The sequence below is a fragment of the Centrocercus urophasianus genome, unplaced genomic scaffold, assembly GCF_019232065.1.
Source record: "Centrocercus urophasianus isolate 14NV4802_14NV808 unplaced genomic scaffold, USGS_Curo_1.0 seq_19, whole genome shotgun sequence".
NCBI lineage: Eukaryota > Metazoa > Chordata > Aves > Galliformes > Phasianidae > Centrocercus > Centrocercus urophasianus.
Window position 1 is genome coordinate 304,244 of NW_024884744.1, and position 138,583 is coordinate 442,826.

Here is a 138,583-nt window from a genome sequence, read left to right on the forward strand (position 1 = left end):
CTCTGTGCTGCAGGACACGCTGCAAACTGGGACAGAGGCCGCAGTCCTGCTTCAGGGAGGGAGGTAAGCGACTCTGGGGCATGGAGGGAGCCTAAGGCTGAAGCTGCGGCCGCTTTTATTCCGGAGATGTTAACCGGCACCAACGGCTCTGCCGGCATCCTTCTCACCGCCCGGCCCTGGGGCAGCGGGAGCCCTGGGCAGCGCCGAGCCGCGCGCCGCTCCGCCCGCAGGAGGCACAGCGCGTGCCGCAGCCGCGGGGCCGGGCCGGGACAGCGCGTGCCGGGGCCGCACGCCGGGTGCCGCCGCAATACCTGGCCGGGGGCGGGGCCCGATCTCCTCCCGGGGAGGCGACGGGGCAGCGCGGGGAGCCGCAGAGCCGGGCGCGTGCTGCCGGCCGGGAGCCAGGAGCCGGCCGAGGCGGCGATCGATCGATCGTCCTCGGCGAATTATTCGCTCGCTAAAATTAACGGTGTCGCGAATGGGAGAGCGACACCGCGAGCGAGCACGCCGGGCCGGGGCACGGGAGCGCTCACCCGGGGCCGCGGGAGGGCCGGGGCGGTGTCACGGCCGGCTCCGCAGGGCGGCGTGCCCGGCGCGAGGCGCGCGGAGCGGAGCCGCCCCCGCCCCGTGCCCGGCCTCGGCGGCAGCGCGCAGCCCAACCCCCGGCGCGGCGGGGGCTGAGGCGGGGGGCGAGCGCCGAGTGCTGCTCCCTGCCGCTCGGAGCCCGCTCCAGCGCCCGCCCGCCGCGCGGCGAACATGAGCGATCATGGCCGCCTTCGGGCTTCTCAGCTATGAGCAGAGACCGCTCAAGCGGCCGCGCCTGGGGCCGCCCGACGTCTATCCGCAGGACCCGCGCCAGAAGGAGGTGAGCCGCGCCGTGCCGTGCCGTGCCGCTCCATGCAGTGCTGTGCCGTGCCGCTCCGCTCCATGCAGTGCCGCGCTGTGCCGGCTGCATGGGGCCCGGCCCGCCCCGCTCCCGGCCGCCGCCCTCGGCTCCCGGCCCGGCGCCTCCCCCGAAACTTTTGAGCGGCGTCGGGCGCTGCGGAGCCGCCGCTGACTTGCATTTTCTGCGGCGAGCTGGGGGTGGGACGGGGCCGGGCCGTGCGGGGCCGCGGCTGCTGGCGCGGCGGGGCGGAGAGGCGGCCGCGGTCGAAGGGCTCCGCGGCCCCGAGCGGAGCTTCTACCGCGCTTCCAAACGCAGTGCGGCGCCCGCGGGGCCCGGCCCGGTGCGAGGGCGGCTGGGTGCCGCGGCCCGGCCGTGGGGACCCGGGGGCCGCGCGCAGCGTGGGACGAGGGCTGTTCTGCTCCGCGCGTCCGCGGAGCGCAGGGCTCGGCGCGCGGCGCTTCCCGTCCGCCGTTCCTCCGGGTGGCCGGGAGAGGCCTCGGGTCGGGCCGCGTGAGCGCGGCGGCGCGGATCTCGGAGCCTTCGTGGCCGCCGCACGCAGCCGCTCCCCGCTCCCTGCCCCGGGCTGCACTCCCGCGCTGCTTCCCTGCGCTCCCTTCGTGCCCCGACCCGCCGGGCTGATGGGGCTGGAGGAGCGGCCGCTGCGGTCCGGCAGGGCGGGTTCGTCGCTGCCCTCTTGGCCCGTCTGCTTTTGAGACCTCCGGAAAGCGGGCCGTTGAGGCCGATGGCTGACCGGCGTCCCTCCGGCTGTGTTGGCAGCGGCCTGGGCTGACGCAGAGAAATGTGCACATTCCAGCCCTCTGCCGACCCCTGGGGCACCTCTGCCCGTTCTGCCCTCCAGCGTCCTTCTGCTTTTCATCCTTACGCTGCTGCGCCTGTCGTGCTGAAATAAAGTTGGCGTTTGAGCGGTTAGAAGTACTTTTGCAATAGGTGTCTCTGCGCGTGGTCCTGGCCCGGCGCACAGGGCTGCTGTGAGCTGAGCCGGGCTGCGGGACGGAGCCTCAGCGCAGGGCTGTGTGCGGCTCCCATCGGCGCCGGCTGGGATCTAGGGGTACCGCTCCTCTGTGTGTGATAATTTCTTCTCCTTCTTTTGAAGCACGGGTTGCTTGTCAGTGTGTAACTGGTGGGATACCTTTTAGGGGGCTGCTGCTCAGAACAAACCCAACATCCAGCAGTGCGGGCCCGGCCCAGCTGGGCTCCGTGGCCGCGGTGGCAATGCAGGGCGCAGGGCGCAGTGCCAGCTCCTCCTCACAGCGCTGAGGTCTCTGTGGCTCTGCTGAAAGTGGGACCTGCGTGTGGGAGAGATGTGGGGCAGAGATGGGGTCAAAGAGTGCATCTAAAAGGAACGGCTGCGTTCAGATCCGCGGCACTCCTTTCACGAGTCTAATGTGAACTCTTAGGTTTCTTTCACCCCAAGTTTTGGGGTGAGGGGGACAAAAATGTGTTTGAAAAATTCTTCAGTTTGACTCGTCCCACAGTGATAACAGAGCTCTGTTTGCTGCCTGTTGGGTTTTTACCATCTGTCTGCGTGTTTATTTGGCGGTTTGAATTTCAGAACCATTTTAAGCCTTGACTGGTCTTGGTTGGACCCTTCTTAATGTTTGTGAAGAAGCTCACTGTCCCTGCAGGAGCCAGGAGGGTCTGGTGCACACAGCATAGTGAGGGGCCGCGTCGTGCGGCATTCCTGTGTTTGTCCTTGTGAAGGGACTTGCAGATCCAGCCAAGGGAAGGATACTTACTTAGCTGTGCTGCTGCTCTGTGTAGGGAGTTTTGCCTTCCACTGGAACAGCTGTGCTGGAAAATAATGACCCTGAGCCCATTAATGCGGTGAGGTGAGACATCGGGAGAGCTCCTGTGAGCATTCAGCTGAACTCTTCGCGTTGTGCTCCCAGGTGGTGTTATCTGTTTGTTTGCTGGCTGGTGTTTGCGTTTGTAACTGTCCTGTGTTCCGTGTTTAAAATTTCTGAGCCCCTGCTGAAGGCAGGAGAAGTTGTACTAATAACCAGAGCCAAATGTAAAAAAAAACCAAAACATCACTGTGTTTGTGCTGTCAGCCCATCCCAGCTTGCTCCCACAGCAGTGGTTGCAGCTGTAGGACATGCTGCTCTCGGTTATTTTCAGTATGGTGATATCTAGACAGCTTTTTTCAGAAAAGTAGGAGTTTAAAGATAGCAGAACTGGGGTCATCTATGGATATGGTTCTAATAGTAACACAGACCTCCATCTGTTTGCCATTTACCTTTTATTTATTTGCTTATAATCTCTTTTATGGTTTTCATCTCTGCATTCATCTGTTTTCAAGGCTGTCTTGGGGATAGTGTGGGTGGAGGAGCGTTCCACCACTTCTTGTTGATTTCATTTACAATTTAGATGAGGCTCGCTAACTTCCTAAACCCTAGAGGGCTGAAATTTCTTCTAAATACAGTGCTGTCTTCTATGTTGCTCCCAAACTCTGTGAAAGTACCGCAAAGCAAAGCGTGTTGCAAAGCACAAGAGAGTAAAATGAATGGAAGCTTCTGGGTTGCTATTTTGGAGGATGCACGTTTCCAAAACTAAGTAAGGAAATCCAATGAAGATGCTATCATATTTTATTTTGTCCTGTCTTGTTTACTTGGTGGCGTGGCAGATGCTCTTTGTTTCCATAGGTTGCCCCCCATAAATCTGCTAGAAATCTCGGGGATTGCTTTTATCCTGACCTTGTGGAGCTGGTGAAGCACCTTTGGGGCAGGTGGTTTGTTTGCTGATGGCAGGTCCTGCCTTCCCAGGGAGGGCCCTGTGAGCTCCCCAGCGTGTGCTCAGGCTGCGCTGCCTGCAGGCTCCCCAGCTGCCCAAGCTCCCTGCCCAAGCAGCCCTGCTCTCTGACCCTGCTGCCTGACAGCGGGCCTCAGGATGAGCCACAGACAGCCCAAGCGAGGAGAGCAGGCCTTGCTTTCTGCTGCCTTCCCCTGGGCAGCAGTCCTCTTCCAGCAGCACAGCCTGCGTCCTTACCGCGTTACGGCCTTGAGGTCTGCAGTGAGGAGAACACTTAATGGGAACAGGAGAACGTGGTGTTTCCCCTCACTAGATTCGTGTGAACACACAGTACGTTTCAAGGGTTGTTCAGCTGCGAGGGCCTGGCAATTACATGAAACTTCTTTATAAAAGCATGCTGCTCGGAATGATGTGACATCCTAAACTGTCGTTTCATTTTTCACCCTTGCGACACTGCAGGACGAACTTACTGCGGTGAATGTAAAGCAGGGCTTCAGTAATCAGCCTGCCTTCTCTGGAGATGAGCACGGTTCTGCTAGAAACGTCGTCATCAACGCCTCTAAGGTAGGACGGGCCTTTTCAGTCCGAACGTTCACTTAACTTGCTCCCTAGCTGGCGATGGTTACACTTGGTTCTCGACTGCTTTGCTTTCTAGTTGGAAGTCTTCGTGTTGAAGTTAATTACAGAATATAGGAACGCTGTGCGGCGTTTCTGCTACCTGCTGTTATCAGTCTGCAGAGGGAAGCTGGCACACGAGCTATCAAAATTGTCTAAAATGTTTTCTGACAAAGTAATTTTCTGCTGTTTGACTCTTAAAATATGTAACATTTCATGGCTTATTGGAAAATGCAAATTTACTTCTACAGTGATGCTCTTTTATTTTAGCAGTGAGTAAATCTGAAATGAGAAGTGATACAAGTAAATTACAAGGTTCCTATTGTTACTATTGGGATGATAAAGAGTTTCCTGTTACATTCTTCTGGTTTTCTTTGTCTGGAGTTGCCACCTGCAAGTACTTACTGTCTGCTATTTTAATTAATCTTGTTTTGACTACTGAGCGTAGCTGAGAACTCAAATAAAAATTCACGAGGAATTGCTTATAGTTGTTTGGAAGAATTATCAAGATAAGCTCAGAATCTGCAGGTAAACTTATTAGAAAATCGAATGTCTTATTCTAACTGGCAAGCCTGAAAATTAATTTCTGTTGCAGTAACCTTGATATGCAAATGACCTTGCACAGCAATTCGAACCTTTCTTGGGCTTTTTTTTTTAGTTTTTTTTTTGCATGCTGCTTTGGGATTGAAACTGCTGGGGAAGGCAATCTTATGGTATTTTTCCTTTGGAAGCTATGGAGTGGTAGTGGAGGCAGTGTTAGTAGGAGTCAGGACTCAGCAGCTTGTCCAAATTGTGGCATTTTTGCCTGCTGTAACAGCTGATGGAAAGACAATGAATGCAGTTGTTGTGACAGTAAGACTTGTTCTTAATAGAAGTGAAAACCAGGTATATAGCTGTGGTGTGCTAGAATGCTGAAAAGAGGAATGCTCTCAGGCAGTTGTGGGATACACTGAGCCAGGTCCCAAATCTGAGCTGTGCAGCTCTTGCTGTGATGTGGCTCAGGGGACTTGCAGCCCAGTCCTAAATGGTAGCTGTGTCTCTGGTATCTTCGAGGCCTGGTCTTCTTTGCCTTGGTTTTGGTGTTGTGCAGCTTCTTTGCTGATAGTGCAGAAGTGTTGCAGGGGTGCTTAGTGCCAGGATCTCCATCTTCTGTCCGTGAGGAATTGAAGTGTAATCTTACTAGGCTGATAGCCTGGACTGGCGCGATGGATCTCTATAGAGATGGAAGTCCCCTATGTGTTCATGTGCAGTAGAAGCTTGCTAACTGCCTTGTCATACGTGTGTTTGTTTTTCTTTTTACCCACCAGATTGGCGCTTACTTCAGCAGCATATTAGCAGAAAAGCTAAAACTTAACACGTTCCAGGACACAGGAAAGAAGAAACCACAAGTAAATGCCAAAGACAACTACTGGCTGGTTACTGCTCGCTCTCAGAGTGCGATTCACAACTGGTTCACAGATTTAGCAGGAAGTAAACCACTGACTGTGTTAGCAAAAAAGGTATAAGAGTACTGCTCCTATTTCTTGGATGTTGAATCGTACTGAACTGGTCTATAAGGATGAGGCAGTATTCATAAAATATTCCTTTTATTCGTAAAAGGTTTAGAGTTTCAGATATATCTGCTTTCAAAAAAAAGTAAGTCTATGATTTTGTACCCTTTGTGCCTTTTTTACTGAGGTAAGAGTAATGCGCAAATAATGAGATTTTGCTAGCAAAGAATAACATTGAGCTCTGAAATTTTATTCCTTGTCTTAGCATTCTGCAGTTCCTTAACAAAGAGGAAAATAAACTGAACAATTCAGTTTGAATCTAGAGGTCCCAAACACATGTGTTCATCCCACCAGTGAAGTGTAAGTAACTGGCTGATAAAGAACAGGAGCTGCTTTGCCACCAGTAGGGTCACCAGCAAAACACACTTTTCTGTGGCAAGCATACTGCTAATACAGAGTTTTCCTTTAACCCTGTTAGATGTTCACGTTATGAATAGAAGCACTACACAGATTTCTTTCACTGTTCATGCTTCAAAAAAAACAAAAACAGAAATGGAGTTATGGGCATCTGAACAAGGGTGTATAAGCATGTTAAAAGCCCCGTGAAACTAACTGGGTAGAGTCCCTAGGGTGACCTCAGAGGAGTCTTACTGAAAAGGATCTGTGCTTTGTTTGCTGCATTGATGCACCTTTTTTCCTCCAGGCATTTCGGTAGTGCAGCATTTGTGCCTCCATTCCCTTCTGTCTCCACTGGTTATGAAATGTCTTTTTCTCATATTTAACAATGCTTTTGGAAGTGGTGCTACCTTTGTGCAGAAGGGTTTGAGAACTGCTGTGACAGTACAGGGGGGACTTTTCATCCTGAAGTCTTGTGGGACCAACCCTGTTCTGCATGTGGGTAGGTGTCACAGCTGGCCAGCTTGCTTCCCTGGCACACTCCATCATTACAGGCTCTAACCAGAGGCGCTGAAGATACAGAGAGCATCTGTGCAACTGAACTCTTAACGAAAATCTTGACCTATCTTTATTTTCCAGAAGTTCTGAGGATCAGCTTGCAGGCCTCTTTCTGCACTTTGGATGTCCTTGGCAGAATTGAGAGGTTTGCTAGTGGCCCTGTAGGCATCTCAGAGCTGGGAAAGGATGTTACCAGATGTAACCTTGGGAAAGCGTGGGGTGGCTCTTTTGTATTGTCAAGTCTCTTTGTATGTGTCTAGGCAATGGGTTTTGCCTAGAGGCTTCCCTGGTTGATGAAGAGGTCTGCTGCTGTCCTGGCAGTTAGCAGGGGAGGCCAGGGTGAACCTGCAGATCTACTGCTGTTTGCACTGTTTCATTTCAGGTTCCCGTTTCATTTCAGGTTCCAATTCTCAGTAAAAAAGAAGATGTTTTTGCTTACTTAGCAAAATATTCTGTACCACTGCTGCGAGCAGCATGGCTGATCAAAATGACATGTGCCTACTATGCTGCTATTTCTGAAGCTAAAATCAAGAAACGCCAGGCCACTGATCCAAATACTGGTAGGTAAACAGCTCTGATATCCAAATGCGTAGTGATAGCTGAAAGGACCTGCTGCTCTTGTTTGTTGCATCAGTATTACTTAATGCCTGTGCAGTTAGAAATGCTTTTTAATCGGTTTTGGTTAGAACTGTGTGTCAAAGAGTACAAAGGGCCGTGCAGCACAACTGCTGCCCCACCGCTCGGTCTCCTCCCAGCTGATTTGTCCCTCAGTCTCCAGGCACGGCTGAGGAGTTGGCTGTGCTGTGTCTTACCCACCGATCCCAGCCTTTGGTGGGGGGGCAGGTGTGGCAAAGGCTGTGTGGTACCCAGGAGCAACCTGAACTGCTGATTTAGAAAGCCTGAAACAAGATGCTGATTTCAAACATAAGTGACAATGCATGTATTTTAAGTACTGATGGCAAATGGCGCTGTCTGACACCAGGGCAGCCGGCCAAACAATGAACACCTCTAAGGGACAAAAGATACCCTAATATTACCAAACTGCTCTCATAGCTCTTATACTCTACCTATGGCTTTTCCACTGCTTGGAATGAACTTTTTCCTCTTTTGTTCTTAAAGCATCTGTGATCAGATGCTGTTTTGCAGCATCTCCGTTCTGCTGTGAGAGATGTCTGCATCTTTCTACCAACTCATTCTGTTGTTTCTACCACTTTGCTTTGTTTTTTGTTTTTGTTCTTAGGCTTGTAACACTCATTTTCACTTCGAGTGTCTAAATAAAGCCCAAAAACCATCTTCTACCACGCTTTTTCAGCTTATTCTTTGTTAATTAAAAGAAAAGAAAAAAGTCTGGTGACAGAGAGCAAGGGGGGAGGCAGTCTGTGGTTGCCCCATGCAGCACCATAGCAACTGCCCAGAATGTCGTGTCAGGTTGGGTCTCTGTGGGTTGCTGTGCTGCAGTGAGGTCAGTGAGGTTTGGTGGGGGATGAGCACAGCGCCCTGCTCCTGTGTGCTGCTGCTCCTGCTGACATGCGGTGAATTGTATCTCAGTGGTTTTGGAACTACCTAGCAGGACCACGAGACTCCATCTTTCCTACTCTCACCTTTGCCTTTTGTCCTTCACACAGGGCTTTGTATCAAGAGAGCCTGAAACAGACTTTTCCTTCCCCTTCCTTTCTTTAAAAATGGGAGAGGTGGAGTCCTTGTGGCTGGTTTGCTGCTGAATACGATGCGTTTGTCCCTTCCTCAGTTGTAGGGGTGGCTGCAGTACTGACAGGCTTTCTCGTGCACTGCTTCCCTGTCCTGCACTTGCTTCAGACCTGCCCTGTTGTAGGAGGCAGGGACTCGGTGGGAGGCAGTGACAACGTGGTCCTGCTGGGGGTGTGCTGCAGCTGGGCAGCACTGCGTGGGGGGCAGGCAGCCAGTACCTGCAGGTGCTGCTTCTCTTTGTAAAGGACTTGGCCTGGGCGTTCTGTGTGTAAGCCTGCACCGTGGCCTGCGAGCCAGGTTAGGATATTTGGGGATGTAATTCGATGTGTGTTATCGTGTATTCTTTGACATTCCCCCTAAAGCTTTAGATCTGTGCTCTGGGGAGCAGAAAGGTGGTTGTGTTGTGATGTTTCTAACTCAGCAGCACAGAGATATTGGTAATTGCTTTGTGAGAATTTTTCTTTCGTACTTTGACATGAAAACAAGCGTGATGTGGTGGATTCAGAATTGTTTCTCCAAAAGTGAGTGAACGTTTGAAGTAATGTAGCTAAACAGCTGTATGAAAACACTGAAATCCAATGACTTCATACAGAAATTTCAGATTTGGGTAGAAAAGCATTTAATGTATATTCTGTATGTGTTGATAGAACTGCCAGTTGCAAATTGAAAGGGGAATAGAAGAAGCAGGGCGGTAGCTGAGATCTGAGCTGGATAGATATCGGTGAACAGAGCTGTGTCTGAGTTGTGTCAGAGTTCCCTTAACTCTGACAGTGAGCAAATTCAAATTGTCAAAGTAATTGCATTGTTGATTCATAGAAGAGCTCATCTAAAACATGCTGCATGCAGGTTACATGCAACTCCATCAGATGTTTGGGAGATACTAGCAGAAATCTCTGGCTATTCCAGTTACACTGTTCAGAGAATGCCTTCCTTACCATTTTGTTTTTCCCAAAGCTTTATGTATATGATCAAGCAAGTTTGCTTTTTTCACTAATTTCTCTCAGTTATCCTAAATATTAAAGCACTTCTGAAGTGTAAGAAAAGCTGATAGCTTCTGGTGGGTTTGTGTGTTTGATGAACAGCACCCAGTGACTTCCCTGCCGTAGAGCAGAGCGAATGAGTCGCACTTGCAGAGCTCTGCACTGTCTTGATCAGGATGACCTGAAAGGCTGCCTCAGAATTTGTGCATTCTCATCAGAGTCAAAATCCAGAGGAGTTGTCAGTTTCAGAGCGATTGTAGAGAGGGCAGTGTTGTATGCTAGTGCTTGTGCAAAGTCCTGCTCATTTTTTTTGTTGGTTGGTTTTGAAGGAAGAGGGAAGAGGGGAATAAATTCTGGAAGGAAGGAAGTACTGAAGTATATTTATCTGTTTCAAAGCTGTTCAGAGGCTGAAGGCTGAACTCTGATGAAAGAGACAGGTGATTCCCTGGAGACATGGCTTGTCTCTGTGCTCGTACATCACGCTGAGCTAGCAGGCTGCTTACACACTCGACAGCATGTGTGCTTTGAGAGCAGTGCGCAGGGGAGGCACGTAAAGCTCCTGTTAATTCACAGTGGTGCTGCGTTATGCGACTGCGTGTTACTATTTTGGATAAATACTTTTCAACATAAATTTGTTGTGATCCTCACTGAGACAGAAACATTTTATCATCTGAAGTGTTCTAATTGTAAACTTATTTTGTAGAATGGACTCAAATTATAACCAGATACCTTCGGGAGCAGCTGGCAAAGGTTGCAGAGTTTTATCATGTGACTTCCAGCCAAGGCAGCAGCTCTGTAGTGATGCCTCAAGAGATGGAACAGGCCTTGAAGCAGTGGGAATATAATGAAAAATTGTCCTTTTATATGTTTCAGGTAATACTTTCGGAAATGAATGGATTTTTTTTTATGTCACCATTTTTAGAAAGTTGCGTTTTAGATATTTTTAGATATTACTGGTAATTCATGTTGTAAAACTAGAATAAATTTTAAATGCTGATTTATTTTAGAGATTTGCTAGCTGAAAAAACTTTGATTTGCTTAGCGTGCTTGAGTGCTATTGCAGTAATGTTCTCAATTATTCTCTTTCCTCCCATATCATCCCATCTTTTAAGGGTGTATTTAACGACAGGCTCTGGTCACAATGGAACAGGAAGCCTTGGGTGTCAGAGCGGTGATGTGGCTGTTGAGCTCCACACATTTTTGCCCATACTTACCTTTGCAGTCTGCCAGGACTGCACCCGGGGTCCTCAGCCTCACAGCCTTCAGCTGGAGAGATCGTGCCTTTGTGTAAGCAGAAGTCCCGATGGACGCTGTGACTCAGTGTTGTCTGCGCTCGAGCAGTGGTGCTGGTGGTTCAGGCCTCCAGGGATAAGTGCTGCTTTGCTCCTTGAATAGAAACGATACTGAGACCTGGGCACAGCTGTCTGCCCACAGGGCTGCCATGAGGGTGTTTGGTAGGGCGGTGTGTGAGGGTCCTGGTAGCTGCTGTGAGCAACGGGAGTTAGACCAGAAATGAAATAAAACTTGGACCTACACACTTTCTTTCTCAGCGCTCCCAGCTAACAAGTGATGTGTTATTTAAAATCCTTTAAGGAAGGAATGCTTGAGAGACATGAGTACTTGACGTGGATACTGGATGTTTTGGAAAAAATCAGACCTGCTGATGACGACATTCTTAAGCTGGTGCTGCCGCTCATGTTGCAGGTGCGTGTGTGCTTTAAAGCTGTGTAATTTACACAGTCAACAGAAGCAGGACTCATATATGTTAAACGATTCTAGGAGTTGTAGTGTTAAAATCAATGTGAGCGTTTTTACACACGATGTGTATTTGAAACCTATAGGTGTCATTACAGATTTCACACTTTATGATCCTTCTTAACTGAAATTGGTAGGAAGACTCCTGTTCTGCAACTGGCCCTGCAAAACAGAGGGAATTTTTAAGGGACAAGAGTATAGATTTGCATTTTAGATACTCTTTTGTGATCCCTTCTACTTTGAGCATATTGAATGTTAGATTGTTAATTAAAATGAAGATGTGAAGGAGGCAGTCTGGTAAATAATGTCTTTTTGTTTTAATTTCAGTACTCAGAAGAGTTTGTTCAGTCAGCTTACCTGTCCCGCCGCCTCGCTTATTTCTGTGCCAGGCGCCTGTCGCTGCTGCTGAGCGACGGCCCCAGCCTGGCAGCTGCACATCCTCCTCATGTGATGATTGCTCCAAGTAACCCTCCTCTGGCAGCGCCAAGCCCGACTGCGCCCGGTCCTGTGCTGAGCCCCGTGCAGCTCACCTGCTCAGATTTCCTCTCCTGCCCGCAGCACCGTCCGCTGGTGTATGGGCTGAGTTGTATGCTGCAGGTAGGCCCGTGCTTGTTGCTCTTTGTTTTTGAGGCCACGATTGTTGAGTTTATTGGAGAACTGTATGTCTGGGTCTGACGAGGTGCACAGGCTGTGATTTGAGATGCAGCTGCATCAGGAAAGCGAGAGGACTGTGGACGTGGAGGTAGCAGGAGGAGGAATGCTAGCCACTGCCTGAGGTGTGCTTGTGGAAGCGTCTGAGGGTGCTGGTGCTTCGTGTGTCTGTCTGCAGCACTGCCACACGAGGGAGCAGCTCTGCCACAGGAGCGGCCGAACCGTCCCTCCGAAGGAGTGTTGTGGCTGCAGTCATGCTGAGCAGTGTTCTCATCACCCGTGGACTTGCTCATTCCTGGCAGACCCACCTGTCCTTGCTGGGAGCAGCTGGGCTGAAGACAACGCCTCACTGACTCCTGCAAGCCTTGGACTTTGGCAGTTTCCTTGCTTCCTCCAGGTTGTCCTGGGTGCCTGGTGCCACTATGGACAGTTCTGTTTTTGGCAGGGCAACGGAAGCTTTAGAAACTATGTGCTTGCACTTATTGATTGGTGGTGGTAGGTTTGTAAAGAGCATACCAGGAGTGTGCTGGTGATCGTGGGACCACAAAGTCACAGGATGGGCAGTGCAGTGGGACCTTCTGAGGTCAGGTAGCTATCCCCCTTGCTTAGGCAAGGTCAGCCAAGGCAGACTGTCCAGGACCATCTCCAGTTGGGTTTTGAGTATCTCCTCCACGTCTCTGGGCACCTTCCTCTAGTGGTGGGCAGCTCCCTGTCACAGGGCTGCTTCTGTCTCACACAGCTTCACGGCTTTGCCTTTAGCAGCTTTACAGCTTTCCTCTGATAACAGCACAGAGGATAATCTTTCTGTTCATCCTGTACTATTTATTTTTTTCCTCCTTGTGTGTGTATGATCTTTGTGTTTTTTCCCCACCCCTTTTTTCTGTACTACCAGGCAGGTCCGTAGGATGGCCCTGAGGCAGACAAGCTCTCCAGCTTTTTAACAAAGTGTTTTCCTAGGCAATCTTTTTGCTGAACTACTGCTCTGAAGGCCAAATTTGGACCAGGAGAACTTCCAAACAAATTTTGCAGCAGCTTCAAAGATAAAAAATCAATTATATGAAGCAACTTCCATCACTTTAGATGATATTTAAGATCTGATCCAAAAGCACCGAAGCTTTCTGCTTTTGCTCTGCACAGCTCTAGATGCAGCAGGTTAATCGGTATCCAGTGGTAAGCCACTGCAGAAGGACCCTCTTGAAGCCTGTCAATGCAGTGTCTCTCTTTTGAAGTAAATGTTAAGTTTCTGGTGTATTTCAGTGTCTGGTGTTTTAGAACTTGGCAGAAGTATTCATTCTAGTCTCTTAAATTTTTCATGTGTAGCTTCTTTCTGAAAGCTGAATACCAAAATGACTTATTTTTTTCTAAGACTCGTTCGCATTTCATGGAGAGGATCTGTCTGGGATTAACTTTTGGTGATGTTCTTTGGTGGCATTATAAAGGCAGTAGAAATGAGAATTGAGAGTGCATATATGTAAATACAATTTTTAATAATGAGGGAGGAAAGTAACATAGCAATTGAATTTCTTCAGTGTGTGTGTGGACTTGTCTTTTGTTTCTTTGTAATTGCCCAAAACGATTCGAGCTCTCTTATTATTGGTACTGTTGGTCTTGTCTATCACGCACTACTTGTGTTCTGTACTGTTGCTTGCAGACTATAACTCTTTGTTGCCCAAGTGCCTTGGTGTGGAATTATTCCACAAATGAAAATAAGAACATTAATCCTGGCTCACCCCTGGATTTACTCCAAGTTGCTCCATCTAGTTTACCTATGCCAGGTGGAAACTCAACATTTAATCAGCAGGTAAACTTTTTTAATGTTGAGATAAATAAATCTGTTCCGTATCCCGAGAAGTGACTGCGTTCATGACCGCAGCTGTAGGAGTTATTGAAGCAGTTATCAGTGCAGTTCAACTTCTAAACTAGCATTGTGCCAGTTGTAGTTTGTATGTCAGTCAGATAGTGATTTCTGTGAAAATATCAGTAGTTTTACTTACGTTCAGCTGTTTTCAGTTATTAAACAGAGATCACTTTAAGATGTAAAGTGGCAAATAAGAGGAGGTGTATCGTACCATGTCGTGAGCTGTGACTTTTCACATTGGAAGTTAAATTCAGATTGGAAATAAACTTCTGCTGGGTTTAACTTAAGTAAAAGAAGTTTTATTGTACCAGAAGATTCTTAACAGATAAAAGCATTTGAACCAAACGTGCTCTAGTTAGTTGTTATCAAATACAGGGAATGTTGTAGAACATCATAAGATACCTTGCTCCTACTGAGGAACCTGTCACAAGCTTGAAATGAAAATTGAGACTTCCTACTGCTAACTAATTAGTAACTGCCTCATTTATAGGTTCGGGCAAGGATCTATGAAGTAGAACAGCAGATAAAACAAAGAGGTCGTGCTGTGGAGGTGCGGTGGTCTTTTGACAAGTGCCAAGAATCAGCTGCAGGTAAGGCAAGACGTAGTGAAGTAAGTGTTGGGAGTCTTAGGGTTAGCATCTGTTCTTTTTCTGTGAGTATAAGCCTGTTGCACCGTGATTCATTGCAGTAATAGAGCATTTCTCCACCTGCACCTCAGTTCTTGGACTAGCAAAACAACATTAACATGAAAATGTTGGGTAGAAGCTAAGAATTCAGGTTTGGACTTTGTTACGTCTGGCTCCTGAAATAGCTGGATAGGTGAGAAATAGTTTGTTTTCAGCTTAGATGGGAGTGAGTAGGAAAGAGACTGGTTGGAAATTTGTATATAGAGCATACAAGTTAGAAAATACGCAGTTACTCTTTGGAGTGAGTACTGGAACTATTTTCCATGACAAAAATAAATAAGTAGGTAGCAGTCAGGCTGTGGAGGGTCTGAGTAGCCGCCCACAGTGAAATGAACATCAAATGTGATCTGCTGCTCCCCTAATGCCAGTAACTGTAGTGTCCAGCAATGCCTGAAGTCCCGCAGTGTCATCCTATTTAAACTTTTTCTTTCCCTTCTGACTCCTGTATCCAGGGGTGACCATCAGCCGAGTTCTGCACACCTTGGAAGTGCTGGATCGACACTGTTTTGACAGATCGGATTCCAGCAATTCAATGGAGACACTGTATCATAAGATTTTCTGGGCAAACCAGAACAAAGATAACCAAGAGGTAATGGCTGTATGCTCTCCTCACTGCCTAATCTGTAGACTGTGGATTTTATTCTTACTGGTGGTAACTGCGTGTGCACGTGTATGAAACTGATACAACAGCTGTGTGTTTTCACAGTGTGTTTTTCTCCACAACTATTCAAGATTTTATTTATTAGAAGTAAGCAGCTCTTTGTCATTATAATGTAATTCTTAACTGGATTGTCTCTTGAATGCTGTCCTGAATGAGGTAGAATATCCACACCTTTTACATCTGTTGCAGAAAGTTGTACATCAGTAGCTTTTAGAATATTTTAGTGTATTTAAAGTTATGTACTTTTATTTTTCCCTGTGCTTCCAGGACTGTGTTCAGAGATCATGAAAATCTTTATCAGAAGTCTTTAACATTTTTGACTGCACTCTGCACAGTGCAGCTGGCAGTGTCACTGGGTCTGTGTGTAACATTGGATTTTGAGTTAACTTGGAAATCGTTTGGGGGGAAAATAAGAAGCTTTAACAACACATTAATAAAGTAAAATTCCAAGGTGGAAAATACTAGTGGATCTGTCATAGTTGCTGATGTTAATGTTGTAAAAGCTTTTTGGCAAAGTGTTTTATTTAATATACCCATCTTCTTGTTTGTGATGGTATGTTCTTAGTGATTGGTGTTCATAATTTGAGCCTGTGTTGCTCGGAAACGTTGTGTAATAACTATTAGTCAGTGTTGTACTGACTGCTGAGATCAACACAGTATGTGGGGACAGGGAGGTGGGATCTCTTTGGAAATATTTCTGGAACCAGCAGGTAGGCTGAGAGACAAGCAGGATTGTGTTTGTATTTCGGGCACACTTAGACTGTGAGAGAGGAAATGCAGCCACCTCATGGCAGCAGCAATGTCAGTAATTTGAGTCATCTGTTCTGGGCCTGGCCTTTCTTGGGCATGAAGGTTCCAGGATTTTTCAAGTTCGATCCCCTGCGGTCTAACTCAAAGCCATAACAATCCCTGAATTACACGGTACATAGCAGCATTTGGCATGTCATGTAGCTCTGAAACTATTATGTATGTCTGTGTTGCAATGTTAGCTTCTCTGATAGATTTTATAATACGCATTTCATCATCACAGTTTTATTGTGTAGCTGACATGAAATCCTGGTCCACTCTGGCTTTTTTCACTCCTTCATGGACGAAAGGATAACTTGTATGGGTTCTGTATTGAGTTTTAAATCCCTTTGTCATTTCATGCCATGGTCAGATTTGTTCTGTTTTTGTGTCTCTTTCCTTTTTACTTTCTGCTTTTCAGAAGGCTTTGCTAACTTCAACTGCAATTGTATTTCCAGAATGTTTCTTCATGCTCCGAAGCACAGTATTGGTAATGCGTGTTCTGAAAGTACAGCGATTGCTCTGTTCTGTTCTTGCTGTCAGTTGTTGGCTATTATTACCCCTTTTTTCTGCTACTTTATGACCTGAAGTTGGGTTGCCTGGAAAACATGTCTGCTGTGGCCCTGAGCAGCACTCTTGAAGCCTTGGTACCAAGCACCTTTATGAGATCTGTCTGATTAATTTACTGCCAGTCTTCTAATGACGTAATCATTTACTCTGAGGTGGAGAATGCTGAGCTGTAATAAAACATGATCGTACAGAACTGGTAATGTCCCTGTGTTTGCAGAAGAGCTGTAGGAGATTGTAGGGAAAGCAGATAAGATTTTATATACATATATATATATATATATACACACACACACACACACACACATATATATATATGTATATTTTTCTTCTGAGAGAAGAAAACTCTTAATGTTTCAGTAGTACTTCACTGGTTTGTGCCCATTGTAGCTTTGGATGCCCTCTGGGGCAGAGCAGGGCCTCCTGCCAGGCTGTGCTGCAGGCTGCAAATGAGCACGTTCCCACACAAAATGCTGTGTTTCCTTTCTTTTTTTTTAAACCTACTCTCTTCCCACTTAATGAATTTAGGCTGTTTTTCCTAGGAAGAAAGTGTCATAATTTCAGAGGTCATGTATGTGCTGCCTTCAGATGGCGACCCATGCAAAGCCTGCTGTTCTGTGGATGAGATGTCCTCCCTGGACTCCTGCCTCCTGACACAACCATGCTGCTGACTTCTGAGTGTCACAACAAGAGCAGGGCCAGGGGAGGCAGCAGGGTGATGGGGGACAGGCTGGCTGCCAGGCCGTGGCTGCTTTGTTCCCCTGGGCAGTGCAGAGGCGTTAAGGGGAGGACAGGACCTGCAGGCACTGATGGCAGGAGAGCAAAATGAAGAAAAGAGTAGAGCGAGGGGCTGAGCTGTGGCTGGACAGTGAGTGAACAGCAAACAGCAGTTGTGCTGTGTGTGACAGAGGGCCTGTGAGAAGCCGTGATGGTGAAGCCCCACACTGTGACCGCGCTCAGGGCATCTTGGCCAGCAGTGGCTGTCTGGGCTGTGTGAGCAGCCTGTGCAGGAAAATGCAGGGACACATAAGCAGTGGGAGGGGTACTGGAGAATGACACTCCATAGCGGAATATTTTAGCTGTTGTTGGATGAATAGAGAAAGCACTTGATTTTTAAGAAGTGATGTTGAATTTCTTTGACGTCACTATGGAAAATCTTAAACCTTCCTGGAAATTTGTGCACTTGGGTTGTTTTCTAAGTTCAGGTCTCTGAAATGTGTTCAGAGCTTATGTCCCATGTTATGTTTGCAGTCCAGCTGAATTCTTAGAATGTTGAGAGTTGTTTTTTATTTTAGAGTGAAATTATGTTTTTAAACTTGGTTCTCACGAAAGGGCTTGTAACAGATGCCGGGAGTTAATATTTGTCCTTCTGAGATCACTTTGCTGGAAATGAAACAAAAAATCCACCCCCTGTGTCTGTGGGAACAGAGGGCTGGTGGTGCTGCTGGGTTCAGGACAGCAGGAATTTAGCAGTCAGACTGCTTCTGCCTGAGGGACCCAATGTGAGTGTGCTGGGACTCAGGATGGGAGGAGAAATGAGATGTACACTGAACTGTCTGAGGAAACAAAATCTATTTCCATAAACACTGAAAAAATAGAGAATATTTGGAGCGTTCTTGCAGTATTGTAAATAATGTGGTTAACGTTGGTTCAGCTGCTTGAACTGCTCCGTTAGCTATGAGATGCGGCTTAGTAGCTTGTGGTAGCAATGGTAATGAGAGGACGGTTGGACTTGGTGGTCTTGTAGGTCCTTTCCAAGTTTGTTGGATTCTATGATTCTATGTTCTGACGCGTGGCTGGGCAGCTATTGTCACCTTTATGGTTTCAGAAAATTCAGCAAAACGTTTCTGCTCACCTTGGCTCCTAAGGGAGTCAGTGCAAAATTTCTCTGGGCAGAAACATAAATTCAGTGGCTTAAACAACTGGCAGAGCCCTTGGCAAGAGCACACGGCTTGTTGTTTCCTTTTGCACTAGACAGCTTCAGAGCAGTGGCTAATGCTGCTGCTGGGACAATGTCTGCGTGCCCTGCGGCAGGGAGCCGGGCGCCAGGTCTGTCCCTGAGAGGTGTGAAAGCAGCGAGGGCAGGCGGGGGAACCTCCAGGGGCTGAGGTTTGTGCTGGGCAGTGGGCACTGCGCCCGGCATTGCCTGCTCTGTCCCAAAAAGAGGTTCTGCAGCCTGCTGCTCAGCAGTGGCATTGCTGGAGTAGAAGTCAGACTTGTTCCTTGGTAGCAGCATTGAGTTAATAATAAAAGTGAGGACCAGTGGGAAAAGAGCTGAGTTATAAAAAGCAGTTTTAATAATACTTTTGGCTTCCTGTCTCCAAGGATATCAGAATGGTAACACAGGAGAGTATTGGAAGGAAAGTATTAAGCATTACTACTTCTGCTGCTGCTGCTTTTTTTTTTTTTTAACTGAAAAAACCCCAAGAACTCTTCTTGTTCTTCACGGACTGCTCTGCTTACAGGCAGTGATGTGACACCTCTGGTTTTCTCTGAAAGGCTGATGGCTTTCAGGAAGTGATAGCTACCTTCTGTCATAGCTAGACTGGCTGAGCAACGGGTTTGAGTGGGATGATGTCCAGCACACAGCTTCTGTGCCTGAAAGCAGTGGGTTCGGTCCCCAGGCACTGATGTTTATGGCCACTGAGGGTTGAGCACAAGTCCCTTCCAAACCCCCTCATGCGGAGCTCTCTTGGGCAGTGGGATGTGCGTGAAGTATCCAGAACTGGTGAAACCCTGCAGGACGAGGTGCCACCAGCTGTGTTGAGCTCCCCTGTCTGATGCAGCATTTCCTCTTACAGGACGTGAGGTTTGGAGGCAAAGAAGGGGCTCTGTTCCCCTGACCAGCTCTGCTTGAGCTCTGCCTGGCATCTGCCCTGCAGAATGTGGACGTTGGGCAGAGCTCAGACCCATCCCACGTCCTCCTGAAATGCTCTGAGTGAAAACACGATCTTGGTGCAGCTCTTCCAGGCAGCAGTTTGCACCCTCTGAAACATGGTCTGCTCTGGGGGCTGGAACATCTGCAGCTGCAGAATCCCAAATTAGATAAATCCAGAACCTGATTATTTCAAGCGGCGCTGCTGACTTGTGTTCTTGGTGTGCTTAATTAAGTAAATACAATCAGCATCAGAGGGGGAAATCATGAGGTGCTGCCATGGGAGCCGTCAGGGGAGGAGGAAGCGGTGCAGCAGGGCGGCAGCCCGGCCCTCCCACGCTGCTCTGAGCATTGCTGTGGCTGCTTCTGAGGCCCTGCGAGCAGCACACTGCTGCCTGTGCTCAGCATGCAGCCTGCACTGGAGCTTCCAGCACTGCGCAGAGCCGTGCCGTGTGGTCAGCTGCTTCAGCTGCACTTTCCTCAGCCTCTCAGCTGCAGCCCATGGCCCACGTTCCATGACCTTGGTGTAGGTGGAGTTTTGGTGATGACACCTTGCCAACACAGGTCTGTATGAGTGGGTTTCAGTATCACCTGTATGTTGAGAACTGGCTTTACTGCTGTGTGTGCCAGTTCCCAAGTACCGAAATCACCAATTTTAAGCATGTATGAGGTGTGTGGGTGCAGCTCTTGGCTGGACGAATACCCCGATGTTTTCTGTGTACATACAGAACTTGGGAATCCGCACTGTAATTTTGAAGGCGAATGATCACTTACAGCCATCCGTCAGCAATGGGTTCCCTTGGAAACAAGTGCTTCTGCCAGAGCCAGCAGGCATTGCAGACTTCGAAGCTGTCCCCGTCTTCCCCCTCAAAAATGCAAAAGCATGATAACATGGCAAAGCACGGCTGGTGTGTAGCATAGCTCTTACAAAACATGGGTTGTCTAAATGTGAATATGTACTGTTCTTAAAAACGTCTGTTAGGAAGGCGCAGGTGGGAGGTAAGATGAGCAGTTTGGTTGGGAGCTTTCTGACTTTGGTTGTTTGATCCTCACGCCTTCAGTGGTTGTGGTGTTTTGGGGTTTGTTTTGTGTGTGTGTGTGTGTGTAGGTGGGGTACAGGTAATGATCTGGAAGCCAATGGAGGAGGCCTGGAATAATTTGTGCAAGGAAGCCATGAACTCGGTGTAATAGCTGTGGTTGAGAGATTCTGTGGATATTTTTCCTATTTGGCCCTTTTCTTGTGAAGTGACATTATGTTACAAGACAGTTTAGATTTGATTCTCAGCAGTGAGAAAATAGTGATTTTCCTCTTTTGCTTCCATATCGTATTAGAAAATACTATGAATGAAACACCCGTGTGTATCCACTAGTAGTAAAGAGCAAAACCTGCTTTCTTTCTCCATCCATCAGAAAGCCCTTGCTCAGAGTTAAGCCTGCTGGCTGCATATGTGAGATGCCATTCTGTCTGTGTTCTGCACAGGCAGCCCCCAGCGACGAGGCCGTGGTGATGCTGCTGTGTGAGTGGGCCGTGAGCTGCAAGCGGTCTGGGAAGCACCGGGCCATGGTGGTGGCCAAACTCCTGGAGAAAAGGCAAGCAGAAATTGAAGCAGAAGTAAGTCCTGTCTCTATCTGGAATAGCATGAACAGTACGTCTAAAAATGCAAGGATATTTCTAAGGAAAGATTGCCTTAATCTCTGTCCTTTGCAAAACAAGGTAAATTTGATTATACTTGGAGCTCTGGAGATTTTCTCATTGATTTACAGTTTTTATATCCTACATAAACTTAAAATGAAAACGTCTTCTACTCACAGCCCTGAGAGCGGCCTTGGTACCTGTTTGTTTGGATGGCATCTGTGAGCCCTTGTGAGCCCCGTGTGTCCGCGAGCCGCTTGCCCAGCTGCTGGGATGCTGCCATGAGGGAGCTCTGTGGGGCACAGGGCGGCTCTGTGCTCCCACTTGGAGGCTCTGGGACGGCTCCAGACTCGCGGTTTGTTTTGAGGCCTAACTGCGGTGTGACTTGTATCTCACATTGTGTAGAACTGCCTTCTTTTTTCGGAGGAGTGAAAATGTTGCATTGGAGAGCAAAGCACTGTAGTGGCATCGTTTCGAAAACTTGTGTCTGTCTGTTGCGGTCAGTGACCACGCTGCACCCTGCAGGAGCCAACACCTCCCCTGCCACATCCCCATGGCGCTCAGCTCCATGCTGAGTGCACAGCAATGACTGTGCTGCTGCCGCCCTGGAGGGGCTTCGGGAGGAGGCATTGGCCCTGGTTGGTACTGTGCTGTCATTTGCACAAGTGGGAGAAGCTACTTTTTGCCTTTGCTTTTGAACTGGAAGTTCTGGATCTTAATTTTTTTGCTTTTATGTGAGAGCACATCACTGCAGAAGGTGCGTGTAAGAGGCACGCCTCAGTAAGCCATCCAAAGTGGTAAAAAAAACCACCGCACTGCAGAAGTGACTAAACTGAGGAGGGGAAAAAAAGTCACTCTAGATCAAGACTGAGTTTTATGAAAAGATGGGAAACAATCACACTATAGTTACTTCACATGTAAGTTTTGGAACTCTGCATGTCTGTGCATAGACGCACGCTTTTTTATTTATTTAACTCTGCAGAGATGTGGTGAATCTGAAGTCCTGGATGAAAAGGAATCTCTGTCTTCAGCCTCCTTGACAAGTTCCAGTCTTCCTGTTTTCCAGAATGTCCTGCTGAGGTTTTTGGACACACAGGCTCCCTCGCTGTGTGAGTATTAACTCATCCCAAGAAGGTCAGAAACAGCTGGTGTGCCCCTGACTGCTGGAGTTACTGCCTGGCTGTGGCAGGTGTTTTGGTTTCTGTCATGATCTGCTCCATTCTCTTAAGCACTTATTTTTTAAAATTTCCTGCCTTGTTATAGGCTCTTCATGATCTTTTTTTTTCCTTTCTTCTTTCACAAAATGAAAATTGGAAGAAGCAATACCTATTTCTGTTTAGGCCTTACAAGATCTGGGGAAATTGCTGGCACTATATGCGTAGCTAACATCAAATGCTCGCATTTTTGACAAGTTGTAGTGGAAATGCTGGCTCACAGCCTGAAGCAGTGATGGAGCACCTGGTGGGAAGGCAGGGTCTGCCCAGGAGAGCCCAGGTGCATGCAGTACACCTGAGTGACTGGAAGGGCTGGAGCCACGATCCACCCCTTCTCAGACCTCATTTAAGGGTTGGCAGTGGAGGCCAGGTGTCTCTTACTGGAGATCCCTGACTACTTGAGGGCTTCCAAAGGTGAGGAACTTTTTTTCCTTTGTTTCTGCATCTGTGGCTGCTGTCTCTGGACACTTTTGCTGCAGCCAAAGACCTTGCCACCTTGCTATGATGGGATTGTTATAGCTTTACTCTGCTGCACATTCATAGTGAGCATTGCACACAAGCAGCAAAGTCATACGCTGTTAGCTGACAGATAGGTGGGCTGAGTAAAGGGTCTTTGTTGTAGGTTGCTCTAAGAAATGCACTGGTCTAATAAAACCATATGTTGTTGTAGCCTGTGTTTCTCATGTCTTTAGTTCTAGAGGTGAGCGTGTTTTTTTTTTCTGGTGCCCTTACATTGAAGTGGGTTTTAAGTGGTTTGAAACACGATGATGAGAACTGTCAACATCTGAGGAAGGAGAAACACCTGAAGAAGTTTTTGGAGACTTTGGAGTGTTGGTGTTGCTCTATTTTCATGTCAGTGGTGACTCAAGTTTTACTAAACCATGCAAGCTATTTGTGGTATTTAGACTTGAGTTTCTGATTTCCTCGTTTCAGCTGTGGTCTTATCCTTCTCCACGTGGGCATCTCTATGGGACAGGGTGGGGAGAAGCGCTGAGCAGTGGTTTATCTGCTTGAAATGTTCCTTGGGATTTTTCGTGACAGAACTGATTTTGTTGAGGGATGCTGTTTTTGTGGAGCTTGAGCTTCCGTGTCTAAGCCTGAAAAGCACGACTGCTGTATTTTGGCTGAGGGCTCAGCACTTAGTGCACAGGTGTGGGTTTGTGATGTCTTGGTGCCTGTTCCAGCAGCTTGCTGTGCAGCTCAGGGCAGGGGAGGTTTGGATTAGAACTGCTGTATTTGTGGGCTCAGCATTGCAACTTCTGTAGTGCAGGGTAATAGGAGTTTCAAAAATAGGGGCAGAAAGCGGGTTAGGGTGAAAATTGAAAGAACATCTCTGTTTTCTGTGGGGGAAACACTAAAGTAGTTCTAACTGCTTATCTGTAAATTGCCTTCCAGTTTGACAACAAATGAAGATTCTAAATAGAAAACGTGTTATATATTGAATTAATTTGAACTCATACTGCATAACTGACTTCTGAATATATTTTGATTTGAATTTGGTGGCTCCATAACTGGAGGTTTTATTGCTGGGTAAAGTTGTGGTATACAGCTGTTTTCTCTTAACTGTGTTACTGCAAACCTTCCTTTGTTACAGAACAAGTCAAATTAAATATAGCTAGGACAAATGAGAACTTAATTAAAAAAATACATAGCATTTTGCTTTTAATGGGCAAAATATCAGGCAGTTTCTAATATGCTCTTTCCTGATGTTTGTGATAACACTTAGTGGATAAGTGGAAGTACACAGAATGAATTCCTTGAAAATACTTTAAAAGCTTTTCCATTAAAAATATAAAAGCATTGTCAAAAAACAGTGAAATCTACCCTTGTAATAGAATTTTGGAGTAGAGGGACAGAGTTGCCTTTTATAATCCAGAGCTTCACAATAATTTTTCTGCACCTAAGGGATGTCCTTACCCTCTCTTCCCCTCCCTCTTTTTATCTGTCTGTTTATTTATTCAATTTGTCTTTGAACTGCTGGCACCTTGCCTTAGCTGCTGACTAATGGCCAGCTGCAGCGGGCACGGATGGGGTGGGATGCTCTGGCACCTGCTGCCTTTGGAGCTCTGGCACGTGCCTCCAGCTGACAGCAAAGCGGAGCCACGCTGCTTGTGTGCCAGTAGGTGGGAAATGGTTTGTCCTGTGGAGGCACAGATAATCTGTCCAGGGCACCCAAGCCACTTTTATCAGGCCTCTCAACCTTTAGCACGTGAACTTGCTGGGATTTGCATGTTGGGTGGCTAAGAACCAGATATTTCCATGTTGGAGTTACAGTCCTGTTTTTTTTTTGTTTTTTGGCTAGCTGACCCAAATAGCGACCATGAGAAGACAGAGTTTGTGAATTTGGTGCTGCTGTTTTCTGAATTCACTCGACATGATGTTTTCTCTCATGATGCATACATGTGCACTTTAATATCGCGTGGAGACTTGTCAATTACTGCAACTACGAGACCACGTTCACCTAATGGGGAAACTGTGGATGAGCGCTATTCTAAGGATAATGATGTTAAAATAGAGGTAATGCTGCATGTTGTTTCTCCCACATTCAGTACTTGATTTCATAAAATGTGGATTTTCACCAAGGTATTTCAGATACAGGTTTTCTTTTTAACTTATTTTTAATCTCCCTTTGTCTGGCCTTCTATCTCTGACTGGAAGTGATCCTTTGGCTGTGTTTTTGTGTGTAACTTAAGTATTGCTGTTTTAGTGAAAATATACTGAGCTGAATAACTCTGGACAAACAAAAATGCATGATGTTGGCTTCTGAATTTAGCAGTGAAGAAACTTACGTGCAGGTAAACTGCAGGAGCTCGCTGTGTGCTGAACAGCCACAAATGTCCGTACGAACTGGGTCATAAAGCAAATCCTTGTGACTCCAATGTGCACAGTCGGTGTGCAGTCCTCAGTCTTCCATCAGATGAGCGTTTCTCCATCTTTGCTAAAACGAGTGAAAAGAGAAGGCACCTTTAAGCTGCAGAACGTGGGCTACATTTGGACTTTGATGATGAGACTCAGCCCTCTGTGCTGCTCCCAGTGCCTGTGGAGCTGGCGGCCAGCTAAAGCTTCTCTCATCTTTACCTGTCATTCCTTTTGTACATCTCTTACATAGGGCTCAGGGCCAAACTTGCCCTAGGATGTTGGGGTTGTCCAAGTAAACGTTGCAGGCGCAAGAGTCCCGTTCTGTAGGTGTCCCTGGGAGCAGAACTACTTGCAGGGATATGCTGTAAACCTTTGTTTCTCCTTCAGCCCCTTCTCCCTTCTACTGCTTTATGGATTTAGGCTTGAGAAATACTTCTGTGAATTAAAAGGCATACGTGAAAGCTTCTAACCATCACTACTTTTTTCTTATTTCTTAAGTAGGTGAAATGCTTGGGTTTACCTGGGACCAGTTAAATAGGTCATCAGTACAGTGCGACTGATGCTTGTTTCTCTCTCTGACAATTCTTAGGATCACAGCATTATGGAGCACATGGGCACTGACTCAGGACCCACCAGTATCTTTGATGATGTAGACAAGGGTGACTTTAAGGCAGATTTTGGTTCAGAATTTCCAGTAGGTTTAATTTTTGGCTTTCTGCATGCCTTTGGTGCTTGTGTTTGCTGCCTGCTGTTGTCACCAGGAACGTTCTGTGCCCCTTGTGCTGCCTGGCTGCTTCCACCAAGAGCCAGTGCTGTCGGTGCCTGCTGTGTTCTGCCAGTGCATCGCCTCTGTTCTGTGCATCTGCACTGTGTGGCAACGCATGGCTTTTCTGTGCAGCCCCTTGTTGTGCATGTACATGCAGATGCACACTAATGCTCCTTCCCTTCTTTCTGCCCACTTGCTGGATACTGGACACACTGTGTGCGCTTGGCATCTGCCATAGGAATGGTTTCATGCCTGCCTGCTGCAGTGTCTTTTGTCCTCCATCGCCTCCCACTTCACCCTGTTCATTGTATTCCCTCTGGGTTTTCTCATTGTGATTTCTGTATCCCAACTGTTTGTGTAGAAATTGCTCTGAACTGTAATGTTTTGGTTATTTCTTCCCTCATGGAACACTTCTAGTTTAAAACCTGTCTGATAACAATGAGATTCACATAGAAACATAACTTGTATATGTAGCTGCTTACATTTCAGCACAGATTACCATTGCCCTTTTTTTGGCTATCTCTGAAAAAAGCTCAGATGCTTATAAATAATCTGGTCTTTGGAATTATTGAATTTAAAAAGTTAGAGGTTACTTATCTCAAACATTTGTTTTACATGACTTAGATTTTTTCTCCGATGCCTGGGGAGTCCTGTGAGAACATGAACTCTTCTTTAGACAGAAGAATTTCGGTTGCCAGTGAGAAGTCAGTCAAGAGGGAAGGGCTCAGAGAAGTGATTTTTCCATCCAACTACGACCTCCTTCGTCATCTGCAATACGCGACCCATTTCCCGATACCTCTGGTGAGTGAATTCTGGTTGGGCACAGAGCAGCGTTGGCTGTTGTGATGGCAAATAAAAGCACTTGAAGGAAGAAGTGTTCACTATGTGCAGGGAGCAGAGCCAGCTTCATTCGAGGGCTCCCAATCAGCTCTCGTGAGGCTGCTCCTGCTGCGCGTGCCTGCTGTGTGCTGCAGGATGTGCAACGTGCAGGAGCTTCATCTTACCAAAGGAAAACGTGCTCCTGGAGAAGTGCCTGAGCAGTAGTGATTTATGCTAACCTAGCAGAGAAGGGAGATGGTACTACATTGCCAATGCCATATTCCAGGGTTTAATGAAGTTTGCTAAATAGAAAATCTGATCTAGTACTTGGACTAAAGGATGAATACTGAAATATCTGAAGTGTGATGGATGGAATGGTGCTGTTTCCTTCCTCCCACTTCCTCTTGTTTGTAGTATGGCTTTTGGGCTGCTTCTGTTGCTCTGTTGGCCTGGGACCTCATGGGAACTGCAGAGAACTCCGTGAGTAGCGTTCCAGATCCCAAATCCTCGTTTGGTTGATTTTTAGACATTTATTTACGTAACGATACTGCATGTTTGCTGCAGTGCTGGGCAGAGGGCCCCAGGCTGAGCGGGCAGGAAGTGGAGTGTCTGCTCAAACTGTTCTGGTTTTGTTTAGAAACAACAATGGTAATTGTTAAGCAGTGTTGAATCCTACCAGTACAGGAGGTGTCAGCTGGTGTGTGATGTGATTTCTCCTGGCCTCCCGTCTTCCTTGCTTTAATTTTGGGTTGCTACAGGTGATTTGTTTTTATGAGAATATTGAATCAGCTGTTTCTTTTCAGGCCGGTTTTGAGTGCTTGCTTGAAGTCTGATTTATGTCTTGAACCATGTAAGTTAGTTATTTTTGTTTCTGCCGAAGTTTTGGTCAGATGGAGTTAATCCTGGCAGTTTGACTTTGCCTGAGCAAATTGTTTTTTCACTGTGATTATCATCTATTCTATAAATACGTTATTTGTGGAAGTGCTTGTAAAAAATAAATAAAAATAATAGTGTGTGTGTATACATATATACATAAATGCTTTTAGTTACTGCTTTATACATTTTTATAAATACAAGCAAAGACCACACAGTGAGTATTTCTGCTTACTCTTTATTCTCATTTTACAGTTGCCTTGAATCTTCTGTACTCACATGTTGCTGGTTTTTAAGTTCAGCGCAGTAGCATCACAGGAGGGCAGTGGAACTTGACAAGAACAGAAGGTTTATTTATGGGAATTACGGGTGAGATGTAAGCAGATGCAGTAGTTTGTTAATCAGTGCAGCTTAACACTGCGTTCTAGATTAAGTAATGCCCTTTAAAATGCCTTTGGGTTAATTGTGTCTGTGAGAAGCTTTGCAGGCCATGAGCTGCTATTTGGAAACAAATCTTTACTTCATTCCACCAAGCTCTTCAATCTGTTAAGAATACAATATTTTACTTAGGGAGAGCCCAAAGTATTTACCATAAATACTAAGAATGTATATTTGGGTGTGTCTCAACGAGCTTTACTACACATTATTGCTGACTGTTCATAGGTTGGCACTGATAGCTGCAGTATTTCCAGAAAGCGACGCCGAGTGCTTTGCTGGTTTGGTGATGTGAGTCTTCTCATCCATCCAGTGGTAATGTTGGTGGTAGCAGCTGTTTCCAGTTGCACAACGGCTGTTCAGGTTATGTGTTTGCACATCCTTTCTGGGTACTTTAGAATCAGTACATTTGCACCCGCTGCTCGCTTTGGTGCTGTGCCTCTTCGTCTGTGGAAGCCTTTGCCTGTTTGGGTGCCACAAAAGCCTCATTAACTTTCAGTCTGAATACACTGGAAAGACGATAATACAGAATTGGGTCAAAACAGAGGTTTGATACTGCAAAGAGCAAGGTAGATTCTTTCGCTTGAAAGAGAGTTTGCTTCAGAGAGCAGCTGGTTATGGTGTCACTCTGGCTCAGAGTGTAAGGGATGCGAACGACGTGGTAGGGAAGGAAGCACAGCAGGTAGGCTGCTGTCAGCAGCAGTATGCTCACCAGGGCTTTCTTCACATTGGGGTAGCTCTCGCTGTATTTGTTTTGGTAGAGCTGTCTGACAACGAGGAAATTGGAAATGAGTATCAGGGCTGAAAAATTCAGGAATATTGCTGTGCACACGAAGTTAGTAAACACGTGCCAGTCTCTCCCAAATTTTGTTTTGAGATCGATGCACCTTGCGTTAGGTCTTTCTTCAATGGTTTTTATTGGAATAGCCATGTTAGGCACTGTTATAAGGAGAACCATTGTCCATACGACTGCAGACAAAACCTTGGCAAATCCAGGCTCTTGAATGCGATAGATCTTAGAGCTGTGCATGAGCTGAAGGTAACGATCCATGCTTACAAATCCCAGGAATATAATTGATAAATACATGTTCAGGTAGATGAGACAGGCTGTCACTTGGCAGTGGAATATCTGCAGTTTCCAGGGCGCAACGCCTAGGTCAACTGCTATCTTTACTGGCAACGCCAAAGTCAGCAAGAAGTCTGCAGTGAGGAGGTTGGTTAAGTAGATGCTCATACACTTCTGCTTCTGACCTTTTCGTGTGAATGCCCACAGCGCAAAACAGCTCCCCAGGAAACCCGTAAGAAAGATCAAGTAGTAAAAATAGGTGAAAGGTTCTAGTTCTGTTTTGATGTAGCATTGTGAAGCGTTGTTTGGCATTGTGAGCTTCTTGTGTGCTTTGCTGGCTGGAGAGATCAAGAACCTACGAGAAACAGCCGAGAAGACATCAGCTTTTCTGAGCAATATTCATTGTTCTCTGAGAGTTTTGTGTGTGTGATTTCATGAGAAGATGCAGCCAGGACAAAATATGCGTTTTTCTCATCCTGCTTCACAAATGTTTGAGAGAGCTTTTTTCTCCTGTCAGAAATGTTTGGGAATGCATAGGATTTGTTCTTGGAAGCATATAGACTTCTCAGCAGTGTTTCCGCAAGAGCAGTCTTTCAGGTTGCATGCAAGGCTCAGGAAAAAAAGCAAACCCACAAAAGCTATGAAACTGCTTCAGGTTAAGCGTCTGGTTAAAGACGGTCGCGTGAAACTTTGCAGCTTTAGGGCAGGTGAAGCTGTGTTTAAAAATGAAGGGTAATGTTGTAGCAATCTCGCTTTAGGAAAGTATATTAGAAGTTTTGAGGTTAGTGCCCTGTCAAGCCAATGTGCAATGCGCTGGCTGGATGGCCGGGCAGTTCTCAGTTCTACATTTTTGCTGTCTCTTTCACCTGAGCAGAGGATAAAGGAATTGCAGATTTAAATCAAGCCTTTTAAAAAAAGGCATGTTTTGGAAAAAGCTGCTATCAAATAACTTTGTTTGCCTTGTTTTTAGGCTTCACTAGAAATTAGAGGGAAGGAAAGTAGAAACTGTGCTATTTTAACTAAATCTGCTACTCGGCAACCACACTTTTTTGTTTGCTATGCTGATGGACTGCAGCACAGTGTCAGCTACACGGGAGGTACACTAGAGTTCCTTGGGATGAAGGGCACCTCAAATAGCCTAAATCTGCATCAGTTTTTATAGCACTACATTATTCTGATTGTCTAATGCACAAGTGAAGTGCTGCATTTTCACACTTGCTTTCTCTGTAAATCACATATCCAGATGAACGTAATTTGTGTTTCAGTAAATACGATTGACTGCAGATACTTGTAGAGTGGTTTAAAATGCCTAGAAAGGCATTGCCTTTCTAGTTGGCCTCTGCTGTCTTGCAGATGTACCCTTTCACAGTGGGTTTGGGCACAGGCAGTGCTGCCCAGCCCAGGCTCAGGGCTGGCGTCCCCCTGCACAGGCAGCGCTGCCTGGCTCCGATGTGCGCGCTGTGCTGGGTGCTGCTGACAGCTGCCCTGCTGGGCTCCTGGGCCTGCTGTGCCTGCACTCTGCACGGCTGGACTTCAAGCCCTGGGTTTACCTAGGTGTAGGCAGAGGGAAGCAGACAAGGACTGACAAGCACATACCTGTCTTAGGGCCCTGGGAGGATCCGGAGCAGCAGTCTGTTAGCATTCGGTGTCTCTCAGCATGTTTTCTCATGGTGCAAGAGCAGGTTAATGTTTTCCCCTTGCTGTCTCTGCTGGTTTTTTTTAACATGTCTGTGGTTTTTAAATGCTCTGGCTGACGCAATTAAAACCAGCGTTCAAGCAACCAAGGCACATGAAAGTTACCTGGAGAAGTGACAGCAGGATGTGAGCCCCCGTGGAGCTGCCCTCTGGTGCTGTGGTTGTTCCCTTCCTACAGTGCAGGCAGGGGATGCACGGGGATGTGGAGCCCAGTGGGGGCAGCTGGGGGAGCACCGTGTGACCTGGGGGGGGAGGTACTTCTATTAGGAGTTAAAACCTTTAGAGGTTTGCCAGGCACTACTAAAATATTGGCACTGAAACCTGTCTTGTTAGTGCCCTGGTACTTGAGAATCCTCAGGAATTTACATACTGTGCACCAGAGCCATGTGAAAAACCAAGTTAAGAATGTCTGGTTTTAGATTTAGTCATAGGCTGAAAGTTCAGACCATATTTGTTGAGATGTTTGCAAAACTTCTTAAACTGGAGTGCTCCTTTGGTCAGCTTTGAGCAGATGTGGGCTGATGTTATGCTGTTGTGCTCATCGTGCAAGGCTAAGCTGCGCGGTACCACTTACTTTTTAACTTGAAATGCAGAGTTTGGTCTGTTTTCTGTGCATCTCCCATACAGGCCAGCTTTGTTGTGCAGACTGGGATGGAGAGAGGCCGGAGGGAGGGAAGGGCTGTGAGCTGCCGTGGGTGGGAGCGGGCTGGTGTGCTCTGGAGCTGTGGGGCTCTGTGGCGGAGGCGCAGTGTGAGGGCAGTGGTGAGGGTCTGCACACACTGTGCCCTGTGACAGCCCTCGGCCCATTCCTGGCTCTGGGTGTGGGGACGCTGCACTGAGGGATGCCTTTGGCCCATCTGGGGCTGGCCCCTGGGGAGCTGCCTGTGCTTTCTGCCTCTCCGCGGGCTGCCATGGGCTCGTTCACAGTGCGCTCCTCAGGGCAGGGTCCAGTGGGACCTGTGTTGGTATTTCATGCTTGTGAGGCTGGGCCGGGCCTGGATCTGTGCTGCTGAGAGTTTGGGTTCACCTCTCTTCTGATGTCTTCAGCGAGCTTGGTGTGCCTGCAGATGTGTAAGTCAGTGTGTGCTGACTGCAGAACTTGCAGCTGGGCACAATACAGGGGAAGCACTGGCTTTTTTGTGATTTTCTGTCATTTGCGTGATGATAGCAGACAGCCCTCTCAAAGAGTCAGTTTTCTCTCAGCTTTTCGACTCAGAGAAGCAGTTGGAGCCGTTCCGAGGCACGGTGGTGAGCAGATGATGCAAATCAGTCCTGAGGGATTTTCCCTCTTCCTGTGCGGGGCCGTGAGGTGAGCACTGAGTGCATCCCTGGGGAGTGATCTGCGCCCTCTGCCCCATCCTGTGCCCCACTCACACGCTCTGTGCCCAAACACGTGCAAACAAATCCACCGTCTGCTTTTAAAGATTTCTGTGGCTTTCGTTAACAGATTAAAAGGTTTTATCCCACTATAATAGGTCTGCATTGTAAGTGGAAAATGTAGGTGTACTTGGCACAAGGGTTGTTGTTACGAGTTCTGTGCAGAAATAGCTCTTTGTGATGAAGAGAAGAGTTGCTGGCATTTCTATTTACGCACACGGGGAGAGCTGATGTGCCCAGCAGTGTGTGCATCGCTGGCCCCTTCTGAGGGGTCCCGAGCTGTTGGCTGTGATGTGGTGTGAGCTCAGCAGGGCCTGGGTGTGCTGGGAGAGCTCGGGTGGCAGAGCGAGGCGCACCATGCGGGCAGTGCAGCAGCCAGCAGCTCCCTGGGCCCCTCGGAGCCTTCTGTCAGGAGCGCTAGGCCTGCCCTGCTGTGCCATGGCTTGCAGCTGGCAGCTGTAACGTGTAGCCCTTGCTGCATCTGCTGGCTGTGACTACAAGGTCTGCTGTGTACCAACAAGTGGCATCAGACTCCCCTTGGGTGAGATGTTCTTGTTGTTTGCAGTAGAGATCAATCATTACTGGAGATGGCGTCTTGCACAATTAACCTCTAGGAGCCACATTGCTTGTTTCAGCCCACATGGGATTTTTTGTATGTTGAGAATGTTGTGTAATGAACTTTTTCTCCTTAAATAGTGCTTGGAGGAAGGATTTCCGTTTGCTAAGCATAACCCCTCAAATGGGAACCTGATTTAGCCTCAGTTACCCATGAATTTCACTGCAACAATTTTAGGGAAGTATGCGGGCAGGGCAAGAGCTGGTTCCTAGTGGGACTACAGGACTTGGGTGTCTGAATTGCTTGCCAGGGTTATCTGAGACATGGTGTGCTGGGAAAAGTGTCACAATTAACTTATCAGTGTACCTTTCCATCCTGGTTTATACAGCAGAGCAAGGTTGGCAACGTGGAGCAGAAGCTTGGCTGGATAATGGAGTTCCTTGAGACTTGTGGCTCCCCGAGTACTGGATTGCTGTAGGGTCAGTGGTCTCAAAATGTTTCCTGAGCAGTGAAGTTACTGGAGGGAGTTGTTTTTTGTTTTTTAATTGAAACTCATCAGAAGCTCGGAATTCAGTGTTGCTCTGGAAACAATGTATGGCATCAGCATGCTTTCATCTGAGGTGCTGTGTGTAGATTTTTGTCATTGTAGTGTTGGTAAACTGGTAGGATACAGAGACAATTCTTCAGTAGAAATAGTTTTTGGGTTTTTTTCCCCCCAAAGCTTGCAAAGTAATAAAAAAAAGTTATACAAATGTGAATTGCACACATGGATTTCATCACTGTGTGCCGCTGTATTTTGACATATGCAATTACTTAGGTTTATGTAGGCAAATAAAATCCATCTCATATAAGGAACCAAACGTTTTTGCCATCAATTATAAGTCACCTACAAATCCAAAGATTCCCTTCCCTTTCAAATGATTTCTCTTGCTTGAAAGGAAGAGCCTGCAAAGCTTTGGTGCGAGTCAGGGAGTTCGTGGTCAAGGATGGTGGTGTACTGTTACTGCAGGTTGGTGATGTCAGACCAAGAGAAGTTGCCCACAGCCTTGGAAAACTTACAAAGACAGTGTATTTAAACAAAGTATTCACCCTGAGACACTACCTGTTTGGGTTAAAGTAACACACAGTGGCAGAAGGGTAATAGGTGTTATTTCTGTTCCTGTAACTACTTTGTTATGCAAAATGAGAGCTTCCATAGTCATTTCTGGAAAGCTTTTGTGGATGCTTAATGCATTGGTACAGTTTCCCTTTATGATGATTGGGGGGGAAAAAAAAAAGGCTGCACTGAAAAATATCACTAAAAGAAGATTACAGTTGCATGTGGAAGGTTGGTGTTTCAGCTGTTACTTCTGTACCTAGTTATGTGTTTTACCATAGTGCCAAAAGCACAGGAAAACCGTTCCTTCTGGATTTCAGTGTATGACCTTCCAGTTCCTGCACTGCTCCTGAACTGTTCCTACCTCCTGCAGCAGAGAGGGTGTGCGTGAGTTTGGTGTATGCCATGCTTTGTGAAAAAGCCCTGAACAGTACGGCACAGTGCTTACCAGCTTGTGGAAGGGTCCCTCTTTATACATTTTCTTAAATAGAACATTATATCTTAGAAGTTCTCTGACTCCTTGATGCCTTAGGATGACGAATAGTCATGTTGTCTAATTCCCTAAACTTGCAGAACAATTTGCTTAAGAAAGTCAAAATATTTTTGTAAGTTGCACCAGTTGGTTATGTTTTGCTTTTTTTTTTTTCAGGCTTTGTGTAAATCTTTGAGGATTTGATCACTCCCTCATGTATACATATATATATATATATATACACATACACAACTGCCTATATATATAAATACACATTATATGTATATATATGTGTATATACATATACAACACACGCACAGAGCTGCCTTTTCTTTGGCAGGTCATTAAAGTGTTTGAGCACTTCATCAACGGCTTTGCTGTCTGAGTTGGTGAATGCACAGAGAGCTCTCCGTGGCAGAGGCTGAGGCAGGAGGCCCAGCTGAGCTGATCGTGTTTCCTCAGGGGGTCTGCTCCGGTTGAGCTGGGATGATCTGTTGTTCGCAGGCCCTTTGGGCTGCCCTGCTGCTCCTCAGATGTGTCCTGCCTGGCTTCATGAGGAATGAGGGCACTTCAAGGCTGGGATAATTCTTTCAGAACTGTGGCCTGGCACTCCAGAATGTTTTGTTCCAGTTACTCTTTTCTGAGATCCAGGTAGGTCACAATGCACCTCAGTGCAGTCATAGTCAGCTGAAATACCACGTAGTAAATACACTGACAGCATGCAATAGACTTTTTATAGAGAGAAACATTGCTTGGTATTTTGTGCTTGAAACCTTTTTCGGTTTATTGCTGGTCATCACCTGTTCAGTTTCTTTCTGCAGTGTCAGTGTTTGCATTCTGGGGCAACTTTCAAGCCTGCGTTATTCTGCAGACCTGAACTTACAGAATGTTCACGCTTTCCTGAAGCGTGTTTGATCTCCTCGATTTGGTGATTTCAGCCTCACCTGATGTTTTCAGCTTGAGGTGCAGTTTTTGATACAGCCTTTCTCTAAAAGGTTGGCAGAGGAAAAAATAAATAATGGGGTCGAGGCAGACGTTGGCAGCAGATAACAGCAGAGTGAACTCCTTGGCGTGGAACAGAGCTCTCTGCGAGCGGCAGTCGAACTGTGAGCTGGTCTGGCTCAGGGTGTACGGGATCCGGCAGAAGTGGTACGGCACAAAGCAGAGGACAAACACGAACATGATGGTGAATATATTACGGCTGGTTTTCCTCTTAGTGAACTCTGAGTTCCGTCTGAATTTCTTGTAGGAGCTGTATATTTTTTTTGAGATTGAAGTGTAAAAAATGATGAGTAGGAGGAAAACAATCCAGAAAATCCCTGTACAAATATAACTGGACACCTTGTGCCACTGTTTGCCAAGTTCGCTTTTAAGACCGATGCATGTTCTGGAATAATTTGCTTTAGGGATTTCGTTAGTTAAAATCATATTTGGCAGCGTTATAAACATAATCAATAGCCATATGATGACAGAGATAACCTTACTGTAGTGAGCCGTGTGGACAAAGGAGGTGAATAAAGGCTTCACGATTTTGTAGTACCTGTCAAAACCGATGAGGCCAAAAAACGTTATTCCGATATACATGTTTGCATAAAAAACAACAGCAGAGTACCTGCACACAAATGTGTTGAGCTGTGGAGGTGCAATTTCCGAATCGGCGAGAATTTTGAAAGGAAACGTCAAACTCATCAGGAGATCTGCGACAACGATGTTTTTGAGATAGACGATAAAACTCTTCTCGCTGGAGATGCACAGGAAGATCCATGCTGCCACGCCATTCAGCAGCAGCCCTACCACGAAAATCAGGCAGTAGATCAGGGGAATGACTGTCTTTGTTATTACTGTGCTGTTACTGCAGCTGCTTCCCGAGGAGTTTGTGCTGGAATTGAACATCTTACAATGTCTTTGATCCTAGAAGCAGAAGAAATATTATCTCAGTAAGATAACACACAACTGTGCTTTCTACTAATCAGTGCAGGATTTCTAATCTTATTTCAATGTAAACTTGGCGTACTTCTCAGAAACCACATTATTGTTTCCAGCACAGTAAATGCTTTCCAGGTGGTGCCATCTCAGTGCTGGTATTCAGGGGCATGCTGCTGTTTTGGGCTTCTGTCGTTTCTTCAAGATTTGGGTCCATCTGTTTTGCTCAAATCCTGTCCTGTGTTTTTTAGTTGAGCCTACATGCTGGGAAGCCACAGTGTTCAGTGACTGCAAAAGCACCTCATTAACCCTGAACAACTCGTGTGTGTTTTAGCACTGACTTACCTGGAAGCAGATGACAGATATAAAAGTTCCTTGTAAAAGTGTTTTGAATATGGTCATTGCAAACATGCTTTATTAGTCAAGCCTGGGAATAACTAATAGATGCTAAAATACTAATAGTATTTTCTGATCCTTTCTTGAGGGAGAGCCTTCTGTGCAGCTAGCACAGTTTGCTCTAAGCTTTTAGTAACACAGCATACCATGTTGTGTCTATATTAGCATGAGTTAGAAGTGAGAGTGCCCTCCCAAGACATTCAGGCTCAAATTTTAGAGCATCCCCGGGGAGACTCCAAGAAATCACATCTGCTGTCTGCTTCTCTTTGGCAGGGTAAATTACCCGCTGTAGGGAAGCCTGAACAGACAGGTACATATTGCTGCTTCGTGGGCACATGAAAACCTGGGCAACTGGAAAACGTGTGCTGCAGAGTAGGGGGAGAGAAACATCCTGTTTGCTGGAAGATGAATCATTTCCTTACTGCTGCAATGGAGAGCCAATAGCTGGTGCCTCTGTGTAGCAGGTAGAACCCCAATTCAGCCTAGCAGTAACTGGAAATGGAAACTTTATTTCACATAGGTAAAAGTTTCCCTTGGTGTGTTGTTTTCTTTGTGTCTCTGGAGGAGGTTATAAAGGTTGACAGACTTTGTGGCTGTTTTGGAACTTGCTTTGATAAGTGGAATAACGAGCCTGTAATGTGCCCAGAGCTGCAGTTCATCTCTGCCTCTTGTCTTCCCACAGGCTGGCCTGCTCTCTTATTTTCAGGCTTTTCTCAAGTCAAGGCACTTGTTTCTGTTTGGCTGAATTTTTCAAGGCTGAAGTTGGTGTGGTGAGTGGCTGTAAGAACAGAGCTGCCAGGTGAGTGGGTGTGCTAGGATTGTGAGTTAGTAAGAGGTGAGGTTTGGGGTGATACTGCTAGGAGGAGGATCTCTGCTTCTCCCGTGTATCCTCATTCGGGGGGGAGCACCACCAACAAACGGCATTCTTATTTAGAGCGGTAACCTACCGTCTGAAAGCTGTTCTCTTCCCACTGCTGTCTGCTGTGTGTCCTGTCTGTCCTGCAAGGCTGTCTGAGCAGGACCTTCTCTCCCCACGTTGTGTGCTTGAGAGTTGTTCCTTGCCTGCTGGGTTTGCTAAGTAACGTATGTGGGAGGTTTGGTTCTTGGGCCTGGCAGCAGCAGGTACTAAATGGCTTGGGAAGTCTGCAAAGTAGTTCTCATGCTAACATAACATACTACAAAGGATTATTTCAGGAGTATGTGGTCAGTGCTCAGAGATGTGGCTGTTGTAGCTTTGTCTACTGTCTCTAGAGGAGGAGACTAGACATGAAGATATCACTTCTGATGGCAGCAGATTTGCCAGCTGTCTGTGCCTGAGAAAGAGGCCAAAGTCCAAGACAGACACTAAACCTTTCCACACCTGTGGCATGCCCTTACCTTTCTGCATTGAACTGCTGGGTGCTTTTAGTGCAGGTGCTAAGGGCCTCGAGAGCCTTCCATCGTTAGCACAGGGCCTGTCCTCCAGCAGGGCGATCTGCTGGGCAGGAAGCACGGCGGTTAGAGCTGTCATCACGGTGCTGCCCTGTGCAATCTGTCAGCAGGCCCTCAGCATTGCTCCGGAGCAGAGCCGTGGTGGGAGCAGCTGTGTTTGTCCTGGACCATCACTGTATGCACGCAGCTCGAGGCTTGTGGCTCTGCTGCTCACGTCACGTTGTTGGCGTTCCTGGTAAAAGTTTCCTGTGCTTTTTCTCACCTGGTCGGGCATCCAGCTCTCTCTGACAGGCACTCGCTCATACTGGAGTGGGTTTTTGTTGTCTTGAGTGTATTTTGCAGTATTAAGTGAACATTTTCAGCTATTTATGGAAATTAATGCTGCTGTTTGATAGACATGCAATGCAGCTTCTGGGTCAGAGAAGATTGATGGTGGTCATTTTCTCCAGAACTCTTTTCTGAACTGCTAAATGGCATTTATCAGGGAGGAACAACATGCCAAGCTTCTCTCTGATGTTTTGAGAGAGGGCTGATAGAAGAGCCCTGATGGAGGTGTGCTCTGCAGCAAGGTCTGTGTGCGGCCCTTGGAGCAGAGCCTGGCCGTGTGCTCAGTGCAATGCTGGGCACAGAGTGGCAGAGAAACTTCAGTGGTGCTCCTGTAGCAAAAGGTAGTAAGCAACTAATAGAGATAGCAGCCTGTGGGGTATGCTCGGACTTGGCTCAAAGAAAGGGGCTCTCCTGAGCATGGCAGTGGCTTTCAGAGGGTCTCAGTGCCTTCCTCGCTTCTGGGACCTCTGCAGGCTGGTGTGGGGCAGAGTGGGTCTGTCCAGCGCTGAGCTCAGCATGGGGAGAGCAGGCATCCAACTCTGTCCATTGTAGCTGTGCTTCTCCCTTTTTGGTCCAAAAAAAGCAAGATTTGGAATATTCTAGTGAGGAGGTAAGAGTCAGTTATTGGTGGAGGTATTTTGTCATGGTCTTCAGTCTTCCTTACAAGCTCTTTACTTCCTGAGCGTGGGATAAATGAAGCCAAATGCTGGGCCTGGACCACCTCCAGCTCAGAAAGCCCTTGGGGTTCTTTTCAGATCATGTGCCAAGGCCTGGACCTGTCTGCTCTGGGTGCTGCCCGCCATTCCCTCCCATGAGCATCTCACACCAGCCCTGCGCAGCCGCCCTGCTGCCACTGTCCTGCTCAGCATCACTGACAGCACACTCACAGGGATCTCCCTGCCGTGGGCAGTGCTCCTGGGGGTGCTGTGTCTGCCTGCAGCCCTTTGCAGCGCGGGGGGAGTGGTGCCCTGTGGGCACTGCGTGGTGCCTGCAGCACCAACAGGTTCTCCTGACCAAAACTGGAACAGGCGGTTGATTTGTGTGTGATGCTTTCTTGGCATTTGTGGTTAATTTCTGAAGGACAAAGCCTGTGAGGAGAGCCAGTGGGTGTGAGGAGCAGTTGTAGATAAGCTCGTTTGCTTTGCCGTTACAATAGCAAGCTTTCTGGAGGCAGCGTGAGCTCCTTTGGTTGCAGAGCAAGGACTCCTCAAAGGTGGAACCAGGAACTGCTTCATTTCTTCTTGTCTGAGGGTCGCTGTGCTGTGCTGTGTGAAATCTGACAGCCTCATTATCCTAACAAGAAGTTGAAATTTTCATTCTGCTTTTGTCTCTTCAATCTTTTAGCACTGAAAGATCAGCGCCTGCATTACTGCCTGGTGATACAGGCTGGTGTGCTTAGCAGCAGGGATCAGTATGTTAGTTTGAGGACCAACAGAGTAGTTTAGCAAAGGAATCAATGAGTGCTGGTTCTAAAACTTCCCATTCCAGCTTTGCTTTGTGTATGAGCAGCCTGGTTTGCCCCAATGATTCTGCTCCAGAAGAAGCTCTGGGGTCACAACAGAATCATAGAATGGTCTGGGTTGAAAAGGACCATAATGATCGTCTAGTTTCAACCCCCTGCCATGGGCTGCTGATCTCTTTGGATTTCACCTGGTGTGGGGATGTTTTCCTCAGATTTCACATGTACTGCTTTATTATTACGGCCAAAGACACCAGCTCAATAAAAATAGAAGCAGTTGCTGAGGAGATATGTGGCCACTTCCTTCAGTGGTGCCCCGCAGTCCCTCCCCACACACAGCAGCTCCGCTTGCTGCAGTGCCCTGCACTGACAGGGGCTGCCTTCATCTCTTGCATTTATTTACAGTTCCTTTGTGTTTTAAGGGATTTATTTGTTCTGGTTTGTATTACACCTTGATGATTTTCCATTGTCGATTAAAAAAAAACCACAACTTGTTTAGAAGTTTAACAAAAAAGTTGAGGAGTGTTGATCAAGTACAGAAATCTGTCACAAAAGCATCTTTCACTGGGGAATATTTTTCAGCTTTTCAGCAGTTAAATATAAGTACAGAACACAGCCTTTGCGATCACCTCATCACATAAAGCTCCATAAGTACAGCATTAATGGCAGCAGGTTGCTACTTACTGCTCACAGCGAAGCCTCCTGCGCTGCCCTGCCGTGCTCATTGGTGTGTTCCTCCCTCGATGTCCTCGGCTGTCTTTGTGAGCTTCGCAGTGCAGAGCTGAGGAGCTGCTCCCGGTGCCTTGCTGCTCTGCCTGCTGCGCTCCAAATGTCAGTGCTGCAGCTGGGCAGTGCTATTTTAGTGCACTCAGGCGTCCTTCCGCAGAGATCAGCTTTGAGCTGGGTTCAAAAGAGACACATTTGTGCATTTAGCAAAGCAGTGAGCTGAAGTTTAGGGTGTTTTCTTTTCTTAAGCAGTTCCCAGGCCTGGCTGTGACCTCTTCTGTAAGGCTGGCTGCCCCGATGGCTTCTGTTCTGTTAGTGGGAGTGTTCTGCACTGGAGTTCACAGGGTTGCGTCACGTTTGCTCTGGGCATGCTCTGAGACCCAGAGATTTATTCTTGGGACAGGTGATAAATCTCTGCTTTGTGGCCGTTTTCTTTCTGCTTTCTGCAGTTTTCTCTTGTTTTGTTTTGTTTTTTTTCTTTTAACCTTAATCACCTGTCTGCCTGTTTGCTTTCCTCCCTTCCTATTCTTCTCATACGTTTACTGAGAGGCATTGAAACCAAGCACAAAACCCATTGAAATATTTGGTAAACAAGAAGCTAGTATAATCTCTTATTAGGAATGTGGAAAAATATTGCTATTTATGTTAAAGTAAAGTTTGTAAATGGTGTACAGCAGTGTTAACAGATGTTTAGAGATGACTTAATCTGTTTTACAGTGCACTACCCAGGGCCCCCTCGCATACACATTGCCCTGGCAGACTCTCCTTCTATGCTTGCAGAAGTTGTGCAGTTCTGCTGCTTCGCTGCGCCCATCGTGCACACAGCCGGGGCGTGCTGACCTGAGTTTGCAGGGAGGGTTTGAGGGAGAAGTGGTGAGTGCCAGGGGTTGCAGGCTTTAGCCCTGCTCTGAGTCATGCAGTCTGGGTGACAGCCCTGCAGCAGAGCTTTCTGTCTGCGTGGCTGCTGAGTGACCTTGTGGTGTGTAGAAGAGCAGCTGCATGGGCCTTTGCTCTGTTCTTGCTGCCCGTGTGATGGATGTGACTCTTTTGTCCCCAAGGTCAGCTGCTCCCTTCTGCTTAGGCTGGAAGGAGCCCCGTGGGCTGTGAGCAGTGGGTGGAAGCCCTGAGGCTCAGCTGCTTTGGCAGCCCTGGGGGCGGTGCGAAGCTGTGTCCTGTGAGTGCCAGGCTTCCAGGTGGGGCCCAGGAGAAAGCAATTTCTTTTGATAATTGTGGGATGTTACCTTGCTTTAACCAATGTGTGTTTTAGGAAAGTTCAGATTTGCTTCAATTGCTCAGAAAGCAGAAATGGAACCTGAGAGGTATTGCACGTGTCCTGGGTTGGAGCCTGGCTTCCTGTGCTGAGCAGGACAGCTGAGTGGCAGTGCAGGCTCTTCCATCTTTACACCTGTGTCTGCGGTCCTGTGACACAGGTCCTGTGTGTTGTGCAAGCTTGGTGGTAGACCAGGCTGTCAGTTTTGTGAAGGCCAGCTCAGGTGCAGCATTGGGAAGCTCTGCAGCTCCCAGCCTGTGCTCTGGTGCATGTTGGGCTGTAGGGCTCTGCTGCCAGGAGCCAGGATGGCCTGAGCTGTGGGGCTGCTCTGAGCTGCAGGGTCTGGGCAGCCCCGAGCTGTCCTGAGCTGCACTGCTGGGGCAGGGAGCCTTGCTGCAGGGCGGTGGGGTGAGCACTGCCCTGCTTGTCTTCCTCTGGAGGATGTTCTGCACCAGCTAAGGACCGAGCACAGCAGGCTTCTCAGATCCTTCCAAGAAGGCATGCAGACAGTTATTCATCTCTTTCCCTCTGTCCTATTGTCGTGTATTTTTGGGGCTGGGAAATGAGGAGTGGGATAGAAGAGCTTTATGAGCCTGCGGCCCTCTGAGGCAGACTTTGTAGTTATTTCTATAAAGACTTTTCTTTGTTTTTTTTCTTTCTTGTTTTTAAATTTTTATTTTCTTCTTTCCCAGTAGCAGCAGCCTCAATATCCCTTTTGGGACCAGGGACAACTTTCACATTGTGACTCACAGCGAGCTTTTTCCGATAGCTTCCTCATCTAAACCTAAAACTGAAGTAAGCAATCCTCTATTTCTGTCTAGATTAAATCCTTGCAGAGGGGGAAGAAAAGTCTGCCAGGAGAAGGGATTTTGAAAGGCAATCACAAAAGGCCTCAAACTACCTCTAGGTTTTCCACGTGCAACACAGGCAACTGTGCACTGTGTTGAGTAAAAGCTTAGTTATGTGGCACGGAATTGGGATTCCCTCTGCCAGAGGACCTGGTTTCTTGGGAATGGCTCTTCCATTGCAGAACGTCCACAGACACATCAGTGTTACTCTTCTGTTTGCAAGAACATAAGAGTTGTTTATTTTTTTTTTCCATGTACACATTACCAGTACGTGGTAATGTGTACAGCAGCATCTGCAGGGCTCTTTTCCTCAGCCTGAGCTGCTTGTCTGAGCAGTGTCACTGCTGTGGTCACGGGGAGAAATGCATTGTGCTTACTCTTTAATTTGATGTATAAAGGGAGAAAAGCTTAGTTTTCTCTGGGATGCACTCCTTTAGGTAATAAGCAAGTGAATGTTGGGAAATAGTTATGTTGAGTTCTGTACATAGCTGCATACTGTCTTTTTTCTTTCAATGAAAGGAGCTCTGGAAGCCTTAAGTCGTGGGAATCTGTTGTCCTTTTATTGTAAATTAAGAACAGTAAACGTTCTCCGTGCTTTGCCTGAAGAATTCCCTTTATAGAGTCATAAAATCCACAAACTCAGATTCTGTGCTCTACAATGTCTTAATCAGTCCGTGAAGTTATTCCTTATCTCTCAAAGTTGTTGCCCATTAAATATCTTGCTGCAGGGGGTTGGTCTGCTATGTTTAAAGTTTAATCAGGTTGTGGGGTCTCCTCTGGAGATGTTCTGGATGTTTTCCTGCGTGACCTGGTTGAGGTGTTCCTGCTCCGGCAGCAGGATTGGACAAGATCATTCAAGGTCCTTTCCAACTCCTGATATTCTGATTCTCTTTACCAACCGGAGGTTTCCTGGAAACATCACAGCTGGCCATCATCTCAGCAGCGCAGTGCCGTCTTCCCTGCCAGCTGCCCTAACATGCTGATAACTGATGCCTCTAAGTGTGCACAGAAGTGGAAAGCCACTGCAGTGGGGGTGAGTCCTACTCTTCCAAGGAAGAATCCTTAATGGAGAAACCTTCTGATTTCTGTGCTGGGTAGACTGTTAACTCCTGGCTTTGTGCAGGTCGGAGTGTAGGTGTCCATGAAATCGCTGCAGTGGTATCGAGGACAGGCTCTGGGACTGTGAAGCTGTATGCAGGAATTGCCTGAATGAAATGCCAGTCCTGCACATGCTGAAGCAGTAAGGACAGTAGGATGACACAGTTGCTGTCTCTAATTATGGATGGAGTTACCTGTCAGGAGGTTCATTTGTCAGTGGGACAGGAGCTGGCTTTTCATAAAAGCATGTGGATGAAATGTTCTGCAGTACACAAAGATGTGAGCGTGCAGGCCTCTGTGGCATTGATGCTGATCTGGCATCAGCTGGCACTGATCTCCAGTCTGAGGTGAATTCTAGGACAGTTTTGTTAGCATTCTTTTGTATACTTGGGTTTTGATTGCAGGTTATTCTTGTTTGGCTCTGCTTACGTACATTGCTTTGAATCCTCAGAACAAGAGTATGAAAATGTTGTTAAATGCAGCCTGCCTTTGAATGGAATCTCAATTTTGTTCTTCATAGAAGGATGCAGATCTGTATTTTTTTAGATTGAAATCCTATGTTGTCGCTTAGTTCTTGCAAAGCCACGGGTTCTGTCCTATGCTTTGCCAAATATTTCTGGGTAGTTGAACCCTAAGTATTTTGAAGTAAGCTGAGGGGGAATCTTTGGACGGGCAGCCTGACTTTATTACCCAAAAGGAAGTGTTTGGTGGCAGTGTTTGCCTTTTGTAATGAGTGAAGAGCACAATCTTGTGCGTGGGTTTAATGCACTGAGATAAGGGAGGAAAAGCTTAAAGGAACCCTTAAAAAGGACCTTTTCATGCTAGATGTTCAGAGCTGTTCCAGTGGCTTTAAGGAGCCATCCTGTTTCCAGCCTGTTTGTGATTCTCCCTCTTACTTCAGCTTTACTTGTATCGTTTTTTCACTTTGTTTATTGTTAGAAGTAGAACAGTAGAAGCAGAGAACCGCTTGCAAGGGAAGCAGAAGTGAAATGTCGTTGGCCTTCCTCTCTGAAGATCACAAGTAGGCAGCAAATACTGGAAAAGGAAGGCAGTGCTGAGTAGGCTGAGTGCACTCAGAAACACCAGTTGGCAAATGGGACGTGTGGATTCTGCTTGGTTTCCCTGAAGCTGTGCAGGGCTCGTGGTGCAGAGGGCAGTTGAAGCTGCGCAGCTGTCAGTGTGAAATTCTTCTAAAACATGATCGTATGCTGACAAGTAACAGAAACCAAGGGTGAACAGCTTTGGAGATGACTTCTTTGTGCTGTATGTTGGGTTATGAAGTATGTCATTGTAGGATCACTTAATGCCATGGCTGTACTTCTTGGTTATTCTTGGTTGAAGCTTGCCAGAATGTTACATTAAAGCTACCAAAGAAGTTCTGCCTTCAGTAAAAGACTGAAGTGTGCAGCTCTGCATGAGTGTGTGAGGTCCCAGAGGAAGGAGAGAAATGCGGTTTCCAAGTGCAGGCTGCCACTCTGATGGATTAAATGTTACGGCACACATAATTTTTTTGTGCGCTTCAGAGAGAAGCAATCATTTGTTCAGGGGCAGAGGATTAAGTGCTTACAGGGCGGGCAGGAAGCCTCAGCTCTGTGTGCAGTTTCACCCCATCGGAATGATTGCAGACATCAGGGCAGACTGAAGGGTCACTTTATTATGCAAACATGGATATTTTTCCAAAATGCCAGCCAGTTTTAATATATAAGGATCTGCAGACGCAGCTGTTAATTCCAAAGGGTCAGAAGGTGGTGAGCATGGTCTCCAGAAAGGCTCCTGTATATCACATGCTTTTGGTGGCTGAAGAACAGCAGATGATGTATTTCACCCTTAGCCATATAAGTCTTTTTCTTCCCCTGGACTCCAAAACTCCAACCTCCTGGTCTTGTCATTTTTTTTTTTTTTTATTAAGAAAATAATTTGGAGGTTTGGTGTGAGCTCAGTGCCTATGAAAGGAAACTGCTTTTATAGTCCTACTGATGAGCTTCTACATCACAACCAGAGAATGTGTTTTCATAGCCAGGAACGGGAGAAAACTGACATGTTGGAGCTCAGCTGGTTACAGAGGGGTGGCTGTGGTGGTGGCCAGGCGGTCCTCATGCTGGAGGCTGCTGGCCGAAGTTAAAGCTGGGCTGGTAACTCTGCTGCCCTTGGGAAGAGGAGTGGGGCTGACAGGCTGAGATCTGATCTTTTCTGAATGTACTTTACTGCACCAGACCGTTGCCACACATACGCAATATAGCCTAATCTTGTTAGAGGACTGTGCCTCATTATCAAAGCCTTCCAACCCAACCGAACACAAAACCGCATAGACCGTGTGTATTTATATCCAGTTGCTGTGAACAGACTGAAGTGGAATGAACAAGATAAATATTTTTCTAGAATAATCCCCCTAGAACTCGTGCTGATTACGAAGCCACTGCAGGACTTAGGAATGCATGTTTTAAGCTATCAAAGCATGCCAGCAAACGTTTTCTGCCCAGCATTGCCATGCTGGCTGCTCGGTGCCTCAGCATCACTGTAGAATAGCCTTGGGAGGCCTTACAAGGATGTGTCTCCAATTCAGCCGGGATATGGCTGTGCTCTGATGGCTGTAGCTTGGGGTGAAGTGTCCTGGTGCTCGTGGCACAGGATGTGGTGCCGGGGCTGCTGTGAGTCTCGGGAAGCCCAGGGGCTGCAGTGGTCGCACCATTAGGCTTGCTTGAGGCAGCTCTGGTGTGTCAGTACAAAGACATCTTCAGAACGTTAGGGAATTTCACTTTGCTTTTTTAAGAGGCTTAGGAAGCTGCACTGGTAGGAAGTCATGGTAGAGGTGGTTGCCAGAGTAACCTCAGAAGCAACGCACGCAATGCATGCAGTGCCGTGAGCCTTGTGCAGATGGTGATCTGCAGCCTTAAGCACATGTCCAGAAACATTCCTTCCACAGCAGCCTGTGCTTCAGGCAGCGCTATCAGTTGTACAGTATGCTGCCGAACTGCGCCAGTGAAAGCTTTCACTGGTGTTCGCTGTGTCCTCCTTGCTTCCTTGGGTCTGCTTTGCTGTCGTACTTCCACTGGACCGCCTTCTCTGTGGATGTCCTGCAGAACACAGCAGTCCCCGTCTCGGGTGTGTGCCTGTCCTGTCCTGCTTCCCGAGGGCGCAGCTGAGGGCAGCATCTGATGCTGTTCCTATAACTGCTCATTTCAGGAAGAGCTTGGGCACAATACAGAGAATAAGGAACACCAGAGCTATGGTTGAAAGAGTGGGGAGTGAGTCGTGTGTGGCACTGTGGGGGCTGTGAGGGGAAACAGTGCTGTGCCACTGAAAGTTACGTCACAGGACAAGGAGTTGTGTGTGCTGGAGTACATCCAAGTGTCAAAAATAGACCCATTTGGGTGAAAAACAACAAAAACAGATTCTAAGTTGTCATTGTTTGATCCTACTAACCTCGTTACTGCTTATGAAATTTGTTTTGGTCAGAAGAGGAGATTTAATTTAAATTGCTGGATTTTTAACAACCTAAGCAGATAACAGATCTAAAGAGGAATGACAGCTCAGAACAGGGAAGTGAAAAAGAAGGATATGTCTGAAAGTGAGTCCTCAAGCCATGCAAACCAAATGGTGACTGAGGCAGCTTCCTACCAACAGCCCCAAAAAAGCTTGTTGCAGCAGTGGGCATTGGTGAAGCAGTGCTGTTATCAGGCCTATTTCTTCTCAGGAAGAGAAGGCTTTTAAATACCAAATTCCCCGTGAAATGCAGACATTAGTTATCTGATACTTAGTTATCTGATACTTGAGAAGCTGGATTTTCTTTTGTAACTCATTTTTAGTCCTGGGAAAAGATTTTTCCAAGCAGCAACTTCCAAGAACTGTTATATAAGCATGAGTGTATGTTGTAGTGAGAAACGTTTATCGCAGATGCACCCTGTCAAGATAAAGTAAACAGGCAGTTCTATGGAGCAGTGCTGTCTGTGTTGCTCTTGCTGGGCTCTGGAGTAGAGCCATCCTGGCTGCCCTGTGCCAGCATTGCTTAGCCGTGCCTCCTCCAAATGCAGGATGGCCACCCTGCTCCCCCGTGGGACCGGAGCCTCTGCCTTCCCCAGGCAGTGCTGCTTCATGTGTTCGGCCTTCTGGAAAGGGTGTCGTGAAGCTTTCTTCAGAGGGCATCACCTGATGGCAGTGCTTTGGGTAACAGATCATTTTGGTATGAAATCGCTACTTAGGGAATGGCCGTTCTGCGTGTTCTTGGAGGAAAGCTAATGTGAATGCATGTGAATGCACAAAGCAAAAACAAGTGAGGTAGTGAGAAACAGCAGCCGGCGTGCATGCAGCGGGCAGGAGCAGTGTGCTGGAAGGAAGCACAGGTGGAGAGGAGAGCAGGATGGGCTGAGAAGGTAACGCAGCGATGGTGCGCCCTGCTGTACTGCCACTTGTGTCGTAAAGGGGAGACCAGGAGCGCCTGGGCGTCACTTCAACCATATGGGGGGTGATAAGAAGGTGTTTGGTTACTGACGTCGGTGCACACACTGACCTTGCTGTTTCACAGAGCCAAGCCAGCAGCGTGCTGTTCCATCTAACGTGGAGCTGGAGAGAATTTAAACTATGCAGCTCAGTCACAGAAATGGTTCTGTTCATATGGCTTTGTGTGCTTCATGTACGCGCAGACTTCAAGAGCACAGAATGGCAAATGTGGCCCCAGAACTTGCTTTGGTGTTGTGTATGTGAGTGTAGTTTTTCCTACAGGGCTAACTTAGGGTTTGTTCTGTGTTATTTTGGCTAACTGTACTATTTGTGATTTGAATGGGGTAAATATTGGAAGTGTTCTTCCTTTCCAGAAGTGACCCCTTCCCCCAAGTAGTGCCAGCAGTTTTGTAACGTTTGCATTAATCCATCGATTTAATCCAAATGCTATGTGTGATTATATATGGTATATACTATCTGCATTATGTGCAACACACTGAAGTTCTTAGCTATATATAACATAGTACATGAAACTAAAACAACTTAAAGAAAGAAGCCCTTGTCTTATTCATGCTGTGTTAAGCAGGCGTAGTGCTGTGAAAGCGAGCCATTGGCATGGTGGTAGTGCTGGGCCCTGCCTGTGCAGGGCTGCTGAAGAACTGTGCTTTGAGGGAAGCAAAGGGTGAAGAAATATGGAGGTGCTTGGGGTTTTCTTTGAGACAGAGCAGGAGGGCATTTGGTTTGTGCTGATGTCTGGTGGGGATGTGCTGTGGGTGGGCTGACGTGCATTAGGGATCGTCGTGCTGCCCTCCCAGCCTGCTGCTCGGCTGGCAGTGCCACCAGGTGGGTGTTGGTGGCTTCCTGGCCTGGCTGTGCTCACCAGGAGAGCTGCCGGTGGCTCTGGATGCCATGGCGCTGCCCTCAGGCACCTGCTCTGCTCTGCCACTGCTGCCACCGCCTCCTCCTCCAGGCACTGCCTTTAACCTGGCTTCTGTCTGCTGCCGCCAGTACAATCCATGCGTGTTTTGGTTGTTAAGGAATGTTTTGATGTTCTTGTGCTCACGGTAAATAATCCAGGTGAAAATACCATAGTTACTGTCTAAACTCTGCAAGAAGGTAGGAAGGAAGAACTGATGGAAGATCAATAGGAGTCAAAAATGAATTAAAAATGAAATGAAACACAGAGGAACCTTACTGAGCTGGAGTTGTCACTGGACCTTGAGCTGGGGGAGAACAGCTCCTCTTGGTTAATGGGAACATTCTTTACATTACAGGATACTTATATGGGATTTCTTTGTCTTCTGTTGATCTTAAGAAGCACCAAAGAAAAGATGCCCAACTGCCTCTGAAGTGAACCCAGTCTGTGTGTGTATTTATGATTTTGAGTTAAGATAGGTGTTAGTGAGCTGAAATGGCAGAGCTGTACATGTCTGCACACTCTCTCAATGCACTTCTGTGGTCCAGTACCCAAAGACAGGTTTTATTTACATGCTGTACAAATACCCTCAGCAGTCAGCACCGGTCTGTGTGCGGGGAGCTCAGACTCAGACGTCGGTGTATTCGTGGTAGATGCGCACTTCGGACCTCCTGACGCTCTGCAGAGACCTGATGCTCTCACTCCTGGTTCTCATATTTGATTTCCTGAACAGCCTTCGTGAGAACGATCTACACATGAAAAAGTAAATGATGGGATCTAGACAAACATTACATGCAGACAGGAACAGTGTCATTTCCTTACAGTAATACAAGATTTTGTGTGCAGAGTCGTCCAGCAGTTTATCCAGATGGCTGAAGGTGAAGGGTATCCTGCACAAGTGGTAGGGCAGGAAACAGGTGAAGAACACAGCCACGACAACCCTGATGCTTTGGTTATGCTTTCTCTTTCTGCTCGACGAGCTAATGAACTGTTTGCTCGATTTATAAATGTACCTGGATATGGCAATGTAACACCCTATGAGCACTATTAGCACCACCATGAAGGTGCAGGTGTTGATGTAAATGACGGCTGTGTGCCACTTGACTCCCAAGGGAGACTTCAGCTTGATGCAGTCGTCGATGTTCCTCCTCGTGGGGTAGCCGTTGGTGAGGATGAGGTTGGGCAGGGAGAGGAAGGCCATCACCACCCAGACACAGGCGGAGAGCACCTTGGTGAAGGTGATGCTGTACATCCTGGAGTCCCCAAAGGGCTTCACAACCTTCAGGTAGCGGTCGATGCTGATGAGCCCGAGGAAGACAATGGTGGTGTACATGTTGGCGTAGAACAGAACTGTCGTGTATCGGCACAGGAACGAGTTGAAGTGCCACGGTCCCAGCTGGGAGTCCTGGATTATCTTAAATGGGAACGTCAGCGTCATGAGAAGGTCTGCGACCACAATGTTCTTGAGGTAAAATATAAAGCTCGTTTTGTTTCTGATGTGGAAGAAAATCCACACCGCCAGGCCGTTCAGCAGGATGCTTGCCAGGAAGATGACCAGGTAGAGCACAGGAAGGACGATGGTGGTGAACTCGTCCTGCGTGGTGTTCCCGGTGGGGCTCGCCGAGCGGTTGGGGGCGGCGCTGGCGACTGTGCTCAGGTGCTCCTCTGTGGGGCGAGAGCAGTGTTAGAGTGTGCGTGGTGTCCGGTGGATGAAGAACTGTCCTCTAGAATGCCACCTCCCTGGGCAGCCCCGTGGGCTGCTGGTCAGCCTCTGAAAGCAGCAGTCAAATCAGCGCTGCTGAACTCGGCGCATTACAGCACGCGGTTTGAGCACAGCGGTGCTGCTTCCTGCTGGAAGGGGGCAGCAGAGCTCTGGAGGGTGCCTTTGAGCCTATTCAAATGCTAATTTGAAAATTAATTTACTTAATGTAATTGAAAATCACATTTTCTGGGGATTTTAAGGTTTTGTGTGCAAGTGTTTGTGAACAAACTCCAGGCTCTTCTACATTATCTCTTTTTTTTTTTTACCCAAAATGTTTGCACCTTGTCTTGGCTGGTAAGCCAGGACTGAACCCCATGGGGCTGCATGGCAGAATACTGAAGGCCTCTTTCAAAAGGACTCATCTGAACGTTGGAGGCTGTGTTGGTGACACTGAGCTGCTGTTCCTGACTGTACCTGGTGGCGGTCCATAGGACAGGTTGTACCCCATTATTTGTGGTGTGTCGTCAGCTGAAGTGCCTCAGGAGTCCCTCTGGCAGCCACAGGTCCAGGCCTTGGTGTGGGAAGCACCAGTGTTACATTCTGGGGGAAAAACAGAGGTTAGAGGCAGCCCTGCAGTGCCAGGGAAGCGCGGGCGCCAGGTATTTCGAGGCTGCAAATGTGGAACCCAGTGTGTGCTATGAAGGCATGATAATGGCATTGCTCCCAGAAATCTGGTGACACCAATTTGTAAGGCAACGCTGCAGATTGTTGATTCTTGTTTCATGCAAGTGCAGTATTTTTTCCATCTTTTCTGTTTGTCAGTTTTGATAAGAAAACTGCAGCTAAATGGCTCAGGTCTCAGCTGTTCCACTGGCCCTGGCTGCCTGTCCTATGGGGATGAACAGTGGACAAAACTACTGATCGCTTGTGCAGATGTAAACTTGACACAGGAAGGAACAAGTTGTTCTTCTTTCAAGGTCCCTTCCAACTCTAAGGATTCTGTGACTCTGTAAGTTTCAAATTGTCACTAGGTGGCAGTAAAGCAAATATTATGTAAGCTCTGGTTAAAAAAAAAAAAATTGTAATTCTGCTGTTTTTAAGCTTTTTCTCAGTTTAGCTTCTCTTTGACATTGTTTAGAAATTCTGGCTCCTAATGAGACCATCAAAAGTAATTTAGGTATTTTGTCTTGTGCTGAGAAGCAGTAGTTGTCTTCCTAGGGAGTAAGAAAAAACTCCATCACTCTGTTACTGTTGTTTATAATTCACAACTATTGTTTTTTGCCCAGGAGGCACTGAGATCAAAAGGACAAGAGATTTTATGGAAAGATGCGTATCTGTATCTTAGGCAAAGAAGATGCTTATTTCCCTGTTTCTCAGAGCTCCTTTCCTGCCTGTTGCCTGGTCCCCAGAAGGCTCCCTGCTGTCCCACAGCCCGGAGGGTGAGGCAGGGACAGGTGGCTGCCGTGTGCCCATGCAGTGACTGTGGAGTGCTGTGGGTTCAGTGGCTCTGGGTCAGGTCTGCGCTTCTTGTGTGCTGTCACTTACTGCAGATCCTGAAGGGAATTGCTGTAAATCCTGTTACAAAAAGCTCGTGGACTTCTCCACCTCTGCCTCCGTCCTTCAAGTGAGCACTGTCACGAAGGGGCTGCATGGATCTGACAGCATGCAGTGACCGAGTGCATCTTTGTACAGGAGCAGCACCTGCGCCCTCTGAAGGTTTCAGCTTTTGACTCACAGCAGAAAATGAACTGATGTGTTCTGACACAGTTGAGAAGGGTCCCTGGCTGCATGGTGGTCTCAGCCATCGGCCTCTGCTCCCAGCTTGTGCCAGTCAGTTCCCATTGGCATCGTGGGGTTTGCTGTCAGCAGAGATGGGGCAAGCTGAGACTTTCAGGCCCCTGCTCAGTGCATCAGGGTGCAGTTCCTTTCCTCGCTGTAGATGGTGTTTGTTTTGGTGGATGCTGTTACTTGGAGCCACTGAGTGCTGGGATTTAGGCTGTTACCTTGTAGCTGAAAACTGCTGCAGAGGATGGACTGCAGCTGCTAGGACCAGAAACATCCAAATCATTGTCACAGAGGGCTCTCCCTGCACAGGCACATACCTGACTGCCCTGGGGAATGGGCTGCAGCTCCAGCTGAGCTGTGCCTGTTGCGTGCAATGCTGTCAGCAGCTCCTATGCTTGCTCTGTGATGTGTGTGCTTGGGTGCTCGTTGTCCCAGTGCCTGCAAAGCCATGTGTGCAGGAGAAGCCCAGCTGATTGCTCGTCGTGCTCTGCTGTCCCTTCCAGGTGTAGCAGGGCAGGGGAGCAGAAGCATCCCTTCTTTCACACTTTTCAAGTCAGTGCTTCCAGCAGATCCCATAGGGTCTGGCTTATCCTTGCCCACAGCACTTGCTGTGGGGGATACCTGCAACGTTTGTCTTCCTTGCCTCTGAAGGTGAGACTGCAGTCAAACTGCCCAGGGAAATAGAAATCACCCTGGAAGACAGACCCTGCTCTGTCTTCCCTCAGGCCAATTAGATTGAGCACCTGAACGGATTTCTCTCTGTTATCTTATTGCTAATGCTGTTAATAGAAAAACATGCTCCAAAATAAAATAAAATCCCAGCAAAGTGTTGGTTGGCAGAAGAAAGCAGCAAACTCTTCACAAATACTGTCACAGAGCTGTGACAGCTGATCCACATTGGCAGTGCTTTGTGTCCTGCCTTGCTGGCACAGCTGAGCTCAGCAGCAGCCTCCATGCATGCGGGGTGGAGGATGGAGGTGACACCTGCCGAAGGCTGCCCCAGTTATGTGTTGCGGACTTTCCCTTATGCTGTTGTAATTCTGAAACTTTAACATCACAAACAGGTTGGTGAGGGCAGCAGGTGCAGTCACAGTAGTCCCTGCTGCATGGAATTGGTTATATGACAAATTTTGGGATACACAAAAGTGATCCTGCTTAGATTCAGAAATCCAAAGGTGCTCAGATAGTTTCCTGCTGAAGTCTATTAAGCTAAGGAGTACTGGATAGACATGCACCTTCCTTGTGTCCCTTGGCTCTGCAGGCTGTGGCTTTTCTGGTAAATGCCACTGCATTTCAGACTTGAGGAGTACAAAGAAGGTTGAAGAATATTTTAAGGCGTTTTGTGATTGTGCTCTGGCTACGTGCTCTGGTAGTGACTTTCTTACTCGTGGAACTGGATGTGGTATTTCTGTGCTGGACAAGGTTGGTTTTTAATTCCTTGTCCTGTTCTTCACACTCTTTTCTTCTGACCAGTTTCATCCTGTGTTTCTCCAACCTCCAGCCTCATGCTTCCATACAAATGCGTTCTGTTTGGGTGCTTCTGAAAATGCACTGGAAGCTACTCCTTCATTCCATGTACATTTTTAAGCCAGTATGTACCTTCTTCTCATGCACTTGGCTGGCTGTTTTTTTCTGCCTTTCCCCTGAAGGCTGTCAATTGCAGCAAATGTAGGTTAAGCACATGCTGTTTCACTGATGAGGTAACGTTCTGCTGCCATTGTTGACAGACTGGTTTACGTGCCTGACTGCGATGGCCTCAGATGAGAAATGAAGTAGTCGTCTGCACGGTAGATTTCACTGCCAGGTGGGTAGAGAACAACTGTGGGTTTTCTAATGAGTGAGGCTTTGGGTTGCCTCACTATTTGAAGAAATTCAATACCATCACATGTAATTAATCTTCTTGCATCTCTTATTTACAACTCCTTGAAAGTTACAAAACTTTCTTTGGGAGGTTGAGCAGAGATTTTGGTTTTAGAGCTGTGGGCTGTGAGTGATGCTGGCTACCTGAGCAGCTCGGTACGCCATTCACTGCATGTCAGCACAAGGTCTGGTAAGCGGCAAAACTAAAGTAAGCAGAAGAAATGTGCAGCAGTTTGTTAAATTTGCTCTTGACTGACTGTACGTGTGTGCTTTTCTATTGCCATCAGAACAAAATCACTGACTTGCTTAATTGTAAAGATTGGTGAGGAGGAAAAAAAAAAGTGTTAGTGCAGCCAGCTGGCAAGCAGTAGCACAGGGCCTGCATCCCCGCCTTCTTCTTTACCTCCATCCATTCCCTCCCTGCATCATTTCAGCACACCTGGCATTGGGTGCCCACTTCTGTGGGCTGAGTGCTGGTGAGGTCATGCAGCTGCTTGTATTTCAGGCCGAGCCAGCTGTACGCGTTGGCTGCCTCTGACTGGAGCTGCTCCCATGTGTGCTGGCAGGGAGGAGACTGAAAGCACCCTCCCTGGGCTCTGCACTTGCTGCTCCCCATTCCTGCCTTCCCAGAGGTGTGCAGGCAGCTCTGCGTAAAGCAGATACGTTGCCACCCCTGGCTGACTGAACTTCAGGAGGCTAAGAAACAGGAGCAAAGTATGACTGCAGCCGTGGGCTCCAGTGCCTGGCAGCTTAGTCATACCCAGAAACAGGAACCAGTGCCTCGGCTCAGAGAGCTTCACGTCTGCCTCGGTATCTAATACAAAACCCACTTCTTGGTTTCTAGGTTCCTCCTGGAAGTTCCCCTCCATCCCAGCCTTCTTTCAGCAGCTGTGACCAGCAGCCCTGTCTCTGGGCTAGCTGCAGCACAGCTTGCTGCCAGCGGGAAGCTCCTGGCTGAGAGCCTATCCTCTGCTATCCGCTTGTCCCCAGCGAAGCCAGGTGCCAGCCCGGTGAAGGCTGCAGCACGCGGCGCCGTGCCCGCTGTGGGGGGGCGGTCCGTGCCGCCGCTGGCAGAGCCTCCGTCCTCACAGCGCTTGGCCCGGGAGCCGGCTGTGGGAAAACCCCTCCATAAGCTGTTCCTGGGAAAACTCAAGTTTCCCTGTCAGTCCCTCAAGTTTGTGTTAGTCCTTGTCAGTTCTTTGGCACAAAGGTAAAAGTACAGTGCGTGTGCACCTGAGTAACCAGCTCCACTACTCATTTCGGCTTTCTGCGGCAGCCTTTGGCTTTGCTTTGTTGCAGATACTGCTTACACGTCACGTTCAGCTTGTGCCTGTAACTCTGTGCAGTTTCTGGGGGCCTGCAGTGGGTGCAGCAGTGCAGCAGGATGCTGCAGCGGCAGTAAGTAATGCTGCTGATGTGCGAAGTTCTCTGTTTGCCGCTCTTGCCACCAGTATTGAGTTCAGCAGGGGGTAGGGCCATACCTATAGCATAATGTGGTTTCTTTAGTTAAAAAAGATATGTATCTATGTAGATCTTATTTTCTCAACATCAGTTTTGGAATATTTTGTTCAAATGATTTTTTAATATTAAGTTGAAGTGAATGATTAGGAACCCTAATTTTCAGTATGTAGGATGGGTCTGACGTGAGGCCTGTTTGGGTTGCTACCCAAATCATCAGGTTTGTCCATAATTTTTCTGTCTTTTGAGATCATTAAAAGTTCACAGGTTTACATTGCTTACTTTGAATCAGATTTTCCACGCACAGGTTACAAACCCTAGCAGAAGTTGTTAGTCCTTGTTATAAGCCTGTCTATTCTGGCAATGCATTTGCTGCACCTAAAGATTCATGACTTCTTTTTCCTTTTAAATATGTATAAGGGTTCCTAAGTGATGCTGAAGAAATGCTTTCAGATCTCTGGTTGCATTAATAAGGAGAATATGCATCTTTTGTGACCCGGAATCAGGGTCACAGCTGTCATGTTGAGGATGGGTCCTGCTCTACTGTGCTGTGCTTTGCAGCTGGCAGACTGGCTGTAGTGGTTGGCTGTGTGCAGGCTATTGTCTGTAGCACAGGACGGACTTGCAAAACAGAACTGAAGTTCAGTGGTTCTAGGTCTTGCAGATCCTCATATGAAATACTGATTGCTCTGTTTTCTTTGGTTTTGCTCAGTGGTAACTTTCTGAAGCTGAAGATACTTTTAGCTCTGCTGAATGTGGGCTGCCTGTGCCTCAAGACTGTGGGCACCCAGCTCAGTAACTCTTCTGTTGAGATTTTCAGCCTGCTGAACTCAGAAAATGGGAGGGAGAGCAACAGGATCCTCAGCATTGGTTCTTTGGTGCACTTTGCCAGCACTTTGCCAGTTCTGAAGCAGCGAGGTATGAAGTGTAGTGCGTAGGCATCTCTCTTATAGGCTGCAGTTGTTTTCACATGAGAGTTTAGGAGAGAATTGGCAGCAGAGAGGCCCCACATTGGGCTGCAGGTAAAGGGCTGTTGGTGGCAGAGTGAAGTGTTGCAATTCTGAGTTGTTTTTTTTTTTTCCTTCCTGAAAACGAAGGGAAGACAGTGCAGTGGTTGACAGAGTTGGGATGATGAATGTTTTCTTGGAATGGCAGCCTCTAATTAGGCAGGAGGAAGGGATTAGCTCTACTGCTGCTTTTGTCTCTGTCTAGAAGATGCTACTGTGTTGTTTCTGCTTGTGCAGAGCCTGCTGATAGCAGAAGCCGTGCTGTAGCCCATTGCTGTCCCTAAGCCCCTGCTAGGGGCTGCCATGCGAGGTGCAGTCAGGCTGCTGCCGGCCTCACCATGGCGCAGCACACACCGTTTCCCCTCTCCCTCGTTCCTCCTGCTCCTGCCACTGCTTTCTCTCATCTGGCAATTAAAAGAGCACCTTCCTTCCTGAATCTTCACCATCTTCGTCCTTATGCCATTGGCCTTGGCTCCTTCCTCTCTCCACACGTTTCTGATCTCCCACGTGATGTCAGCAGGATGGCAGTGATGTGGATGATGCTGGAGATCAGTTTCATGCCTTTACCTTCTTGTTGGAAGCCTGTGAGTCTGCTTTGCCTTTCAGCTGCACCTCCTGGGTGCCCACTGCTGTTGTGCTGATAGCTGTAGAAATATATATACTTCTTTCCCCCTCTCCTTCAAGAGGAGGGCCCCCATTCCCAGAATCATAGACTAGATGAGGTCAGAAGGCACAAACATCTGGAGATGGTCCGATCCAGCTCCCTGCCCAGAGCAGCAGCAGCTGCAGGTCTGACCACCCCCCGCAGTCAGACTGTCAGAGGGTTCCTGTCGTTCCATAAGCTGTTCCTCCTGTGTGCTGTTATCCCAGAGTCAGTCTTCTGCATGTTGAGAAGCTGTTAGAAACACACTGGCATGGCAGAGAGCGAAGGCTGGTGGCCCTTGGCAGCGGGGGATGGCTGCTCGAGTGGGCATGGGAGCCTCTGCTGAGCAGTATTGCGTTGTGAGCGTGGATGTCGGTTCTGTGCAATGGGAAACGGGACTGAAAAACTTGCAACGGGACTTTAAAAGCAATCAAGATGTTGTCTAGATGAAGGTTTGTGATTGCGTGGCACAGTGCTGGCCACTGTGTGCCGGCCATGTCTCCTAGGTGCTGCAGGGGATGCTGCAACAAGATATGAATAAAATGCTGGTGCGCACAGCAGTGTGCTGCTGTGATGGTGTCCTTCCAGTTCAGGGTTGATCAGACATGTAAGCCTGCTCCTCATAGCACAGGACCTGTGCTTTTGTTTTTTAAGAAGATACTGGAATATGTAATGGCAGGAAGGGCTGAGACAGCTGACTTGTGAGAATGAAGTGCTGAAATCCTGCTGCGCTGCTTTGACAGCACTGGGTGAGCCTGGCCTGGTCCCCTGGCAGGGATGTGGTGCGATGGCAGCGAGGTACCGCAGACCTCAATTCCTGTTGGGCCTAGCCCCAGAACTCTCATAAATGCAGCACCCCTCGAGTTCCTCGTGGCCGGCCTGGGCATCCCACCGCTGCCGTGCGCAGGAGCAAAGGGCCGCCGCGGCCGTCTGGGCTGGGAGAGCCCGGCCCTGCCCAACAGGCTGCGTGCTGCGGGGCTGCGTGCCGGCACAGGCTGCGCCGCGGGCACCGGGTGAGCTGGTCTGCCTGCTGCTGCCGCCCTGCCCTGGGGATGCCCCGGCAGCCTGGGAGGGCACGAGGGTGAGATGGCAGCGGGCCGTGATGGGAGGGAGAGCCGCGGGCGGCAGGCAGGAACCGGCACGGTGCTGTGAGAGCGGCTGCTTGCTTCCCACGCATCCCGATGCAAACAGACGCTTTCAGCCTGAAACCTCTCCGCACCCTTTGGCTGCTCTGCCTTCACTGCTCGCTGCAGAGCGGGCCCTCAGACGGGCCGTGCCGAGCAGCTGCTGGGCTCCGGTGCCAATGCTCCTGGCATCCCTGTTTGTGAAGGAAGATTGCAAAATCTTCTCTGGAGTGATGGGACAGTATGTGAAACCCTATGAGAGTAACTCTGAGCGTGCCCAATGAGAAGACAGGTTTCTGTGTCCTCATAGCGCACCTATGGCAAGCCGTTTCTGTAAAATATAAAACCTTCAGTTGCGTTGCTGTTTGCAGTTGTTTGTTGCTGAGCATAACCACTTCAATCTGAAGTACTCGTTAAATGAGAGAGATCTGTGAAAGTGCCTATCCTGAACGTTGAGACAGATCTGACACACGGTGTGAGTTGCCTGTTCAGAGCTATGTGGTTTTTCCAGTGAACCTGACAAGTTTTAACATGATTGGAGTGAAGCATGAAGGAAGAGAACCTTTATTCTGTAGAAAGTAATTAAAAGAATTCAGGTACGCTTTTCTGTACTGAACGAGGACAAAAGGATCGAATGCAAGCCTCGGACAGATTCAGACGTTATGGTGACTGGATCTTACTCGATATGACTTAACCTGTGCCAGGAAGTAAGGCATTAAAGCCACAAACCCTCTTGCGCTTTGAATAGTATCTCAGAAGGAATAATTAGTAGAAATAGATCTGTATTTTTCTCTTGGGAGAAAAATAACAAGTAACGTTTACCATTGAATTAATAAAAGATTGGAAGTTTTCACTATTTGAGACTTCCTCCCGCTTTTAATTGATCTGATCCTCAATTTATGCTTCTCTGTCTGATTTTTCAGCAACTTTTCTTAATTCCCACCTTCTTTTCAATGAAGGGTGTTTAAGAAAGGCAAAACATACAGAGCAGCCTATCGCATGCTTTTCAGATGGTCAGAAGTCACTTACCTGTCCCCGCTGTCGCCCTCCGTTCGTCTCTGAGCTGCATCGCGGAAGTGCCTCAGACTCCTCCAAAATGCATCTTGAGACTGCAGACAGTCACGAGAGTATTTCTTGTGCTAAGGTGGTTAAATAAACCATATCTGGAAGTAAGCTTCTGTGCTTCCAATCGCCTTTTTTTGCGGTACCTGATCAGAGAGGCAGGATTCACCTGGCCAGGAGCAACCGGAGCGACTGGCTCTCTCATTCCCGGGAATGACTCACATGCCGGGTAGGCAGCGCGCTCGCGCCTGGCTCCGGAGCAGCCCAGGCCTGGGACGCAGCTGTGATTCACGCAGGGGTGGGCTGCTGCCTGCCCCGGGCAGTGCACAGAGCGCTGCCACCTGAGCAGCCGTGCCTTCCAGCTGGGACTGTTTGTCTGTGAGGGAGCGCAAACTGAATGCGAGGCTGAAAACTCTGGTGCTGGCTAGATGCAAATACCTGCTAATCAAGATTATCATGTCAGTTATTAATTTGACTGCATTTAGACGTCTTTAATGTTGTGCTTTGAACAGATTCTCTCATCCAAAGGTAGGATGAAAGTGAAATGTGAAGCCTGTAACTATTTCGGCTAAAATGACTGGACTGCCTGTTGGCTCCGTGCTTCCTGCTGTCGCCGTGCTCTCTGAGGCTGACCCTGGGCCCACTAGCTCGTGCAGTGCGGTGCTGCCAGTCCTGGTGTGCATCCCAAGCAGGGGAACGAGGTGCCTGGGAGCACTGAAATACGCACTGAAGGAGATACAGAAGGGGAAATGTTGCTGTGTGTCCATAGAGGAGGATGAAGCGATTGATTTCCCACTTTTGCAGCCTTCTTAAATAGAAAACAAATACAGGCACCCTCCCTCCATTAAACCTTCAGGAGAAAAATTCATCTTCCGAACTGCACTTGCAGAGCAGCAGCTGCCACATCACGTTTCCTTGACCTTTGTGTCTGTTCCACCTGGACTTCGCTGTGCACACTTTGTTCTCTTTTCCCCCAAGCTGTCGGTGATGGAACCCCCAGCCCTACTTTTCTGACATCAGAGCCTTCTGCACAAGTTCCTTTGGCAGCTGCCTGGAGTCTTGTTGAGCCAGAGCCAGACCCACCAGCTCCCATACCCGTGGTGCACTGCTTCCTCTGGCTGTGCGTGCAGGGAAATCCTGCAGTCATTTTCGCATTTCTGCTCTCTGCTCACTCCTGGGCAATCTGTAAGGTTCTCACTTGCCTCAGGACCTTAATCAGATACAGTCCCTGATCACAGGAGACTTCTGACAAGGTTCATCTTTGAAGACCAGCTTTTGCAAGGCAAAACAGACAATGCAAAAGAAGCCAGCAGGAACACAAGTTACACTTGTGCAGAATGTGATCTGATCTCAGGAGCTGGGTATTCTGACATTAACTGGTGGTCTTTGTTGCTTGCACTCAGCTTGGATGTGGCAAGAGAAATCTACCTCTTCCATTCAGTTTTTTTCACAATGGATACTCACTCTCTGGGATCACAGAATCATAGAATCACAAGGTTGGAAACGACCTATAAGATCATGTAGTCCAACCGTCTCCTCATCACCATTGCCACCACATGTTTGAACAACCCTGAATTCCAGTATCTGGAGTCTGTGCTGCTCTAAGGACCGCTGAGCTCAGGCACTGACCCCATGCGTTGGTCGTGCTCCCAGCATTGCTGTGTCTGTGCCCACAGCAGTGGGCAGCCACGTGCTGCTGCGTCTGCTTTGGGACCTCAGGCATCTTCTGTACTGGGGATGTCTTTGGGATCTTAAACAGTGCTGTGGGAAGTACTGCGGGGAAGAGGGAGGAGGAAAAAAAGGGAAAAGAAAAGCAATTTCTTACAGAGATCCAAGTGTTCAGTACTTGGTGTCCCGTACTTTTGTTTTTTGAATGTGGTGTGATTGCACATCAACTTTTCTGTAAAATCTCTGTCTTTTGATATATCAGTAAAACCAAAGGAGGTAATAAGCTCTGCTGCGGCATCCCCAGACGGCTGTTAAATTGGAGAAGCTGTGTGGTGGTTCTCAGGTGGGAGCAGGTCTAGGCAGGTCTGCACACAGAAGGGAGATGCAGTGGATGGCGCTTACGTAAAAGCAGCGCCAAGGAGATGTGGGGCTGTGGTGCATGAGATGCCGAGGGCTGACCTGTAACTCTGTCGTGGCTCAAAGGCTGGGTGCCCCTTCTTGTGTTCTGATGGTTACTGAGCAAGTCTCGGATGACATGAGTCTGAACAACTTTATTATTGTGTTGCTTTACTGTAAAACTCGTTACTATCACATTGGCAGTACAAGCTGTGGGCTTACTTTTTAAGCAGATTAGCCACCCAGATAATGGGAATCACTTTTTCTCTTTTGAAAAAGAAAAAATGGTGGAATTCTGAGAGCTTCAGCACTGGTGTGATACCTGGTGCGCCGTGCTTCCGTGTACAGGAGGTGCTGAGTCCTGGAAATGCCTTGGGAGCCTCCAGCACCTCCTTTCCTATGGAGGTCTGATGCAGGCCCTGCTTGGTGGCTGCCATTGAAAGGCAAGGAGCTAAGAACTCACTTTCAGAAAGCTTGTTTCTTTCTCCGTCCTTATGCTGTGCTGCACTCCCTCCAGCTGCACACTGTGGCTGATGATCCCTTCTGGGGCCAGAAGTCAGTTTGAGAGCCTGCAGTCTTCACATGCAACCTGCTGGCCCTGCTTGCTCATGAGCAGTCATACGGGGAGTATCCTGGCTGCTGGACTTGGCTTCCCAGCTCTTATTCACAATGCAAATCTTCTTTCTGTATTCCAAGTGAACTGAAGTATGCTGTGTATCACGGGAGCTTTCTCAAAACTGGGTCACAGAAGTGCTGGTGGAGGGGTTGGTATTGGTGCTGGGCAGTCGGGACGTGTGTAAAGTGCAAAATTTGTACTGAGATGTTCATGAATGAGCTTACGGTCCCTCTGATTCAAAATCTGGAGGGCTAAATTGTAGGTGTCTTTGGCAGTGGCTTTCTTTTATTTTATAGGAGCAAGTAAAATAGTAAGTAAAAAGAACTATACGCTAGCCTTTGTGCACCCAAATAAGATGCACTTCCTACAAAACTTGTCTTCCTGGTGCCCCATGGTTCCCCTTCTGGAACCCGACAACCTGTGAAATGTTTAGAACGAGTGTCAGTAGTTTTCATGGGAAGCCAGAGCCTGGGAGCCTGCCGTGGGCTCGTTTGTCCAAACAAGTCCAAGGCCAGCTGCCAGCCTTCCCACTTCTGGGCTGTGGGGGCTCCTCGTCTGGACTGTGGACGAGCCAAGCAAATGCAAACTTGGCTGTGGAAAGAAAAAGCCTCAGTGCTGCATCTCGACGATGATGGGCTGTGTGTGCCAGGTCAGGATGGTGCAGCTTTGCTCTGTGCTGTGTAACTGCTGTCATACCTCAGCAGCACTGAGGCACGGGTGTCAGCACCTTTCTGAGTTAAGTTGGGGGGAAATTCAGATTTGGAAAAATAGCAGCTGTTCTGAGTGTGCCTGAAGTGTGACGGGAGTGAGACAGATTCCCAGGTGGCACTGTGGAGCCCTGCGGAGCCCCCCAGCAGCCCTGGTGCTGCGCTGCTGCTGGCTGCTTGCTGTGGGGCTGCTCTGAGCTCACCTCTGCTTGAACGAGAGATAAAGTAGCACTGTGCTGTTTTTTTGAGCCTCAAAATTGGAGAGACTGAAATGCTGAGGTGTTTTTACTTCTGTCTGGAGGCAGGGATCTAAAAACTGTCAGACTGTTGGAATTTAGGGGGCTTCCCCTGAAAGCAGATCAACGAGATGTCCTCTCCCCCCAGTCAGCGACCATTTCCCCACAGCAGACCTTGGGAACCGGCTGCTCGCTGCCGTCCTGAGAGGCTGCAGCACAACAGGCTCCTCGGGAACCTCCAGCACAGCCCTTGCTTGAGGAGCACCCCTGCCCTCCCATAGGCACAGGCTGCGGGTGTGTGGCTGCGTGCTGGCAGGGCGCACGGCGTTAATGGGAGTGCTGCGTTCCGAGCAGTAAAACGTGCTTTTCTGCAGGCGGTCGCGAAGGCGGGGAGTGTTTTAACAGCTAAGAATTTGGTATATTCCCTTTAACTAAAGTAGCGAAATTAATCCTCTTAAACACTGTGTCGGGGGGGAGGGAGAGAAATTAATTCCTGAATAGTACTTAATCCTGAGGAGAAGGCAGTATTTGAGAGAACGCTGATCTGTAGAGCAGTGCAGAACCAATTGGAAGCTGGCTGGGGATTAGTTCAGTTTCCAGTTGTAAATGAGCGTTGCGTTAAAGAAAGCACTACTGTGCCTAGTGGAGGAGATGCAATGAGCTGAAATTGCTGAGTGATGCATCCAGCTGTGTGGCAGAGACAGGGAGTCCTAAGACACATGTAATTATATGCAATAATCTAAAGACAACTTTGAAAAAATCAAGCTCTATGGAGCAACCTGTGCAAGTGTATTATGCTGTAAATAGACAGTCTAAAACCAGCAATTGAGTGGTGATCATAGCATCTGGCATATGAGGTGAGCACCAGACTGGTAAGAGAGCCTGAGAAGGGTAGTTTGCAATAGGGCCTGGTGCATCTCAGCAACGCACTGGGCTCTCTGGGACATGTGGGCACGGTGCTGGGTCCCTGTGGTGTAACCAGGTGGGAGCGCTGCTCTGAGCGCACTGTGATGGATGGGGCAGGAGGGGGGGGGGGGCACACTGAACAGTAGGGGTGGCAGTGGGGCTACAGTGAGCAGCAGGGCCAATGGAAGGGAGCAAGTGGTGGTGTTTTGCTGCGGCTGCTTCTGCAGCACCACGTCACCTGAGCAGTTGCCCTTTGCAGTCCTGGGGCCTCTGCTGGCCCAGCCTTGGCGGCTGCTCAGGGACTGAGGTGCTGCAGAGCCACAGTGCCCTCTGCTAACTTCTCTCTGGGTGTGGAGAGGAAGGGTGAGGAAATGGGTAGGCGGCAGGAAGGTAGTTGTGTTAGAGGTGGGCAGGGACAGGGAGCCTGGCCTCCTTCCTCTGCCAAGTGTGGTTTCTCCTCCTCTCCCCGTGCCCTGCCAGCCAGCCTGGCGCCGGGGTGAGATCTTCTGTGTTTTGCTCCAAATAAGCCGTAATTGTTAGAAGCAGCTGTAGCCACTGAGCTGAGAAGTGTTAATAAGAAATGTTGTTTTTTCGTTTGTTTTTTTGTGGAGCAGATAAAATTATTCCATAGCTTGTTCTGAAGTGACGTGAAGGTACTCTAGTTCTTAGATAACCATTTGTATTACGTGGTGTGGATGTGACTGATCGACCAAGTCAGAAAAGCCTCTGCTCTTGTTACCTGCGCAGCAGCAGTGCAGGGCTACAAGCTGATCAGTGTTAGCATCGCTGATGCAGTAGCTGAGAACGATGTGGTTGCAGCTGTGAAGTCCTTAGTGATCTGAAGCGATACACATCGCTGCGGTTTGAGGGCAGCGGCACTGTTGCCAGGCAGCACATCTCAAACACTGCTGGGCTTCCCCAGCTTTGGTTACTGATGGGGTGTCAATGAGAAGGGGAGCAGCTTGGGGAGAGACCCGCGTCATCAGCTGGCAGTTCGAGGGGTGGCTTTCCACCTGCCGTGGGTAAGGAGCGAGCATAACTATGGAAATCCAGCCTGCCCTTTTTATTAAGTATTACAGCACCACCATCCTTCAGTTTTCTACAGCACCAGTAAAACAAATTTCTTAATTTCTCTGTGGATATGCAAAGACTCAGAGTGCAAAGCCTCAGAATCAGGATTCGATGGCCAAGGTTCCTGCGTCCAGTTCAGTTCTTGGGTTCATATGAACTGTTCTCTGAAGTGTGTTTACTTTCCCGTGTAGCATTTTTGCTAGGAATGGTTTGCACAAGAACACGGATATCAAAGGATCCATGCAGGTGTTTGTGGCAGCCAGCCAAAGAGTGCTCTCCTTAGCAACAAAAGGCTGGTTCTGCAGGCAGCAGTCCATCTGGGTTGTCATTTGACTCAGGGTGTAGGGAATGGAAGGGGGCAAAGCAGAAGAAGAACATGGTGAAAATGATGAAGACTTTCCCCTTGACCCTTTGTTTCTTTTTGCTTGCTTTTTTCCATGTTTTCAAGTAAGACTTGTACACTTTTTTGGCAATAATTACATAGAATAGAAGCTTAAGAATGAGACAAACTGGCAGATGTAATCAACAGCTTGAGTCCAGGGTAGCTCTTCAGTGAAGCATGCTTCTTCACCGACTGTGGTGTTGCTTTCTTGTTCAATAGGATCAAGTTTGGCACAGAGAGAACCAGGAAAAAGAGCCAGACCAGACCCATGAGGATCTTTGCTGAACTCACTTGCTGCACCCAGAACTTCCCGAAAGGTTTCGTGATCTTGAGAAACCTATCAGAAGCAATGAGACTCAGGAGCACTGTGCTAATATAAATGGTGTCATAGAATATTATGGCTGAAAAGCAAAGGCAAAGGCCTTCAGTTGCCATGGTCCCAGGCCAGAGTCTGTTAGGATTCTCAGGGGAAGCATCAGAGTCATTGTAAAATCAGACACTAAGTTATTTTTCAGGTAGACAGTGAAAGTCGATGCACTCGGAGTATGGAAGAAAGCCCGTATGGCCAGGCTGTTCAGTGTGAGTCCAGCAGGAAGCCGAGCGTGCAGAGCGCTGGGAAGAGCCGGTGGGTGGCTGCGCTGCCACGGTGCAGAGCAGGGCGCTCTGCTGGAGTCACTGCTGGTACCTTGGTTTGCAAAGTCTCCAATTTCTCAAAGTAGACTTGGATAAAAAGGGGAGAGACAATGTAAAGTATGACTGTTTGTATTCAGGATGACACATTCCTCGTTATTATTATTAGCAGGTTTATACAAATGCACAAAAATCTGTCCAATGTGCATTAAACTCAACAACATTGTATGTAAAATTTTGTCAAGGGTTGTTTGCAGAGTAGTGAAGAGTTGAAAGGTTATAGCAGTGGAATGCCCGGAGAACCGTTTGTCTTCACATGGAAATGTATTCCAATATGGAGTAGAGATTTTGTGGTTTTGGTTAAAAAGCCCCCCAGGTGCCTCTGGGAAAGTGAATTCTGGTATTTCTCACCCAGCACGCACCATTCTTCCTTTATCAGCATAGGTTTTAACATTTTTGAGAATAAGGTGCACGCTGCTGGCTGTCAGCCTCACGTCTGCAAACGAGACAGCCAGGAGCTCCACCGCGCCACGGGGACGCTGCGGGAGTGCAAGCACCTGAGCACAGCTCAGCAGCTGTTTCAAGGAGGGTCTCTGATTATCTGGTTCCTCTGCAGACAGGAGCCTGGAGCAAAGTTATAACAGCGAGGAAACGTGTAGAAAGAAGAGACTTTTTCTGCAGGCAGTGGTGTGTTGTTTCCTTCCTGATTTTCATTTATCACCCGAGTTACTTAATCATGTTTTTTGTTGCCTTTCTGTCTTCCTTTTGTTCTTTGTCAGGAAGAACCACTTTCTCTGCTGACAAAGGAAAAATGACCGCATCTGTGCTGTAGGTGCGTGTGCAGATGTCAACGTTCATGTTGGGCAGAGAGGGCAGAGCCCCCAGAGAGGCAGAGGTGAAGGTGGCCTTTCTCACTGTCATCATCCTCATGTGTCCATAGCTGCCTGCCCTGACTTCTGGTCGTGCACCAGGGCTGCATAAAGCTGAGGTGGTTCATTGCGTAGTGCTGATTTCCAAGGCAGCGTCATCATGTTTTCTCCTATATCTTGTCACTGCTCCCAGCTGCAGAGGCAGGTACTGTGTGCAGCATCAGTGACCTCCGTGTGGTACACAGAGAGCTGCAGGACCTACGGTTTGAACACTCCAGCTGATCAGGAGAGGCATCTGCCAGATAACTGCCACTTTCCCTCCACGTGTGGTGCAAGAAATGCGGGCAATGTGTTGGGAATCTTGCACGTCCCTCCTGGCCCCCAAGCGGGTGCTGAAAGCATGCAGTGAAGTGACTGCACGCTGGTTCCAGGGAAATAACAACACCCTGTTTTTGATGCTGCAATGTACAACGGTGTAATGTGTGTGCAGGAGGCTTTGTGAAGCCCTTGATTTGTGCTGACAGGTTATGGGAGATGCATCGGCTCCAAGGCTGAGCGCTGACTTGTGTGAACTGTGTTTTAATGTTTTAGGAAGTTGGATGCCAGTCCTGAAGACTCCCTGTGCTCTGCCAAGGGGCAGAAACTGTCAGAGAAGGGTGGACAGGACATTGGGTGGCTGTTCTGCACACTTACGTGGTGGTGGCACGTGTTTCTGAATGGGAGCTGTTTTGCAGTGATGATAAATGAGCCCTAATCCATCACATCAGCTTAGGGTTTGTATGATGATTGTTCCTGAAAATTCCAGCCTGCTTGTTCTCGCTTTTCCAAATGAAGAGAAGTGGTTAAAATTATTGTTTAGTGCAAGAAAGCAGTCCTTAATGATTAGTAAAGATTTTACCATGAGTCTTTCTTTCCCTGAGATCTAAATATTCTGCAAATCAAGCCTTTGTGCATTTTTAAATGTAATGCATCTTCCTCTATAAAAGTTATTTTTTATCTATGAAGGTGAAATATTTGAAGATTGAAGTCGCATGAAGATAAGCCTGACTATGCAGTAATTTTCTCTGATGTACAACTACTGATTTTTGGTCAGTGTGTTAAGAATTGCAAGCATATACTGAGATAAGCCAAACATGATGCTGTTACCAAACATCTGCACAGGCAAATAGCTTACCTACAGATGTGCTGCATTTCTGTTTGTCTGGTGATTGCATACTAGGTGGCAACTTCCCATACTGAAAAGCTGCATTTGTTATGGGGTTTATTTACATCCATTCCTTTGTTGTCATGGGCTTTCCCCTGGCCCAAATTAAGCTGCAAAATCTCTGCAGCTCATCTTCTGTTCAGTAGCATTCTGTGACTCTGGTTTGTTTTTTTCTTACAGCTCCAACTATAAATTCAAACTTTTTTCCAGCAACTCCGTCAGACGTGGAGCCTGTGAGCAGATGGTGCCCTTGTTGTATTCAGTTGTTCTAATTTTTGTCCTTCCTGCAACTGGCGATGTTGGTTCCATGGATCTGTGTTTCACCTGTAGGGCAGTTTGTGCAGGTGCAGGTGAAATTGTGGGTAGCCTTAGCAGGATCCTTCTGCTCCCCAACCCCAGGGAAACGTACACGGCCAGGCAGGGCTGTGGCTGGTCCTTTGTGCTAAAGTGGGGTATCCTCAGTGTCGTCTCTTCCGTTCTGCCCTGCTGTCTGCGCTCCGAGTTCTGGCGATGCGGTGGCCTTGCACAGCATGCCTAGCAAGGACTTTCGAAACGACTTGCAAAGGAAGAAGTAAATGAATGGATCTAGGCAAGCGTTCAGCGATGTCAGCCACAACGTGCTCTCCTTTAAGTAAAACAGCGTGTTCACTGCAGAGCAGTCAAAAACATTTCTTGTTTGGCTCAAAGTGTAGGGAATTCTGGTGAAGTGGAATGGCGCAAAACAAATAAAGAACACTGCGATTATGATGAAAACCTTCAGATTTACAGATTTTCTGGATGGTCCTCCTGTGGATCTTGTCCTCTGATAGGACTTATACAGTTCTTTGCTCATAAGTATGTAGCATACAACTATGACTGCTAAATTAACCCAGAAGATAAGTTGGCAGATGTAGTTTACGATTTCATGCCAGACTAAGCCAAACTCAGATTTCAAGAGGGCACACTTTTTTACGTTCTTAGGTGTTTTTTTCTTGTTTGTTAGAATCATGTTGGGTAATGAAAGAGTAAACATCGATATCCAAATAGCCATGGAGAGGATCTTGGCGCCTCGAAGGCTCCTTGTGGTTGATGTTCTGAATGGCGAGGTGGCTTTCTGATAGCGGTCGATGGTTATCAGCCCGAGGAACAAGATGCTGATGTACATGGTGAAGTAAAACACGACCTGGCTGACCTGGCACACGAATCCTCTCAGCACCCACGGTACCAACTGTGCGTCGCTGAGGATTTTAAATGGAAAAGTCAGAATCATGAGGATGTCAGAAATGACAGTATTCTTGAGGAAGATGATGAAATTGGATTTACTTGATATTTTGAAGAAGATCCACGTTGCCAGGCCATTCATAGTGAGGCCCACCAGGAAGAGAAGAGTATAAAGCAAGGGGAAGATGACCTGTCTGATTCTGTTGTCGCTGGTGCAGTTGCTACCATTGATAGAGTAGCTGAAGTTGCTTGTGGCTTTTGCTTGCATTTCGTCTTCTCCACCCTCCTTCTGAAAAACAAAAACAAAAGAAGAAGAAAAGTAAGGAGTAGTGAAGCTGGAGATGATGCCTTTTCTGATTTCGGTCTTCTTAGTCTGTTTCTCATTTTTATACAGGGAGTATTTCTGTTGGACTTTGCCACCTGCGCTGCTTTCCTCTGAGGTTGGAGCAGGCAGTGCTGGGCATGGCCGTGCCGAGGGGAACTGCTGCCCTGGTCTGTTGGGTCCTGCCTGGCAGGGGCTGTGAGGAGGCGTGGGGTAGGATGGGCAGAGAGGCCTGCTGCTGTGATGGGCTGCGGGGCTGCCAGCCCCAGCTGGGTGCGCCTGCTGTGCCGTGTGGGGCCTGTGGCAGCGGCTACCTGAAGGTGTGCTCTGATCCAAGGAGAAAGGCAAGCATCTTTTTCCTCGTCCTTAATGTAGAAAAGAGGGAGCAGCGGAACTCCTTCTGGGTGCGCATTTGGTAGGGAGAGGCTGATGTCAATGTAATGCCCTTCTTGCTTCTCTTGCCCCAGCCCCACTGTCGGATACCTTCAAGGCCCTCCCTACCATTCCCCCCACACATCCCCCAGACGCAGGGACGCCCACTTGCCCTGCAGGTTCCCGGTGTGGGTTTGGGGCCAGGAGACAGCTGTGGCAGCCGGGCATTGCAGGCTGCCTGGGAGAGGGGGCTGGCGGTGCCCTGCAGCTGAGATGTCAGCACTGACATCGGGGTGTTGCTGCGGCAGGTGCACGTTTGCCAGCATGGTCTGTGAAGGCTTTCGTAGCTTTGCTTGTATAGGAATTAATTTACAGCATCACAGCTGGTTTTTCCTGTCGCTTTTCTAAATCGGCTGTTCTACCCAACGTGGTACTGCAGGAAGCACCGACCCGCGGTGTGGAGCCGGGCGGCACTGCAGGCGCTGCGGCCACCAGCACGTGGAGCTGGCCGGCCGCGCTGTGCCTGCTGGGAGGCGGGGGGGGCGCCGTGCGTCCGCGCAGGGGCCGCTTTTCGGGTGCACGGCGATGCCGTTGCAGTGAGCGCGGGTGGCTGGGGTGAGCTCTGTCTTGGGAAGCAAGGTCAGCCAGCACCCGAGCATCCTGACGCGGCCTTCACTGAGCTCCAGGTTCCTTTTCTATCGAAAAGGGTTGGAGAGGAATATTAGAATCTGCTTTTGCCCTGAACTGCGTGGCAGATCGGGCTGCCGCGTCCAGTCCTAACAAAGCAAGGATTCCCCAGGCTGCAAGATCAGAAAGCAAGCAGAAATCAGAGGGGATTACCGTAGTGTGCTGCCGTGCTGGGTTGCTGCGGCTCCTGGTGCAGCAGCAGCGCTCTGAGACGCCTGGAGCTGGGGGGCCTCAGGTGCTGCAGTGCCGGGCTGCTGGCGGGCAGGGTCTGGCTCCTCAGCCGGGAGGACAGCTGCTGATCCCGGGTGACGCCATCAGCGCTTCTGCTTTTGTTTCCTCCAGAACAGAGAGAGAAATAGAACTTTCTATATAATTAGAGGCTTACTTCCTACTTTTGACCTACAGATAGAGCTGCTGTTTTTAAAGGAGATCGTATCGTGTATTCTGTAAGCCGGCACAACTTTCCTGAGCGTGGAGTTGTGCTCCCATCTCTGTGCCTTGTGATTTGTGCAGAACTTATTTGTTAGTACTTTCGTACGCAGCCCTCCTTGTTTGAAAACTGAATGGTCTCATGGTGCAAAGAGAAGCAGTGATTGGAGAAGGTGATTTTATGTTATAATTCAAAAATATTTACACCTTTTATAATTTGCTGAGCAGTTCTTCCAGTTTTAAAGTTATGAATTTGGCATCAACTTTGTGTGATACATGGTAGTAGAAGACTAAATGTAACTAGTTAGAGTTCCAGTGAACTATACACACGTCAGTTTCTTTTGGATTTACAAAATACAGTCTTAAGAGTTGGACGGCATCTTCTTTTTAGTGGGGTTGTGCGTAGAGAGAAGTGAGGAGCAGCTGGTGGACCTCAGTGCTGCCTGTCGTGGGGCTGGGGGTGGGCATGGTGTGCATCTCCTGGGCCTGTGTTCGTAGGTCCCTGCGGGATGTGTGGTACCAGATGACATCTGTTCCTCTGTGTTCTGAACCTGGCCGTTCAGTGATTTCGCCTGGTGCTGTTTCCTCTGCAGTGATAATCACAGGGGATGCTTTTTGCAATAAATGTTCATTATTGCTTGTTGCAGTTTGGGCTGCTGGGCTTCTGCAAGTGATGACAAAACAGTGATGAAAGACTTCACTCCTCCTGCTCTTTTCAGGATGAGTCTTCAAGTCATGAGTGTAACCAGCGCATGATTCTCCTCTATGGTGTTGGCAAGGAGCGTGATGAAGCAAGACATCAGCTGAGGAAGATTACCAAAGACATCCTGAAGATTCTGAATAAGAAGAGTACTACTGAAATGGGTGGTAAATGCTTTCACACTGCTGCCTGGTAGCCCGTAGCAGAGATGATGGGAGCTGTGCAGCCCCAGCATGAGGTGCAGCCTGCTGCCCTGCCCTGCTCAGCGTTATGGCAGCCAGGCTGTCTGCGCCGGTGTGGGGATAAAGCCTGGAGTTTGGTGCTCTGGCCAGGCAGCAATACGCATTGCTTGTCTTCCTAGCAAAACAGTGTGACCATTTTTCAGTTGTTACTGAATGTCACCTTTTTTGCACTGATGACCTTAATGTAGCTTTCACATCGTTACGTGGAAAACTGAGGGAAGAAGGATTTTATGTAGTCGTAAGTGATGTTTTTACTGTTAAATGTCTTACAAAGCGATAGTAATGCATAGCTACTAGGGCTCCACTGAGTATAAAGTGACCAAAATAATCTTTTATCTGTTAAGTTGGGGATGAAGGACAAAAGGCCAGGAAGAACAAACAGGAAGCATTTCCAACTCTAGAGACTGTGTTCACAAAACTACAGCAGCTGTCATATTTTGACCAACATCAGGTGACATCTCAGGTACTTCCCTTACATAAAATTGTGGCCTGTTGTGTTCTGCTGTAGAGTTATCAATTAGGGGACAAACCTGGGTTTTTAAGAAATGTTTTATATATGCTAGGAGTATCACTGCTTCTTTTAAGGTAAGAGAAGAAAGTGCTGTGTTGGTATTTTAAAATGCTGCTTCTGTAGGTATTTCTTTGTTTTGTTGGGATGCTTTTGTTTGCATTTACTGTGTTTGTTTGTTTGTTTGCAAGAAACTTTCGGGGTTATTATAGATTTGATTTTTTTTTAGTTGAAAATTTGGAAGTCAATTTTACGTTTCAGCTAGCAGCTTTGTTTAGGGCTCATTGGTAAATTAGGTTTTACCAGCCAGTCTCTTGCATATGTGTAAGGTCTGTTCCTGCGTTTGTGTGAAGGATGGTGAGCTCATCTGCGTGTTTGTGCAACACCTTGAGTACATCTGTGGAAAACAGCTGGATAATACAGTTTGTTTGTCCCTTGCTGTTAAAACTGGTACTCAGCCTTTGCTATTAACAAGCTGTCTTAGCAGCTGAATGGAGATCAGAAACAACTTCCTTGAGGGCTTGGTGCTCCTGGCGTCTGTCTGGACTCACCTGCAGATGTCTGGGCACAGGCTTTCCTCACTTCCAGCTGTTACTGTTTCAAAGTGTTTCTGATATCCTGAGGGCAGCCTAGGAAAAGACTAACAGTGAATGACTGATATTTAATTTGTAACACATCTTCAGTGCTTTTCTTCTGAATGAATTTATTTCACATTATGTTTGCAGGGTGAAGTGTGAGTTGTTATCGCTGTACAAAAATCACAGTTCCATAGGTTGGAAAAAGAGATTTGGGCTCTCTTTGAAACAAAAATTGCATATTAAAAACAGGTATTTGTCAAGAGGAGTTTGACCCTCAGCTGTGAAGCAGCAAACCAGCATTTTCTGCACGATCACTGTCGAAAATATAGCAGCATTATATCTGACTTGCAGGATAGTAGAGTAACATACAGACTCTGTGGTTGCACATGATTTGTTGGTGCTGTTATCTACAGAGTGCTGTCACTTGCTATTAGCAGTCACAAAGCAGGATTTTTGGAGCACTAGCGTGTTTGAGGAGCCCTTGGATGTCATACAGCCTTTCAACTTCTATTTTCACAGATCTCCAGCAACGTTCTCGAACAAATAACTAGTTTTGCCTCAGGAACATCCTATCACCTCCCCTTGGCTCACCACATTCAGCTGATCTTTGATCTCATGGAACCAGCGCTGAACATCAACGGACTGATAGACTTTGCAATACAGGTAAAAAGAGTTTGTTTTAAGAATGGATACATCAGGACACAGCTGCGATACGCATAGTGTGAAACCAGAAGGAAAAAAGTGCTGTACAGCACATTCTTCTGGTCTGCTGCTGTGTGCTTTCCTCTATTTCAGTTTCCTAACCTCTAAAACAGCATGCCAGATACTTCCCCTCTTGCCTGTTTTTGACTGTTACAGACAAAGGCTAGCTGTACTTTTTTTGGTAATTAATCAAAATCTGGATTCTTTTAACGTAAGATATTTTCATATGGGCTTCACAGTTTTAGGCTCAAGCATGTTGTTACACAGCAAAGCATTTGGGTGACGGAAATGCTGTTTGCTTCTGAAAAACAGTTCTGAGGAGCACGTTCTGTACTTCACAGTTCAGTTGGCTGCCTCTTTCCCTTGTTCTTTGGCAAACAAAGAATTCCATTTTGGTTTGCCATTTAGTTTTTCCTTAATTGTTTTTTAGCCCCTGTTTTACATGTCGGAGGTTGTTCTCAATTGATTGTTCTGGTGTGTTGTCAGCTGCTGAACGAGCTGAGTGTGGTGGAGGCAGAGCTGCTGCTGAAGTCGTCCAGCCTGGCAGGGAGCTACACCACGGGGCTGTGCGTGTGCATCGTCGCCGTCCTGCGGCGTTACCACGCCTGCCTCATTCTCAACTCGGAGCAGACTGCACAAGTCTTTGAAGGGTTTGTGGCAGCTCGTTTCCTGAAAGTATTTCTGTTGTTATTTTTAAATAAGATCTGTGTTTAGGTTCAGGTGGGGAGGCTGAGCAGTGCACGGCGCTGCGAGCTGCAGCAGCGGCCCTTGCTGAAAGGCTGCAAGCCGGCTCGGAGCCACGCTCAGCCTGGTGTGGGTGGCTCACCTCTGCAGCCTGCTCCAGCCAGTGGGACCTCACCCCTGGGAGCGGCAGATGGTGGGAGCTGGGTCTTGATTTGCTGCCCTCTTGCTCGGTTGTCCCCAGCACCTCTGTATCTCCTCCTCTGGCACCCACGTAGCTCACAGGTGACACCAAATTCACGTGGGCCCCATCAGTCTGTGCACGCAAGGCTTGCCATCACCCTGCCAACAAAGGGTTTTGTGACGTGTAACGAAACGAGATGTGGTGGAATGAACTCGGAATGGTTTTATCTTGGCAGGTTGTGTGGAGTGGTGAAGCATGTTGTTAATCCCTCAGAGTGTTCCTCCCCAGAAAGATGTATTTTGGCCTACCTCTATGACCTGTATGTGTCCTGCAGCCACCTGCGAAGCAAGTTTGGAGACCTCTTCAGGTGAGTTCTACTGGGATCGTTCCTCGCCTGCTGCAGACTCCTGGGCTTTCAGTTCAGTTTGCTTTCTGTGGAAAATGCACCGCCATCTCTGCAGCTTTATCTTTATGGGTACAGTCCTCCAGCCCGTGCTCCGTGCAGCAGTGCAGTGCTGGTGTAGGTGCTGCAGCTGCCCTGGAGGAGCAGTGGCAGGGATCTGCTCTGCTCGTCAGTGCAGTGAGGGCGTGGGGTGAGGTGGGAGGCAGTGGTGCTGCACAGCTTTGGCCTTCCCATGCCTCCACTTCTCAGGGTTCGTGGAGCTGATTTGCTGTGGCGTAATGCTGACCTGTAAGGCTTTAGTGATGGGCTGTAGTTACAGCGCGGGATAGAAAATAACAAACTCTGGGTTGGCACAGCTCTGCCATTCTGTTAAATATTTCTTTGATGTGGGGAGAGACACAAACATGTTGGAGTTTGTGAAGTTTTGTGCTCTTGTGAGAGTGACAAACCGTCCCAGTTACTGTTTCCCCTCCTAAGTTATACACCTGGATTTGGGCTGTGTGTCTCAAATTTGTGGGCTTTGTTTCATGGTGAGCAAGAGCAGAGTTCTCAGTAATAATTTTTCAATGAGTTTATGAGCATGTGGGAATAGTGGTATTTAGTTTGAGAAACAATAGGAAAATGAAACTAAAGAACTGCAGAAACGTATTAGATGTGTGGTCATTCTTCTACCTAAAATCAGAAGTTCACTAATTCAAGAAACATCCTACCCTGCAACAGAAATTCAAATTGTCATCTAATAATCCAGAGATATTTGGGATATAAAATCACCCAGTAATGTAGCTTAAAGCCCCCTTTTCAGATCAGCGGAGCTGGAAGTTCTGTGAAAACTGGCAGTAAAATTTGTGCATACATTTCTTAAGCAGCTGTATATCAGATGTGTTGTGTCGCTGCTTTTCTTCTTGGTTTCCGTACTGCTATTAAAACAAAACCAAACCCACTGACCTGCACCAGTAACTGCTTTAGAAGCTTCTTAGCGGGCTGCAAGTCCTGCTGTTTCTCTACATCAGTTTGAAGGGACCATAAAATACAGTTCATAAACGTACAAATTTTGAGACTTACCTTTCTGGCATTGCAGTGCTTTGGTGATGATTTATGATTCCCTCTGCAGTATTTCTCAGCTGGGTTTTACTTGGTGATCTGTGTGTTTTAGTTTGGCATTGTTAGTGTGTTTAATCGCACTCTCTAAACTTTCCTTAATAAACAGTTTATTCACTTTTTGACAACTTACAAGGAAAGCCTGTGGTGTTTGGTAAGTCACTGCCAAAAGGAATACGTGTGTGCTCCTTTACCTGGCCACTCACAGTGTCAGTGGATGGCACAGAAGCTTCTTACCAAGCAGGGCTTTGATGCTGTGCACAGAGGTAATCAAGGACTTGGTGATCCCACCGTGCCCAGTAACATCTGTGCAGGATACCTCTCTTATTGGCAACTCTCTCTGTTTTGATCCTCAGTAGTGCCTGTTCTAAGGTGAAGCAAACAATATACAGCAACGTTCAGCCTTCAAATTCCAATCTGCTGTGGGATCCGGAGTTCATGCTAGACTTTATTGAGAACCCTTCTGCTCACAGCATTAACTACTCAATGCTGGGCAAGATCCTGAGCGACAACGCAGCCAACCGCTACAGCTTCGTCTGCAACGCTCTGATGAATGTGTGCATGGGGCACCAAGATGCAGGAAGGTAAGGGAGACCCTCTGCAGTTGGAACTGTGTGCATTTTTACATGGCACACGTGAGATTTCCATTCACCTGTTTGGTTTGTGTCTCTGTTGCAATAGTTTTCATTCATTACTCTTTCCGATTGCTGAGAATGTATTTAGTAAGTTTCCTTTAAGTGACGTTAATTAAATCAACCTGCATAATTTGACAGAAAGGAGTAGCTAGTAGGAGCTGCTCACTGTAGGGTAAGCTGGAAGCTGTAACGTCAGCAGATGTGCTGTTCTGGGTAGGACAGCTCAGTGCAGTCTTTGCCCATTAGATGCCTGCAAACAAGGGAAGATTCTGCATTAGATCATTTCCTTATTATGCAATCTATGCTTAATTCATTACGTGTGCGAATTAATTTATTCTTTATGAAATTCATCTTTGTAGGTAATATGTAACTTTTCAAAAACTATTTTGTAAGAAGTATTCAAAATTTTTATTGGGTAGAAGCAACTAGATTTATAACAACTGTCAGCTGGATGCTAAGACTTAGACTTCACAGAGCATGGCTCCAGCAGGGCTCCAGCCATCAGAGTGAAGGGTGGCATCAGCACCCAGCAGGCTGCCCAGCTCTGTCTGCCTGTAGCACCAGCAGGATCCAGCTCTTGTCGCAGCGCAGTTTGGTCTGATCCTGTGTGTCACTGCTGGACCTTACAGCTGTTAGAGCTTTCTAGGTGATCTCAAGGTACTGAAGAAGCGTAGTTAAGAACCCCTGCAGTAAAATAACTCACACTGGTGTAGAGTTTTACATCGCTCCTTCCTCTGTGCATCACCTCTTCTTGTGCAAAAGCAGCACTGTGGCACTAAAGCTGCCTTGCTCTGTTTTCCAGTCATGCAGTCCCTGGTGTAGGACGAAAGGGGTGCTGGTTTGGGAGCTAGCCCTTATGCCTGTCCCCAGCACCTTCGTTCCTATTAAACAATGAAAATTGCCGGACTTTGGTGTTCCAGTACTGTTCCAATATGTATGAAGATAGTCTCGGTAGTTAGGCCTCGTTGCAGCAGTAGCCAGCTGTCATTGTAAAGGCTGCTGGCAAACCACAAAACCTGGGGGATTGGGGAATATTTTTCCTTTGGATTGGCTCCTGCCCAGGCTGTGTGCTGTACCTGTGCCTTTCTCCGCTTTCACGGTCTGAAGGCATCTGGGGAACTTGGAGCATCTTGGCAGAGAGGAGCGGCTGAGATGAAGCAATTCTGTACACCAGCAAAGAGGAAATGTGTCCAAAAAGGTTTTAGTGTGGAACAGGGGAAAAATAACTTGTGCTGAGCTGAGTCAGTTCTGCTCTGTTTTTAAGAATGTCATTTAACTGAGTCATACGCTGAATCACACATTGCAGAATATGCAACTCTGAAACCGCATGGAATGAAATTCACAGAATCAGAAATTCAGGAATCACCTGAGTTGGAGGTGGCCTTTAAGGCTGTGTGGCCCAACTTCCCTGCAGTGAACTGGCACATCTACAGCTCCACCAGGCTCTCAGAAGAACTCATTCATGCCGCTTGATGTTCTCTCTCCCTGCTCTCAAGCAGTAGTGCTGCCTGGCGCAGGGCGAGCTGATAGGGGTGGGGTGAGGAGCACTGCACACACTGCTTTCTTGTGGCATGTTTGCATGACAGAGATCATTGCTGCTGTTTGCAGGGCAGTGCTGAGGAAAGGCAGTGCGCCCAGTGGGCAGGAAAGCCCGTATTGCTGGGGGTTTGCAGGTGGTTTGTGCAAACAGGGGTTTGTGCAAACAGCAGGGTTTGCACAAAATAAAGGCCCCATGGCAGATCTGTGCATGCCATGGGCTGCGAGTCACGCATTGTTTCTTCTGGGTGCTGCAGTTGTCCGCAGCTGGATAGCTTAAGATTATGTGCAGCATAATTGTATTTGGCCATTACCTCCACCTTGAGTAGGGAAATGCCCTTTCTTTTGCCAAGCAGGAATTTGCTTTGACCTGAATATTTCTTTTTGTTCTTCTCTCCTAGGATTAATGACATAGCAAACCTTTGTGCAGAGCTGACGGCGTGCTGCACCGTGCTGAGCTCAGAGTGGCTGGGGGTTGTCAAAGCTCTTTGCTGCTCTTCCAATCACGTGTGGGGTTTCAATGATCTGCTCTGCAGTGTGGATGTAAGTTCACACTACCTTCTGAAATACCTCTTGAACCTCTTTACCTGGGAAACACATAGAGTTGCAGTAAGGTCCCCATTCAGTACATAATGCTGGGCACAGTTTAGTCATTTATCTGCTGAAGTTTTCAAGGCTTTTCGTTGGACTTTGGACTGAGATTTCTGATTTTTATTCTTTCCTACATCTTCAGTTTGAATGTTAAATGAGGGCAGTGCTTAGAGTTTTCTCTCTGTTGTGGAACAGTATGTAAGATTTGGAGGGGCTTTTGGAAAGGAGCAGATGCACTTTCTCTAAAATGCTGGTGGATGTGTAAGTAACCATCCCTATTTTAATGACTCTGGCTTTTAGACTCTAGAGGTGTTCTCTGTTCTTTTCTCTCCAATACAAGTTGCCGTAGTCCTGTCAAAGTCAACAAGATTATAATGAGTAACTGTATTCAATATCTGATCCAATAGGTTGGTCCTCAGTTTAGGAACTGATTGAAGCTGTGAATGTTGGGGATATATTCTTATTGGTTAATTATTGGTAGTGTTATCAGTTTTTATTGAGTGGTAATATTTTCCCAGATTGGTATAAGACTAGTGGATGTTACTTTGGAATTAATTTGTGATATCTGAAACAGATGGTATTTTAAAATTAAGAGCTATCTGTATTGTCACAAAAAGTTTGTGGACGCACTGAAATGCGCGGATGTTGCTCACATGTACACGTTTTACTGTTTGTTCTCCTGGTGAGTTCCTTAATAATCATGGCAGCACTGTGCACTGTCATGTGAAGCATTGCCATGTTTTCCCTCCCAGGTGAGTGATCTGTCATTCCACGACTCCCTGGCCACTTTCATTGCCATACTGATTGCCCGGCAGTGCTTTTCTCTGGAAGATGTCGTTCAGCACGTAGCACTGCCTTCTCTTCTGGCAGCTGGTAAGAACACACCGAGAGAAAAACTTAGAATGAAAGGCTGAAGATGTTTTAGGGAGTTTCCTTTGAGTGAGTAAGAAGTGAGAAGAGCTCTCCTGTAGGAAGAGCCACCTGTTGTACGTACAGCATGTATGTCGCTGTAGTTCCCAAAAGGAGTGATGCTGGGTTACAGCAGAGCTCCCATGGCTGACAAGTGGTGGCAGAGCTGCTGGCAGTGCTCTGTCTTGTGTGATGCAGCATCGCTTTCTGCTGAGGACTTTCGTGCTCTACACTGCATGCTTGGATGTCTACCAGATCTACTGAAGTTGTGCTTAGACACATCTTGGAAGATCACCTTTATCTTCTGCAGCCCACAGCAAGCATCTGTCTCTCATTTCCTTCTGCTATCAGTGCCCGACGTTGGCATTTTCTCTCTGACATATCATCCTAGCATGCAGACTGGAACCCGTGTTCCTCTTTGTTGGCCACATTGCATGTTTCTTTTCACTTTTTGCCTAGATTTGTGTTTCTTATTTCTATTCTGACTTTCATAAGCCAGTTTAATCGTGTATTCATTTCTGCTATTAGTTAGGACTCTGGCTTAACAAAAATCATGCTGTTCTTTCCTGGTTTTGAGTGGCTCAAGGCCAGAAATGCTAATTCCTGATGATGAAATTATTACACTTGCATTTAAAATGGGGCTGTGAAGTAAAACCTTTCCAGGCCTGACAGCATGACTTGTGAGGTCCTGGGTAGATGCCCTACGTCCGTGTCCCATATTCCATAGCCTGTGGGGACCCAGATGCTGAGCCTGGGGCCAGGATGACTTGTCGGCTTCTCCTGCACCTCTTCAGGACACCGCAGGTCTGCCTCTTCCCCCCGGGAGCAGGTAAGCTGCCTGCTGAGTGCTCCTTTTGTTTCAGAGCAGTGGCTTCAGATATTGTGTGAAAATATCCGTGGTACAATTAGAAATGCAGCCTGCTTAAAGGAAAAAAGTCTTCACAAGTGAAAAGTTACTGTGTAGAATTCTTTATTTGTAAAATAAAGTTCTGCGTGCTTATGAAACTCTGTATGTTCACTGAAACTTGTTGATTAACAAGAGCTGGCCATTGAGGTATTTACTCTGTTGGCAAGCTCCACCATATTAATTCCATATCTTAAGAAAAAGAATTACGTTTTAAAGCAGCACCCATGTACACTTCAGCAGAGAAAGAGCTTTAGGAGTTCTGTTCTGATAGCTCTCATTCTGTCTGTGAATTTCATTTCTGCAGCCATGTCCCTGTGTGCTGGCAGCACCACGGCCATGCTCTGTTGTGCTGGCTTTGCTGGGGCAGTGGTGGCTCTCAGTGGGGTCTTTCTGCAGGGAGATAGAAGTGAATAGGGATAAACGTAATGCAGTTTGATAGCTTTGTGTGTAATTAGAAATTAATGTGCTTTTAAAACAGAGCACAGTGAAACACCTATAGTCCAACAGCAGAAACGTGAGGAAATTGGACCTCAGACTATATTAACGTGTCTGTCCTTCTTAATTGGAATGCTCTGTGGTTTGACCTGTGTGTTCTGCCACAGACCAAAAGAGGAAGGAAAGGGGCAAGGAACAAGTAGGTAGCAGTTAAAAGGAAATAACCATTGAAATCACCTGTGTTTTGACTTCTAAATATTTCAGCAGACTTGATGACAAGGCTGTTTCTAAGGGAGGAATAAACTGAAAGCAGTTATTATTTTAAACTATTAAATGATGTCAGTTCTTCTGTCTAAAATTAGTAGTTTCTTTTTTGAACAGAAATGAATGAGCTGCTCTTACTCAGGCAAAATAAGTGAATGTTCACTACCCATAGTGGTTTCTTGGGAAGACAAATGGCATCACTCCGAACATCCCCTGCTTCCCCTTTCTTTCCTGCCAGCCTGTGTTGCTGAGCATGATGCCACATGGTGCGGAGAATCTCTTTGGTCAGCTGGGGTTGGCTGCCCTGCTGTGCCTGGTCAGCTTCCTTGTGGTGTGGCAGCAACAAACAAAATCACCATGGCTGTGCGGGCACTGCTGGGCTGCCATTCAGAGCCAAAGCACCATGTATCCTTGGTCTTCAGCTTCAGTTAGGATGTTCAGTTCTTCATTCAGTTACTGTACTTCTGTAGCTATTGTAGATGTAAAGCGTAACCATTTTCTACAAGATTTATCCTTCTTTCCATAGGAAAGCTATTTCCTGGAATTCGCTCTTCTTGTGATCGTCACCTCTTGGCTGCTGCTCACAACAGTATAGAAGTGGGAGCTGTGTTTGCAGTCTTAAAAGCTATTCTGATGCTTGGTAAGATTATGCAGAGTAACGTGTAACACTTCTGTTCTAGAGCTCGGGTCAAAACCTGGTAGTGCTAGTTCACATCCCTGGGGATGCTTCTGGGAGAGGAAAGCCCTGCTGACAGAACTAAAATGTAGATGCTGTCTGTGCTCCTGAAGCATGCGAGTAGCATTTCCCTCTCGGGCCAGGAGGCAGAGTTTCTCTGGTGAGTCAGTGCCAGCTGATGGCTCCAAGCAGATCCAACTTTTTGTGCTTGGACCTCCCCATACCAAACTCCAGTGCATTTCTAACTCTGGCGAGTCAATCAAGTACATAGAGGAAATAAGGTCTCAGATCTCTTTTCCCATCTTTTTCTTTCCTTCACCACAATTTGTGTATGTCAGTCCTTGAAGAACATGAAGAATCACTGCAATGCAATGGTCCGTCAACAAGGAGATATTATTTATCCAAACAAATAACTGCCTCAGATTTTTGGTTTGGCTTCTGTTCAGTTAGAGCTTTTGTGAGCTATGATGATGTGTATTTTTGGAGCTAAGTAAACGTCCAGTTAAAGAAGCAAGGTGTTCCAGAGGTGCACATGCCCACAGAGGTGTACCTCCAGCTTGAGTGCCGGTGTTTTGTTCTCTGTTGGCCACTATCTCAGAACTGTCTCAAAACCCTGTGGTCCTTAATGATGAGACTTGTCATGCCATGTGGTTGGTGATGCTAATAGCAAATGAGGGGTTTTCTAGAGGATGGCTGTCATAATGGTGAACCAGGTATGATCCACAGAAATTTCTGCTGACTTGAGATGTTTGGCTGTGTTAGCCTGCTTCACGTGCAGGCTGTCATCGTGCACGCTTCTGTATGGCCTCACAGGGTGTGTGCAGCAGTTTGGGCTCCTTTCTCCACTCTTCCACCCTGTAGCTGCATCTTCTTCCTTGTCCGAGGTTTTGAAGCCTTAAACATCAGTCATGTTAAAACTTTTACAGGTTTGATTTTTTTGCACCCTGTCCTGTCTGCTCAGCCCTGCTTGTTTCAGGCAGGTGGTGTGGCCGTGCTGAGCTGATGCCTTGCAGAGAGGAAGGGGTCCTGGGCTCTGCCAGAGCTCCCTCAGCATGTGCTGCCCTTCTATGTTCCCACAAAGGTCCATCTCTCTGGTGAAGAAGTCCATGGTGAAACAGACTGAGGGAACCATCAGCCCAAATTTGTCTCTTGATGCGTAGAGTGTTTATAAATCAGAGTAGAGAGAAGACTTGGAACAAAAAGAGTCATCTGAGAAGAACAAGTAACCCAACTCTTCCTTATCTGCCAAAGCAATTCCATGCACTAGTGGGCCCTTGCCCGTGGAGCACACCAGGCTTTAAGTTGTGTTGAGTTCATATAAAACTTTCTCTACTTCTGAAACGTCCATCAGAAAGGTGTTACACAAAAGGAAGGAGGTGGACGATGCGCTGGGCATAGCGGTTTTCAGACAGACTCCCAGCGCTGCCTTTTTTTGGAAGCGGCTGCCCCAGCCCTTCCTTGCTCCCATGCCTCAGGAGATGCCCCTGCCTGCAGGCACCGGGCTTTGGGTAGCGCTCACCCTGTGCTCCTGCTCTGCAGGTGATGCTGAGATCGGCAGCAGCAGTGTGACCCCCGTGAAGAGCGAGGAGCTGCCCGTGAGAGGCTTGCTGGATGAGATCCCTGGGGACGAGATGTGGGCCTCCTCTCATGCTCTGAAGTCACGTGGAAAAGCTGTTTCCATAGAAACTGCCAGTTTAAGCGAGTATGCCAGATACGTGCTCAGAAGCATTTGCCAGCAGGTAATGTGTGCAGCTGCACTCTTCATGTAGAGAAGGAATGGCGTTTCATTTGACAAGGTTAATGTGTATTGTGGTGCGGAATGATTGGTGCTGAAATATTTCAGTATATGAGTTCTCACTGGTTTTCCTGCACTGGTTTGATAATACACTGAGTAGGATGTTATCAAGGCTAAAAAGGAATATACAAAACCATAAGTAAGTTTCTAGCATCCACTGTGCTCTCAGATTTATTTTTCCTACCTGGCTCTTGAGCAGAAGAGTCCATCAGCTGTCTGTTCAAAGTCCTTTTGCGGTGATATTTGTTCTATTGCAAAGTTGCTTTCAAAGCATAAAATAAACTTTTGGAACCAAAAGTTAGGTCTTACACTTTCAGGTATGAATGATGGAAGACATTTATGGTTTCACGTGAGCAGTATTTCCCTTTTAAGTTTTGCATGCTGAAAATCCCTCTTCTGTTTAGTTTACCAGACATCAGTATTACACTGAAGCGATCCTGTGAATCTATTATCTAATTACTTACAGGAATGGGTTGGAGAGCACTGTTTAAAGGAACCTGAAAGGCTGTGCACAGATAAAGATCTAATTTTGGATCCTGTTCTTTCAAACAAGCAAGCGCAGAAACTTCTTCAGCTTATCTGTTATCCTCATGGTGTGAAAGAATGCTCCGAGGGGGACAACCCTCAGAGGCAGCACATCAAACGCATACTTCAGGTAAAGCAATGGACAAAAGGAAGGGGAAAAATTGCCACTCATGTAGTAACTCTTAGGCTGTCAGTCAGCAGCACTGCTTTGCAGTTCCTGGTGCAATCTAGCAGTAGGCCATAATTCTTTAGAAGTCCCATGTGCTCAGGATCCCCAGTCTTTGCTATACCATCTTGCAGTGTGACTTCTGGTGTTTCATTGCTTCTGATTCCATTGCTGTGTGTCAGTCACTGGGCAGCTGCTGGAAGGGAGCAGCTCTGGGAGCTGCTGAGGTGGGATGCATTCTGCAGGAGAGCTCTGTAATGGCAGAAAGACATTTGTGCTCCATAGAAAAGGCTCAGGTGCTGTCTGCATGGTCCTCAGCTGATCATCTGTTCAAATTCAGCTAGCTCAGGAGCATTTCATTTCTCAAACTACAGAACTGTGTTTCTTTGAGTAGAACTTTGAAGGTTCAAATCAGTGACGTCCAGAACAAGAGTAAAAGAAATTGGTGTGCTGCAAAATAGTCACTTCAGCTGCTGGATTTAACTTGGTGGTGTCTGGATGGCCTTGTACCAAATACACCACATCTATTTGCATGGCAATACCATGGTGGAATGTAATTGCTAATGAAAGGGCAAATTACGTTTTCTGTATTTGTATTTAACTAGGCTCAGATTTTGCAGAGCGTGTTTTATTCAGAAAAGTTGCACATTAGAGGTACTGAGTAATGAGAGCAGACAGCATACATTCTCAGGGAGGTCTGGTATCTCAACATGTCATCAGATTTTCAAAGCTGGTGATGGTCTGCTCGTAAGATCAGGTTTTTGCACGTACTATGAGACCTTTTCCCCCTCAAACCTTTCAAGTGTTGACACACGTATTTGTAATGCTGATTCCTACCCAGAACTTAGACCAGTGGACTCTCCGGCAGTCTTGGTTGGAGCTGCAACTAATGATCAAGCAGTGCATGAAGGAGCCTGTGAGTATTTGTCTTCAGCCTTTCTTAGCTAAATATTTAATGCAAAAAAGTATGTTAAATTTTAACGTAGTCCATGAGCAAACATACCATGAATGTGCTAGTTTACTTATGTTTTACTGTAGGGTTCTGGGTCTGTGGCTGAAATGAACAGCTTGTTGGATAATATTGCAAAGGCGACAATAGAGGTGTTTCAGCAATCCGCTGATCTAAACAATAACTCTTCTAACTCTGGTATAGGCCTCTTCAATCCAAACTCTGTTGGAAATGCTGACACAAGTAATACAAGACAGAATGGTAAAAAGACATTCCTAAGGTATTTTCTGTAGCACCTTTTTAATTATTTTAGCCAACGTGATGCTTAATTATGCATAGATTGCCTAGACTTTTTGCTCTTGAAACAGGGATGACTTACCTGAAGATTACTGCTGTGTACCTTAGTTTAACAATGAATTATTTTCTATAATTATTCTTGAATTTTCGGAAACCAGAGATTACGATTGCTCTGTCCACACTAGTTACTGCAGATGTGTTGTGTCCTTATTAAAGCAGTTTGGTATTGTAGCAGCTAGCACTGGTTGCAGAACTGCACGGATATTTTGGCTGAAATAAGCTTGTTCTATTTCTAGTTCCTCTGAGTGGCGAGGAGTGTGGCTGGTGGCTCCCTTGATTGCAAAACTGCCTACCTCAGTGCAAGGTAGGGTCTTGAAAGCTGCGGGAGAGGAGCTGGAGAAAGGTCAGCATTTGGGGTCATCTTCTAAGAAGGAAAGAGATAGACAGAAGCAAAAGAGGTATGACCTTGGGAGGCCTCTGTAAACAGAGCTGGCAGGTATTTTTGAAGGAGGGCTGTGCTGGGCACTGGGTTGTTGCATCACAAGACGTCATTGGTTCACTTCTTTGCAGCGTGTAAGTTACCAACCCCAGCCAGGGCTCAGGTTTAATTTAGTCTGCAAAATACCATTGGTCTCAGAAGACGAAGTGTGAAAGTCCTGTAACACATCATCCAGAGGCTGTCCTGCATCCATCAGTAGAGGGAAGTGTAGAACCTCTCTTTGCCTAATGTTTCTTTTCCCATGGGAAAGCTCTGGTGTAGAAAACCTAAAACAAGCCGCTTTCAAATAACATGGCTCTAGAAACTGTTAAGCCCTTCCTCTGTCTTGGCTTCTATGCATAGAATTAAAAGCATTTACACCACTTTGTAGCAAGGATTGCAATTGCAGTAGTGGTTGTCTTGCAAGTTGTCATTTTTTTCTTGTGGCAATTAATGCAAAAGCCAACAGGTACTCCTACCATGTTGTTCCTTAGCTCTGAAAAATCCCAATTTTAACATGATTTTTGAAAATGTAGGCCTTCTAATTGGTTTGTCCTACAGGGCCTAGGGATTTTGCTGTCCCTTTAGTCTGGTTGTCAGTGAAATTGCTGAAGTCAAGTTAAATGCCAAATGAAAACAGCTGTTGAAATGAATACCTGTACGAAACAAATCTGTGTGCATGGTTGTATGCTTTATTCTGTTCAGGATTTGAGTCATTTCCTAGGAGTTTACATAGCTAAAACTGTAAAAATCATTGCATGAGCTGTTACTCAGATCCCTTTGCTCACGTTTTTAGTGTTTCTTCTACTTCATTTATTGTACTCCCAGGTTTGTCTCTGCATGTTTCTCTCAGTTTGCCTGCATTTTATGTTCATAACAGATACACAGTACTCTAAAGAATACATATATGGATTCTGAATGCCCTTACACTGTTATGGCATGTTTCCTGCAACCAGTTAAAGCTACCTCTGGATTTGCATATGCTAAACCCATGGTAAAATTTTAGTGGGATTCAGTTGGCTTTCATTTTAATCAGTGCTCAGAGGGGAAACTTGGGATTCACTTCGGGCCACCAGATGGATTAGAAGCTTTAGCTGTCTGGTCTCCACCACAATTATATCCCTAGTTAATGAAAGCAGTCTTAAAATAACATGTTCTGAGTCAGACCTGCAAGTGTCCATGTGATTTTTGGCCATGCGGTGCCCTCAGCTCGGTGGGTTCTCAGCACTGACACGTACAGTAAGTGGCTGCTGCTCTTCCTACTTCTAGGTGCACGTTCTTTTAATTTGTCCTGTGAGGCTTTCATTCACAAAAACAAAAACAGAGCTAAATGTAGGCAATGCTACTTCCAGAAAAAAAAAAATAGACAAAACAAAGATGGGAGTGGAGATGGGAGCTATCAGAATAGCATTACTAATTGACTTCTGTGTTTGTCTCTCCTAAAGCATGTCTCTCCTGAGTCAGCAACCTTTCCTGTCTTTGGTACTTACTTGCCTTAAGGGACAGGATGAGCAGCGGGAAGGGCTGCTAACATCACTGCAGAATCAAGTCAATCAGGTACAACCAGCACGTAACCATGAGCTCCTTCGGTGGACGTTTGTGTCACCGGTTTGACGTGTACAGGAGGGGTTCAAACCAGGAGAACTGTAACACATGGCCTGCTGGAAGGAGCAGTGAGGGGAGGAGAGAATGGGGAAAAGTTTTGTCCATTTGTTACAGAAAATACATCTTTTTTTTTTTCCTAAAATGGTTCCAGCAAACTTTAATGAATGTGAGTCTGGTTCAGTTCTTTCCTGGCTCAGTTCTTGTCCTGAGAGGAAGCTTCTCAGTCTTTTGTTTGGTCTTAAGAAGTTTTTATAGGTTTGAGACTCGAAACTATGGAACATACATATATATATGTTTTTAAATACTGCTAGTCTCTAACTGGCAAATTGCCTACAGAAACCATCCCTGCTGCTCTTTGTTTGAATCCCCAGTGCTGTTCCCCCCCCCGCTGATTCTGCTGTGCCTACTTGTTCCCACCTGGTTCCTGCTGTGCCTGCATGAACCTCATTAACTCTCCAGACTGTCCTTTAAGTGAACATATGCAGTGCATGGTGTGGTGCAATTATGTCTCTTTTTTTTTGTCTCTAGTTTCTCTAACTTACTGTGACAGTGAAAATTAATACTTGTAGGGCCATTATTTGCTCATATTGCTGCTCAGTGCAACTCCAGGCTCTGACTTCCACATCCTGGTTAAATTCATTCCTTTGACCTTTTTTTGCCCTTGGTATTTCTTTTGATGTTTTTTTTTCCTGGTAGTGCTGCCACATGGACTCTTCTGCTGTGTGGTTCCCCCCTGTAACACAGCAGGTGCAATTTCCCTGAGATTCTGCTTATTTCTTGTCCTGTGCACCCAACATTTTCTGCTGGGAAGCTGCATCCCATGCAAGACACCCATTTACATACCCAGTTTAAAGGAGTGTTTGAGACTGTTCTCAAACACATAGCCAGGCTGCTCATTTTCCTTTTGTTGCATCAGGAAGATCTAGTCATATAATTGAGAGCAGAACATCAGCTCTTTATAAATATTTACATTTCTTTAGTTTGTTTAATCTGCTCTAAGCTTTGAACGGGTATGAGTATGTGAAGGTTAATACTCCTTCCTGTTTCCTTAAAGATAATAGTCACAAAACCATAAATTTTATAGGGGAAAAATGCCTGTGCAAGTGGAAAACAGCCTTAATCAAATGGTTTCTCTTAGATCCTGAGTAACTGGAGGGAAGAACGGTACCAGGGCGATGTTAAAGCTAGACAGATGATGCATGAAGCCTTACAGCTTCGTCTAAATCTGGTAAGAAAATCTTGTGTTGGTATGGAGCAGCTGCTCTGAAGTGCTGCGTGTGGCACTGCGGGGGCTGGCGCTCCCTGAGCGTTGGGATCTGAGGGGCATCTGTCACCTCCCTCAGGATGGAGGCGGGATGTCAGCGCGCGGGTGGGGGTCAGGGTCAGAGCTGGAGGGGAGGAGTGCTCAGACACAGCCCTGCAGGGTGGGCTGAGGCCCTTGGCTGGGGACACGGGGACAGGCGTGGTGGCCCCAGGCAGAGCTGGCTGTGGCAGCAGGGACCTCAGTGCCCCAGGCCGAGACACAGCAAAGCGAGGAGGTCTGTGCCCTTCCCACCTCTCTTGTTTCAGACTAGTTCTGATGGAAAGGCTTATTTTGCATTAAAATACGATACTGGTAGAAATTAGGAAAAACTGTTCGTGGGGTAAAGCGTATCATGTAGCAGTTTTCATTCACTGCTGTCTTGCTGCTCACATCCTTTTCTGTGCACTGGTTTGTTTTTTGTTTTTGCATATAGAGGGAAGGCAATAACTACAAAGGTTTACTTCAGTACCTTTTCAGTTTTGAGAATCTGTTCACACACTTCAAAATTTGTTGCATCAAACAAGCAGGTGAAGACGTGAAGCTGTTTGACAGAGCACTGTAATGCTTTTCCACAGTTCCTTCTTAAGTAAAACTTTGCTGAGAGCCTGGGGTGGGGAGGAAAGTTACTGAAGGTCAGCACATCAGGATGGCAGTCAGCACACAGGAAGACGTGGGGCTGACTGACAATTTTATTCATAAGTAATACACACGATAATGGAAGTGTGAGATAAATGCAGAGCTTTGCTGTCTGCTGCGTTATTTTGCAGGTAGGTGGCATGTTTGACACTGTGCAGAGGAGCACCCAGTGGACCACGGACTGGGCACTTCTGCTCCTCCAGATAATCACTTCGGGAACAGTTGATATGCAGACCAACAAGTATGTGCTGTTTAAACAAGCTATTTAATGTGGTGTTCAGTCTAGATTGGATGTATGCTATCGCTGTGTTTTTCTTATTATTATTCTGCTTGGCTGCAACTTATGTGCTCAGAGCTGGGCTCAGCTGGGGAGCACTTCTATTCTGGAAAGCATTGGAAAAACTGTTCACACGGCTTCTTAATGAGCATTTACCTGGGCGCGTTCCGTAGCAGAGCTGTGGTTCCTGGTGGCCATCTGGCAGCAGCTCTGTGCTGTGGTGCACAGTAAGATGTATGTGTGCACGGGGACGATCCACCAGCACGTACACAGGGGCTGCGTGTGCATGCTGAGATGTGTGCCTGCAGAAAGCACTGCAGATCCAGCTTCTGTAAAGAGCTGCGTGCCTGGCCTTGCTGTGAATGTCTGCCCTGGGTCTCTCGCTGGACGGCAGCTCCTCACAGTGACATTTGTCGTTTCGCTCGCAGCGACTTGTTCACAACTGTGCTGGATATGCTGGGTGTCCTCATCAACGGGACGCTCGCCTCCGACTTGTCCAACGCGTCCCAGGGAGGGCCTGAGGAAAACAAAAGGGCTTACATGAATTTAGTGAAAAAGTTAAAAGTAAGTGTTGTGTCTCATCATCTACAGCGTTTCTTTTGAATCTCGTCATTTCTGGTGCCTTGGAAAGAGGAGGGGGAGTGAAGTGGCATTAGTAATAAGGAAGGGAAGAAGGAAATAAGAAATCAGGAATGTGAGGGCAGGGAGACAAACTACGAAGATAATTCTTATTGTTACATTACATTCAGCACCCTGACAGAGACTTAATTGCTTTTTTTTGTTCATGTTTGAGGCACTAAACTTGCATTCACTTTGTGTTACATATGTTGTGTGATCTATTCCAACAAGGTAACTCGTTTTCTTGAAACCAAGCTAAACAGGCCTGCAAGGACACTTGTTTAAATTTAGTAAAAGCACAGGGAAATGATTCATCCCCTAACTGGACATTTTCTAATAGTGAAAGCAGTGCAATGTTTCTCTTCCTTTTTTCCCACCTTCCTGTTTGACTGAGCACTTTGTTTATCCCTTAGAAGGAGCTGGGAGACAAGCGGTCGGACAGCATTGACAAGGTTCGCCAGCTGCTCCCTTTGCCAAAGCAGACTTGTGATATTATTACTTGCGAGCCAATGGGATCCTTGATCGACACCAAGGGCAACAAAATTGCAGGGTTTGACTCCATTGATAAGAAACAGGCAAGAGTAAATGCATACCTTCATCTCTGGTTTTTTGTAATGTTTTGATGCATGGGCAATTCAAGTAAATGTGTACAGCTTGTATAATACACACATTTATATCCAGTATCCAAAAAGTATTGTACTTCTGCTGGAGTGCAGCTTGCTAATGCATTCAGTCCTTACCAAACTTCAGCCTCAGCAGTGCAATCCCTGTTAACTGAGCAATGATGCAAAAGTGTGCAGTGCCAGGTCTGCAGGACACCACTGTTCAGTTGTAAGTGATTGACTGGGTTTTGGTACCCAATGTAATTCTGGTTTCAATACACATGCAGGGTGTTTGTTTGCATGATCCATGTGAAGGTTCTTGGGCAGTGTTTGAAGCCAGGAGTGGGTTTGGAGAGGGGCTTTCAGATTCCAGCATCGTAGTGCGATGTGTGCAGTACCACCATCCTGCATCAGCACTGACAGTGCTGCTGTCCTCTCCTGACACCTCTCCCAAGTGGCAGATAGATAGGTCAGAGCTCTTCATCTGAGTGCCTCTGGAATGGACACAGCTTCATGCCACCCATACAAGCTCAGGGATTTCTGAGACAGAAATCACTTTCTGATTTGTCCATAAGTCTGTCACCAAACCTTGTACAAACCAGAGCCGGATGATCCGCAGAACGTGGCCGATTTGTGACTCCTCATGTAATGAGTGCTGACAGAAGCTTGCTTGATTTTGCAATCCAGCGTCTTGACTGACCGAGAAGGAAAATTATGTCTTCTTGTAGCTGAAGAGCTGAAACTCTTACAACAGTGTTTGCTTTCTCAGCAGAATCCTACATGTGAGAGCTTGATTGACCTGGAAACCTTTTGTCCTCTTACATGCTGGGAGGACGATGCAGGGGGTGCTCCTGCTTACAAAACATGGAGGAAAGAAAGAGAAAACACAAAGTGTGCTGATAGGGGTTTTTGCCAGCATTCTTTTTATGGTGAATTTATGGGAGGAAGAAAGCTAGAACTTGTAATTCTGCAGTATCTCGTTTCCTCCTAAACGTGATTGGTGGAACTTGAGATTTTTAGCATGGCTACAAGCAAATGCTACTATAAAAATTTAACAGCTTTTATCCAGCAGCAGCTTTGGATGGAGGCTGAAGGCCCATCAGCGTGCACTTGGTACGTTCTGTGGGGGGAAAGGACCCTCACTGGATTTTGTGATTCAGATCGTGCTGAGCAAAAGCAAGTAGTTTGCAGTGGTGTTCAGCTTCCCTAAAGTGCTGACTTCACTTTTATTTTAATACAGGGTCTTCAGGTTTCAACAAAACAAAAGGTGTCCCCTTGGGACTTATTTGAAGGTCATAAAAATCCCGCTCCTCTCTCCTGGGCATGGTTTGGCACAGTTCGTGTGGACAGGAAGGTCATCAAATACGAGGAGCAGCAGCATCTGCTCCTGTACCACGCGCACCCCAAACCCAAGCCGCGGAGCTACTACCTCGAGCCCTTGCCTCTGCCTCCAGAGGAGGAGGAGGAAGAGCCCACCACCCCTGTGTCTCAGGAACCAGAAAAGAAGTCAGGAGAGCTCTCTGATCAGGGAAAACACGGCACGGATGACGACAAGAAGACAAAGGGCAGGAAGAGGAAGTCAAAGTCAAGCTCTAAGGCTGATGTAAGTGGTTGGTGCCTCGTGCAGAGCTGGGAACATCCCGTCGCCTTGCTGTCTTTGCTGCATTCACAAGTTGTGCCTTACCTGGGGGGGTTCCATCAAAGGGAGAGAATGGAAATGGTCAGCAGGAGGCTGGGTTTCTATCAAACACAATCGGTGTAGAGGAGTGTACTGTGCATAGGGCCTTCCGTGCTATGTAAACGGCGCTGGGCTGGATCTTCGCTCACTGAATATTGCTCATGTTCTATGCATGCTTTCTCATTTGGTGTAAAATTATAGCAAATACATTCTTTCTCACTTTCTGAAATTCCTCCTGCTCAAACTATGTTCTGAGAGCAAACATGGGCTCAAACTTGGGTCCCATTCAAACAGAGAATAATTTGAAAGGCACTCTTCCACACAGCTACACCTTTTTGCCATATAGCTTGTTCGGAGCTGCTGCCGTGTTGGCCCTGTTGGTTTTCATGTTTTTTGAGGTGTGGGTGAAGGTCACAATAGAGCAAGGGTTTGGAAGATATGCCCAGCACCACCTGCACTACAGCTACATTTGTCATTGTTTGGCATCTTAAACAAAAGTAACTCGGACACAGTTTTCTGGCCTTTTTGATATTTCAGTGAAGGTCCTCCTGCTGTTTCCTTTAGATACAGAACGGTACAGATACGTGTGCCTGTGCTGTGCCTAACAGTAGCCTGCCGAAGGCGCCTGCTAATAAGATAGAAATGGATGGCGTCTCGGTGAAGTTGTTAGTGTTAATTACCTGTGGGCAGCCTGAGACTTAATCTGTTTTTTACATCATTGCAAACGACAATGGGAACTCTCTCTATCCCTTAATAATTTAGTAGGAAAATCGGCATTATTTATGAGTTAGTAAGGTATGAATGTCAGTAACATTCGCTTTTCCTGTGTATTTTAAGGAATATCCACCGAGCAGCGCATACAGAGTGCCTCCCAATTACTCGCCCGTCCCCTCACAAATGATGCAGCATCCTCAGTCTGCCTTGTGGGGTTACACCATCGTGGGGCAGCCGCAGCAGCCTGGCTTCTTCGCGCAGAACCAGCCCCTCCCTCCAGGTATGTCTGAGCTTTGAGCTCACCTCTGCTCTTGTTGCTGGGTGGTAAATTTGACTTAGTGCAGCCGGGTTTTGTTCCTGACTCTGAGGCAGGCTGTGACAGCAGTGCCATTTGTTTTATTCCCTCCATTGGTAGATCTGCTGTGCTAAGCTCTTGAATTCGTTTGGTAGAGAAGCAAGAATGACCCGCTGGTGGTTTGTGGTGCGTTTTTTGGGGCGCTGATGGGTTTTTCTTCTAAGAAAGCTGTAGGAAAGCTTTCTTTCTAAGAAAGTTCAGAGAGAAGTTAAATAAGGGAGAGATGATTAGAAGGAACAAATGACCTTGGGGCTATTTCATTTCTTATCTGATCCAGACCAAGAACCATGGTGGCTAATTTAACATCTACAAGATGGAATAAATAATCAGTGGGCTGACTTTTTTTTATTTTTATTTTTCCAGCATTTGGGTTGAGCTGATTTTTTTTTTTTTGTACATTTGTTTTGTTTCTTCCAGGCAGGGTGTAAACAATTTAAGCAACGTATTTTAGAGCTGTGTGTAGCAGATGTTTTGAAAGATAGATGTTCTGCTCTCCTCAGGCATTATGCACAGAAGCGTAGATGTTTGCTTCCAGTTATAAATGTCGAATATTTTTTCTAAAGCTCCAAATATAACTTAATCTGCATTTAAGATACATAAAAGTCTTCAGAGAATACCAGACAGTGTCTAGGAAATTAAGAAAAGATCATTAAAAAAGCAGAAAGAAAAAAGTGGAGAAGATGTACCTTTGTAAGTCTATGGACCTACAGGTCCGTATTTTTCTATCAGGCAGCACAGAATGCATTAATTACTGCCATCTAATGATAACATGGCTTGTCATGATGAGCTGTTCCTACCATGTTTTTGATCTGGCATGTAATTTTTGCTTTTCAGTAGCAGTCAAACATTCTGTGTGATGTAGAGGATGCAGCCCATAGCCTTTTTACTTTCCATTCTCATTTGCAAGTGGTAGCTTTCAAAGCTCTTTTGCCCTTTTAATTTTTCCAGCCAGAAATCTGGTTTAGTTCAGTTCCTTGCCTTCCTTTACGGAGATGAGCTTACCATCATTACGATAGAGCCAACCAAGTGGAAGCCAGTGAGTTAGCAGCGATCTGTACTGACAGCTTTTGCACAGAATGCAGCTGAATGTTTGTGCTCTGGGTGCTTTCAGGTGGCTCCAGGCTGGATCCGACGAGCTCCTTCGTCCCAGCCAACACGAAGCAGGCCCTGTCCAACATGCTGCAGCGGCGCTCCGTGCTGCAGCCGCCCTCCCTCCACGCAGTCACACCTCAGCAGCAGTTGCTCCAGATGAAACTCCTGCAGCAAGAGCAGCAGCAGCGGCTCCTCAGGCACCAAGCACAGGCACGGTCTCTCCAGCAGGTTTGTCCAAAGCCCCAGGGTTGATGAGCAGCACAGCTCTTACCTTCTGCTGAGGCCGCTTGCCCTGCATAGGCTTACCGAGTGGGGAGCCAGCTGACGTTTACAGTCGTAGTAACTTCTAAAGTATTGCTTAAGTGGGGTCATCGCTGTCATACTTCCTGCCCCTGGGTCTCGTAGCCCCTTCTATTTCACTCTGTTTCCTAAAATCAGATTTTGCTTCTCATATTTGATGTTATAGCAGTCTCCTGTTGTTTCACCAGTGGCTCTGCTGATGGAATGGCACGGTGCTGTGTACCACCACACTACCAGTCAGCAGCAAGTACTCCTTACCTACAAAAATTCCAGGGAAAATTCCTGGAATTCCAGAATTCCATCAGATGCTGTCTCCATACACATGCACACAGGCATGCATGTTGTCTAGAAGCACCTGATATTTTCTCCTAATGCTTTGCAGTGTAATGTTGCCATATGCCAAACCACATATGCCTGCTGTGCAGCTCCTTTTGGAGCCCGAGCTAGTTTTTAGAACATGGTTACAGCCAGGCTGCTGCTGAATTGATGGCGTCAAGAGACAAAAATTGGTTTTCCTATCCCAGACAAACAACAGTGTGTGTACCGTGGTGGTATAACTATTAACTGCTCACTTTTAAGGCCCTTCTGTACCCTTTCCTACCATCTCTGAGGTCATGTATCTTGCACTGTCCTTATGCTAAGTTCTTGCCTTCACACTCTGTGATGTGCATAGGTTGCTCGAGGCAGGCAGAGTTTTCAGCAGGTACCCTGTGGTTCCTCTCATGCTGTGCGTTCCGTTGGAGCTCCCTCATCATCATTGTCATCCTTCTTCACTTTCTCTCTTGTGATGCACACAAAGCCCAGATCCACCCTGGAGATGCACCAGGTCCAACCCCAGCCTTGCTGCCCTGCACCATGCACAACGGGGTCCCGGGGTGCACTGCCTGGTGACAGGGCAGGGAATGCTACGCAGGTGTGTGTGCCTGCACGGAGTGTTTGGAAAGAGAGGAACAAGACAACTTGTGAGCACTGCTACTATGTGACATAGGTTGTTTGGCCAAGCTTCAGTAGGGAAGGTTTCCTTATATTTCATATCTCTACAGCTGGAGAATGGAACTCCGTGCTCAGCCTGAGCCCATGGAGAGGATGGTTCTGTGACACCAGTTTGTACCAACCAATCTGCAGTGCTCTTTTACAGGAAGGGCTGTGTGCAGGTTTTGCGAAGAGCGTGCTTTGTCCAAAAAATGTTGCATGTTATGTGTAGCAATAGTAGGCTCTTGTGGATGGCAGGGAGTCCTTTCCATGTTCGGTGTTTCATAAATGTTATAAAAATACTGAGGCTTATTAGTGTCATGGAAAACCCAGAAGGACTCTGCCATCATTTCCAGCACCATGTGCTGTGGGTGCAGTCAGGTGGGCACTGTGAGGGTGCTGTGCTGCTCCACCAGAACTCTGAGCCTAGGAATGTGTATTCTCTGTATTGCTTGCTATTTTCTTGCCTGTCCTTTTCCTTCAGGATGTCAGTAGCTCTGCTGTATCCCTTCAGGATGGCTTTGACAACATAATGGTAACTGCTTGGGGATTGTGAACTTTCTTTCTCTTTTGCACAGTCATTCCTTCCAACACGCCGGCTGCACTCTGCTTTTAATGGGAATGATTTGCTTTGGGCACTCCTCATGGCTCAGCAGTGCGGTGGCTGCATGGAGAAGGCTGTGAATATACTTGCACACACAAAATATTTTTGTTACAAACATTCCCAATAACTGCATCATCACTGTTTTTTTCCTCTTCAGAAGGTGTTGTGTTTCTCACTGTGAGAGGTCACAGCAGTCTCAGTGCTCCCTGACACCATGTCCATCCAAGCATGGCTTGTGCTCTCCCATTTTGCCCGGCGTTGCAGCCCTGTGCTGGGCAGGGCATGCAGTGGGAGCAGCCCTGCTTTGGGCCCTCTGCTGCTTAGAGATCTGTGCTGATGTTTCACAAAACTCAGTCATTCCTGGGGAAAAGAGGTGATGTCAGTCTCTGTGATGTGAACTTTCTTCCTCTTAAGGCAGGAGAAATTCTTTGCAAAACTCCATTTTAAAGGGCACTTGCCCTTTAAACAGCAGCAGCCTTGTTGGCAGATAGCTGCAGTGCTGCAGTGGTGGAGAAGTGCCTGTGCCAGAGATCAGGGCCAGCCCTGCCCCTGCTCCATAGGCAGCTCGGGGCCAGGCACTTCTGGAGGAACAGGGGATCCTCTCCCTGTTCCTGCTGTCTTGTCAGGAGCAGGGCCAGTCTGACCACGTGTGTCTTGCAGGGTCAGCCGATGGACCCCGCTGCTCTTTTCACCCCGCAAGTCCGACCCACGCCGCAGCTACCGCAGTACGCAGGGCTTCAGCAAGCACAGGTACTGCACTGCTCTGCAGAGTGAGAGCACAGCCACAAGTGAAACTGAGCCCCTTCCCTTCCAGGCTGGCCGGCCGTGCTGGAGGCTGGGATGGTGCCTGTGCCCCGGGGTGGTGTGATGCTCGGCCATGGGAGCTCGCTGCTCTCTGCATGCCACAGCTGTAAATAGCTGTAACTTGCGCATTTTTCCCCAGTGATGTTCTGGTAGAAGACAAGCATACTTCAGTGCCAAGTCTGTAATGTGACCTCTTTTACAATGACGCTGGTTTATGTAACTCCAACATGAAGCTCCTCTCTGCCTGCTTTCCATGCAGGGCATGCCCCACGGGTACACGATGTACAGCACCCCGATGCCCTTGCAGCAGCAGCAGCCCGGCAGCGTGGTGCTCTCTCCTGGCTACACCCCGCGGGCGTACACGGCCCACTCCAGCCCCGTGCTGATGGAGCGGCTGCGGCCGGGGCAGCCGGGTGGCGTGGCTCAGCAGCAGGCAGCTGCCTACATGCAGCCCGTGGCGGGCGCTCAGCGGTGAGCTTCTGCCCTTCTCGGAGCTGTAACCTTGCAAGGTTTAACCGTGACTTCGATCTAGAGGTCCAAAGTGTTTCACGCTTGGTAGTTTTTTCCATTATTTCAGGAAGTAAGAAGTCTTTATAATCTGTTTTGAATCTCTGGAAATGTAATTAACTATGGATGTTTTTCTCAGAGAACACTTCAATGCTTGTTAGAGTGCTTGCTTGAAATGTAGAGGCTCATTGCTCCTTCTAACAGAGTGAGAGTGAAATGGTGTCCTGCCTGCATCACCTGCAGCGTGGGAGGATGGTGCAGCTTCTGGTTTGGGTACTTCTTGAAGCATTCCTATTTGGAACAGTAGTCATCCTGTAAAACTTGCGTCTTTCAAATCTGTTGAAGCCTGATGTTACAGCTTTTAGTAGTGCTCCTAGACTATCTCTGCTCTGTCTTTAAGTGAAGTAGAATACCTTTTACTTATTGTATTATTTTTCAACCAGGTTGACCCATCAACCTTTGCAGCCAAACTCATTGATAGGAGCAGGCCTGGACAGCACATCTACCACACGTACCCATCCGAGCCTGAGCTCAGCACAGCTGCCCCAGGAGCAAATGCGACAGAGGCAGCAGCAGATCCGACAGCAGAGACTCTTCCAGGTGAGGAACCCGACTGCCCTGAAGGCTGCAGGCGCTTCTCTGCGGGGATTGCATGCATCCTTCCTTGGTCCTGTGGAATTATTTCCATGTTTTCATTGTAATGCAATGGATATCTGTGCCCATTCCTGACAAATGGTGGTGCCTTTCATCTGGACATTTTGCTGTAATAAATTAAACATACCAGCTTTGGAATGTATTTTGGTTATTACAAATGTCTCAGCTCAGTGCAGCTGATGATGCAGAGCTGGAACACCAGCAGGCTCACACCTCCTGGGACCTCCTGTGTGCAAGCCCAGGTCCCAGCCCATGCATTGGCCATGAGCAGCTGTGGTGCTGTCTTAGGGACCCCCCCCGAGGTGCTGTGTGTGCAGTTGTCTGCTGTCTCAGGGCCTGTCTTCTTTCAGATGCAGCAGGGGCAGCAGCAGCAGACTCTTGATCTCCAGCCCGTGCAGCCGCAGCAGCCCCTGGTAAGTGGGATGGATGATGAGCATGGGGCAGGGGCAGACTGGGTGAAGCTTACATTGAATTTGCAATGCTGTTGTCTGTGTTTCCTGGACATGGCCATTTTTTCCAGACGTGTTTAAGAGGATAATTAGAAAAGGTTGGTCTGGAAAAATGGAGAAAATACAAGCGACACTAAATCTGCCAGCTGCCAACTCCAAAGGCATTAATGCAATTTGACAGAGAAACCAAAAGGCAGTATGCAGGTGTGGGAGGAGTGATAAACGAGGGGTCTTCATCTGATCACTACTGAAAGATCATTTATATCCATTTCTAAGCTTTTCTCAGTATTCTTGTCTTGAGCAGGCTGCCTCTGATGGGTTGCCACAGAGGCAGAGCTCTGCCACCAGGCACCCGCTCCTCCAGCAGCAGAGCACTCCATGTGGGTTTCACATCCCCAGGAGGCCCTGGTGTGTGGTTAATACGTTTCACTAACCTCAGCAGTTACTAGAGTCAGAGGATTACACAATATATTTTAAGTAAAGGATTGGTTTTCAGAAAGAGAAAAAAAAAGCTAAAGTCTTCCTAAAGCCCTGGAAGTCCCTTTGGTTAGCCAGGGTTTCACTGAGAGAAACAGCGGATCTGCGCAGTGTGTGCTGCCACCGAGTGTCACTGCGCTGCACTTCAGGCAGCACGTGAGGCTGGGTGGTGTGTTGTTAAGCAGAGACTGTGGGTGCTGTATGTAAAAGAAAAAAAAGCACGTAAGTAGAAGCACGTGTCCTTTCATCAGATCTAACGAGAAGAAAAAGCAGTCGGATTTTGAAAACAGACCAAGGGAGCTCCAAGGCCCTGCAGTAAATAGGTAGTTCAGTAAGTGGTGACAGTTTTGACTTCAGCAGCCGGCACAGCAGTCCCTCGTGCATCACAGTCCCTCAGGAGCAGGAAGGTGTCAGAGCTGTGCCATCAGCTTTCTGTGCTCGGCAGCCCCAGGCAGTTGGCACACAGGTTTCACTTCATGCAGGGGACATCTGTGCTTCCAGAGGGAGGAAACACCTCTGCTGTGCACCATTTCTGACTCCAGAGGAACCCATCCTAGCAGCACCATTGCTTCAGATGGTCTGACCGCCCAAATTTATCAGTTGTGATTTAGCAGCTTGACTGGACAGATATGTACTTCAGTGATGGGTTGGCAGTTGGATTTGATGATCCTGGAGGTCTTTGAACCTTAATGATTCCGTGAGTCTGACCTACAGGTAGCTGACCTATTAAGTTATTAATAGTGATTTTCTTCTGGCTGATGGGTAGAAGCACCGAAAACAGAACAGTGCTTGTTCTCCTGCCTAGTGTCGCAGAGAAATACATTGCATGGGCTGTTCAGCTAGGGAATAACACGTGCTGTCAAGTGTACCAGTTAGAGACTGAATTCTGCTTTGATGCGGTGTAGATAGCGTACAAATTTGTGGAAGTCCATGAATTTACACCAAAGGGTGCTTTCGAAAGGATTGAAGGCACGATTTAGTTCATTAGCAGCAGATTTCTTTGGAAGCTCTCAGTGTTTGATTCTGTCACACATAACAGTGTGCTGTGGGAGGGTTGCCTTGCTCCCATGGGCTGTGCTCAGATCAGAGTGAGGTTTGCTAATGGCACATGCTGAGCATTCTCCACCACAGTGGAACCAGCAGGCAGAGCCCTGCAGCACGTGAACAGCTCTTCTTTGTGCTTATCCTTCATGTCATTTGAAGTGCCACTGTCCTGAGAGAAACATCTTCCTAGAAGTTTCTTGAGCTACACAAGGGTGTTTACAGCTGCCAAAAGGACATTAGTTTTGATGAGCAGTTCTGGTTATCCGTGGCTTTGAGCAAGACAGAGAGCAAAGTTGCTGAAAGCAATGTGCAGGATAACACCGGGCTCTGCAGGGGTGGAAAGGATGGGGAGACCAGCAGCGCACACTATGACACCTGTAGTAGCATTGGAGACATGTGAAATGTCAGGGCATGAAGAAAACATGTCCTGGGGGTTCTGAGCGTGTTTCCTGTGTCCTCGCTCCGCTGTGGACACGTGCTCAGGACCTGCTGCTGGGCAGCTCTGCCTCTCTCCGGTCACACTGTCTGCTGGGCTCAGGGCCCGGAGCCGTCCCTGGGAGATCTGTGCTGCAGCAGCCAATGGTGGGCTCAGCTGGGATGGGAGCGTTGCTTTCTGCGCTACCAGCGTGCGCTCATGCTGTGATTTCTGCCACCTGTCTTTCCACAGCAGTTCCCGAGGCAGGGCCTGCAGCAGACGCAGCAGCAGCAGCAGACGGCGGCGCTGGTCCGGCAGCTGCAGAAGCAGCTCTCCAGTGAGTGCAGCCGTGTCTGTCCGTCCGTCTGTGGGGGGATGTGCAGTAGTGTCCCACTAACGTGGGAGCTGTCAGTGGCTGGCAGCAGGCCCTGCACCCGGCAGCCATGTCACAGTGTGGTGCTGCAGCCGGCGCAGCTGGGGCTCTGTGGGTCACGGAGGGCCGTGGCAGGGGCCGGCTGCCCGCACTGCTGCCCCACCGCTCGCCTCACTGCTGTGTGGCAGCGACCGACGGCGCGCTGCTGCTGAAACGCGGTGCGCTGCGTTCTGTGCAGCTCGTTCCTTTGCTTCGTCACCAGGTAACCAACCGCAGGGAGTGAACCAGTATGGGCATCCTTCACACTTCTGAGCCCAAAGGTGGGAAGGAGGCGGAACGTTCCGTTTGCACTGCAGAACAGAACATTCAAAATCCAATGCACTACTTATTGCTAGAAAGGAAACCTTCATTTCCTTCTCTTGTTATTTTGGTAATTATTTTTCGTGCTGCAGTTGATGTGAGTGTGTAACGAGGTGGTTCTCGCAGGGGTTCGAATTTCTTTGCTTTTAATTAGATTTAAATGTGAGGACTTGTGGACCTATCTGAAGAATGTTATTGCAGATTTTATGAATTTGGTGCTTTTTAGGTCCCGTTCCTTTTAAAGAGGACAGAGAATGTTGGGTTTGTTTGTTTATCCGTGGGAAACATTCTGTTGTTGTTACTATTTATTTTTTTAAGAACTGCACTGGACCAAACTGCTGAATTGAAAGGCGCTCCTGACCTTGGCATAACAGTTGATTTGTTCATTAAGATGTTCACCTCCTTGTTTGATGGTAGAACGAGCGTTGATTTGAATTGTGTTTATTTGACTGTAATTTTCATACGCACTTTATAAAGTTCTTTGTTTAAAGTACCAATTCTCTCTCGCTCTCATTGTGGTAAGAAGGTGCTGAAGTGGGTTTACTGCTTGTATTAGAACTTCTTAAAGTTTATATTAAAAGCCACAATGTAATGTTAATAAACCAACTGAAAGTAGCAGCATTTCTTCAAATGTGGTCTTTGTAACGTCCCGGCCCTTGGTGATCCTTGGAGGAGCTCTGAGGGCTGGGCAGGGCTGTGGGCCGGCAGGAAGGCAGGTCTGTTTGGCTCTGGGTGGTTCAGTGAGGAAATCCCACCCTGGGTTTCACAAAGGGGGGGGGTGAAAAAGTCCTTTCTGCCACTTCTGGGGCTGCCACCTGCCCGCCCTGCGTGCCCCTGCCCGGCTGTGCCTCTTATTGGTGCGTCCTTTTTACTGACTTGGTGTGGTAACTGCTCAAAAGTCTGGGTTGGATGCTTCATTTCTGGCCGAGCTTCAGTGGTGTAATGTTGGTTCTGTGTGAATCAAGATTAACTGCAGAAATGAGCTCTGCGCAGAAGCTCTATAAATAATACCATGATGCTCTGCTTCATGTTTCTGGGTTGGCCAGCAAGTTAAGAACTTTGTGCTAATCGTAACTTCGGTGTTGTCTACAACAGCAGGAGTTGTTCAAGCTGTAAGCTGTTATATTTGCCTTATGTTATCCCACTTACAAGATTTAATCATATAAAGCAGTTAACGTGTAGATTCTGATTGTCTTTTAAAGTGATCAGATAAGTCTAACCTACATAAAAATTATTTCAGTTGTTTTTTGGGTTTTTTTGTTTGTTTGTTTGTTTTTACATGGATTTTCTTATCCCCAGTGGAAGTGTACTGTTCTTCATAGCAGATAAAGTTGTCACAGATGCTGACAGATGAGATTGGTGTAACCCAGCCTGCGTGGAAGGAAGCACACAGCAGACCACGTGCAGCTGATGTTCAGAAATGGTCATGCCAGCACAAAGGCTGCCCCAGCTGAGTATGAACTCTTAAATGAACAAATAAGTAAAATCTCCAGCTCGATCATAACGTGGTTAAATGAGAGGACAGAATCTGCATGTAGCTCTTGGCACTTTCTCACTCATGAGAACTTTGTGTGCTCATCAGCCGCTGCTGAGGGATGTGTTGTGGGAGGTTCGGACGCTGCGTAGCACTGAGGAGTTTCACTGCAGACTGTCCTATGAGCGATGGCTGTTTTATCCCAGAAGAGGTACGTTACACTTCTTGAACTTCTCTGTTGTTATTTTAAAGGATGTGAAGAGCTAGTCTTGGTGAGGTGGGGGATGGTGACCCTGAGCTCTCCATGTGTCTGTTAGGCTTCCTGTAATGAGAAGGGAGTGCTTTCACCAACAGCAGTCCCTGCTCTGCTCTACAGCTGCTGCAGGGCAGTGTGGTCCCCTCCATGGCACACATGAGTCCCCAGTTGGTGAGTTCAGGGGGAAAGGCTCTTCTGGCCCTTCTGTCCTGGTGTTAACGCTCCTAGGAAGAGCGTGAGTGAGACACTCAGAGCTGGAGTTACTGATTGATAGTTATTTGACCAGTCCAGTTCACCGTTTGGTTGCGCAGAATGCATGTGTGTCCATTTCCCTCTGTTCTGAAGGCAAAAGGTCTCTCCTTAGACCTACCCAGTGCATTGAGAAAGCAAAATTCTCAGTTGACATGCAGACTGACGTAATTGTTTTCTAAGTGAGAAATCTTTAAAAGAAATTTTGTGATAATTGGAAAATAATGCCAACCTGGACTAAAGCCCAAATTCTTCTGAATGCATCCTCCCAACGTTCTGCACAGAAGACTGTGAATCAGTCTTCACTGCTTGTTTCACCAGGGAATGTTTATTTTATAAAAATGTACCAAATAATCTAACATGTTAAGAAAGTAATCTGCAGCACAGTAAAATCTGTTCTTTGGTCCTTGGACATTCTTCCTTTCTGATCCATGCCACACAAGGTGAACATTATTTATCTAGTTTAAAAACATCACTCCTGTACGGAAGTTCTCTAGGTACATTTCTAGAAAGTAATATTGTTCAGTATTCCAAGTTTGCTGGCAGGGCAAAAGTGCCTCAAGTTCAGTTTTGTTTAGGTCCCTTCGATCACTGAATCAATGCTGGATGGCAATGCTAGATCTAATTTCCTTTTTCTTTTTGGTGTGCTCATTGCAGAGTGAATCCTGTAAATGTATTTAGGCACTTATGTGCCTTCGGCTGCCTTCGATTAAACTTATTCCAAGAATGAACTCAGTCCAGCTGTATACTTTGCTACCAATCACTCATTCTGTATTTCTTATTTCAAATGACATGAATGTATGTGACTGTGAAATCACTGCCAAGATGGTTCTTTGCTGTGCACTTGTACATTCCAGAGTCTGACGGCCGGGGGTTCTGGATGATCAGCGTCCCCTGGGGATGCAGCAGTTCACTGCCAGGTGCTCGGCCGCGGTTACCTGTAGAGAGAACGGAGCGGTCAGGTAATTCCCATGTGATTTCTGGCTTTGGTATTCCCAGCGCCGTGCAGCTGAGCTGAACTGCCGCACCAGGCATGGTACTTATGGTCTGCGGGGGTCTGTTTGTAATCCTTGGAGGATAGGCTACAATGGTGACAGGCACGGTTACAGACAGATCTCCGGCGGGGTTGTGGGCCTTGCACACGTAATTCCCTCTGTCGTGAATGGTAGCTGCTCGTATCACCAGCGTGCCATTTTCCAGCAGGATGTGTCTGCTGTTGATCTGAGGTCGGTCCAGCACGTGGCCACCTGGAAGAGTCCACGCCGTGCTGGGTTTGGGGCTGCCGTCGGACAGGCAGTGAAGCGACAACGATTCCCCGCTGATGCCCCTCATTGGCCCCTGGGGGTAAACGAGGATGGTGGGCTTCTGAGCAACTTCCAGGACGATCAGCTTTTCGATGTAGCCGACTTGGTTCTTAGCTGCACAGCGATACTTCCCAGCTTTGTCCCTGCTGGGGTTGTGGATGGTAAGGGTTCCATGGCTTCCTGGGAGGAACTCGGACATCCTGGTCCCCTTGGAGAACCACGTGCCATTGGGCAGCATCCAGCTTACTTCGGGTGGAGGGTTTCCATCCACAGAGCAGTTCAGTGTGATTGTTTTCCCAGGTTTTGCTATTATTTTTTCATTGAATGGATTTTTAAACATGGGTCGCCTTAGCATTTCCAGTACCTCCAGCCGCACCACCAGCATGCTCTCTCCCCAGTCGTTCCGTGCCACGCAGATAAAATCTGCTGTGTCAGAAGGCCTTAGGTTCCGGATTTCGAGCGTTCCGTTTTTGTGCACGACAATCCTGCTGCCGTAGTACGGAGCTGTCAGGAAAATGTTATCGGGCATGATCCACATGATCTGGGGGGGAGGCGTCCCTTCTGCCCTGCAGTCGATTTGTTTCTTCGAGTGCCTCACTGCAGTCACTTTAATGATCGTTTTGTTTGTGTATAAACCATTTATGATAGGTGGTTTCGCAACAACATCCAGTTTATACAATTTTGTATCATCCCCTCCGGCGTTACGAGCAACACACATGTACTCCCCAGCATCCAGCAGCTTGGCTCGGCGGACTGACAGGGAGCCATTAGTGTGCAGCAGGTGCCTGTCTGTGGAAGAGGAGATCATGTCACTGGAAGGCAGCAACCAGAATATTTTTGGCTTAGGTTCCCCAGCAGCTTCACAGTCCAACAGCGCCGTATCCCCGGCTTTCACTTTAATGTACGTCTTGTGACTCTGCTTTATGCGAGGGGCTGCCGTGACGACTGTGATGTGTATTTTCATTTCATCTCTCCCCAGAGTGTTCTGAGCATAGCAGGTGTAATCTCCCTCCTCTGTTGCTCCAGCTCTGTTGAGATACAGCGTTCCGTTGTCAAAGAGGACGTATCTGCCAGACCTGTGTCCGCTGTCGTCTGCCAGCATCGCGTTGTTGATCACTGTCCCGTCCGGCAAACTCCAGGATATTTCTGGTGCAGGTGACCCGGAGGCCTTGCAGTCCACCTGGAAATCTTTTCCGTAGGGCACCAGTTTCTTGAAATACTGTTTCTGGTCAATCTTGGCTGGTTTCATTGTGATGCTGACTTTCATCAGTATCAGATCATCTCCAATTTTGTTCCTTGCGACACACAAATAGTCCCCCGCATCCTTTTCAGTAACTGCCTCGATAACCAGGGATCCATTGGGATACACGTGGATTCGACTTCCCATTCTGCTGGGGGAGAGAAAGAGGAAAAGAATTATGGAACAAAGTTCAGAAGGTGAATACTGAGTGCTGGAAGTGGCTTACACTATTAACTTGTTAAGTATGGAGTGAGCTTTGCTCCTTGATTTCCTAATTTGAAGTTGTATTTCATAAATTAAAAATTCCTCATGGTATATATTCTGTATCAGGTACCTGGCTAATTTAAGTACATTTTTAAAGGCACTATGCTCATGTTTCAGCACTTCCGTTTTCCTAGACTTCTTTCCTTCACTGAAAATACCAAGGCTTTTTTCCCACAACGTTGGGATTGTAAATGGTGGTGAATCAAATCTGGGTGCCTGCAGTGGATGAAAGAAACATAATGGGGCTGGGTCCTTCAGGAGTTGCTAAATGCTTACAACGGGCCTGAGCTGATTTTGCACAGTATTTCTTTACATCCTTGCTAATGCACCTCTGCTTTAAGCACCTCTTTTCCTCCTGTGCCTGCATTCAGCTCGAGCCTGCAGGCAGCAGGGGCTGAGAACATCACTGGTGCTGGAATGTGCTGCCTTTCACTCTGCCATGATTTCAGCCAGGAGATTGCTGTTGTTGGTACTACAGAGCTGTGTTCAAAAGTGAATTTAGCTCTTAATGGATCGTTCCAGTGACGTTCCACTCCCTCACACCAGCACTGGAGATGCTAGCACGTGAGTTTTCCAAGAGCTGGGGGAGAAAACAGGCTCCTACCTGTGCCACTGGTCTACGACCGCCTTGGATGGCAGCCTCCAGATTATCCTGGGCCGGGGCTCCCCTGTGGCCGTGCAGTTCAGCAGCAGTTTGTCCCCAAAACTGAGCTGGGTCATGCCCTGGGAGGCGGCAGCTATCCTTGGCAGTGTGTCCCGGTGCCGCACAGTGAGGGTCACCACCCGGCGCTCCGAGCCCGTGGAGCTCGTGGCGATGCACTCGTAGTTCCCGCTGTCGGTGGGTGCGATGCTGCTGAGCCGCAGGGTGCCGTTGGGAAGCAGCAGCACCCCGGTGTCCACAAACTGCAGGGGCTTCACCACCGTCCCTTCAGGGAGGACCCAGTGGACGCGGGGCTGAGGATTCCCTTCTGCGGTGCAAGGAAGGCTCAGGTCTCGCCCCGCCATAGCTGTGATCTGCTGCCTCTTCTCCTCCACGATGACGGGAGGTGCTGCGATGACCTGCAGCTTCACAGTCAGCGTGTCAGCGCCTGCTGGGTTTGCGGCTGTGCATGTGTAGAGGCCCCTGTCGTAAACCGTGACGTCCTTGATCATTAAGGTGCCATCCGGTTGCACGAGAACTTTCTGATTTCCCTGGGAAGAGCTGGAAACGTGCGTTTCATTGGCCAGAACCCACGAGATGGAGGGAGGAGGTCTGCCCTCGGCCGGGCACCTCATGGCCACGGGCGTCCCGGCGTGGGCAGTGAGGAGCCGCGTGCCGCCGGCGATGCGGGGCGGGTAGGCCACCACCACCAGCGTGGCCAGGAGCCGTGCTGTGCCCAGAGTGTTGGTGGCGGTGCAGCAGTACTGCCCGCCGTCCTGCAGGGCTGCCCGCGCGATGGCGAGCGTGCCGTTGGGCAGCACCGACCACCTGCTGCCACTCGCTGGGGCATCGGTCTCTGCGGGAGGGAGGGACAACAGCACGGCATCAGACCTCTCCATCCCGCCTTGTTTTGCTCTGTACCCGTATACACTTTCCTTATCTTGGGCTACACTGCCCAAATGCCCAAGACAGTGGTGGTAAGAAAGGGAGAAATCATAAATCCTATGTATGCAGTGGAAAAGCTTCAAAAGACAACCAAATCTAAGTTCTTTGGTAGAGACAAGACTCCGATACTGCAGGTAAGGCTTTGTGTAGCCAGAAGTACTTTGGTTCAGTTGTGTGCAGGTGTTGCAAATTGGTAAATGTTTTGCCCTTGTAATAACTTGATGTCATGGTTCATTATGTTCATTTGACTGCTCTGAAGCAGCAAGTAATGTGCAAGAAGAGCTTTAATCTTCTCACAGTAAGCACAAGGTTATTGTTTACGTATGCACATATTTAACATTTCCCTTAGCAACTGTTTTGTAGTCGGTATTAAGGCACTCCAGCAAGCATGCTGGGATGTCATTTTTCTCACTATTTCTTAGTTTGTGCCGTAACTGATCCTTCATGGTATTCCTAGGCAAGCACTACTGCCTGCAGCATGCCAACCACCTGCCAGACTGCGGCACCCGGAGCTGCCGAGCTTACCTGGGGAGATCTTGGTCCATTCTACTGTTGGCTGGGGGTTGCCCGTAGCTTCACACGGAATGAAAGCATCCGAGTTTGCCAGCACGGTGAAGGCAGCTAATTTTCCTCCAATTATTCTGGGCTTTGTGAAATAGTTTCTGCTTAAAGAGAACAAGGACAGAGGGATGCTGGTGGTGGATTTGTGATGCTGTCTCTGGTCAGACCAGCCGTCGGCAGAGCTGCCCCACAGGTATGCATGTGGAGCAGCCACCTGCCATGGTGTCGACACAGTCGGCGTGTTAACTGTCGAGGTTTTGCCTCCCCTTTCTGTAGATGGCAGCCCAGCACCGATTCCCCCCATGGACGGTGCTGAGGTGGGACGCTGCTCTCTTAGAGCCATGGTGCCCAGAGCTCTGCTGCTCAGCTCGGTGCTGCCCGGGTCCAGGGGCCGTGCCACGGGGCTGCCTCGAGCGGCCTCCTTGTCTGTCCGCAGGTGCGGCCGCTCAGCCGCTGGGGTGGAAGCTTTGAGGTGCTGAGCAGATTCTGAGCACGCTGCGGCACTGACTGCAGCAGGATGCACTCGCTTGGCACCCAGAGGCTCTGAGGGCAGCGGGGGGGTTGGGGCCGTTGCAGTGGGGGTTTGTGGCCAAGGGTTGCGGGGCAGCAGTGACGCGGGAGGGTTGCTCACCACCATGCTGGGGGCTGCTGCTGTCTGCGGCGCTGTCGTGGGTCCGTGCTGTGCTGTGCCTGGTCGGGGCAGAGCCCGTAGAGCTGGGACCCAGCCTGCAGGTGGGCTGTCAGACCCCGCTGCTGCAGGCGCGTGCCTGGTGGGCGCAGCGGGCAGGCTGGCTGCAGCTGTGGTGGCTGAGGCTGCGTCTGCTGTAGTGCGGGCGCCCGTGGTTGGGCTTTGAGAAGGAGCTGTTTTAGGGGGCCGCCTCCTCCTCTGACCTCTCCTTCTTCCTGTTCTGAACGCTTCTTGAGGAGCCACAGAAGCTGTAGTTGTTGGCTTTGGACTCTCTCTGCCCGTTCCTCCAGCTGTGCTCGTTGCAGGGCTGCAGTCAGGGGGCTTCTCTGACGTACTGCTGCTGTCAGCAGGTTTGCCTAAAGATGGGACGGGATCGATGCCTGCTGAGATGGGTGTGAAGGGCAAAGGAGAGACGTGGGGTCTCGATGCCACTGCTGTAGTTTCAGGAAGCAAGACTGATAACTCTGTTGGTGGAAGTGCACCTGTCCTCGGCACTTCCTTTTGCGTGCCATTTCCAAAGAGAAGTGCTCTTATAATTTTTCCTCCCTGTGAGTTTTCGGATGAGGATCTGGAGAAGACTGATGGGGGAGCAGAAGCAGTCCTCGTGCTCATCATGTGTGTGATTTCTGCAGTGTGAGCTGTGCGGGTTGCAGACGTTGGTAGCCTGCTGCTAACAGGCTGTGCTTTGTAAGTGCTGCTGTGACATGGAGCTCTGCTCTCTGCTTCCTTCTGGGCAGCATCTCCGGTACTTTGAGTAACTACAGGCAGTGCGGTGGAAGTGGCTCCTTGCCTTGCAGTGGGTGCACTGTCCTCTTCCATGAGGAATGCTGTGCTCCGAGCTGTGCCTTCTGAGTGCTCTGAGGACATATCTGTAGTAGAGGGGGAGGACAGAGGCGCTTCTGGGCTGAGCGGGTTGATGCTGCTGTGTGAGTTGTTGAAGGTGGGCACGTTAGGGCTGTGTGTTGAACTCAGCAGGACAGCTGGAGCAATAGCTGTTCTCCCTCCGGCAGAGCCTTGCTTCCCTGAATTGCGCCTGTGCTCTCTCATACTCAGAAGACGTCCTGGCCTGACCATTTTTCTCCTAGCAGAAACTTTCCTCCTTCTCCCATGTTGTTGCCGGGCCTGAGTTGTGTGGGTTGTCACATCCTGAATGATTTGAGCGTGCTGATGAGTAACGATGTTTGGGCCCAGTGGTAGTGCAGGAGTTACAGGTTTCTGAGCACTGTGGAAGTGAATGTGACCAAACTCAGAGTTTGGCTTGCTGATTGTTGCTGCAGATGCCTGACCACCTGTTTTGGTGGAAATCTTATCAGTAAACTCTGTAAAACCATGCATTTCACCCACTGCATTTTGGGAAGTTGCAGGTGTGCTGCTGTTTGTAACATTCCCCGTGGTTGTCGCAGATACAGCCTTTAAATATAGACTGTTATGTTCTCCAGGAGGTGCTGATCTTTGCTGAGCACTGATGAGCGCAGATGTTCTGCTCGCTCCCTCTGTTGCCATCGATTGCTTCCCACCGCTTGCTGATGTTTGGCTTAAATTGGGTCTTTCCCATGAGTGTGAGGTGGTGGTTGTAGGGTTTAGATCTGCTGGTGTGGGGCTGACGGATGGGCTGGGCTGTGGGAAGGGAGCGGGTGGGGGGGTCCCGGCCCCTGCAGGGGCTGTGCTTCCAGCTGTGCTCCCCAGGGAAGACATGGTGGCCCCCTCTGTTACCACTATCATGAACTCTTGTTCTGGGGAGATGGCAGCACCAGACGTTTCCTCCTCATCCGCAGGCACCGTTGAGAACTCATGGACCTGAACAGGTGGGGTTGTCTCCACTTCTTGTTTTTCTGTCCCGGGTGGGTTCCTCTTTGCTTTTTCCAGAAAGGCCGCCCAGCGCTGGGGGTTGGCTCTCTTGGCTGAGGAGCCAAAGCGCCTTCGATGCCCCCTGAGCCTCCTGCCAGCTTTGTCCCTGTGCTGACGGCTCATCATCCTCCTGTGGCCGCTGCCAGTGCGGGTGCTGTGCGTGCCCTGCTGTCTGTGTGCTGGGGCACTGGGCTCCTGACCCATCCAGCTCAGCAGGGCAGCTGAGGAATTCTGCCTTCCTCTGCCTGAGGGCAGCGCTGCATCACCAGAGCCATCGCTCTCTTCCCACTCTCCCGCAGCCAGGGGTGCTTTCTGTGGGGTGCTTTTGTCCTCTCTAACCAGCACTTGGAAAATCAAAAGATCAACACCGTACTGGTTGGCTGCAACACATCTAAAGTAGCCGCTGTCTCGCTCTGTTACCCCCTGTATTCTTAAGGTACCGTTGCCAAAAATCTGTTTGTTTCTTACGGAGTGGTGAAGAACCACTCTCTCAGGTAACACCCAACTAATGGCAGCATCTGGAACAGCGGCAGAGGTACAGGGAAGGTCCAGAATGCTGCCAACCGCTGTGGAAAATTGGGCCCCGTTTACACTGCTGTGTTCCACATAAGGATCAACCACAGTGATTCTAAACGTGAGGACATCTGCATCGTGACCATTTGTGCCGATGCAGTGATAGAGCCCAGAGTCAAACGTATCAGCTGTTCGTAACATGAATGTCCCAGATTTTGCTACTACAATTCTGCCGTCCTCACTGACATAAGGGGCTCTGACTTTGCTCCCATCAGCCAATATCCACTCTATTGCAGGAGCTGGCTGCCCGATTGCCTGGCAGTCCAGTTGTACAGTTCCCCCGACTGGAACAGTGTGCTCTGTTTGTGTTTTCTTGTCCCTGGAGATCACTGTCCAGTTCTTTCCCACTTTCTTTTGGTCAACAGTGGGCAAAACTATCTCAGCATCAGTGAAGTACTGGATGTGCAGAGTGCTAAGTGTGGTTGCTGTCCTGTCAAGCTGCAGTGCCACTTTGTTTTGCATTAACCATGATGGTTCAGCTCTGAGTTCAGCCTCCACCTTGGTAAAAAGTTCATCTTTTTCAGAGTAGTTTTGCTTATATTGGTAAGTGATGAAAGGTGTTTCAGCTGCGACGGCACTCCTGTCGAGTTTGAGGGGAGAATTACTGTACAGGGCCAGTATGCTCCACAGCTGCTGAATGTGTCCGTAGGCGATGTCGCACACGAGAAATGATGAGAATGATGTTCTGAGGACTGTGACGTTGTCCTCTTTGTCAAATGAGATGGGAGACATTTCTTTTGGTTTCTGAACGTTGCAAACCAAGTTACCTTGATTTCCTCCTTGGTCAGTCATGTTCAAAACCACAGATCCTATGGGAGCTAGGAAGTCCTTGGGAGATACAGAGCTGAAATCCCCATCCTCTGGCACTGTGAGGTTTTTGAGTTTCAGGGTGTGATTTATGACTGGCTTAGTGCAGGTCAGAGCTGCAGGAGGAATACCCACAAAGTTCTTCCCTTTGCAGTTCCTGGGGCTGGCACAGACTGGGCATTGCTGAGCACCAGAACTTCGGTCTTTTTTGCACTTTATGACATCTGAAGGAAAGAAAAACACAGTTAGTTTTAGCGTTAGGATCAGGACTCTTAGAAGTTGAACAAACAAACAAAACCAAAGCAGATGCTGGGGAGTAACGTTTTGAGTAGAGCGGATAAAAATAAGAAATAATAGAAGTGCAAAGGATTGGTGCAAGGCGTGCTGTAATGGCCTGCTGTTCACAAAGGGGTCATTGGCTGCTGTAAAGGAGTGACAAGTTTCATGCAGCTGCTTCTGCTTTACATCAGTTAGTTTGCTGTGATGTTTGAGGGGTGTAGCACAAATAACAACGCATCTACCTCTGGAAGACTGACAGCAGGTGTCAGCAGGTCGATCATCAGCATTTGAACAATTAGAGATATATCAGATGCCATTGTGTTTCCAGTCTTCCCTAGGAGTGTATGTCAATAAATAAAGGACGGTGCTACCAGCAAGAAAATGCTGTAAGGTGATTAAAAAGAACAAGCAAAGCCGTCAGCTCACCTGGCCTCTGTTCTGCCCATTCTGCAAACCACTGCAGATCGCAGTCGCAGGCCCATGGGTTCCCATGGAGGTAAATGCTCTCCAGCTCAGACATGTAGGAAAACATTTCTCGTGGTAGCGAGGTCAACGTGTTGTCAGACAGGTGTACGTGCTTTATGGAGGATACTTTAAATATTTGGAGGTAGCTCAAGGTGACAAAAGTGTCCGGATGGAGCTGCTTCAGGAGATTTCCTTCCAAGTGGACCAACCTCAGTGATGTGAGGCCATAGAAAACGTTGGGATTTACAAATTTAATTTCATTGTGGTCCATGTGCAACCGGACCAAGCTCTTCAGACCATAGAAAGCATCTTGCTGAAGAACGCTGACTTTGTTGTAGCTCATCTTTAAGACCTGTTGACGAAAAAGCAACGTTACATTGCAGTGAGGCTCCCAGGCCATTCGGGTTGGTGGTTACTCTGAAGTATTGCAACAGACCAGCAGGGCAAATGGCTGGGAAAAAAGCATTATTGGGAACTGTACGGGAATTATTTGTGGTTGTAGAAGGTAACAGCTGAGCTCTCGGGCACAGGAGGCCTTCACGAGGGTTACTGGATCCTGGAGATGTGCACACTCACCCGTTAGCTGCTTTCTGTCTCTCCCTCCTCACCTCTCATACTCCAAAGCAATCGAGTCACCGCTGTGTTTTCTGAGCACTTCAGGTCTTTCATGGTCACAAATGGTCACAGCTACAATGGTTTTACTTCTCTGTAATTATTAACAACAGCTCTGGATTGAAATTTAACTGGAGAGTAACTGTTAACTGACATGGAATTGGTTGGGAATGGTTGGTCATAAATAATCGTTCAACTACTTCTGTGTGTATGACTATCTAGATGGCAAATACAGATACAGGATAGATGGATGCCATACTAGCTGTGACTGATTAATTGAAGACTGCAGATGCAGTACTTGGAGCTCTGCAGCCTTCCTCACATAGAAGAAAGTCTCAATTGCAGCTGCCAAGTAAGATATTATGTCAGATATGTGCCAGTGTTCATCTCTCTCTTGACGCTACACCTGAATGCCCACCTGGGAAGGAAAGGCATTTCCCGTGAGGTGGCTGTTGGATGTCCTTACCTTTCACAAGGATACCATTAGGAACAGGAAACCAAAAGGTTGAAGGCAGCTGGGCTGCTCCCCCAGACTGGTATTGCTGTCTGATTGCCTAAAGGTCATAATGGAAGCGAAGGCTGGGTCATCTCCAACACGTTGTCCTTACCTGTAGTGAACGTAAATCCCTGAACACCTTCTCAGGGATTGCGTTTATCTCATTGCTGTGCAGCATCAGTAACTCCAGTTTCTCCAGGCCGGCGAAGTCCGTGTCAGTCAGTGTGAGCAAGCTGTTGTACCTGGAACAAACAGCATCCCAGACCTGACCTGGCTGTGTCAGACAGCCACACGTCTTGTTTTAAAGGAAACTAACCAAAAACGGAAGAAAACTCTGAAATGTGTAAAGGGAGGCAGCACTTCTGATAGCGAAGGTGAAGTTTTATGTAAGTCATCTGTTCTCCTTAGCACAGAGTTTGTTAACTTGTCCCAGGCAGCTTCCTGAAGGCTGTATTCCAACTGGATATGGGAAATAATTGCAACAACATGCAGACAAGAATGCCAGTTTGGGGCTGCAGGGACCAGGGCGAGGGGTGCGTGTAATGGCAGAGGGCTGCAATACGGCATTGCCCTTCTGCATCGTACTGTCATGGAGAAGACCTGGAAAGGCTTCCTTTGCAGTGTGAGAACAACCCGCACTGAGCGCTGCCCCTGACCGTGGAGCTGCAGCCCTGCAGGGTCTCGCTGTCCTCTGCTGCCCTTCCTGCCACCCTCTGTTCTTTTCAGGAGTGCTTCTGGACCTTCATTTCCCCTACATCCTACCTTGCTGACACGGCCTGATCTGCTTCACACACAGCCATCGCAATTCCCGTGCCCAGTGGTCATGAGCAGAGATTAATTCCCCAGTTAGATAGCTGGCCTGTCTGTCATAGCAGTGAGTGCTACAAACACGTCCTTGGGCAACACAGCCTTCCAGAAGTGCTGGTGCTGAGCTGTAGGCCTTCATACACCGCTCTCCTGGGAAATGCTGCCAAACCAGAGAAGGAAAAGGGAGCTGTGACCAGGGAGCCGGCAGCAGGGCAGGGAAAAGCTCCCATGGAAACCTCCTTTTGTCTTTTTCCTTTGGACAACTTAAGGCCATGTGTATCCAAAGTGCTACTGGGGCAGCCAGACATGGCTGCTGCGTGGCCATTGGGCTCATGGCAGAGGATGCTTGCAGGAAAGCCCTTTGACAGACCTGTCAAGCCTGTGTGTAATCTATTCTCTGCTCCTTCTGATCACCTGAACTGGATCATTTTGGTGTCTGAAATATTCAGATAAATGCTATTTCCCATAAGCTGGATAAATAACAGTGTAGAAAACAGTATTGCATGACATTCTGAAGTCACAGCATAAGTCTTTGAAGATTTGAACACTTGTGCTGTGTTTCTGGCCCCACTGGAGCTCTGAGCTGTCTTTTCCCAGAATGAATTATCTCTGCTTCAGACCCCTTCAGAGTTCAATGTTACAGATGCAAGATATTCAGATAATGTAAAAGAACTCATTTAAATCCAAAACTTTTTAAGATTCTCGCATCCATCACACTTCTGCACAGTGTTGGAGGTCTTACACTTCTCTAGCTCTCATTGCCTCGTTGCGGCCACCTCTGAATAATGCAAACCACTCACCGAAGTTTCATTCCCCGCCCGGGTTAGTTTCTAGCTCTACGGCTGGGAACTCTCAGTTACTACTTGGCGGAGCAGAGCGCTGAAAGATACCCGCTCAGAGGCGCGGCGCCGACCCGAACGTACCCCAGGTTGATGCGCTCCACGTCCGGAGCGATGCGCGGAGGGACGGCGGTGAAGTAGCGGAAGGTGCAGTGCACCTCGGCGGGGCCGTAGCAGGCGCAGAGGCGGGGGCAGGCGGCGGGCAGCGCGGCCAGGCGGGCGGCCAGGCAGGCGGCGAGCAGCGGCCGCAGCCAACAGCGGCGCGGGGCGCCCATCGTGCGGGCACCGCTGCGGGGCGGCCGTCACGGCGCGGGGAGCGGACGGGATCCTCCCGCACGGGAAGCAAAGCCGCGCGTTCGGAGCGCCGCCGTGCCGTGCCGTGCCGTGCCGTGCCGTGCCGTGCCGTGCCGTGCCGTGCCGTGCCGTGCCGTGCCGCTCCCGGCGACGAAGCTTCGCGGCTTCAAAGGAGCGCCGGCCCGCCGGGCTGAGCCAAAGCTCTCGGTTCTGCTCTCGGGTTTCGGATCGCTGAAATAAAACGCGTCGTTCTGAAGAAGCGGCCGCACACCCTTCGTTTGACGGAGACGCGCACCCCGCGCCGTCGCCTGCAGGTAACGCGTAACGTCGCGACGGAGAAAAAGTCGGAGCCGCGCATGTGGCCGCCGATACCCCACGGCGGTCCGGCCGTTTATAAATCTGCTAGCAATTTGTCCTCGGGAAGGAACACGTCAGCTCCTTTCGTGCCAGTAATTACTCCAAACGACTGTCACTAATTTCAAAGCCCCTCGCGGCATCGCCGCACCTTCCCTCCGCCCCCCATCTCCCCCCGCCCGGCCGTGCTAGGGAGCGGAGCCGGCACCTGTCCTGTCCCCCTACCTGCGCCAGCGGAGCCCCGGCGGGTGCTGCCCCGGGGCCGGGACCGGAGCGGTCGGCACAGCCCAGCCCAACCCGGCCCGCTGCCTCCTCCTCCTGCTGGCAGGCGGGGGTCGTGGCTCCGGGCTCGGCTCTGCGCGGCTCCGGGCGCTCCGGGGCCCGCGGACCCCCGCGGCTCGGCTGGAGCGTTCCCCCGAGGCAAGGAAGGAACGGCACCGCCGAGATTTGGTATCAGGGAGCGAACGCTCTCCCGTGGTTTCCCCCCCGGCAGCCGCCGGTGACACTGCAAACTCCCAGCTGCCTCGAGGAGTGATCTTCCTCCGCCGATGCTTCAGCTCCTCATGTTTTGCTGGATGGTGTTTGTAACAGCGGTAAGCTTAATCGGCGGCATGCTTCTGTGCAAAGGCTGTTAGGGGAGGTTAGGGCATCGCCGCGTGGCTCGAAAGCTGTGAGACCTTACTAGTGCATTTTAAAAGGTGCCTTAATTATTGCTAAATGATTATGTCTGTATGCAGTCAGTGTTACATGAAGTGAAATGTGAGCCCTCTGATCCAAAGGAAGTTTCTGGCACAGAATTAGGAGCTGGGACCTTTGAGGAAACCCATCTCAGGGTGCCACTGCGGGGCCCGTGTCCTCTTTCTCCTTTCTCAGTGTCTTACTCAATGTTGGTATCTGCCAATGCCATAGCTTCTACCAGCAAGACCACCAGGTCAGAGGTTCTCCCCCAGCCCTCAGTTTGCCCCGGTACAGCCTAAAGCCCCTTGGCGCCTTGGCTCTGTTCAGCTTTTCAGTCCCTTTACACTGAGGTCAGTGGGTGGGACGTGCAGCACGCAGCTGGTGTCTCATCTGCTCCACCACGACATCATTTCTGTCTTTGCAGAGCAAACAGCTGCTGAGTTTTGGTGCTCCGGGTGACACATGGCTGTTTCAGCCACCTCTCAGACACTGCATCACGCGTTTGGACTCTGCCCAAATTAGTGAGGAGTCAGAAAACAAGTACCTTAACCATGTCACATAGACCTCCTGCGGAAGTATTGCTGTTATCTGCCTGAAAGGGATTATTGGTGGTTGTGTTCGATACAGTTGCTAAACTTCTACCAAAATATTTGTCCGAGGAACACCTATGCTACCTGCAGCAGAAGTCACACGCTCCAGATCGGCTCCTATCGACTACAGGCAGCTGCCGCTTTCTCGCAGATCCATGCTCAGTGCTCTGTGTAAGTTATAGTAGATCTGCCTGAGAGACTCCTCATCACATCTCACCACTGCTGTGCGGATTTTCTGCAGTGGCAGCACAGCTCGGCTGAGCGCCGCTCTTCTGTTCTCCGCTGTTACCTTCATGGCCAGGAGGAACGTGGGACCGCCCTGCCCCATCTGCCGAATGCTGCTTCTCTGACTGATAAGGAAAGGGTTGCAGGGTTACAATTAACATCCCACTACAGCTTAATTCCTCTCTGAAGGGCTGAATTCCTCTCATGAGCTGTTTTGCTCTTCTGGATTACTGAGATCAGCTCTTCCAGAGCAACGCGTTCTGATGCTGTTCTTTGTGTAAACGTGATGTGAAGACATGTACAAATGATTGGTATGTCTCCATCATTTGTGGCAGAAGAGGGACTGAGGTTTCTTCTGAGAGCGTTATCCAAAAACACATACTTGAAAAACTGCATTAAAATTGAATGCACGTATGTAAAATACACGACATACTTTAAAAAGCTTTAAGAAAAGGGTATTCATTTATGGACACACTATGTGCATTGTAATTAGAGCCCAACTCTTACTCTGCTTCTGAGAAACACAGTATTAGATTACAGCAACCCACAAAATTCTCCTTCCTTAAGGTTGCTGAAGTACATGTGGAATATTTTCCATTATAGTGTGGCTGTGATTTAACTGGGCTGCCTTGCAGGAAGTACAATGGTTCTACAAACCCATGCTGCTCTTTCTGTTTTGCTGGCAAATCCATTTTTTTAGATGGAATTCATTACTGGGGAGAATCAAGGGAGCTTTTTGTTAACTGAAACTCTATTTTGGCAAGAAATTGTGGTTGAGTGTAAACACAGTAGCGCTGGGGAGAGGAATGAAGAAAGTGCTTTGGAGATGGGCTTTCAAAGCAAATTACACAAACCAAACGTAGAATACAACTTCAGTTGTTGCTGTTGTTTTTTCCCTCCCAGTTCATATCCTGCTGTATGTGACATGACTTAATTTGCACGAGGAAGGAGGAAAGGCAGCATTCTACAACTCCAGTTTGTACGGGTTCTCTCCTCCCTGAAGCACGGGTAACACTCAGCACTCAGGCCACGTCCAGAGCTGTGATGTCTGCTCCCTGCCGTGCCCACGGGGAGCTTCGCACTGCTGGGGATGCAGACTGACGCAGCGGGCGGTGGGGGCACAGCTGAGCCTGCAGGGTGCAGGGCTGGGTGAGCTCTGCAGGGTGTGTGGACAGCTGCAGTAGAGCGGAGCATGAGCCAGCTCTCCTGAACAGGAGTTCCGTGCACTAGTGCCAAATCTCTGCTCCGAATTTTGGTTCTGAGACCTTCTTCAAGGAAAGATACCATTCAAGCCGAGTAGAAGGCCCTGGAACCAAACACTACTCAGTTTATTACATGTGTCAGCATTACTGACCGCTCTGCATCCTTGGGAAAACCAGTCCTATGGAGTCAAACATGCACAGACACATTTCAAACACACGCATGAACCCACCCTCCAGCAGTGTGCATCACCTGATGCTCTTATTTTGTTTCTCAATTTTTCTCCTGACTTTTTTACTCTTATCATCATCTTTGTTAGAGTGAATGAGCCAACCCAGTATGACTGAGGTTTTGGGGAACGATGTCACAAAAAGGAAATGGTGTATGGAATGAATGAATCTTCACTGATCAGCTGTTCTGAAGACGACTGCTCCACATGTTCCCATCCCACAACATTCCCACGTTGCCTCATCCTCTCACCTTTTGCTGTCCCATCTCTCCATGTTGTACAGCTCTCTTTGAAGGCTGTTTGCAAAATGTTTTCCCATTCTGTTTTTTTTTTTTTCACAGCTCGTTGCTGGCCAAATTCTTCCAGTATCTTCTGTGCCAGTTCACTGCATGGTTCTGGATCATGTGTCCTGTTGCCCAGAATTGGACTGTCTTACTGTTTACTTAAATATGGAAGTAATCCCAAGCAAAACAAAAGAAATGGTAAAGCAGCACGTCAACTGCTTTAGGAACATGTTGTTCTAAACTGGAAAAGGAAAGCCTACAGAAAGGTAGGACGTCCAAATCTGCCCAAGAATTGAGTCTGCTGCAGAGCAATGTCTTCCCCAGGCACAAGGCTGCCCACTGTCTCATTCTTCTGCGGCAGTCAGGCAGGAGGAATGGGAACCTGCCCAGAGCATCAGCTGACACACAGCCAGCAATGGCTGAGCGGCCGCTCCAGGGCCCTCTGCTTGGACCAGGAATGATTTTCCCCTGAAAAAGTTATGGCTTCTACCGTAACTTTTGTGTGAAAAGGCCTAAAGATGTGACGTGAGGCGGTCACGTCTGCCAGAGATTTTGGAGGCTGAAACAACAACACTGTGATAAAAAAGAGAACAGCATCAGCACGCACTGCTGTGCCTGAGCGAGTCCCTGCCCGACCCGCTCTGCGGAGCAGCTGCTATGCACACACAGCCTCCGTTTGTAAGGAAACCAGCTGGGTCACCATCCCAGGACGGGGCTGTAAGCACGAGATTATGCAGCGCTTTCTGTAAGGTGTTCTTAGTTTCTCTGCTTACCTCAGCCTAACCTGGATCAGATCTCCGGTATCAGCATCTCTTTGCACAGCGGAGCACGCTGACTGTGCTGAGCAGGTAAGTGCAGATCTCCGCTTTTCCTGAAGGAAAAGAAGGTCTCCTTCTTCAGCACTCCGCTTCCTTGAGCACTGAAGAAGCAGAGTAAGCTGTGCTTGAAAGGTCGTGAAGAAAATTTGGTGTGTTTGGAATGTTTGGTGAATTCAAGCTCTTAGACACGAAGGGAAAGTTCAGCTAGCTCACAGGGCATATACTCTCCACAAGACTTCAGGTAGCCCTACCATATTTTCCAAAGCAAATACTGCAGATTTGAGACGTGACCACGGTACCTCCAGGACCAGAACCACAGAGAACTCTGGCATCCAATGGAAGCTTGTGCCCTAAATCAGTTTATTTAAGCAAGCTTTAAAGCTTTTTCTCTAGACTGAAACAGAGGTTACAAGCACAGCAGCTAACAGAAGCATCACAAGGCTTTGGTAAGGGCTGGCTCAGTGGGTTGTTGGACAGCCTTCAAACTAATTGTGTGGCTCCAAAAGTGCCGTGGTGGGGGCATGCAAATAGCACACAGAGGTACAATTCTTCTGTGGCTCGGGGCCGTGCTCAGGCACTTCAGTTTTATTGTGATGAACTGGACAAACTCCCAGCAAAGCACCCACTGATTCTGCAAACACAGTCAGTGTTTTTAAACTGCTGGTGTATTTGTGCGAATAATAAGGGAGCTGTAAGTCACGTCTGCTTTGTGTAGTGCTGAGCTACGTACAGGCTGCAAGAAACCAGGCAATATGTCTGGGGAATTTATGTATCAAGGATTGGTTTTTCTCATTCATTTAAGTAAAACATTGAGTAAAACACATTCAGGTATGCTGTCTGAATGCTGAATGCTGCTAAAGCTCAAATGAATATCTCTATTAGTATGGAAAGAGCAAGCAGCTGGTCATGGGAAAACAGATCCCACTCCCATTTCCCAGAAGAAAAATCCTGTGACAATAATCCTGTCAGAGTTCACTTTTACTCTTATTGAAGTTAATAGCCTTGTTAACTCTCAGGAGCACAGGGCTGACTTCTCAGTGCACCACAGGTCGACTGGTCCCCTTTCCACTCCTTCTTCTTCTCTGTGGCATAACAGCACCAGCATCTCAGTGGCTCAGGGGATGCGATCAGATCTAGTTGTTTTAATTCCCATTTCTGTTCCAACAGTGCTGGCTGTAAAATGACCATAAAATTGAAACTTAATCAGCGTAAAATGTTATATTCACATTTCTTTCTCCATAGAACTGCAGCAGAAGGGCCACTCCATGCTTGCTGCCCTGCCCCAGGGTGCTAACAGGCTGCAGCTGGGTGCTGACAAACCAACTAACCAGGCTGCAGCTGGGTGCAGCCATGGCTGCCATTTTAGCAGCAGCCAGACAGGCTTAGCCCTCTCTAGTCCTGGATGTGGCTGCTGGAGCTCTGTGTGACAGCAGCTGAGCAGCATGCATGGAATCTACAGCGCGAGAAGCAGTGTAAGTATCATATGGTTTGGTTTTGTTTGTTGCATAAGTATATATATATATTTTAATGATAAAGCCAAAAAGTGAAAACTTGTGAGTGCACATGATGTGCATTTGAGAATTGAGATGAAACTGCTAATCAGGGCTTAACAGTCCTCAGAGTATTTCATTCTGACCTTGAACTGGTCAGAACTCAAGGCAGTTGGTCAGTAACAGGTGATGGAGCAGGCAAAGCAAACAGGTTCCCAGAGAGGTGCAGGGCTGAGTGCACAGGGAGCTGCAGACATGGCTGCATCTCACTGTCCTGTTTGCCCAGCACCACCTGTGTGAGGAGGGAGAAGCAGGGAGCGATGAGCAGCACAGCGTGCTGGGCCTGGAGAGGAAAGGCTATGGAGATCAGAGCATCTTCCAGGGAGGAAGGGCTCCCCAGGCTCCCAAAAGGTGAGTTTTGAAATCTTTAGGGCTTCTGTCGAAGATTCTTGTTCCTCTCAGGGTAAGGTGCTATTTGTTATTTTTTGGATTCTTTTTATTATTGCTTTCTTTGTTATGTAAAGCAGGGTGCCCTATTTTGGGGTTAAGTTTGTTTTTTTCAATGTGAAAGATTTGTAACTGAATTTCAGTAGTGATGAATAATCCTTAAACCTTTGAAAATACTTCAGTTGATTCAGGTGCGACTTAATGAATTACATGATGATCTGCCCCTGTGGTGGTGTGGGGAGCTGCCTGGAGCTCCCAGCTCTGTGCCTCAGCTCTGAGCTTCCAAGTGTCTTTGGCCCAAGAACGTCACAGCAGAGCATTGCTGTGTGCCTGTGATCTGCTTGGCACAAACAGGGGCTTTCTTCTTTCTTGTTGTGTACCCCTCTGCCTGTTGAGCATCGCGTGTGAAGTCAAGAGGTGACGAGTCGTTTCTGGTCAGGGCAGGCTGTTACTGACATCTGTGCTGGGTCTGGGCAGCCAGGGGCACCCATTGATGGCAGCTTTTGAACTCCCACACCTCAGCTGACTCAGAGTCCAATCAATCAGCCAAGATTGGATGCTCATCGAAAGCTGCTGCTTGGTGCCTCTGGTAGAGGCACGTGGAATTGTGCCACCGTGCTGAGGAAGGTCTGCCTCGTGAGAAGCTGTGGCAGCTTTCCCATGCATGGTTATTAGAGATGGGCATAAAAAGAGAGAACATCTATCGCTTTTCTCTTAAGTAGGAAAGGCTGGTTTAGAACTCCATGCCTTAAGAAAATCTGGTTTCCTCATTACCAGAATATATCCTCAAGCTGTGTAATTAAATGTGACCTGTGATGAGATCTTCAATCTCCTTGTCTAATCAATGAATATTAAGAAGTTTTAATTACAAAATAAACAAGAGCGTTAGGCAAAGCAGATAACGATAACAAAAAGAGAATAGATAGAAGGCTTGCCCCTGTCCTGGGCTCACTCACAAAACTCCAGAGGAGATCCTGCCCCCCTGGCACTCAGCTCTTAAATGGGTTGAGGAGAGGTGCAGCCAGGCTCCCCCTTCCTACAGCACAGCTGCATTGCCTTCACCTGTGCTCCTCTGGCTGACTCACTGCTCCCTCAGGTGATCAATCAGAGGTTCAGGCTGTGACCCAGCAGTTCCCATACACTCCTTTTAGACCACCTTGAGAGCAGAGATATTAACCTGCAAATGCATTCAAACAGAAGATGAACTGAAATGCAGATACTCCTGTTAAAGTAATACTGCAGGTGCAGACTGGATGCTAATCTCAAATATCAGGCAGGAGTGGTTTTTAACTATTTTAATTTAAAAAACAATATTGAAGCCAGTTTCTGAAGGACCTGTATGTGTAATTCTCTGCTATGAGGATACCTAATCCATTTACATGCATGTGATTAGACAGGATTTCTCTCCTTTCCAATGGATTTATTAATTTTTATTAAAGGTATTGGAGTGATAGAAATACTTAGTTTTTAACTAAATAAAGCACTTGTGATGTTTTGGACACTTGCTCTGGGAAGGAGGATTTCAGCATCAACAACTCACCAGGCTGAGTATGAAATCAGGTGTGCTGATACTCTCCCATCTGTGCAGTTGAGGAGGAAAAAAAGCCAACAGTGATGCTAAGAGTAAGCAGGAGCTTTTGTGCCCCAAAAGCCATAGTAGGTACCTTTAAGTAAGGGATTTCAGTCCCCTTGTTCTGGCATTTGCCATTCATGTTTTACAGTCAGGCTTGTATTTCTTATTGTGCTTTGCCAGCAGCTTTGCTGTGTTTACCAATTGTTTGATTAATCTACAGGGTGCAAAGAAGTATTTCGTAGTTTGCAGGAAGTGTGACTGAGCTTTGAATTTGGAGAAGTTCACATGCTTTCCCCTAAGATGCCAACTCATGTGCAGCTTTGTCTCAGTTTTCTTTGCTGCCAAATGTGCGCTATGTGGTTCATGATGTGTGTTTGCAGACTGAGGAGTGCTGTGAGCTTACAGGACCATCCCCATCCCTCTGCAGGCTCCTGGAGCACAGCGACTTTCTGCTGCCAAAGCTCTGTTCTCCCAGCACACACATCTGCCGTGTCTTTTGGCTCACCGAGGCCAAAGCGTTTGCAGAGAGAACACATCAAATGTCTGAGAAGCGCTGGGCTCTGCAGCTCCATGGGAGCACAGCATGCCAGGGGTGACACAAATTCAATCCTGCCTTTTCAGAGACGAGCCTTCTCGCTCCAGTTCTTTGCCTGAATAGATTCCTACCCTGAAGTCCTGCCAAGACACTTTGCTGTGTCCGCTGCCTTCTGCGGACCTGAAGGTGCGCTTCGGGTCGGAGCTGGAAGGGCCCGACGTCCTCTGCCGCGTGTGGCGCTCTGGAAGCATTACCTGAAACTGTGGTCACTGAACTGAGAGTGCTTCACCACCAGGAGGCATTCAGCACCTACTGGGCAGTAGATGCTCGTTCCTGGAGATAGCGAAGTAATTAATCAGCTTCCTTTAGTATTTTTAGCATTTCTTTATTTGTCATAATGTTTTGGGTAAGGCTGTACCTCGTCGTGGTGTCGGAGTGGCGCTGAGGATTGACGTATGAAATGCGATCGCAGTTCCTGAAATGCAGAAGTATCTCTAGTACATTACACATAGACAAGATTAAATAGGTTATCATTAACAAGGTGAAGTATTGGTGGGGATTGGAATGGCAAAGTTGCTTAATAGCTGATAGTGTCTTTAACAACATGACAGTTGCTAGGTATGGTTAGCTGTCGTCTTAAGTAAAAACAAAGCGAGTCCAAAGAGCCGTATGCTATTACCAATCTGTAGGCCTGCATAACCTAATGCCATAAAGGGATGGTTAATGGGAGATGTTCTGGCAGTTGATTAATGAGGCTCTTAAATGTACATGCAAACCGAAATCCTGGAGTACTGATGCAAGCCATGGGTTATCTTTGCTTGTCCTGTGGCAGGAGTCAGTAATCTCCTTGTGAAGGTGGCCCTGCTGGCTGTCCTCATCCTGTCTTTTAAATGGCTCTAACATAAAGAACCCACTCGCTCCCCCTCCCCAGGCATTGGGTGCCTCTCAGCTGAAAGAAATGAGACCTGCTTGTTTCGAAGTTGCACGCAGGTGAGCATTTATGAACTGTGTTATTTCATGGTTAAAAGTAAATTAAAACTTCACAAGTAGGATGATTTGAGGTCATGTACGCTGTGTTCTCAGTCCTCAACTGTGACCTCTCTTCTGCAGAGCTGGTAGATTCTGCTATTTGCCAGCATTTCTAATTAGCCAGAGAACTTCATCATTTTCAGATGTCAGAAGGAAGAATCGGATGATTCAGACTTCCTGAGCACAGAAACCTCCTGGGACTTTCAGATAAGCACGGCTGAGACCCTGTGCTTGGTCAGGGCTCCATGTTATTCTGTGCTCCATTCTACCATATTATTTTGGGACTTAGGAGTGAAGATGGGCTGTAGCAGGGCATAAGGTGTCTGCTAAATGGAGTTCTTACTCAGATCTCTGTAAGACAAGGCCAACACCAGGCAGTCAGGGGGGCTCTGTGCTGAAATCTGGGGAGGAGGGAAGAGGGCTGTTCTACAGGAAGAAACCTGAGATAACAGCACTTGAGTATTTTTGTTTACAACACAGAAAGTAAGAATGTCTTTAATTTGCACTCATTAATTTGCTCACTGAATTTGTGTGGTGGATTGCATAAAATAGACCAACACATGGAAGTACACTTTTAAACGTGCATTATAAAGCTTTTCTGCTAAGCTGTACCAGCAAATGGCTGGTGAGCATAGACTCTGGGGCCAAGTATGTTAAACAAATGTTGATGTTTATGGAGAGCTCACCTCATTGAGCCAATTGAAATGTACACACATCTGGTGTGAGTTCTTGAAGCTTCCAGCCTGAAGCAATCGATCTGTGTTGAATGAATGGCATCTGAATTTCATTTGGGAAAGTGATGGCAGTGAAATTAATATGGATTAAAGAAGTGGAAAATGAAGTTGTTCCTTTCACATTTATCTCAGTTCAGAGCCCACATAATAACACTTTTTATTCAGTTTCAGTTTTCATATCAGGTTTATGAAGCTGTAGCTAAACAGTGATCTCTGCTTGTCCCGTGTGCAGCTTCCATTCCACGGTCTGTCTCCACAGCGCTGTCCTGGGCAGAAGGCTGTGTGAGCTCTGTGCTCCTGAGGTCCTTGCAGCAGCTGTCTTTTGTGACCCATTGTTAACTTTGCTTTGAATGTTGCATATAATGTAACATATAATGTAACATGTAATGATAAACGACAACCGCAACTTTTATTGTTAGGTTTCAGAAGTTTGTGTTCTGTTTTTAAATGATCAGCCCAGGGAGAAAAAGCCAAGGCTCCTTCCAGAGATTGCTATGCAAACATCTGAGTAGGAGGCTTCTCAAGGCTGTGTTTTGTACTTGGGTCGTAGCACTGAGTAATATTGTGCAGCCTTTAGTCTTACGAAAGTTGCTTGTCTTGTGCCTAATCCACTGCAGAGAAATGTACAGACTGTTACATAACCTAGATGCAACTCTCTAATTAAAAATGACTCTCTAAGCAGTACTGGTACAGATGTCTGAGGTGTAGAATGTAGGCTCGAGAGTAGAATGAGGCCAGTGCAACACTGGGCTGTGATATGAGACTTTGAGCTGATGGAGTCACTGCTGTAATTCCCAGTCCACTCGGAACAAGTAGCAGACAAATGCCTTTAGTACGTATTACACCTTTGCTTTATTGCCTAAGAGGGAAGGTGGATTTTAAAGGTGATTATATGACTAAAGGCGTTTCGCTTTCATCTTTATTTCAGCTCTGAGCTGTGAATTTATAGGGAAGTCCATAGCTGTAGGTTTCTGGTGCACAGAAATCCATCACAGATTGCTTTTACCCAAATAACATGTGTTCAAGTTCTTGAATTGAAAGTCTGATCTGGTACATCCAAAAATGTTTGTGGACTTTAATTTGTAATAGTGTATATTTACCTGTGGAAAAGCATTTTTTGGTGTAGTTTTAAACAGTGCTTCGTCTAGAACACGTTTGGAGTTGGGCTTTGTTCCATCCGTGTGTTCTGCTGGCTGGAGGCGCTTCCTATGCCCACTGGCTCCAGTGCAGACGTCTGTGGGTGTTTGTGAGGGAAGCAGAGGAGGACATGCTGCTGGTACTCAGGCTGTCCTGGTTGTCTTGCTGATCCTTTGCTGAAATGAACAAGATGGGGAGCCCCAGATCAGTGCGAGTTGGAACAAAAGATTTCTGTATTTGTGCGTATTAAGGGTAAAAGCAGCTGGGGGAAGATGGAGTTTTCTTACTGTTTCCAAGTGACTGCAATTATGTTTCATTTGTTTTGGAAACATGCTGCGTATTTCTGACTTAGCTGTGTGTTTCTGTTGGTTTGTGTCAGAACCATAAGTCAGTTCAGCTGACCTTTCTGTTACTGAATGCAAAATGATCTCCAAGGATGAACACTGCAAATTATTCCAAAGCAGTTTTCATCCATTAGAAGCTTCTTATAGAACATCGCAGCTGTGCTAAAGTTTGAGGCACGTGAATGTGCAGATCAGAGCACAAGATGCTCGTTTGCCCACTGCCCCTTGCACCCCCCTGCACAACGCCTCCCACAGCCCCTGTCCTGCTGGGAAGGGGGAAGGAGCAGCGACAGCCTGTGCTGGGTGCGTGCAGGGCAGTGGGTGCGCAGCTGTGGGCAGGCAGAGATCTGCAGGCAGGAGCTGGGCTCTGTGTCTCAGCACCCCCTGTGCTCAGTCCAGCACAATCTGCTGTTATTTATTAGTTCTCCATGGGAGATGTGGAACAGAGAGCATTTGGAGGCAGCTTGGCAGCCACTTAAGCGCTTTTCTATTTGTTCCTTGGCTGGCATTCAGAAATCAAATGGCGATGCACGAAGATCTAAAGCTCTGTCTTATTGAGTCTTTAAGTAAATATACTTCAAAAACAAAAGAAAAACTTCATTATCACACTAAAAAGAAATAATGACTAGAAAGCTGGCTATACTTCACACTGCATGTGAATCTGAACAGTATAAATGTTTTTTTGCTGGAAAAAAAACCCACATCTGTCATTCAGAGTGTAGCTAAACTTTATTTACTAAGCATTCGGGTAATGATATAGCATGTCTTCACTCACCATACAGCCTGAAAACCAGTGGCTGGCTGGGCAGATACACTTTCAGATGTTTCTGTCGTGCACATAAGAACGCTGCAGCTCTGTGCCAGGCTTGCTGGCGGGGTGAGGGGGGGCAGGGAGTGGGCACAGCCTTGGGAACCAGCAGGCCATGGGCAGGCTGGGAACTGGTGGGGAGCCTCCTTCCTATCTGTCTTTCAGTGGGGTGCAGAAGCTTTTCTGACATGGGGAGGAATTGCTGAATTTTGGACTAAAAAGCTCTGAAGAAGACAGGGTAAAGGAAGAAGCAGGCAAACTTGTGCCTTCAGGAATGGGAGTTGGAAGAAGAACGATTGATGAAGTGCAATAGCAGCTTGCTCAGCTGCTGATTCCACTTTCCCAGAAATGCTGAAGTGGATGTTCCCCAGCTCAGCTCCCCACGGCTGTGCTCACGCTGCTCTGCCCAAGGCCGGCTGCGTTCCAAGGCCCTCCTGCAGGCTGGGATGTTTGTTAACGTGGCCGTGTAGCAGTGGTCAGCGTTGGCAGCATTCCCTCTGCAGGAGGCTCTGTTCCTCACTGCACAGCTTGGTGGGAACCTTGGGCTGCCACGGGCTGCTGAGCTGAGGGCTGTTGTGAATTGTGAGCATCCTGCAGGGCCATCTTCTGGTACTGCTGGGCCAACATGGGGCAAGTTACAGAGGCACCAGCTTCCTTTTCAGACATGGTAAAATACATTGCCGCTCTGGATTAACCTTTTACTTAGGTCAGCAATAGCTCTTCTTGGATAACTGGAGCAAGTAACTGTACGCAGTTGGGCCAATAATGATTTATGTGTGTTTTTTTTAGGAGAACTTCACCAGGCAGTGAGTGCTGGCTGACAGTTCTCTTAAAAGTTAGTAACTCTCCATTAAAAGCTAGCAAATGTATTCATTTTCTACAACAGTAAGCTGTGATTTCTTGTATGAAGAGAATTGTTGACTCAAGTGGAAAGGAATGTGCCCTTAATTCTTTCAGCAGTTCCTACCCCACATACTCGACAGCTCTGCTCAGAAATCTGAGCACCGTTTCTCTTATTTCTACAACATTTGCCTCTAATTTTCGTGCTTTCCAACATTTTTCATACAAAGGGAAAATGTTTTTTCCCCCCTCTCCCCAATGCTGTCCTATTGCTGATGTTACTTGAATAATGTAATTGAACAAATTATTTCCAAAGCGAGCTTAGCTCTCTGTAACACGATACGTACAGCATGGTCTTGTACAGAGATTATCAACTGCAAGCTCACTGCAGTAAACTGGCCTTCGTCAAAAGGCCCATATGATGCTCCTTTGTCATGCTGAACTATTCCCCTGTCAACCCAATGTTAATTTATGAAATGAGGCATTTATTCTTGGCTGAAGTTTAAACACTTCCCAGTATATTTATAAAGTCTTGTTTCTGTTCAAAGCACATGGAAAAAAAAAATCTGCATATTCCATCTTTACTTCTAGTAAATATTACATTTAGTCACAGAAGGCTTTCTTCTTAATGCAAGAGTGCTTTACACAGTTTTTGTTACTTTCATTGGGCAGAGGTCCTGATTACTCATTAGAAACAGCAAGTATGTAGACTTTGTTCTTTTTTTTCTGCACTTTGCCTCCTGCGTGACCCAGCACAGCACACTTACAGCACCCTTGGGATAGTTCTTACCTGTTCTTCCTCAAGCAGAGGCCGCATCCCTTTGTGCTGCTGTGGAAAGCATCAGTTACTCATTTAAGGCTGAAAGCTGAGAACGGGTGGAATAACCAGACTGCACTCTGCCAGAGCCATCAGCTGTCCTGCATTTGAACTGATCTTTCACTGTCACAGAAGCCCAGGCTGGCTGGGACGGGAGGCATCTCCTGTCCCTGTGGCCCAGCAGTGCCCACTGGGTGCCTATGGATGTTAAGGTCCCCCCCGGCCGAGCAGCCCCTGCTCTCAGCCTCTCCTCCCCACAGCGATGCTCTGGGCCCTGCAGCACCTCAGCGGCCCCTTGCTGGGCTCTGCCCAGAGTGCCCACATCCCTCCTACACTGGGGGCCCAGCACCCAGGGCTGGCTTCAAAAGTGCTGAGCAGAGGGACAGGATCACCTTGAGCTGCTGGCAGCACTCTTAGCACAGCCTGAGACACCATCAGCCTTCCTGTGGCAAGGACACATCTTCCTTTTCTCAAAAATACTTTTTCAGACTTTTTTTTCACCAAAAGAAAAGGTCGATAACTTTGGGCAGCTTTTAAAACGAACCAGTGCTTCTGAATCCTGCAAAATAGAACTTGTTAGAAAATGAACCACTTTCTGACATAGAGATTAGGCAAGACCAGAGTCATGGTCTGGAAGTACTTAAATGTAAATTCACGTGTTTTCGGCTTTTATCATGCTTTATCTGCTGTGTACTTAGCAGATAACCTCTGGCTTTGCTTTGTTTTTGTTTGTGTTGTGAAATCCAAAGTGACTTCATGGAAACAATATTAGTCAGCTGTGCAAGCAAAGCTGTGCATGTTAGACTGAACCAGAGACTTCTGTACCGTGCTCATCCAGTGCGAGCATTGAGAACAGTCAAAAAAAGAATGTTATTCTAATTTGGCTCCCATGTTGGCTCCAGAGCAGTGTCAAACCTCCAACTTCACCCAGAGCAGCAGCACTGAGGGCTGTGGTTTGGGTGCCAGCATGGAAAGCACAGCTGTTGTGTGCCGTGGGCAGCTGGGCACCTCGCTCTTGTGAGGATTCATCTTACAGGGACAAATCGCCCCGGGAACACAGGTGAGTTCCCCTCAGAGCAGAGTCCTGAGGCAGTGGCCGTGCCCTCCTAAACCTCCTTCTGTTCTCTGTGCGCATTTGTGGCAGCCTGATGTTTTGGTGTCCAGCCAGATGATAGGGGAATATTGCAGTTTTGGTGCTGCTTTTTAAGGAGGAAAATGCCTCTTGGGGAATGCAGTTGAGCAACAACAGCAGCAGCTGTCCCCAGGGCTGAGTGGTTGTCTGCAGCACTGAGTTACATGCAACTGTTAATTGTGACAGAGCTGCGGTGGTGGTGGCAGTTTCTGATGGAAAGCTGAGGAGAATTTATGCTCAGAGAAGCTGGTAATCAGTTAGATGTATGGAAATAGCTCACAGGGAGCTGGGTGGCTGGGGAACAGCAGGTGGAAAGGGTTTGGGCAGAGTTCACTGCAGGATGGAGCACTCTTTGTCTCCACAATTGCACGGAATCACAACTACATGCAGCCACAAACTTTCTGGAGCTCATGGCTGAATTTTGCTTACTTTGAAAGTCTCAAAGCTCACAGGATTACCTGGCCTGGTGGTTTCAAATCTCAGTGACTTATGAAGGGTTCCATTCCATCACAAGGCACCCTGCTGTGGATCTACCTGGCTTTCCTTGTAGCCTGATGTTGCATGGCAGACCGGATTCCTGCTCGGTCTTAGGCATGAGGACTCCACTGCCCAGCATGGCACAGTTTGCTATCAAAACTTTCATTTTGTGGATTACTTGGATTTTGTGGCAAATATTTCTAAAATTGGAGCAGTCTTTTTCTGAACTCTTCGCTGAACAATGGTTTGAAATTTGCTTTGTTTAAAACAAATATTTGGAGCTGAGCACAATTAGTTGCTCAATGTATACAAAACTTTTTTACTCACACAATGAAAACTGTGCAGAACTGCACCAGCCAGTGCTTTGGCTCTGTTCTGCATCAAGCTCTGCAAAGCTCAGTCTGCCTTGGAGGCAGGGGGGGATACCATCATCCCTATGTGGGCTGCTCTGACCTAAGAGATGAGCTCTGCTTGTTCTCACCCACTTCTGCTACAAAAAGAACAAGGAACATCTGGCAGAGAGGCCAGACAGATCAGATCTTTTATATGCAAATGCTTCGGAAAGTAACGTGAAAATATGGAGCTTTGTTTTCTGTATTACTGAACTATTGTGCTTCCCCTCAGCCCCTGCTCTGTGATCTTTTCTTTGGAGATGGGCTTTGCTAATGCTGGCTTTTCCCTTTCCCCCCATAATTTTGTTCAAGTTTTCTAAAACAGAGTAAGAATGCCTCACTGCCTGCTCCACTGTTCTGGAAGGGTTTCCCCTTGGCACTGTGTACTGAAAATGCCTGTTGGTTGTTTGTGGGCTGGACTGCATTTCTATCATCAGGGCAAGGCACTGAATTCTGATCCGGTGATGACAGTAGGTGAACTCCCACCAGTTTCCAAGCATTCTGAATTGGCCTCCAGGGCTGTTAATTCTGCACATCCCAGCATCTCTCACAAGCGCATCTGGCTCTGTCTGCCAGCACTCAGTTTTGTCCTCCAAGATAAGATGTTTATACAAGTGCTCTGTGTGCTGAGAGAGTGAAAATATCTGGACGTACGTGAGGACATACTCATGTAACTCTATCTGGGAACTGCAATCAGCCAGTCAGCTGGAGGAGCCTTGCGATGCCTCCTGGCCTTGGCATGGCCAGCTCTGCTCTCCTGGCTCCCCATCAAGACGCAGGCAGGCTGTGCCAGTTCCCAAAGCCACCTTCTTTCATACTGAGGTCTCCATATCTTTTCCATCTCTGGGGAAGGGCTCAGTGCCATTGAACTTGGGGCAAGTGGAGTCATGGGTGAATCCAGAATAGCATCTAGATATTCTTTTTCATGGCATTTAAGTTTATGGTGAGTAGAAATGTTCTGCCGGTGTTATTTAATATGAGCAAATGACTTTTGTAGCAGGAGGAAAAGCACCTGATCTTGGTGGAAGGTGTCTGTAACAGGCAGCATGAAGCTGCAGGGATGCAGCGCTGCCCTGGGGGTCCTGTGGTGCGGGCGGTGGGCAGGATTCTTTGTTGCAACACTGTTTACAATTGTGCTCTGTCAGAAGGGCAGTGGGAGATCTCCTCAGGCTCCTAAGAGGAATGACTCTTGATTTTTCGTGCTTAAGAATTCCTGGACTGCAGGATAGATCCAACTTCGTAATGCAAAATGTCATTGGCTTCTATCCCAATTAAACTTGTCCTTCTTGCCATTAGATTTGTGACATCCAGCCAGCACTCCGGGACTGTGGGATATGTGGCAGTTTACTTAAAAATGTGGTTTGTAAGGTAGAATCAGATTCTACTTCCAAAGGTGTGTTATCCAACACTTAGTGCTGCTCAGGCAGGAAAGCACGGCTCACGCAGCGAGCTGAGGGCTGCCTGGGGAGGAGCTGTGTGAATGTATAAACGCTGCACATCTGCGGCACACACACACGTCTGGCTCTTCTCATCTGGCTAAATCCCTCTCTGCTTCCACTACATGCGATGCTCTGCTGTCTTCCCCAGTCCTAATTCCAGTGCCTTCACCCCTGTTTCCTGCTTTCTCTCACACACTGCAGTCAGTGCTCACACTTGATGTGCAGGAGCTGTTGTGTGAATCACATCACCCGATACTGTGCTGAATCTTGCACTGACTGCACACAGCTCAAGGCGTCCGTGTCACAGCCATGAGTTCCGGACTCCTGAACATCGATCTCTGAAAGCAGCTCTGCTGGTCTGGGGGGCGGCCTGAGGGGAGGAGCGATGCAATGAGAATGACCGGCGCGTGTCAGAATGCCTGCAGCTGTTCGGGTCGGTGTGCCTCAGCATTCAGCTGCTTTAATCAAAGCTCACATGGCAGCTGAGCCTCGCTGTTGGGTAAAACAGCAGTTGTACCTAAGAAACAGAACTTCTTTGTGCACCAGGTCCTGATTTCATCATCAGCTCTGTGACACTCGGTGTTCGACTGTGCGTGCACAGTGCTTTTCTATTCCTCGCATTTCTCACTGTGCCGGTGAATGTTTATTGGGTGGCTGAGGACCAACCCCCTCCCAGGTGCTTTCTGAATGACTCCTGGTATCTTGTGTAAAACAGCCCTCTGGATGAATGCAGGGAAAGTGCCCTAAGCATGCACCCAGGGCTAATGGTGCTCATAACAACGGGTGAACATCCCCGGTTGTTGCTGGCAGAAGCAACACTTTGTGCCAGACTGAGTGCTAGGAGAGCAGAACAGAAAAATAGCATTCTACCCTCTTTAGTAGCTCCTATGTCTTGGACCAGCCTCTTTTCCTTGCTTTAGTGGATTGTTCATGTGGATAAATTCCCTTCCTTGCTGCTTCTTCCGTTGTGCCATCAGTCAGCACGACGGCTGACAGCTCTGTGTGAGGAAGCAGAACATTGCTATGAAATCTGACAACTTTCACATTTCTGCACTGGACTCATTACAGCAGTATACACCTTAGAAGCTACTGTGCACATTTCCTATTTCTGGAAAGCTTGGCTGTTAATGTCATACTGATTTCATAACGCTTCATACCATGAAATATGCTGCATATGTCTTTAATAAGTACCAGCTCTATTTCTCATCAAGCTTTTTGATATGAATATCTAAGCTCAAGGAAACCCTCGCCTATTGAAATGGTGTTTCTTCTGCTGAATGCACATAGTTCAACTTTGCTGAGCCCTCGTGTGCACTCACCTCCTGAATGGGACTGAAGGCTCCTGGCATGCGGGCTCAGCTTCAGCAGGCAGGATGGTTTTGGTCTTCATAGGAAGGTGTCTCTTTTGGAAATAAACAGTTGTGGGGTTGTGTGGTTTGGCTGTGAGGTCCTTTCCCTCCTCCTTGGGAGCAGTACTTCTGCTTGCTTCTGGGGGTTTGGATTGGATTATTGTTTTCTTTTTTTTTTTTTAATGTGGGGAGAGGGGAAGTGGAAGAAATAACCCTTTTAAGCTGCAAGTGTCACAGAGCTCTGTGAAACTTCAAATAAGTTAATTTAGAATGTGCTTCATGTACTGTCTCTTGTTTTCTCCTCTTTTATCCACCACTGTACATTCTTTCATGCCTGTCTTTCGGATGCTAAATGTAGCAGTAATGCAGAAAAATGTTTGCTTTGGCTGTAGACTTGGCTGGCATTTGCTCTTCTTAAGTTAATAAGAAAACAGACATTGGGATCTTGCCAGGCCTGTGGCTTTCTGTTCTCAGCACAGACCCCTTGGAGGAGCTGCAAATATCGCAAGAAGGACAAAAGGTTCCTAAGGGCTGGAAGGGGCGGCCAGGCGCCTGCAGCAGCTGCTGCCCTCAGCAGGCACAGCAGTGCTGGGGTGCAGCTGCCCGGCTCCCAGACACACATCTCATTAGATCTGCATGGCTGCAGCTGGCACTGTGCGATGCTTGGTGTTGTCATTAGCCCATGGAGGTGTCAGATAGGATAGTTAGGTGGTAGTGCTGTTCTTCGTGCTCTTCCCAGTGTGCTGTCTTGACCACAGATGCTTTATATCCACAAATCCCTGCTGGCTGGGCTCATCCCGACTGCTTCTTAGTCAGTTCACTTTCCAGCAGAGCATTTCTGGGTCCATCAGGATTTTTACAGAGCTGAAATTACAAAAGCTTTGGTGTTTGTGAGCTCTGGCTGTGAATGTACGCTATTTGAGCAAAGCTGTCCCTATAGCAAACATAGCTGGTGATTTTTAAGGGAACAGAGGTTTGTCTCTAATGGAAGAAAAGACATGATCTGTAATCCAAGGCACTACGCCAGCAGTGTTCTACTTTGTCAAGGAAAACATTGCTGCAGTACATCCAGTAGAACAGACTGGAACTTTTCACAGTAGAGTTTTGAAATCAGGTCAGCTTTGAGTACCAAAGACAACGTTCCTTCTGCTGTGCCCTGCTCTCCTGGCTGCCTTGCTCTGTCGGCTGAGCGAGGCTGATGGAGTCTGCTCTGTGCTGCTGCCAAGGATACCCAAAGTCATCTGCTCTGTGCAGAGCTTGAATGGTTGGTAAGATCTGGGAGCTGATGAATGGCTCATAGTGGAAAACAGCTTCTCTCTATTCCTTATTAGCTGCTTCAAACAACATGAGTTTTAGCAAGTTTTCTGGACTGAAAAGTTTTTTGTTGTCAGTTTATACTGAGAAGGTGCCCGGATATTGTGCTTTAGAGAGAAAGTATGGCCCAGGGGAGCTGCTCAGTTAATATGAAGGAACTGAGGTGGTTGAGCCACTGGAGTAGCAGAGCTCGGAGCTGGGAACACGATCCTGGAGTTCTTGGCTTCAAATAGCACTTATGGAATTGAACGATCTCTGACCCATGAGGGGTGGAAAGGTCCCTCTTTGTTTAAATGTTGACTTTTTGGATGACTTCAAAACTCTTAAAATCTGAAATGACAGAGGATGGGACGTGGAGGTAAAATAAGAAGTCCCTCAACTGTGACTACAAAATCATGGGGAACCCAGCACTGCAGTGAGCACCAGCTGTGCACTGAGCTGGGACAGCAGCAGTACAGTGGGTTTTCCAGCCGGGGCTCCTGCAGGTTCTTCCCCATGGGCCTTCCTCCTCTTCCTTTGCAGGCAGACTCTACTGCTACAACTTCCTATGGAGATTTTCCTCTGGAGTTTGTGGAAATGTGCTAAAAGGAGAGAGTGTTTTCCACTCGCACAACCAAACTACATTTGAATTGTCAGTAGGAGCCTGGCCTGGTGAGGAATCATCAGGAGGCTGTGTTACATTTCCAGACATAGCTTTTCTAATTATTTCAAGACCAAGACAAGCCAAGGAAGCCGAATGACATTTCTCACATGTTAGCTCATTCCCAGAGATAGTAGCTTTCTTGGCCTCACTGACTGATGGGGATCTACTTCTCATAGTGATTTCTTCTGAAAACCTGCCCAAGGGAAGTGCTGCTCTTGCTGAAGCACTGCAGTGGGCAATGGGTGTGTGGGGAGCACTGCCAGGAGGCCGGCTGGAAGGCAGGGTCGGGGCAGCGCTCTGGGCACATCCCAACCTGGTATAATGCTGCTGGCTGGCAGGCTTTCCTGCTTGGTGTTGAAGTAGGGAAGGAAATGCACGTAGAAAATGCCTAATCTACAGGAAACCAGCACAGAAAAAATGTTAGGGGTAGTAAGATTCCCCTAAGGTTATTGGTTCTGCACAGTGCCGTGCAGTAGATCTTGACAGGACTGGTTCAGGATTCTCCACGGAGCTGCAGCCAGCAGTCTGGGCAGGATGGGGCTGTGCCATGTGTGGGTCAGGGTGAGATGCTGAGGACCTGTCTGTTGAGCAGCAGAAGGAATGGACAATGTCTCATCCTACCTGCTTCCCTTTGGGATCTGTCTGGTTGAGGTGATGCTGCGGTTTCAGAGCAGCCATCAGAAATGAGCAAGGGGACA

The 138,583-nt window shown here is 47.8% G+C and overlaps 7 protein-coding genes across 25 annotated transcripts; 1 reads left to right on the plus strand and 6 right to left on the minus strand.

The window, feature by feature from the left end:
• Positions 1-755: 755 nt before the first annotated feature.
• On the plus strand, positions 756-102,964 carry MED12L (mediator complex subunit 12L). 14 transcript variants are annotated; one of them, XM_042820550.1, is made up of 44 exons: positions 756-865; positions 4,115-4,219; positions 5,578-5,769; positions 7,115-7,274; positions 10,105-10,274; positions 10,995-11,105; positions 11,484-11,753; positions 13,459-13,608; positions 14,156-14,255; positions 14,804-14,940; positions 20,721-20,852; positions 21,856-21,982; positions 24,390-24,604; positions 25,536-25,640; positions 26,337-26,513; positions 71,988-72,135; positions 72,555-72,673; positions 73,816-73,959; positions 74,485-74,648; positions 75,099-75,230; positions 76,721-76,948; positions 78,937-79,078; positions 79,879-79,999; positions 80,763-80,864; positions 82,168-82,281; positions 83,857-84,056; positions 84,579-84,767; positions 85,645-85,719; positions 85,842-86,032; positions 86,346-86,507; positions 87,973-88,084; positions 89,271-89,360; positions 90,203-90,312; positions 90,777-90,912; positions 91,380-91,541; positions 92,809-93,171; positions 94,084-94,240; positions 95,427-95,635; positions 97,944-98,033; positions 98,347-98,558; positions 99,038-99,194; positions 99,599-99,661; positions 101,889-101,970; positions 102,269-102,964. In XM_042820550.1, exons 1-44 carry the CDS (start codon positions 767-769, stop codon positions 102,316-102,318), a joined length of 6,474 nt encoding a protein of 2,157 aa, XP_042676484.1. In that variant the 5' UTR covers positions 756-766; the 3' UTR covers positions 102,319-102,964. The 14 variants fall into 14 exon arrangements, with proteins under 14 accessions (XP_042676484.1, XP_042676475.1, XP_042676478.1 ...); XM_042820542.1 differs by lacking the exons at positions 756-865; positions 101,889-101,970; positions 102,269-102,964 and adding exons at positions 1,555-3,985; positions 99,974-100,170 and having other exon boundaries at positions 91,380-91,547; XM_042820541.1 differs by lacking the exons at positions 101,889-101,970; positions 102,269-102,964 and having other exon boundaries at positions 91,380-91,547; positions 99,599-99,911.
• On the minus strand, positions 27,627-34,356 carry GPR171 (G protein-coupled receptor 171). 3 transcript variants are annotated; one of them, XM_042820557.1, is made up of 3 exons: positions 32,900-34,355; positions 30,502-30,705; positions 27,627-29,260 (listed from the first exon to the last, which is right to left on the minus strand). In XM_042820557.1, the coding sequence occupies exon 3, from the start codon at positions 29,215-29,217 to the stop codon at positions 28,240-28,242; it is 978 nt and encodes a 325-aa protein (XP_042676491.1). In that variant the 5' UTR covers positions 29,218-29,260; positions 30,502-30,705; positions 32,900-34,355; the 3' UTR covers positions 27,627-28,239. The 3 variants fall into 3 exon arrangements, with proteins under 3 accessions (XP_042676491.1, XP_042676493.1, XP_042676492.1); XM_042820559.1 differs by having other exon boundaries at positions 27,627-29,495; positions 30,502-34,356; XM_042820558.1 differs by having other exon boundaries at positions 27,627-29,771; positions 30,502-34,356.
• On the minus strand, positions 34,360-40,675 carry P2RY14 (purinergic receptor P2Y14). 4 transcript variants are annotated; one of them, XM_042820556.1, is made up of 3 exons: positions 40,322-40,675; positions 37,798-37,894; positions 34,360-36,012 (listed from the first exon to the last, which is right to left on the minus strand). In XM_042820556.1, the coding sequence occupies exon 3, from the start codon at positions 35,992-35,994 to the stop codon at positions 34,981-34,983; it is 1,014 nt and encodes a 337-aa protein (XP_042676490.1). In that variant the 5' UTR covers positions 35,995-36,012; positions 37,798-37,894; positions 40,322-40,675; the 3' UTR covers positions 34,360-34,980. The 4 variants fall into 4 exon arrangements, with proteins under 4 accessions (XP_042676490.1, XP_042676489.1, XP_042676487.1 ...); XM_042820555.1 differs by having other exon boundaries at positions 37,798-38,742; XM_042820553.1 differs by lacking the exon at positions 37,798-37,894.
• On the minus strand, positions 49,561-51,142 carry GPR87 (G protein-coupled receptor 87). The gene is made up of 2 exons (XM_042820551.1): positions 51,109-51,142; positions 49,561-50,597 (listed from the first exon to the last, which is right to left on the minus strand). Exons 1-2 carry the CDS (start codon positions 51,140-51,142, stop codon positions 49,561-49,563), a joined length of 1,071 nt encoding a protein of 356 aa, XP_042676485.1.
• On the minus strand, positions 65,151-67,182 carry LOC122161224 (P2Y purinoceptor 13-like). Its single transcript, XM_042820452.1, is given in 7 exon segments — positions 65,151-65,521; positions 65,523-65,676; positions 65,679-65,720; positions 65,723-65,969; positions 65,972-66,144; positions 66,147-66,311; positions 67,101-67,182. Coding segments are annotated over 7 exon segments (1,110 nt in total). The 3' UTR covers positions 65,151-65,274.
• On the minus strand, positions 66,072-71,087 carry P2RY12 (purinergic receptor P2Y12). Its single transcript, XM_042820552.1, has 2 exons — positions 70,993-71,087; positions 66,072-69,747 (listed from the first exon to the last, which is right to left on the minus strand). Exon 2 carries the CDS (start codon positions 69,724-69,726, stop codon positions 68,701-68,703), a length of 1,026 nt encoding a protein of 341 aa, XP_042676486.1. The 5' UTR covers positions 69,727-69,747; positions 70,993-71,087; the 3' UTR covers positions 66,072-68,700.
• On the minus strand, positions 102,251-116,988 carry IGSF10 (immunoglobulin superfamily member 10). Its single transcript, XM_042820536.1, has 6 exons — positions 116,798-116,988; positions 115,180-115,309; positions 113,921-114,311; positions 109,264-113,439; positions 107,758-108,649; positions 102,251-107,037 (listed from the first exon to the last, which is right to left on the minus strand). The coding sequence occupies exons 1-6, from the start codon at positions 116,986-116,988 to the stop codon at positions 105,129-105,131; spliced, it is 7,689 nt and encodes a 2,562-aa protein (XP_042676470.1). The 3' UTR covers positions 102,251-105,128.
• Between the last annotated feature and the right edge of the window lie 21,595 nt (positions 116,989-138,583).

What these genes read in the sequence shown, in the direction of transcription:
- MED12L (XM_042820537.1), top strand. Translation starts at nt 3,794, where the DNA reads ATGAGCCACAGACAGCCCAAGCGAGGAGAGCAGGCCTTGCTTTCTGCT. An exon ending in ATTTTGGTTCAGAATTTCCA is followed by an intron (nt 25,641 to 26,336) that starts GTAGGTTTAATT and finishes TACATGACTTAG; the next exon opens with ATTTTTTCTCCGATGCCTGG. An exon ending in AGGCACGGTCTCTCCAGCAG is followed by an intron (nt 95,636 to 97,943) that starts GTTTGTCCAAAG and finishes TGTGTCTTGCAG; the next exon opens with GGTCAGCCGATGGACCCCGC.
- GPR171 (XM_042820559.1), bottom strand. Translation starts at nt 29,217, where the DNA reads ATGCCAAACAACGCTTCACAATGCTACATCAAAACAGAACTAGAACCT.
- P2RY14 (XM_042820553.1), bottom strand. Translation starts at nt 35,994, where the DNA reads ATGTTCAATTCCAGCACAAACTCCTCGGGAAGCAGCTGCAGTAACAGC.
- GPR87 (XM_042820551.1), bottom strand. Translation starts at nt 51,142, where the DNA reads ATGGGGTACAACCTGTCCTATGGACCGCCACCAG. An exon ending in GTCCTATGGACCGCCACCAG is followed by an intron (nt 50,598 to 51,108) that starts GTACAGTCAGGA and finishes CTCGCCCCACAG; the next exon opens with AGGAGCACCTGAGCACAGTC.
- P2RY12 (XM_042820552.1), bottom strand. Translation starts at nt 69,726, where the DNA reads ATGCAAGCAAAAGCCACAAGCAACTTCAGCTACTCTATCAATGGTAGC.
- IGSF10 (XM_042820536.1), bottom strand. Translation starts at nt 116,988, where the DNA reads ATGGGCGCCCCGCGCCGCTGTTGGCTGCGGCCGCTGCTCGCCGCCTGC. An exon ending in GTGGAGCGCATCAACCTGGG is followed by an intron (nt 115,310 to 116,797) that starts GTACGTTCGGGT and finishes TGTTTGTTCCAG; the next exon opens with GTACAACAGCTTGCTCACAC. An exon ending in GTCGTAGACCAGTGGCACAG is followed by an intron (nt 107,038 to 107,757) that starts GTAGGAGCCTGT and finishes CTCCCCCAGCAG; the next exon opens with AATGGGAAGTCGAATCCACG.